Raw genomic sequence first — 144,179 nt, 5'->3', positions numbered from 1 at the left:
CACCAAGTAGGTAGAATCATTTTAGCATGTAGTTGCATTCACATTCATAGGTTGCATTGCATGAGTCTTGCCTTTCCCTACTCATTTATTTACTCTCCTTGAGTTTAGCATGAGGACATGCTAATGTTTAAGTGTGGGGAGGTTGATAAACCACTATTTTATGGTTTATATTGTGTTTTATTGAGTGGTTTTATCAAGCTTTTCACCCACTTATTCATATGATTTGCATGTATTTATAATTCCTTCCTAAAAATATCCTATGATTAACAACTTGCTTCCTAAGGACATTTTTGTTGTATATTTTTATCTTCCTTCGTACCATTCGATACCTTGATCTGTGTGTTAAGTGTTTCAGGCTTCATAAGGGTAGGAATGGCTTAGAGAATGAAGAGAAAGCGTGCAAAAATGGAAGGAACACAAGGAATTGAGGAGATGACCAGCGAGAAGTCACGCGGTCGCATGGCTCACGCGACCGCGCGAAATGGAAGAAATCAGAATGACGCATTTGCGTGCCTGACGCGACCGCACGGACTGGAAGCTGCACGAATGATGCGAATGCGTGGACGACGCGCACGCGTGGTACAAAAAACGCTGAGTGACGCGATCGCGTGGACGACGCGGCCGCGTAACGTGCGCGATCTGCAGAATTACAAAAGTCGCTGGCAGAGATTTTGGGCCACATTTCAACCCGGTTTTCGGCCCAGAAACACAGATTAAAGTCAGAGAATATGCAGAGACTCAAAAGAGGAATTCATATCAGATCATAATTCAATTTTATGTTTTAGATGTAGTTTTTAGAGAGAGAGGTTCTCTCCTCTCTCTTAGGATTTAGGATTAGGATTCCTCTTAAAGGATTTAGGATTTCAACTCTTCATCAGGTTCAATATTCCTTTTACTTTATATTTCTCTTTTATTTTCAGATACTTTAATGCTTGTATTACTTATGTTGCCTATTTGGCTTATGAGCCATTCATGTTAGGATTTTCTTTATTCAATATAAATTGAGGTATTTCAGACTTATATGTTATGGATGCTTTGGCTTTATCCAAATTATTTTCATTCGAGTAGATTTTCTTCCCTTTTGGTCTTGGTTGATTAATTGGTAACTCTTGAGTTGTCAAACTCATTGTTGACTGAAAATTGGAATTCTTCAAGAATTAACTCGAGTTCCAATAACTCTAGCCTTTTCCGAGGAAAGACTAGGACCTGAGGAACCAAACTTATTCCATTCACTTGACTTACCTTCATAGTTAGAGGTTACCTTAGTGGGAGAAAAATTCAATTCTCATCACAATCGATAAGGATAACTGGGATAGGACTTCCAGTTTTCATACCTTGCCAAGAGTTTTATTAGTTATTAATTTATTAATTCTTGCAATCTATTTCTCTTGCTTAAAACCTTTTTCAAACCCAAATACTGTTTTTCCATAACCAATAATAAATCATACCTCCCTGCAATTCCTTGAGAAGACGACCCGAGGTTTGAATACTTCAGTTTATAAATTTATTGGGTTTTGTTACTTGTGACAACCAAAACGTTTGTACGAAGAGATTTTCTGTTGGTTTAGAATCTATACTCACAATGCGACTATATTTTTACAAAATTCTTTACTAGCAAAAATCCTAACGTCAGATACTCTTGGCACACAGAAGCCATCTTCTGTGGTTACAATTGTCGTTTTATTCTTATATTGGTACATTTATTAGCGTGTATATCCACTACAAGATTAATATTTGTTTGTGGGAATATTTTAGTGGAGGTTTTTAAAAACCTCCACAATATATTTTATTTATGGCAATTTTAAAAACCCCCACCCATAATTAATTAAAATTCAAAATTTAGGAAACAAATCTCATTTTCCCTTATTTCCGAAATGAAAGGCGTTTAGCTAGCTGAGAGAGTGGCTATGGAACCCTAGATTTTCTACTGCCAGGTTCACCGCCGTTTTCGCTGCCGTTTTCATTGTCGGCGCTATTACCACTGTCGTGTTCATTGCAGTAGAGAGCTTCTGGATCGAGCCACCTCTTCTATCAACGTGTTTTTTGGATCAAATCTGTTCTCTATACTGTCGCCCCTGCTACCACCGCAGTCTTCACCACCGTTGTCGCCACAGTTTCTGCCGTCGATGCCACCGTAGTTGCCTTGGTACAACGTATTTTTAGATCTGTTGATTCCCGAGCTTCTTCTTCAACGCCGCATTCTCTCACTCCAATTTCTCCTTTGAACTGCTGCTGGTACTTCTTTTTCTTCTTCTTCCCAATTAATTTGTTAATATTTCTTCTTTGTTAACAATAAATTCTCGCCTCTTCGGTTATGATGCAACTTTCGTATTGATACTCCCTCTTGTTCTGTATTTTTTTTTATTGTTTTTCATTTGTGTTGATAAGGAATCTTGGAAACGAGGTAGGGAAGACATGATAATTGATAAAAAAATATTAGAATTATGTTATATTAGTTTATTTTCTAATGGAATATATTTTAGGATTGTGTTGTTTATTATATTTCAGTATTGCATTGTTCGAACAAACAGGAATTGGAAAGAATGCCAGCCACGTTTATTTCTTCAATTTCAATCACTTCTCGATTATTTGATTCTTTTTCATGAGGATTTTTTTCTACCTAGAAGATCATTGTTATTTTGTTGAATGTTACTTAATTTATCAACATTTTTCTGAGGATCATGGAATAGCATGCGTGCTTTTTTGCTTCCATGGGTCCCATCCCATCCCAGTGTGTTCACAGGACAATTTTAACTTTTAAAGTTGCTACTTGTTTTTATAAGCTGTATTATACACCATTGTAAGAGAATTTGTTAGTTAAATCTTATTATATAATAATTATATGTTGTCCCTTTTTCTTTAGTTAATGGATACATGTGTGGTTTCTTTTTTGATTGTTTCCTTCTTACATGGTTTTAATTTCATTAATTGTTAGTGCTGATGATGTTATTAATTAATAGTATTTATTTATTAGAGCAGATCTCATATGAGAAGACAGCCACTAATAATATAGCAGAGGCAGAGTTTTATACTTCACCAATTTCTTACTATTGCTTTTGAACAAAGTTTGTTGAGGTAAGATAAGAATTATGATATCAGTTTTACTATTAGTTTTAATTATTTGTTTGGCTTTGAATGCAAGTGAATTTTTTGGTTCCATTCTTCAGGATGGGTTGCCAGTAGACCAAACTGGTGTATGCTTTGTGTAAATAAAACTTCAAATTAATTCTATTAACAAATGTTGTGAACTTATGCACCTTAATTGAAGGAGCTTAAAGTCTCCTGCTAAAATTGGACTAAGGAACTGATTGGTTGGTTGCATCATTTTAAAGTACATATTCCTTTTTTATAATATTTTAAAAGGTGATAATCAGTTTCATTTAAGACTTTAGAAGTTCTTTCAACCAGCATATTCTTCTTATTTTATACACACTGTGTTTTATCTTTCTTCCACTTGCATCACCTTTCTTAATCATAGCTGACTCCACTTGTTGGATAATACTTGATATTCTTTAGTCCTCTATTACTAACTATATTAGTGTACCTTTATACTTAATTTTTATGTCTCTCGTAACTAGAACTTTTTTATCTTAGCGTATTAAGTATTAACAAGCACTAATATTTTTTATTAGATGCTTGTAACAATAACATATGTATAATGTTATTTTAGAAAATATAATATATATGTTGAAGAGTATTTTAAGATAGAAAATTAAGTATAATGTTATCAAAGAAGCTTTGTCTGTTTGTTTACTAATTATCACAAAGGATTCAATTTTTAGTCTCACAAACCCATTAGAAAAATATACCTGTAGCTTTGCTTTATGATTGTTCCCTTCTCTTTTTGTTTTATGTTTAATTATTTTTCATTTTCTCCCAATATATATTTATTATTTAATTTTCTAAGTATTACTACGTTGGTAATCAGAATTGCAGATTCCAGAATCGTGACCTTGGATCTCTCCTAGTGTACTCAGTTGAAGCCACAATGAACGCGGATTTTGTGGTACCCTCAAGCACCTTAATTGGTTAATAATAATTAATAATGCCTAATACAATAAGCTAAGCTAATTGAGCTACTAGCATATATAAGAAGCAGAAAGCATACATTATAGTTTTGAAGTTTGTGTGCACTATAAAATTACTTGGTTTACTATGCAAAAAGCAACTACATGACTTTTAACCTAAAAAAGGTACAGCTTTGAAATTTCTGGTGGGAGGGGGATTTATTTGGAGAAAAATGAAGTTTGATCTGTTTTAATTTTCATGTGGTTGGACAAACCATACTGATTTTTAGGACATTCTTCAATATTTGACTTAGCAGTAGTTATTTCACATTGATAGAGTTGCAAAAACTTTCTCTAGCTCATTCAAATTTTTTATTGTGTGCTTATTCATGTGATAAGTTGTTTTCACATTGATAGAGTTGCAAAAACTTTCTCTAGCTCATTCAAATTTTTTATTGTGTGCTTATTCATGTGATAAGTTGTTTTCCTCATCTACAGTTAAAGGAAACCTGAAACTTCTGATGCCACCACCATAATCATTGGTCGTCTAGGTAATATTCTTTTTCTGTACTTGCTGGGAGATTTGATACTCAAGTATATTTGTAATTTAGTAGTATAGAATTAAAAGATTGAGAGAAAAGGTAGAAAGCTGGGTCTAAAACCTATTTTGACTGCTTTTGTTTGCTTGAGATCCTATACAGCTGTAATGTAAAAGCATATCTCTCATCTATCTATATAGCTAAAGTGAGTTTACCCTCATATATAGTTTCCCCCTTAATTCATTATTCTCATTCTATATGCCTTTAGCCTCTCAAAGATCCCCTAACACAATCACAATTTTTCATGTATATATGTAGAGTGAAGTTAGCTAATTAAATAAAAACTGTGATGAAAATGAAATTATAAATAGGATATACTCCTTTGAAATTTTACCTGTCCATAATTTAAGATGCCAGTAGCAGGGTGACCTCAAAGGTTCCATAACAAATGAGGTTTCCATGTGAAAACTTTTCACCCTTTGCACATTTCATTACATACATGTAATCTGTAGGAACTAGACTGAATCCAATGTCCTCCCAATTGATGTCAATTTTGAGAGAGAATTTGTAACATTTGTCAATTTTGTAACTTTATTCATAAAAAACTTGTAACTTAATAACAATTTTTTGTAACAAGTTAAGAAATGAGTGAGAATCAATGGAGACTCATGATTTTTATGTCTCTCGTAACAAGTTAGTATAATGTCTAATTATCTTTTGTGTGCTTAACAGTTTTGTGTTTGTTAATATGCAGTCATGCCAAGGAAAAAACGCATAAAAAATCCATTGAAGTTTGTAGATGAGAGGAAAAACAACAATGCTTCTCATTCACTTCAACCTCCAGCACCAGCAGCATCTGAAGATACCACTGTAGAGGCTGGTGAGGCTCCTTCTCAAGCTCCTTCTCAAGTCGCTGCAAATTCTATTTCATCTGATGGAGCCACACGTTGTTCTAACTCAAAGTCTTCATCTGCTTGGAATGTGGAGATAATTGGTATTAATTTATATTGCATAACTAGTGTAGAGGCAACTGATTCACAATATTAATTTTAATAGGTAGGAAAACCTTAAAAAATCCTCATAACTTAAAATGGTAAATGATGATAATGACCTCTTTTTGAAATGTAAACCTCCCAATTTCACCAAAAAATTTCACTTACCATCACTCGCCTCAGATTATGATGATGGCTTTTTTTATTTATTTTATTTTTTTCTTTTGGCCATTATTTAAGATTTATATATTTTGGAAAACAATGGGATTGTAGCAGCATGTATATATGCTTCGGTGAACTTGAAGAATCACTTACTAGCTAGATTATTATAACATTGTTCTTTTATTTATTTTTTTAATTACCTATTTCCTATATTCATTTCTCCCATACTCTATGGTTCTAATGTCTTTTTTCAATCACTACTTCTATTTGTAACAAATATTATACACTGTTATCATTTAAATTATTTTTATTTTTCTTAAGACTCTACAAATGTGAAGAAGAAGGCTAAGATCAAAGTCAAGGATGTTTGCAACTTACCTAGGGGAGACCGTGTAATTGTAGAGGTTGACGAAGAGGGTGCGGCATATGGTGAAGCACAAGGTTTACTTGCTGGCTATTGTGGTATATTAGCAACTAATGCACGTATCTTTCCAATTAGCTTTGAAAAGTGGTCATGACAAGAAAATGGTGGCATGCCTAAGTCTTTCAAAGATGAGTGCTTTGATTCAATGATAAAGGTAAAATCCATTTTATTTGAAACTTCTATTAGTTCAAGTATTTATTTATTTATTATTTTTTTTGTTTGAAGCCCCACTTCCATTTTACAAGCACAGAAAAGATTGCCTACAGGTATTGCATTCAAAGTATTGCAAAGAAGTGGGGAACATATAGACAAAGATTGTGGAATGAGTTCTATGATCCAACCATGAGAAGAGAAGCATTGGTGAACAATGTGCCTGATGATATTCCAAGAGATCAATGGGCTTATTTTGTCAATTATCGACTAAAACCGTCTACAGTTGTAAGACACTAAACAATTCATTTAGTTATTGTTGTACTTTAATTTAAAAAAAACTATTAATTGAAGTTATTATATTTATTTTTAGGAGCTTTGCATGAAAAATAAGAAAAATCAAAGCAAGCAAACCATTCCTCACACTTGTGGATCTAAATCCAACTCTCGGAGGCGACATGAGATGGTATATATATACTCACACACTTGGTACATGTGTGATTTTACATTTTATATGTTAATTGTTTAACCTTTTATTCCTTCTTTTTTTAGTACTTGGAAACGGGAAAGAAGCCTAGTAGAGGAATGATATACATTGAAACACATAAGAGAAAGAATGGGTCTTTTGTAAATAACGAGGCATTAACTATAGTGGTAAGTGTTTTGTAAACCTTTGCTATCTTATCTTATTTTATTTGTATGTGATCATGTGAAAATGGAATTTGAGAGTGGTTGATTGTGGATTGAGATATATGATGATTATAGGAAAGTGGTTTACTGCACTTGCATGCACTTTTCACTTTAAATAGGAACAAATTGAGCTGAATATGTGTTGCTACTTTTAAATTGAATAGTTTCTATTTACTACTTTTAAATAGGAACAAATTGAGCTAAATATGACACAGTCAAATGCACAATTTGAGGTGTCCCCTAATGATGCTGTTGGTAAAGTTTTGGGGCCTGAACACTCTGGGAGAGTTCGTTGCATGGGCATGGGAGCAGCACCTACGAATACCTTTAGGAATGTGAGAAGTCGGCTTAATGGGATGACCATCTCCACTAATTCAGCTGGATCTTCTTCGCCTACTACTGCTGCAATTTTACAGGAAAAGATCAATAATTTAGAGTCCGACTTACATAATTCACAGCAAAAGGTTACTAGTCTAGAATCTAAGTTGCAGCAATCATTTGATATGATGAAAGCATACCTAATGATGAAGGAAGGAGGAATTCCCGAAGCGCTTGTCGGCTTCTTTTCTAACCGAGAGGTAACTTTATAATAAATTCATTTGTCAGGAATATAAGTTTAGATGGAATAATACTCATTAATAGTGGAGTCTAATTATTGAAATTGAACATGTTCATATCATCAATTCTAATTATTAAATAAGCGTGATACGCTAAAAGTAAAAGGCTCAAATGATAACAATTGTTGTGTTTAATAGTTATAGTAAAGCTAGTGTTATGTTAAAGTTGTTACATTATTTTACCAACTTGTTTCATTATCAGTGGTAACCCACTACTCTGCTGCTGCATTTTGCATGAACTGCTAAGGAAGCTATAGCCATATATCATTCATTTTTCCAAAACAAATCAGCCTTACAAAAAGGCAACCATATTTTACTGAACTAGGCTGAACCCATGAACACCAATACATAAATAAACAATCGCTGCAATTTAATTTTTCTGAACCCGTGAACACCAATACATATATTATGAATTTCAGGAGTTCGGCACCAATTGGCAAAATAGTTGCAATAATTAATTATTAGGCAATTACTTAATTATATCAATTTTGTCATAAATTAGTGCAAGTTGCCTCCAATCCTGTTTTAGGATAATGATATCATTTTGTAGTAAGCAACCAAGCATATCTGCATGTTTCTGCCTCTTCAATTGTACAGCAGCAGTTTTCTATTTTCTTACACTGGGTTTAGATGCTCTTTAAAATTGAGTTGTATGGCTTATATCGAATCATCTTGATGCTTAACTTTACTAAAATTACTAATAACATCTTATGTTTACATATAGGCTAATGATGCTGAAAGCGAGCCTACTACTCCCTTTGATGCTAGGAGATCAGTTGGTGATAGCAACGGACATCCGAGAATAAATATTTGAGACTTTATGTAATTAGATGATATTGAAATATTGAAGTTGTTGTTTTATTTTACTTTTTAAAGAAAAACAATAATAGTTATGTAGAACAATACATATGCAATTATATTTGGAATTATTGACATTGAGAATTTTTTTATAGAGTTATGTCTTATATTGAGGAAATGTGTTATAAAAGATTTAGTTTTTAAATTTTGATATTAAAAAATAAATTTCTAATTTGAGAGTATGTAAATGAGATGAGATTAATGAATGATTTGAAATTAAAAATAAATAAATAATTACAGGGTTTGTGGAGGTTTGAAAATCTCACAAAATAGTTGATTTTTGTTAAATTAAAAAATCAATTTGTGGAGGTTTTAAACTGCCACAAAAGTGATTTAAAATTGCCACAAAAGTCTAATATAAAACCTCCACTAAACACATATAAAAACCCCCACTAAATAGATTATGGAGGTTTTTAAAAACCCCCACAAAAGACCTCGTGGCACCTCAAATTTTGGAGGTTTTAGAAACCCCATAAACCATTTGGTGAGGGTTATAAACCTCCACAAATAGGAGAAAAAACCTCCACAGATAAACAAAAATCTTGTAGTGATCTTTAATGGTACAAATGGTAATTTATTCAATAATTATTATATAATTTATTATATTTAATTAACTTATTTCATGAGTTAATATATATTCATATTTTAAATATTATTTAGATATAAAATATTTTTATATAAATAATTATTTTTTTATAAATATAAATTACAAATTAATAATGAATTATTAATGTTGTATGTTGGTTTAGTCAACAATCTATATTACTTGAACACCATCATTTTTACATCACTTTATTTTTGTTTTAGGGTAAGGAAAAAAGAGAAAAGTGAGAGACAGAAAAGATAGTAGAATAAACTACCATTTATTCATATGAAGAATAAATTACCATTTATACCCATAAAAGATACAGACGCTGACAAATGTACCTATATAAGAATAAAACGACAATTATAACTATGAAAGATAGTTTCCGTGTGCCAAAAGTATCCTAACAGACCAATTACGTAATCAACGTCTGGGTACTCTTGGCACACAAAGGCTATCTTCCGTGGTTACAATTGTCGTTTTATTCTTATATGAGTATATTTGTCAGCGTCTTTATCTTTTATGGGTACAAACAGTAATTTATTCTTCATATGAATTTTATGAATGCTAATAAAAGTACACATCAAATAAAAAAAACTAACTTGTATCTATGAAAGATGTGTTTTGTGTGACAAAAAAAACTCAAATTCTAATTTTTTATTGACTTTTTAATAAAATTCTCAAATTAACCTCCTTTATCTTCTTTCCCAAATCTCAAACTTTCACAACCCTTACCGCCACCACCAGCACCTTCTTTGATTACCGTTGTTTTTCCTTTCCCTCTCCACTACCACCACTCACTGTCACCACCACCAGCACCACGTAGGTGCACGAAGAAGCATTTGGTTTATGCGCTTCCCTTTCGCTGCCACCACAGGCTACATATCCTCCTGCACTTGACCGTGGCGCCATAATCTAATATAGTTAAGAAGTACAACACCAAAGTCATCTACCGTGATCGCATCACTGTAATTGCCAAAGGGTAGCCATGGCGCGATCTGCCTATTCGGCCTATTCAGAGAGAGGATATCATCGAAGGATTCGCTACTTGAAAGGGAAAGTCTCTGATGAACAGCGATGGAGGAGGAAACAAGCGGAATGACGATGATTTGGAGGATTAGGAAATCGATGAAGGATTTGCGATGGAACCAGTTTGCTAGCGATGTGAGAAGTGTTGCCTATGGTGGTGGCGATAACCACAAGATCTTTGTGGAGAACATCGACAGGTTCAAAAGATGTTCATCTTGCAATGCTTACACGCGGAAGGCAGAGGTGGAGATGCGAATTCTGTGGAGAGGGGGAGGGAAGGCAGTGGTAACCAGAGAAGGTGTTGATGGTGGTGAGGGTGGTGAAAGTTTAGGATTTGGGGAAAAAGATTGAGGGGGTTAATTTGAGAATTTTATTAAAAAGTAAAAAAAAAATTAGAGTTTAGGTATTTTTGTCACACGAAAGACATCTTTTGTGGGTACAACGTTAGTTTGTTTATTTGATGGATGCTTGATGCGTGAGCATCTTTCTTATATTTTCTTATTATTTTATATTTGAATTTATTGAGTTTTGTTTAGATTTTAGTGTTTGAAGCCTATTTGGATGCTACTGAGTCTCATTATGGTTTTATTTATTTCAGGAAAAATCTGAGCAAGTGGGCAGAGTTCGAGCATAAGAAAAGGAAAAAATTTGATGCTGCTAAACTGGTGCTAAACACTGCTACTGGGCATTTGGCACCAGCCGTCTCGAAACGCATACGGCCATTCTATTGGGTCGGTGCTAAACGCCATGACCTAGCGTTTAGCACCATGGGCTTCGTAATTCGAACCTAAGACCACATGCTAGTGGTGCTAAACATCGAGCTGGAGTTTAGCGCAAAGAAGACAGCTAGTTCAGAATTTCTCTCTGCCCCCTTGGCGCTAAACACCGAGTTTGGCGTTTAGCGCCAATAGCGCATTTTTGGATTCTAAAGAAAGGGCTTCGTTAGTTAGCTTTAGGTTAATAATTTATTTTTATTTATTTTATTTTCATTATTACACAATCTTTTAGGCTTTTAGTATTTATTATTTTATTTTTAAATCAAATTAGGTTAGATATAAAAACAAAAAAATATTTAGCACTTCGGACTACCTCTTCTCCTCTCTCTTCCTCATTCCGCACTCTACACACTTTTGAAACTCTAGTTTTCTCTGGGCTATGAGCAACTAAACCTCCTCTGTTAAGGTTAGGAGCTCTGTTTATTCTATGGTTTAATACTATTGTCATTCTACTCTTAATTAATGAACTAATTCAAATTTAAGAATTACTTTCGTTCTTCATCTTATGAATTTGAGTATATTAGAAGATATCTCTTTTCTATATGAATTCTTGTTGATTCTTGGAAAAATTAACTCACTTGAATAACAGCTTGAAATTAATTCTTCATAACTCTCTAATTACTTGGATTTAACATGATACGTGACATATAATCATCTTATATTTGGGTAATTAGGGTTTTTGTGGCTAATAAACTATAATTAGACTTAAACCATTAATCTAAATTAAGTGACCAAAGAATTGGCAGTTGATTAGGTTAGAAGAGATTAAATCACTAAGGAATTAGGGTTTAATCAATTAGGGTTTGTCATGAATTGAATCTTGCATGATTAAACTAGTTGGTAAGAATTGTTAATCCGGAAAAATAAATATCTATGAAACCTTAACTATTTTCCCATATAATCTTCACAACCCGTTTATTGTTTGCTTTCTTAATTCCTAAATTACTATTCAATGCTTTTGAACTCAAAACATTCTTTTCTGCTTGTCTGACTAAGTAAATCACTCAACCATTGTTGCTTGGTCCATCAATCCTTGTGGGATTGACCCTCACTCACCTGAGGTATTACTTGGTATGATCCGGTGCACTTGTCGGTTCAGTTGTAGAATTCTAAATCCACACCAAGTTTTTGGCGCCGTTGCCAGTGATTGACTGTGATTGACAACTACCTGTTGTTTGATTTCTTAGATTAGATGTTCTTTGCTTTAATTTTAATTATTTTTGTTCTTTAAATTTTCAAAAATTTAGTTTTAATTTGTTTAAAATTTTTCCTTTAATTTCTGAAATTATGTTTGGTGTCCCCTTAGTTCCTTTATTTTAATTTTCTTATCTATTTCGAAATTTTTTATTTATTTTCTTTGTTAATTTTAAAATTTTTAGTCTATTTTATTTAGTTTATTTTCAAAATTTTCAGCATAATTTATTTTGTTTATTTTATTTTATTTGTTTTACTCAAGTTACCTCATTGGGAATTCTCTTCACTCTGACGTAGAGAGTCCCACTTTTTTTGTTTTCTATTTGTTTATGAATAGAAACATGAACAAAGAACCTCTTCTAGAATTTGATTATGAGATTGAAGGACTTTGAGAAGGCGCTTACAGTAGGCTAGAGCTTACAAAGCTGCTAAGAATCTCAAGGATAATTTTGAGAAAGAAGCTGAAAGATCTACCATGGATCCAAATAACAATGACAATGTTGTTAATCTTCATGTTCTCAATGCTCCTAATATGCTTGAGTAACCTAGAAGAACACTTGGCTCATACACTGCTCCTAGCCCCAAGTTTTATAGCAATAGTATTGTTGTACCTCCTGTGGTTGCTAACAACTGAGTTAAAGTCTCAACTCATCTCTTTGGTGTAACAAAATTGTCTATTTCATGGACTCCCGCAGAAAGACCCAAACTTTTTTATCTCAAATTTTCTGCAGATCTATGACATTGTGAAGACCAATGGAGTTTATCTGGATATCTATAGGTTACTTCTCTTTCCGTTTGCGGTAAGAGACAGAGCCAAGAAGTGGCTTGATACACAGTCCAAGGAGAGCTTGGATACTTGGGATAAATTGGTCAATAGATTCTTGACCAAGTTCTTTCCACCTCAGAAGCTGACCAAGTTGAGGACTGATGTTCAAACTTTCAGACAGAAAGAGGGTGAATCTCTTTATAAAGCCTGGGAGAGGTACAAGATAATGCTCAGAAAGTGTCTTCCTGACATATTTTCAGACTGGATTCAGTTACAAATTTTCTATGATGGAGTTACTGAGACCGCCAAAATGTCTTTGGATAATTCTGCAGGCGAGTCTCTCCACATGAAAAAGACTCTTGAGGAAGCTCTTGATTTGGTTGAGATGGTTGCTAATAGGAAACAGGGAAAACACTTTGAGACTATATGGAGCGATTCAATAAAGCATGCTTAAAGATACAAAATCTACCTACAGAAGTTGTAATCATGGGGTTAGTTAATGGCCTCAAAGAAGGGTCATTCTCTCAGTCCATATCCAAGCAACACTCGACTTCCCTGAACGAAGTACAAGAGCGGGCAGAGAAATGCATCAACATAGAGAAAAACTCCCGACTAAGAGAACCACTCTTGAGGACCAACTTTCCCTATCCACCTCGGAAAAAAGAGAAAGAACCCAAGAAAAAGGAAGATTATAACCTGGAGAAGCCTCAAAAATACCACAATTATACTCCCCTATGGGTCTCTCTAGTGGATGTGTATAAAGAGATATGCCATACTGAAAAGCTTTCAACTCCGCATCCAATTAAGCACAAGAAGGCAGGAAGTCGAACAGAATACTGCAAATACTAGAAACTGTACAGGCACTCTACCAACGACTATTATGATTTAAAAAATGTCATAGAAAAGTTTGTCACAGAAGGCCAACTAGATAGATACTTGAAGGACAGGTCAGATGACCCAAGGAAGAGAAAGAGGGATGAGGAAAGAGGACAAGAAGAACGTCCACCACAACCCCCCGAGCGACATATACATATGATTAATGGAGGATTCACAGGAGGAGGAATATTAAAATCATCAAGAAAAATGCATCTAAAAGAGGTGTACCAAGTTGGAGAAGACAACAGACTCCCCAACTTGCCTACCATCTCGGTCACCAAAGAAGATGCTCAAGGGATAACACTTGGACACGATGACCTTGTGGTGATAACCATGATCCTCACCAACACGTACCTTCATAAAACCTTAATAGATCAATGTAGCTCGATCGACATCCTATTTAAACCTACTTTTGATAAACTCAGTTTGGAGGAAAAGAATCTGAAGGCATGCCCAGATAATCTCTTCGGACTGGGGGTTACGCCGATCCAACCTCTTGGGTACATCTTCCTATACACTACCTTTGGAAAGGGTGCAAAGTCGAAGACATTAAGTGTTGATTACATTGTGGTCAACGTAACCTCGGCATACAATGCTTTAATAGGTCTGACCATTTTGAACCGACTTGAAGCTGCTGTCTCCACACCCCAACTATGCAAGAAATTTCCCACAACGAAAGGAATTGCCACCATCAAAGGAGACCAGAAACTAGCACGTAAGTTCTATAATGAAAGCCTTAATTTAAAAGGCAATTGACGAACAGATTTCTATCGGTAAAGAAATTCACAAATATAATCACGTTGTAAGTATAGTTCCTAAACCGACATGAGAATCCTTTCGTACAAAAGTTTTGTTTGTCACTTAAGCAAATCCAATAAAAATAAATAATCGAAGTATTCAAATCTCGAGTCGTCTTCTCAAGAAATTGCAGGGAAGTATGATTTATTATTGGTTATGGAAAACAATATTTTTTTGGGTTTTGAAAGATTTGAACAAGAGAAATAAATTGCTGGAATTAATAAATCAATAGCTAAGAAAACTCTTGGCAAGGTATGAAAATTAGAAGTCCTATCCTAGTTATCCTTATCAATTGTGATGAGAATTGCTCGTTGCTCCCACTTAGTCAACCTTTAACTATGAAGGTAAGTCAAATGGATAAATCAATATGAATCCTCAAGTCCTAGTCAATTCCCAAAGAAAGACTAGAGTTAGTGGAATTCATGCCAATTAGCAACTTCCAATTATCAATCAACAAAAGAGTTTGATAACTCAAGAGTCTCTAATTACTCAACCAAAGCCAAGAATATAGAAAGCTACATAAAAATCATATATCTGAAATACCTCAAATTATTAAATAAAGATTTCAATTCTAACATGGAGTTCATAAGCCAATTTGGAAAGATAAATAACAATTAAAGTAATAGAATAAATAAAAGTAGAAAATAAATTAAAGGAACATTGAACCTGGAAATTGAGAAGTAGAAATCCTAATCCTAAAAGAAATCCTAAATCCTAAAACCTAAGAGAGAGGAGAGAGCTCCTCTCTCTCTAAAAGCTACATCTAAACCTAAAATTATGTATATGAGAAGTTGTATATGTATGGATGCATTTCCCCACTTTATAGCCTCTAATATGTGTTTTCTGGGTCAAAAACTGGGTCAAAAACATTCCAAAAATTGCCCCCAGCGATTTCTTGTTCGTATAGGTCACTGCAAAGTCACGCGGAAGCGTCGTCCACGTGATAGCGTGGATTGGGTTTTTGCCAGGTCACGCGTCCGTGTGATCCACGTGTTCGTGTCATCTGGCTTCGGGACAGCTATGACAAATTATATATCATTGCGAAGCCCCAGACATTAGCTTTCTAATGCAATTAAAACCACATCATTTGGACCTCTATAGCTCAAGTTATGGTCAATTTAGTATCAAAAGGTCAGGCTGGACAGCTTTAGCAGTTTCTTCAGTTTCTTGTATTCCTTCCACTTTTGCATGCTTCCTTTCCATCCTCTAAGCCATTCCTGCCCTGTAATCTCTGAAATCACTTAACACACATATCAAGGCATCGAATGGTAATAAGAAAGGATTAAACATAGCAAATTTAAAGCCCAAAGAAGCATGTTTTCGATCATAGCACAAAATCAGGAAGGAGAATGTAATACCATGCAAATAGTATGAATAAGTGGGTAAAGAGTTGATAAAAACCACTCAATTGAGCACAAGATAAACCATGAAATAGTGGTTTATCAGCAGTCCTGGGGAAAAAGAGGTCAACACTATCGAAATAGGCGGTCTCCGAACTCGGAAAGAACTGCGCCCTCAACTTGAAGGCAAAGTAGAGGAAATACAAATCGGAGATCGTCCTGAGAAAACAAAAAGCATAGGGGCTACCTTGGAGGAAGACCTGAAAGAACAGCTCATTAACCTATTAAGAAAGAATCCTGACCTCTTCGCTTGGAAAGCCTCCGACATACCTAGCATAGATCTCCACCTGATGTCACGTAAGCTTGCAGTATATCTGAGTTCCCGACCTGTCCAACAAAAGCGTCGAAAGCTTGGGCTAGAAAGGACATAGGTTGTGGAAGAACAAGTGCAAGCCTTACTGGAAGCAGGGTTTATAAGGGAGGTGAAGTATCTATTGTGGCTAGCTAATCTCGTTCTGGTGAAAAACAAAATGGAAAATGAAGAATGTGCATTGATTACACTGACCTCAATAAAGCTTGTCCCAAGGATCCACATCCTCTCCCTAGCATCGATGTTCTAGTCAACGCGACCTCAGGCTATCAGTATCTGTCTTTCATGGAAGCTTACTCGGGATACAACCAAGTCCCGATGTGCAAGTTGAACCAAGAGAAAACTTCGTTCATTACTCTAAAAGCCAACTATTGCTACATAGTGATGCCTTTCGGGTTAAAAAATGCCAGAGCCACGTACCAGAGGTTGATGAATAAAGTGTTTTGTTCCCACCTGAGAGAACTCATGGAAGTATATGTAGACGATATGCTCGTCAAAACAAAAGAGAACTTAACGCTGCTATCCGACCTCTCTGAGGTGTTCTCTACAATAAGAAAGCATGGGATGAGGCTAAACCCCTCAAAACGCACCTTTGTAGTAAAAGCGGGAAAATTCTTGGGCTTCTAGCTAACTCAAAGAGGCATAAAAGCAAACCCGAATAAATGTGAAGCCATACTCAACATGAAGAGGCTGACCTATCTCAAAGAGGTCCAATAATTGAATGGAAGGTTAGTAGTTCTATCCAGGTTCTTAGCAGGATTTGCTTTGAAATCACTGCCCTTATGTTCCATTCTCAGAAAAAGGGAAGCTTTTCAAGTGGACTCTGGAATGTGAGCAGGCCTTCCAAAACTTCAGCCTTCCTAGGTCAACCCCCCATACTTACCCGACCTATTAAGGGTGAAGAACTCGTATTGTACTTAGTAGTAGCAAGCCGAGCTATAGATTTGGCTTTGGTTTGTGAAGATGCAAAGGGTCAACAACCTATCTATTTTGTCAGCAAAGCCCTATAGGAGGAAGAGCTGAATTATGAAAAGATAGAGAAGTTCGCGTATGCCTTTATCCTCACTTCTCGATGAATCCGACCTTATTTTCAAGCCCACACTATAAAGATCCGTACTAACCAACCAATAAAACATATTCTGCAAAAGACAGACTTGGCAAGACGAATGTTGCAATGGGATGTAGAACTATCCGAGTTCGACTTAAAGTACAAAACCTGGACAGCCATCAAGTCCCAATATCTCACCAATTTCATTGCTGAATATACAGAAACCTAGGGAAGCCCAACTACATGGAGTTTGTTATCCTGAAAAGTGACCAGGGAACTCGGATAGAACTTTCATTAAGGTTCGAGTTTCCACCTTTTAATAATCAAGCAGAATATGAAGTCCTACTTGCTAGCTTGAAGCTGGCCAAAGAAGTGGGAGGCAAAAAAGATGATAATGTTCAGTGATTCTGAAGTGATAACTTCACAGATTAACGATACCTATAAAGCCAAAGACCCCACCATGAAAAGGTACTTGGATGAAGCAAAAAAGAAGCTAACACACTTCTTAGAAGGAGAGGTCCGACACATAGCCCGGGAATCAAATGCCTAAGCTGATGCCATTTCCAAATTAGCCAGCACCAAGCCAGGGGCAACAATAGAAGCCTTATCCAGGAGGCCCTGCGAGCACCATCAAAATCAAAAGGGGAAGATAATTTAGAGGTAATGTCCATATCTAATCAAAATTTGGGGTGGACAACTTCTATAGTCAACTATCTTAAATTTGAAGTCCTCCCTGAGAATGAAAAAGAGGCCAAAAGACTCATAAAGGAAGCACAAAATTATATGCTGGTCCACAATGTCCTATATAAAAGAAGGATATCTACATCTCTCTTGAAGTGCGTTCCGACCTCCAACACCAAAGAGGTCATAGAGAAAGTATACAACGTCATATGTGAAAACTACTTGGGAGTTCGGTCACTAGCCCAGAAAGTGATTCGAGACAGCTTCTTCTGGCCGACCTTACAAAGGGAGGTGGCTGAATTTGTCAAAAATTGGCCGCCTTGTGAAAAGCATGCCATCTTTCATGTTGCACCTCCTGAAGAGCTTATTAGCGTCACCTCACCATGGCCATTTACAAAATGGGGCCTCGACCTCCTAGAACCATTTTCTCAATCTCCAAGACAAGTCAAATACCTTATAATGGAGATTGACTACTTGACTAAATGGATCAAGACAGAACCACTAGAAACCATCACTGCCCAAAGAATTCGGAAGTTCTTTTATAAGAACATTATAACAAGTTTTGGAGTAACCCACTCCATCACCATTGATAATGTAACTCAGTTTACCAATTCAACCTTTAGAAAGTTGGTGACCGACTTAAAAATAAAGCATCAATTCACATCGGTCAAACACCCTCAAGCAAATGGACAAGCCGAAGCTACTAAAAAAATTCATACTAGCCAGGTTAAAACACCAATTGCAAGAAGCAAAGGGAGCATGGGCAGACGAGCTCCCTCAAGTTCTATGGGATTATCAGACAACCCCTCATTACACGACAGGGGAGTTACCAATCCGACTTGCTTGTAGGATAGAAGCTAGGATCCCTATAGAAATTGTTGAAGAATCACCTAGGGTCGTATTCTACAATGAAAGGGCCAATACTCGTGCACAAAATGAAGAGCTCAACCTCCTTCTAGAAGTTTGAGAACGAGATCAGATTAGAGAAGAGGAACTAAAATAAAGGATGGCCCTAAGGTATAACCAGAAGGTTATCAAGAGAAGATTCATCACTAATACCCTCGTGTTGATCCGAAATGACATCAGAGTTCAGAAGTCAGGCAAAGAAAAGCTAGCATCAAATTGCAAAGAATCCTATAAGAATGTTGAAATCTTAGGAAAAGGTTACTATAAAATGTCCGACCTCAAAGGGCGGGAGCTCCTGAGGTCATGGCATGCATGTAACCTAATGAAATACTATAACTAGGAAGTAAACATTGTTCCTTGGTGTACTCTTTTTCGAACCTTGAGATTTTTTTCCTAAAAAAGGGTTTTTTTCTAAAGGGGGTTTTAACGAGGCACCAAAACAAGGGCTAAGGGAACTTAAGCCCTTAGTAAGTAGGCTTATGTAAAGGAATTTTTTAGTTGTTAATGAAATTCCTATTCTTATTCAAAAAGTTTTCCTATCAAAATACATTAATTTAAGCTATACCGCGAAAATCATTGCTCGACCTATAATGGTCGGCAAGATTAAGCAACGAGGTACAAATTAATGTAAGAAGTTATATAAACTCGTGAAAACCGACCTTAATAGTAAGGCGGATTAAAAACAAAGTATGGAAGTAACTTAACAAAGTCCAACTACATGAAGTCAAAACTAAGAAAGGAAATTCGAAAACTTGTAAATGAATTCATTTTTTTTAAAAAAAAAGAAGAGTTGGTAATTAAAGCAACTATATCTAGCTTCTAATCCTCATTTACTTAAAGACAGAAAAGTTCTTAAATGCCCAAAAAGTAACTTGAATACGACTTTAAAAAGTTGTTAGAAATGCAATTGTAATAAAAGTAAAGTATTCAAAAAGTTACTAAGCTATTACAAAGAAAAGTGTTCTAAAACCCACAAGTCAGGTAATATTCAAAAATTCACAAAACAAAAACAACTTAAGGACCAGCGTCAAGTAGCGGATTGAGATCTTCAACAGTCTTGGCATCCTTACCTTGGACAAGAGGAGTCAGAGGATGCACTGAGACCGGGTCAGCCGTGATGGGACCAGGAGGCAAAGAAGGGGCTACAACATTCAAGACCTTGGCCAGAACCTCAAGAATCTTAGAGGCTTGCCCAGTTTGAGTCGTCGGATCAGGCAAAGCACTCTCCTCGTAATCCTCAAGGGCTGGTACTATCTTTCCATCCACAATAATGTTGTCCTGACTACACAAGGAAAGATTAACCCCGGGAGCCAAGACCTGGACCTGAGCCTTTAAATTCTCAAATATTTCATCCATCCCCACGACCAAAGACTCCTGAAGGGAAGCATACTCTTCTCGGGAAGTTTTCAACTCTTCTTGGAGCTCAAGCTTCTCCCTGTAGACACGGGTATAGTTCTCCACTTCGGGGCCACACATTGAAGATGGTTTTGGAAGGCCACATTGTCCATATTGATGCGACTGTAAAAGAGAATGTTCCTTTCGCCCCAGGCAATTCTGTCAAAGTCTTTATCGTAAATGCTCCCACTTTTGAAAATTTTTTATTTTTTGGAAGGTAGCTTTGATGCGAGGGAGAAGAAGGAACACCAGCACTATCCTAAAAAGGGTTAGAGGTAATTAGATGGCTTGCTAGAGTTGGGATGCTCTGTTTCTGAGCTACGGAGTCAGAATCTAATTTCTTTGGGGAAGGGCGGGAGGAAGCACCCATGGCCTCTTTATCTTGAAGGCCCTGAGCTACCACAGTCTTATGAGTTTGACGCAGATGTTTCATAGTAGCCGTCTTAGGGGGCATAGTATCTGTTAAACAAGGGCAAAGGCACATCAGAAAAACAAAATACGACTAATAAATCATAGAAGTTAAAGGTCGGGAGACTACCTAGCTCAGACCGAAGCTGGCCAGGATCCCCTAAGAATCTCTTTGTGTCCAAGTAAGGAGCCTGACCCCAACACTCTTGCAACACATTCACAAAACATTTTTCAACCTCATCTAGGTGATCTACACTGTACTTAGCTATTACAGGCTCTTCTTGCCTGTACAAAGGAAAGGAAGGATCCTCATTCTCATCTAAATAGAAAGTTCAGACACCCTCTACAGACCAGATTTTGAAGAAATAATTCTTGAAGTCATGAAAAAACTTATCAAAAATAGAAAAAATCTTTCTTCCCTAGACGACGTGAAAGGAAAACCCGAGTGGCCATGCCTAGACCTTGTTCTTATGTATTTCAACGGTGGAGTTTCTAGACACCATAGATTATGGTGTAGAACTCTGATGTTCCTCATGAATCAATGCAATTACTACTATTTTCTATTCAATTCAAACATATTCTTGTTCTAAGATATTCACTCGTACTTCAACTTGGTGGATGTGATGATCCGTGGCACTCATCATTATCCTCCCTTATGAACGCGTGCCTGACAACCACCTTCGTTCTATCTGCGAGAGCTTGAGTGTGTATCTCTTGGCCTCCTGGTTCACGATGCATGGTTGCCTCTCCTGACAACAGAGCTTCCATTCCGTGTGATCAGAGTCTTCGTGGTATAAGCTAGAATCACATGGGCAGCATTCTTGAGATCCGAAAAGTCTAAACCTTGTCTGTGGTATTCCGAGTTGGATCTGGGATAGGATGACTGTGACGAGCTTCAAACTCACGAGTGTTAGGTGCAGTGACAGTGTGCAAAAGGATCAATGGATCTTATTCCGACATGATCGAGAACCGACAGATGATTAGCCATGCGTGAAACCGTAGAGGACCGTTTTCACTGAGAGGATGGATGGTAGCCATTGACAACGGTGATCCACCTACATACAGCTTGCCATGGAAAGGAGTACGAATGATTGAATGAAGGCAATAGGAAAGCAGAGGCTCAGAGGGAACAAAGCATCTTCATACGCTTATCTAAAACTCCCAACAATGAATTGCATAAGTATCTCTATCCTGTTTTATGTTCTTATTCATCTTTTAATTATTAAAACCCCATAACCATTTGAATCCTCCTAACTGAGATTTACAAGGTGACCATAGCTTGCTTCAAGCCGACAATTTCCGTGGGATCGACCTTTACTCACGTAAGGTATTACTTGGACGACCCGGTGCACTTGCTGGTCAGCTGCACGAAGTTGTGTATCACGATTTCGTGTACCAGTAAGACAAAAAAGACTGTGGTTGCCCAGAATCTCCAGAGAAAGGTGGCTGGGGATGGTTCCTCTCAGCTTCCTCCGAATGAGCCGGACTTGGGACCTCAGGGCCCAAGAAAGATCATCCCTACTCCCAACATCCGCCTATTTTCTCCCGACCTGCCTTTCACCAGCTCGGGTGCTGCTTCTTCCCCCTTTTCTCCAGTTCCTGCTCCTAAGAAGCAGAAGATGTCCGGTGCAGTTGATATTAATGACAAGGAGTTTGACGGTCTGCCTGCACTAAGGAGCATATCGTGCCCCATGCCTTTGCCTCTATCGACGATGTATCCATCCCCAACCATTTTCAATACAAGGCTCGTAACTGTGTCCGGATGGCTAACCTGAATGCCATCTTGGCAAGGGAATTAAAAAAATCTCCCCTTAATGCCACCAGTGCCTTTCTGGGGAATACGAAGGCTGAGTTTGAGAGGGTTAATGGTTTGAAGGCTGAATTGGTGGAGAAGGTTGCCGAGTTAAAGCTGGCTTTGGAGAAGGAAAAGACCCGAGCTACTAAGGCTGAGGCGGTGTCCAAGTTGTCACAGGATATGAAGAAGAAAACTGAAGAGAGTTATGCCCGCACTTATGGCAAGCTTCTGGAGGCGAAGGAGAAGCTTCAGTCCTCTTATAATGATTATGCTGAGTTGTAGGGACATGTGGTCAATGGTATGATTTAGATGTATGAGAATTTAAAGGAACAAGTTTTGCATCCTGGCTCCCGACCTTGACCTCAGTCTTTTTAGCATGGATAATGTGGTGGTTGATGGTAAGATCGTGCCTGCTCCAAATGAGGACGAGGTCCCTGTGCCCAACCTTAAGGCCAATTTTGTTTCGACCTCTTCTGCTGAGGCTATTCGACCTGAGGCTGATCCTGACGTAGAGATCTTGAATAAAGCCGATGGTGTTATCGGGGCGGTTCCGATCACGATCATCCCTTCCCCTTCCTGATATGCAGCTACAGGGGAATAGTCGACCTTTTGTGATCCCTATTTTGTGTCCTCTTTTTATGAACAATTTAAGTTATATTTTGTTATGGCCTGACTTGTGGGTCTTAATGAACACTTTTGTAATAGTTCGTAGTTTAAACAGTTTGTTACTTTCAGTCGCTTTAGGGAACCTTTTAGTTTAATGTTTAACCTTTTAGAACTTTCGCTTCTTTAGTTCATTTGCCAACTTTTCTCGACTAATGTCGTGCTGAACCTTTACCCTTAGTTGCTTAGCTGGGCTTGTTTTTACCCTTTAGTTGTTTTTTTTTGACAAATTCTTAGGTAGCGTTTTGAGGCTCTTCAGGTAGACCTTTGGCAGCTTTCCAGGTGATGTCCAATTTCTTGAACTTTTACCTTTAGTTGCTGGGCCTTGTTCCCTGTCGCACATCTTTTGGCCGGCCCGCTTTTGCTTTTTAGTTGTTTCTGGAGAACATTTTAGTTAGCGCTTTTGAAGGTTTTGTCCTTTTCGGGACTCTTTGAGCTCAGCCTTCATTCTGACCTTCGGGTGGCCGGGTTGCAAGGTTGGTTGGCTTTTCCTTTTAGTTTTCCTTTCGTAATCTGACTTTGTTCTGTCGGACTTTTAAGTTATTTTTGCAACCCCATTTTTTATCCGATCTATTAGCAGATCTCTTTGTACGGGTTGCTTTTATAACTTCTCACATTAATTTAGACCTCGTCGCTTTATCTTGTCGACCTTCTTTGGTTGGATAATGATTTTCGCATTTTTTCAAGCATAAATTAATGCACCTAGGTAAGAAACTTTTGGGGAAGGATCAATTTTTATTAAAATAAAATTTAAGAGATCGAAGTTCTATACATTCCTGGTTACCCTGTTATTCGGGCGCCCTTTTGTTCTTGACCTGGTGCCTCATTAAAAAACCCTTTGGGTGGGAAAAAGAGTGCACCTTGGTTCAAGGCTTTCTAGCTATAGTACCTTCTTAGGTTGCAGGTGTGCCAGGACCTCGGGAGCTCCCGCCCTCCTAGGTCAGACACCTTATAGTAACCTTTCCCTGGTACTTCTACTACTGAGTATGGTCCTTTCCAGTTAGCGGCCAGCTTCCCTTCTCCCGACTTTTGTGTCCCAATGTCTTTTCATATCGGGATGAGATTGTTGGCAACGAAGCTTCTTTGGATTACCTTTTTGTTGTATCTTAAAGCCATTCGACACTTCAACGCTTCCTCCCTAATCTGAGCTCTTTCTCAGACTTCTGAAAGCAGGTCGAGCTCTTCTCTCTGTGCTTGGGAGTTGATTTCCTCATTGTAGAAGATTACCCTAGGGGATCCTTCATCTACTTCAATGTCGATCATTGCCTCCATCCCGTAGGCTAGTCAGAAAGGTGATTCACCTGTGGTGGAATGGGGGATTGTCTGATATGCCCAGAGGACTCGGGAGAGCTCTTCAGCCCAAGCTCCCTTTGCGTCCTGTAGTCAGTGTTTTAGCCCGGCCAATATGACCTTATTTGCTACCTCGGCCTATCCATTGGCCTGTGGAAGTTCCACGGAGGTGAACTGATGCCTAATTTTCAAGTCGGCCACTAGGTTTCTGAAACCCGTGTCGGTGAAGTGAGTTCCATTGTTTGTGGTAATGGAATGGGAGACTCCAAACCTTGTGACAATGTTTCTATAGAGGAACTTCTGACTTCGTTGGGCAGTGACGGCGGTCAAGGGCTCAGCCTTAATCCATTTTGTTAAGTAATCTACTCCCACTATGAGGAATTTAACTTGGCCTGATCTTTTGGGGAATGGCCCGAGGAGGTCATGTCCCCACTTCACGAACGGACAAGGTGAGGTCACGCTGATGAGATCTTCAGGTGGAGCTATATGGAAGTTGGTGTGCTTCTGGCATGGATGGCAAGTTTTTACAAACTCGGCCGCTTCCTTCTGCAGAGTCGGCCGGAAGAAGTCGGCTTGAACCACTTTTTGGGACAGTGCCCGAGCTCCTAAGTGGTTACCACACATGCCACTATGAACATCCTCCAGGACTTCCCTTGTGTTGGAGTTCGGGACGCATTTTAGGAGGGGTGTCGAGATCACTCTCCTGTATAGAACATCGTTGACTAGGGTGTAGCTTTGCGCCTCCCTTATGAGCCTTTTAGCATCCCTTCTTTCCATGGATCGTAGAGTTTCGAATTTGAGGTAGTTGATTATGGGGGTCATTCACTCTTGGTGCTTATCTGATATATTCAACGTTTTCCCTTCTTTTGAGATTAACAGGTATTGTAGGGTTTCTTGGATGAGGCTTCTGTTATTGTCCCCTGGCTTGAGAGGGCATTAGTTCGGGCATTTTGTTCTCGGGGTATGTTTCAGACTTCACATTCTCCGAAGCTCTCGAGCTGCTCCTTTGTTCTGTCTAAGTATTTCTTCATGTTGGGGTCTTTCACTTGGTAGCTTCTATCTACCTGTGAGGTAACTATCTGTGAGTCACTGAAGATGGTAATGCTTCATGTCCCGACTTCTTTAACTAGCATTAAGCCAGCCAGCAGGGCTTCATATTCTGCTTGATTAATTGAAGTGGGGAACTCAAACTTTAGAGATAGTTCTATTTGAGTTCCTTGATCACTTTCCAGGATAATGCCAGTCCCACTCTTGACTTTATTTGATGAACCGTCAACATATAGATTCCATGAGATGGGCGCTCCCGGGGTGTCCGTGTATTCGGCGACAAAATCGGACATGTATTGGGATTTTATGGTAGTCCAAATTTCGTACTTGAGGTCAAACTCAGACAGCTCTATTACCTACTGTAGAATTCTGCCCGTCAGGTCCGTCTTCTGTAGGATGTGTTTCATGGGTTGATTAGTGAGGACCATGATGGCGTGGGCTTGAAAGTAGGGCCGAAGTCTTCAGGATGTGAATATGAGGGCATAGGCAAATTTCTCTATCTTTTGGTAGTTCGGTTCGGCCCCTTGTAAAGCTTTGCTGACGAAGTAGATAGGCTATTGTCCCTCTCCGTCTTCGCGGACTAGGGCTGAGGCTATTGCTCGACTTTCGACGGCTAAGTATAACACCAGCTCTTCTCCTCGCACAGGTCAGGTCAAGATGGGTGGTTGCCTCAGGAATGATTTGAAGTCTTGGAAAGCCTTTTCACATTCTGGGGTCCATTTGAACTTCTTCCCTTTCCTTAGGATCGAGTAGAAGGGGAGATCTTATGGTTGATCCGGCCAGGAATCTAGACAAGGCAGTCAGCCTTTTATTTAGCTGTTGTACCTCCTTTACGCAGGAAGGACTTTTCATGTTGAGTCTGGCTCGACATTTTTCTAGTCGCCTCTATCCCCCTTTGAGTCATCATGAATCCCAAAAACCTGCCTACTTCCACTGTGAAAGTGCACTTTGTAGGGTTTAGTCTCATGTCACGTTTTCTTAGAGTGGTGAATACTTCCGTTAGGTCGGATAACAGTGTGCTATTCTCTTGTGTTTTGACCAACATATCGTCGATGTAGACCTCCATCAGTTGCCCTATGTGGTCAGAGAATACTTTGTTCATTAGCCATTGATACATAGCTCCCGTGTTTTTTAGTCCAAAGGGCATTATCACGTAGCAATAATTCACTTTTGGGGTTATGAATGAGGTCTTTTCTTGGTCAGGTATGTGCATTAGTATCTGGTTGTAGCCTGAGTAAGCGTCCATAAAAGAGAGGTTTTTGTAGCCCGAAGATGTGTTGACCAAAGCATCGATGCTTGGGAGTGAATAAGGATCCTTTGGGCAGGCTTTGTTGAGATCGGTGTAGTCAATGCAATTCTCCATTTTCCGTTTTGTTTCTTTACCAAAATGACGTTGGCTAGCCAGAGTGGGTATTTGACTTCCCTTATGAATCTTGCCTCTAACAAGGCTTGTACTTGCTCCTCCACGACTTGTGATCTTTCTGGACCGAGCTTCCTGCGCTTTTGCTATACTGGTCAGGATCCGGGGTATACAGCCAGTTTCTGACACATCAGGCTGGGATCTATGTCGGGCATGTCAGCGGCCTTCTAGGAAAAGAAGTCGGAGTTTAATGAGTTTTTCTTTTAGGTTTCCCTTTAGGTTTGCTCCTATGCTTGTTGTCTTTTCGGGGGGTGTCTCTGATTTGGACTTCCTCGGTTTCGCCTTCGGGTTGAGGACATAATTTCTCGTGAACTCGGGCTCCTCCAAGCTCGATAGTGTTAACCTCCTTCATTCCAGAGCCACCTTTTAGGCTTAGACTTTCATTGTAGCATCGTCTTACAAGCTTCTGATCCCCTTTTATGGTGGCTATGCCTTCTGTGGTCAAGAATTTCATATATAAGTGCAGAGTAGAGACTACCGCAGCAAGTCGGTTTAAAGTTGTTTGCCTTATAAGGGCGTTGTACGCCGAGTTCACGTTGACTACAATGTAGTCGATGCTTAGTGTTCTTGACCGGATTCCCTTTCCGAAGGTGGTGCGTAGTGAAATGTATCCTAGGGGCTGGATCGGGGTGTCTCCTAATCCGAATAAGCTATTGGGATATGCCTTTAGCTCTTTTTCCTCGAGCCCGAGCTTGTCGAAAGTGGGCTTAAATAGGATGTCGGAGGAACTCTCCTGGTCGACCAAACTTCGATGGAGGTTGGCGTTTGCCAATATGATAGTGATTACCACTGGGTCGTCATGCCCTGAGGCTATACCTATGGTGGCCTCTTTGGTAAAAGATATCGTAGGATGACTTTTACCAAAGAAGATGCCTTTTGTGGGATATACCTCCTTAAGATGCCTTTTGCGGGATGACTTAGATGAATCCTCCATTGATCAAGTGGATATGCCTCTCCGGGATGTGAGGGGGCGTTCTGTCCGACCTCCCTCTTCATCCCTTCTTCTTTTTCTTGGGTCGTCTGTTCTGTCGGCTAGATATCGGTCCAATCGTCCTTCCCTGGCCAACTTCTTTATGCCATTTTTAAGGTCATAGAATTCATTGGTAGAGTGTCCGTAGAGTTTGTGGTATTCGCAGTACTCCGTCTGACTTCCTCCCTTTTTGTGTTTGATCGGACGGGGTGGTCGGATCTTCTCCGTGTGGCATATTTTTCTGTAAACATCTACTGGGGATACCCAGAGGGGGTGTAGTTGTGGTACGTTTTGGGTTTTTCTGTTTTTGGTTCTTCCTTCTTTTTTGATTCTCTGTCTCTATCTCGGGGGGTAGGAGAAATTAGCATTGGAGGTCTCCCCTAATTGGGAGTTCTCTTCTATGCTGATGTACTTCTCTGCTCACTTCTGCACCTCGTTTAGGGAGGTGGGGTGTCCTTTGGATATGGATTGACTGAATAGCCCCTCTCTTAGGCCATTGATTAGTCCCATAATGGCCGCTTCGGTAGGGATGTTCTGGATTTTCAGGCACGCTTTATTAAATCTTTCCTTGTATTCTCGAAGACTTTCCCGATCTCTTTGCTTGATTTTTAGTAGACTTGGGGTGTGCTTCGTTTTGTCCTTTTGAATGGAGAACCTGGCCAGGAATTTCTTGGCGAGGTCGTCAAAGTTGGTAATTGACATTAGGGGTAGGCTGTCGAACCACTTTATAGCTGTCTTGATGAGGGTGGTTGGAAAAGCTTTGTGGTGAGTTGCATCAGAGGCCTCGGTGAGGTACATCCGGCTCCTGAAGTTGCTGAGTGGTGTGGGATTTATAACCCACAAACTAACCGGCAAGTGAACCGGGTCGTACTAAGTAATACCTCGGGTGAGTGAGGGTCGATCCCACAAGGATTCATGGACTAAGCAACAATGGTTAAATGATTTACTTAGTTAGGCAAGCAGAAAATGGTTTTGAGATATTCAAAAGGTTTAAAAAGTGACTTCAAAATATCAGAAGGTAGCAAGTAACTAAGTTGAAAATAAAATATAGGAGAAAACAGTTAAGGCTTCAGAGTTATCTATTTTTCTCATTGACTTTTCTTATTAACTATTTTAATCATGGAAGATTTAATTCATGGCAAATTATTTGTGACTATACCTTAATTCCTTAGACCTTCCTAGTCTCCTCTAAAATTCATCAACTGCCAATTCCTTGGTCAATTAATTCCAATTAGAGGGTGATGATCAAATTCCAGTTTATATGCCCCAAGAATCCTAATTATCCAAAAATAAGGGGATTATATGTCACGTATCTCGTTAAATACAAACAATTAGAAATTCAGGATAATATGTTTTCAAGTTGTTGTTCAAGTAAAGAGCTTTTCCAAGTTATACAAGAACTCAATTAGAACATGGGTCATACTTCCGTTCCACCCAAATTCATAAAATAAAGAACGAAAAACAATTATTGAAATATAAATCAAAACATGAATTAAAATAGAAAAATAATAGTATCAATCCATACAATAGACAGAGCTCATAACCTTAACAATGGAGGTTTAGTTGCTCATGGTTCAGAGAGAAAATAAGGATTCAGGTAAAACTGTAGAGTATAGAATGTTAATTGGCATAGAATTACCTAATGGAATCCCCCGAAATCCCCCTAAAGAAGAAAAGTTTCTCCTTTTTATAAGTAATCCTAATTAATTTAAAATCTAATATCTTAAATTAAGAAAATATCTTTTCCTCTTTTCAAATTCAAATTTGAATCAGAATCTATTAAATAATCCACGCCTTGTAACGTGGGGACCACTTGCTTCACTGGATCCGCGCCTAACTTGGCAAAGAGTTGCGCCTTACTTGAGTGCCAAAATGGGGCCATGAAATCGCCCCCAACATTTTCTGCGTTTTCTACATGTGGCGCATGTCACGCGTACGCGTCAGTCAATGGACTATTCTGCGTGTCACGCGTACGCGTCAGGTACGCGCACGCGTCACTGCACAAATCTTCAAATCACGCGCACGCGTCAGGTACGCACACGTGTCACTCCTCGCTAATCATCTTCTTTAATTTTTGAGCTCCTTCCATTTGTGCATGCTTCCTCTCCATCAAATCCATCCAAATGCTACCTAAAATAAACAAAATTGCATGAGACTCAAAGTAGCATCTATAGTGGCTAAAAGATAATTAACTCTTGATTAAACTTAACAATTTAAATGTAAATTCACTAGAAAAAAAGATAAGAAAGATGCTCACTGGTGCACGAAATTGCAATCACACTTTTGCAATCCCGCACAACTAACCAGCAAGTGTACTGGGTCGTCCAAGTAATAAACCTTACGCGAGTAAGGGTCGATCCCACAGAGATTGTTGGTATGAAGCAAGCTATGGTCACCTTATAAATCTCAGTCAGGCAAACTCAAATGGATATGGTGATAAACGCATAAAACATAAAGATAAAGATAGAGATACTTATGTAATTCATTGGTAGGAACTTCAGATAAGCGTATGAAGATGCCTTCCCTTCCGTCTCTCTGCTTTCCTACTGTCTTCATCCAATCCTTCTTACTCCTTTCCATGGCAAGCTTAAGCAAGGGTTTCACCGTTGTCAGTGGCTACCTCCCATCCTCTCAGTGGAAATGTTCAACGCACCCTGTCACGGCACGGCTATCCATCTGTTGGTTCTCAATCAGGCCGGAATAGAATCCAGTGATTCTTTTGCGTCTGTCACTAACGCCCCGCCCTCAGGAGTTTGAAGCACGTCACAGTCATTCAATCATTGAATCCTACTCAGAATACCACAGACAAGGTTAGACCTTCCGGATTCTCTTGAATGCCGCCATCAGTTCTAGCCTATACCACGAAGACTCTGATCTCACGGAATGGCTGGCTCGTTTGTCAGGCGAGCACTCGGTTGTCAGGCGATCAACCATGCATCGTGTATCAGGAATCCAAGAGATATTCACCCAATCGGAGGTAGAACGGAGGTGGTTGTCAGTCACACGTTCATAGGTGAGAATGATGATGAGTGTCACGGATCATCACATTCATCAAGTTGAAGAACAAGTGATATCTTAGAACAAGAACAAGCGGAATTGAATAGAAGAACAATAGTAATTGCATTAATACTCGAGGTACAGCAGAGCTCCACACCTTAATCTATGGTGTGTAGAAACTCCACCGTTGAAAATACATAAGAACAAGAGTGATCATTGGCCTCGGCCCCAGAGAGGGAACCAGAAGAACCAAGATGATCTCAGATCCAAAGATACCAAGATATCTCAATACAATAGTAAAAGGTCCTACTTATAGAAAACTAGTAGCCTAGGGTGTACAGAGATGAGTAAAAGACATAAAAATCCACTTCCGGGCCCACTTGGTGTGTGCTTGGGCTGAGCAATGAAACATTTTCGTGTAGAGACTCTTCCTGGAGTTAAACGCCAGTTTTTATGCCAGTTTGGGCGTTTAACTCCCATTTTGGTGCCAGTTCCGGCGTTTAACGCTGGAATTTCTGAGGGTGACTTTGAACGCCGGTTTGGGCCATCAAATCTTGAGCAAAGTATGGACTATCATATATTGCTGGAAAGCCCAGGATGTCTACTTTCCAACACCGTTGAGAGCGCGCCAATTGGGCTTCTGTAGCTCCAGAAAATCCACTTCGAGTGCAGGGAGGTCAGAATCCAACAGCATCTGCAGTCCTTTTTGGTCTCTGAATCAGATTTTTGCTCAGGTCCCTCAATTTCAGCCAGAAAATACCTGAAATCACAGAAAAACACACAAACTCATAGTAAAGTCCAGAAAAGTGAATTTTAACTAAAAACTAATAAAAATATACTAAAAACTAACTAGATCATACCAAAAACATACTAAAAACAATGCCAAAAAGCGTACAAATTATCCGCTCATCACAACACCAAACTTAAATTGTTGCTTGTCCCCAAGCAACTGAAAATCAAATAAGATAAAAAGAAGAGAATATACTATAGACTCCAAATTATCAATGAAACTTAGCTCCAATTAGATGAGCGGGACTAGTAGCTTTTTGCCTCTGAATAGTTTTGGCATCTCACTTTATCCTTTGAAATTCAGAATGATTGGCTTCTTTAGGAACTCAGAATCCAGATAGTGTTATTGATTCTCCTAGTTAAGTATGATGATTCTTGAACACAGCTACTTCATGAGTCTTGGCCGTGGCCCAAAGCACTCTGTCTTCCAGTATTACCACCGGATACATACATGCCACAGACACATAATTGGGTGAACCTTTTCAGATTGTGACTCAGCTTTGCTAGAGTCCCTAATTAGAGGTGTCCAGGGTTCTTAAGCACACTCTTTTTGCCTTGGATCACAACTTTATTTTTTTTTTCTTTCTCCCTCTTTTTTTTCTTTTCTTTCTTTCTCTTTCTCTCTCTCTCTTTTTTCGATTTTTTTTTGTATTCACTGCTTTTTCTTGCTTCAAGAATCATTTTTATGATTTTTCAGATCCTCAGTAACATGTCTCCTTTTTCATCATTCTTTCAAGAGCCAACAATTTTAACATTCATGAACAACAAATTCAAAAGACATATGCACTGTTCAAGCATACATTCAGAAAACAAAAAGTATTGTCACCACATCACACTAATTAAGCTAGTTTTAAAGATGAATTTGAAATCCTGTACTTCTTGTTCTTTTGTAATAAAAACAGTTCTCATTTAAGAAAGGTGATGGATTCATAGGACATTCATAACTTTATGGCATAGACACTAAGACACTAATGATCACTAGACACAAACATAGATAAACATAAGCAATAATTTTCGAAAAACAGACAAATAAAGAACAAGGAAATTAAGGAACGGGTCCACCTTAGTGATGGCGGCTCTTTCTTCCTCTTGAAGATCCTATGGAGTGCTTGAGCTCCTCAATGTCTCTTCCTTGTCTTTGTTGCTCCTCTCTCATGATCCTTTGATCTTCTCTAATTTCATGGAGGATGATGGAGTGTTCTTGGTGCTCCACCCTTAGTTGTCCCATGTTTGGAACTTAATTCTCCTAGGGAGGTGTTTAGTTGCTCCCAATAGTTTTGTGGAGGAAAGTGCATCCCTTGAGGTATCTCAGGGATTTCATGAGGAGGAATTTCCTCATGCTTGCTCCATCCTTTAGTGATGGGCTTGAGGTCACGCCTTCTCAGTTGGACCGGCTTCCTTCTTGAGTTTCTCTTCCATTGAGCGCCCTCTTCACAAGTGTTTATGAGGACTTGGTCCAACCTTTGTTCAAAGTTGACCCTTTTTGAGTTTGAAAGGGATCTCGGGGATCACCTTCTTCAAGGCCACAATTTCATAGAAGTGGTCTTGATGCACCCTTGAGATGAATCTCTCCATCTCCCATGACTCGGAGGTAGAAGCTTTTGCTTTCCCTTTCCTCTTTCTAGAGGTTTCTCCGGCCTTGGATGCCATAAATGGTTATGAAAAAACAAAAAGCAATGCTTTTACCACACCAAACTTAAAAGGTTTGCTCGTCCTCGAGCAAAAGAAGAAAGAAGAGAGTAGAAGAAGAAGAAATAAGGAAGAAGGGAGTGGTTTTATGGTTCGGCCAAAAAGGGAAAGAAGTGGTGTTTAGGTTGTGTGAAAATGAAGGAGTGAAGATGGGTTTATATAGGAGAGGGGAAGGGTAGGGCTCGGTCAATTGAGGGTGGGTTTGGGTGGGAAAGTGGTTTGAATTTGAATGGTGGAGTAGGTGGGGTTTTATGAAGGATGGATGTGAGTGGTGAAGAGAAAGATGGGATTTGATAGGTGAATGGTTTTGGGGGAAGAGGTGTTGAGGTGATTGGTGAATGGGGGAAGAAGAGAGAGAGTGGTGGGGTAGGTGGGGATCCTGTGGGGTCCACAGATCCTGAGGTGTCAAGGAAAAGTCATCCCTGCACCAAATGGCAAGCAAAATTGCATTTTGAGCCAATTCTGGCGTTAAACGCCGGGCTGGTGCCCATTTCTGGCGTTTAACGCCAGCTTCTTGCCCTTTTCTGGCGTTTAACGCCAGTCTGGTGCCCCTTTCTGGCGTTAAACGCCCAGAATGGTGCCAGACTGGGCGTTAAACGCCCATCTGCTAACCTTACTGGCGTTTAAACGCCAGTAGGTGCGTCTTCCAGGGTGTGCTATTTTTCTTCCTATTTTTCATTCTGTTTTTGCTTTTTTCATTGATTTTATGACTTCTCGTGATCATCAACCTACAAAAAACATAAAATAACAAAAGAAAATAGTTAATTATAAAACATTGGGTTGCCTCCCAACAAGCGCTTCTTTAATGTCATTAGCTTGACAGAGGACTCTCATGGAGCCTCAGAAATGCTCAGAGCTATGTTGGAACCTCCCAACACCAAACTTAGAGTTTGAATGTGGGAGTTCAACACCAAACTTAGAGTTTGGTTGTGGCCTCCCAACACCAAACTTAGAGTTTGACTGTGGGGGCTCTGTTTGGCTCTGTTTTGAGAGAAGCTCTTCATGCTTCCTCTCCATGATGACAGAGGGATATCCTTGAGCCTTAAACACAAGGGATTCTTCATTCACTTGAATGATCAACTCTCCTCTATCAACATCAATCACAGCCTTTGCTGTGGCTAGGAAGGGTCTGCCAAGGATGAAGGATTCATCCATGCACTTCCCAGTCTCTAGGACTATGAAATCAGTAGGGATGTAATGGTCTTCAACTTTTACCAAAACATCCTCTACAAGTCCATAGGCTTGTTTTCTTGAATTGTCTGCCATCTCTAGTGAGATTTTTGCAGCTTGTACCTCAAAGATCCCTAACTTCTCCATTACAGAGAGAGGCATGAGGTTTACACTTGACCCTAAGTCACACAAGGCCCTCTTGAAGGTCATGGTGCCTATGGTACAAGGTATTGAAAACTTCCCAAGATCCTGTCTCTTTTGAGGCAGTTTCTGCCTAGACAAGTCATCCAGTTCTTTGGTGAGCAAAGGGGGTTCATCCTCCCAAGTCTCATTTCCAAATAACTTGTCATTCAGCTTCATGATTGCTCCAAGGTATTTAGCACCTTGCTCTTCAGTGACATACTCATCCTCTTCAGAGGAAGAATACTCATCAGAGCTCATGAATGGCAGAAGTAAGTTCAATGGAATCTCTATGGTCTCATTTTGAGCCTCAGATTCCCATGGTTCCTCATTGGGGAACTCATTGGAGGTCAGTGGACGTCCATTGAGGTCTTCCTCAGTGGCGTTCACTGCCTCTTCTTCCTCCCAAAATTCGGCCATGTTGATGGCTTTGCACTCTCCTTTTGGATTTTCTTCTGTATTGCTTGGAAGAGTACTAGAAGGGAGTTCAATAATTTTCTTGCTCAGCTGACCCACTTGTGCCTCCAAGTTTCTAATGGAGGACCTTGTTTCAGTCATGAAACTTTGAGTGGTTTTGATTAGATCAGAGACCATGGTTGCTAAGTCAGAGTTATTCTGCTTAGAACTCTCTGTCTGTTGCTGAGAAGATGATGGAAAAGGTTTGCTATTGCTAAACCTGTTTCTTCCACCATTATTATTGTTGAAACCTTGTTGAGGTCTCTGTTGATCCTTCCATGAAAAATTTGGATGATTTCTCCATGAAGGATTATAGGTGTTTCCATAGGGTTCTCCCATGTAATTCACCTCTTCCATTGAAGGGTTCTCAGGATCATAAGCTTCTTCCTCAGATGAAGCTTCCTTAGTACTGCTTGGTGCATTTTGCATTCCAGACAGACTTTGAGAAATCATATTGACTTGTTGAGTCAATATTTTGTTCTGAGCCAATATGGCATTCAGAGTGCCAATCTCAAGAACTCCTTTCTTCTGACTAGTCCCATTGTTCACAGGATTCCTTTCAGAAGTGTACATGAATTGGTTATTTGCAACCATTTCAATCAGCTCTTGAGCTTCTGTAGGCGTCTTCTTCAGATGAAGAGAGCCTCCAGCAGAGCTATCCAAAGACATTTTGGATAGTTCAGAGAGACCATCATAGAAAATACCTATGATGCTCCATTCAGAAAGCATATCAGATGGACACTTTCTGATTAATTGTTTGTATCTTTCCCAAGCTTCATAGAGGGATTCTCCTTCCTTCTGTCTGAAGGTTTGGACTTCCACTCTAAGCTTACTCAATTTTTGAGGTGGAAAGAACTTTGCCAAGAAGGCATTGACTAGATTTTCCCAAGAGTCCAGGCTTTCTTTAGGTTGAGAGTCCAACCATGTTCTAGCTCTGTCTCTTACAGCAAAAGGGAATAGCATAAGTCTGTAGACCTCAGGGTCAACCCCATTAGTCTTGACAGTGTCACAGATTTGCAAGAATTCAGCTAAAAACTGATGAGGATCTTCCAATGGAAGTCCATGGAACTTGCAATTCTGTTGCATTAGAGAAACTAATTGAGGCTTAAGCTCAAAGTTGTTTGCTCCAATGGTAGGCATAGAGATGCTTCTCCCATATAAGTCGGGAGTAGGTGCAGTAAAGTCACCCAACACCTTCCTTGCATTGTTGGCATTGTTGTTGTTTTCGGCTGCCATGAGTTCTTCTTCTTTGAAGAATTCGGTTAGGTCCTCTACAGAGAGTTGTGCTTTAGCTTCTCTTAGCTTTCGCTTCAAGGTCCTTTCAGGTTCGGGATCAGCCTCAACAAGAATGCTTTTGTCTCTGCTCCTGCTCATAAGAAAGAGAAGAGAACAAGGAAATATGGAATCCTCTATGTCACAGTATAGAGATTCCTTGAGGTGTCAGAAGAAAAGAAAAATGGAAGGCAGAAGTAGAAAATTCGAACTTATCAAAGAGGATGGAGTTCGAATTTTGCATCAAGGAATAGTGTTAGTCCATAAATAGAAGGATGTGAGAAGAAGGGAAGTAATTTTCGAAAATTAAGTAAAATATTTTGAAAACATTTTGAAAAACCTTAATTGATTTTCGAAAATCAAGGGTGGAAAAGAAATCAAGTGATTTTTGAAAAAGATTTTGAAATTAGAAATTAAAAAGATATGATTGAAAATTATTTTGAAAAAGATGTGGTTAAGAAGATATGATTGGTTTTAAAAAGATGTGATTGAGAAGATATGATTTGAAAAACATTTTAAAAAGATGTGATTTTGAAAATTAATAACTTGCCTAACAAGAAGAGATATGATTCAAACATTAAACCTTTCTCAACAGAAAAGGCAACATACTTGAAATGTTGAATCAAATCATTAATTGATAGCAAGTATCTTTGAAAAAGGAAAGAAATTGATTTTGAAAAAGATTTGATTGAAAAGATATGATTTGAAAAAGATTTGATTTTGAAAAACTTTGAAAATCTGAAAAAAATTTGATTTGAAAACAGAATCTTCCCTCTTGTGCCATCCTGGCGTTAAACGCCCAGAATGGTGCACATTCTGGCGTTTAACGCCCAAAACACTACCTTTTTGGGCGTTAAACGCCCAGCCAGGTGCCCTGGCTGGCGTTTAAACGCCAGTCTGTCCTTCTCCACTGGGCGTTTTGAACGCCTAGCTTTTTCTGTATAATTCCTCTGCAGTATGTTCTGAATCTTCAATTCTCTGTATTATTGACTTGAAAGGACACAAATTAAAAATATTTTTGGATTTTTAATAATGAAGAATAATCAAAATGCAACTAAAATCAAATAACAATGCCTGCAAGACACCAAAATTAGCAGTTTGTATACTGCTGACACTAATGAGACACATATGAGACACATAAACACTCAAGTCAAGAGAATTCAAAGATTAGAGTAAGAAATCATCAATAACATCTTGAAGATCCTTAAGACACATGAATGAATGCATGCAATTGACACCAAACTTAAAATGAAACACTAGACTCAAACAAGAAATTTTTGGATTTTATGATTTTGTAATTTTTTTGTGTGATTTTCGAAAATTAAGTGGAAAAAGATATCAAAATTCTTAATGAGAACTCCAGGAATCATGCAATGTTTAGTCTAAGACTCCAGTCCAGGAATTAGACATGGCTTCACAGCCAGCCAAGCTTTCAAAGAAAGCTTCGGTCCAAAACACTAGACATGGCCAATGGCCAGCCAAGCCTTAGCAGATCACTGCTCCAAAAGCAAGATTGATAGAAATCAACAAGCTCTTGTGATGATAAGTTGAAACCTCGGTCCAATGAAATTAGACATGGCCTCTCAGCCAGCCAGACTTCAACAAATCATTATGAAACTCTAGAATTCATCTTCAAGAATTCCGAAAAAAAATACCTAATCTAAGCAACAAGATGAACCGTCAGTTGTCCAAACTCAACAATCCCCGGCAACGGCGCCAAAAACTTGGTGCACGAAATTGCAATCCCGCACAACTAACCAGCAAGTGTACTGGGTCGTCCAAGTAATAAACCTTACGCGAGTAAGGGTCGATCCCACAGAGATTGTTGGTATGAAACAAGCTATGGTCACCTTGTAAATCTCAGTCAGGCAAACTCAAATGGATATGGTGATAAACGCATAAAACATAAAGATAAAGATAGAGATACTTATGTAATTCATTGGTAGGAACTTCAGATAAGCGTATGAAGATGCCTTCCCTTCCGTCTCTCTGCTTTCCTACTGTCTTCATCCAATCCTTCTTACTCCTTTCCATGGCAAGCTTAAGCAAGGGTTTCACCGTTGTCAGTGGCTACCTCCCATCCTCTCAGTGGAAATGTTCAACGCACCCTGTCACGGCAGGGCTATCCATCTGTCGGTTCTCAATCAGGCCGGAATAGAATCCAGTGATTCTTTTGCGTCTATCACTAACGCCCCGCCCTCAGGAGTTTGAAGCACGTCACAGTCATTCAATCATTGAATCCTACTCAGAATACCACAGACAAGGTTAGACCTTCCAGATTCTCTTGAATGCCACCATCAGTTCTATCCTATACCACGAAGACTCTGATCTCACGGAATGGCTGGCTCGTTTGTCAGGCGAGCACTCGGTTGTCAGGCGATCAACCATGCATCGTGTATCAGGAATCCAAGACATATTCACCCAATCGGAGGTAGAACGGAGGTGGTTGTCAGTCACACGTTCATAGGTGAGAATGATGATGAGTGTCACGGATCATCACATTCATCAAGTTGAAGAACAAGTGATATCTTAGAACAAGAACAAGCGGAATTGAATAGAAGAACAATAGTAATTGCATTAATACTCGAGGTACAGCAGAGCTCCACACCTTAATCTATGGTGTGTAGAAACTCCACCGTTGAAAATACATAAGAACAAGAGTGATCATTGGCCTCGGCCCCAGAGAGGGAACTAGAAGAACCAAGATGATCTCAGATCCAAAGATACCAAGATATCTCAATACAATAGTAAAAGGTCCTACTTATAGAAAACTAGTAGCCTAGGGTGTACAGAGATGAGTAAAAGACATAAAAATCCACTTCCGGGCCCACTTGGTGTGTGCTTGGGCTGAGCAATGAAACATTTTCGTGTAGAGACTCTTCCTGGAGTTAAACGCCAGTTTTTATGCCAGTTTGGGCGTTTAACTCCCATTTTGGTGCCAGTTCCGGCGTTTAACGCTGGAATTTCTGAGGGTGACTTTGAACGCCGGTTGGGCCATCAAATCTTGAGCAAAGTATGGACTATCATATATTGCTGGAAAGTCCAGGATGTCTACTTTCCAACGCCGTTGAGAGCGCGCCAATTGGGCTTCTGTAGCTCCAGAAAATCCGCTTCGAGTGCAGGGAGGTCAGAATCCAACAGCATCTGCAGTCCTTTTTGGTCTCTGAATCAGATTTTTGCTCAGGTCCCTCAATTTCAGCCAGAAAATACCTGAAATCACAGAAAAATACACAAACTCATAGTAAAGTCCAGAAAAGTGAATTTTAACTAAAAACTAATAAAAATATACTAAAAACTAACTAGATCATACCAAAAACATACTAAAAACAATGCCAAAAAGCGTACAAATTATCCGCTCATCACTCACGCATCACAACACCAAACTTGAATTGTTGCTTGTCCTCAAGCAACCAAACTAATATAGGCTAAGGATGTGAATTTGCATGAGAATGAGAGTTCGATTAAGCTCAAGTCTATTCTTAAAATGGGATTTATTCATTGTAATTTTGAACAGTTTTGGCATCTCACTCTCCTTTGAATAAGAGGAATGTCAGTGTCATTCAGAATTAGAATATGGATCATATTATGAATTCTCTGATCTTTATACTCCAATTTAATCCTTGAACACAGCATGATTTTCTTTAATTTATTTTTCTTTGGTGCTTTGCACCTTGAGCCTAGCCGTGACTTTAAATGTTTTGTCTCAAGGTTACTTAACACATAAACACCACAAGCATTTAACTGGGGAACTCTCTTTAAGTTTTAATTTTTCTTTCAGTTACTCCTAGACAGTGGTGCTCAAAGCCTTTGGCATACTCTGTTAAACGCACTTGGTCTTGACTCTAAGTGTTCTGTCTCAAGGATTACTTGACACAATCACACCATAAGCATATGACTAGGGAAACAACTCTTTGAGCTTTTAATCATGTCTGACCTCCCTAGTCATTGATGCTCAGAGCCTTGGACCTTGCTTTTATAGTTTCTTTTTTTTCTTTTGCTGTTTCTTTTGCTTCAAGGATTATATTTTATTTGTTTTAGAGAAGTCATAATAATTCTCTAAATTCCTATTCCTTATACATCAACATCTTTTGATTCAAATTCAAATACGCACTGTTCATGTCATGCATTTAAAATCACAAATAATACCACCACATTTAAGTAAATAAGACTACTCTAAAAATTAAACTCAATCTCTCATGCAATACATCACTTCTTTTTCTTTTGAATTCAAGCTTAGTGAGCAATACATGAGACATTTTTTTTGTATAGTACTAAAGATCATGCAGGCAATCAAAGCAACAGAGAACAGAAGACAACACAATAAGAATGGAAGAGAAATAGAATGAAAGGAACTCAACCACCTCTGTTATGCTGGTGGCCATCTCATTCCTCCATGAAGAACATTCATCTCCCTTTGGTGCTAAACAGAAAAGCCACGAGCGAAGCATCAACACCAAACTTAAAGGTTTGCTTGTCCTCAAGCAAGGAAGAACTGAAAACAAAAAGAAACAAATATTATGATGAAATAAGAATAAAAGGATAAAAGAACAAGAGAGACTTAGGATTGGGGGTGGATAATTTGAAATCAGGCACTGAGGTGGTTTAACTGGGCGTTGTATGCAACGCGTACGTATAAGGCACGCGTATGCGTGGATCGTGCAAAATTCAAGTGACGCGTACACGTGGGGACGCGTACACGTGGATGGCCAGAATGGGAAAATGACGCAAACGTGTCAAGGATGCGTACGCATTGTGGGGATTGTGCACCCAGCATAGTTCCAGCCCCACACCAGCATAACTTTCTAGCCAAACATCGTTTACGCTGATTTTACTCATCCACGTGTGTGCGTGTTTGATGCGTACGCGTGGAGTGCCAAAATCGCAAATGATGCGCACGCGTCATGGACGCGTACGCATGAGCATATTTGTGCGCAAGGCACAATTCCTTCACCACTCCCACGCAACTCTCTGTTCATGTTTATTTTTCTCACACACACATATGACGCGTACGCGTCAGCGACGCTTGCGCGTCGTGTGCTCATTTTTTTTATGCAGAATGCATATGAAGATGCAGAATGAATGAATGAATGAACACTAAGAAAAATAAAACAAAATAAAACTAAGAATGAAAAGGAACAATCATACCACGGTGGTTTGTCTCCCATCTAGCACTTTTAGTTAAAGTCCTTAAGTTGGACATGTGGTGAGCTCCTTGTCATGGTGGCTTGTGCTTATACTGATCCAGGAATCTCCACCAATGTTTGTAATTCCAATGGCCACCGGGATTCCAAACTAGGCACATAACGCCTTCGAGCAAGTTGAAGCAAGTGACAAGGCCCCATGAGTGTTGATTGTGGGAATAAATTCCATGGTCCCAAACCTTGCTTTTACACCCGTCTTCTTGTGGACTAAGCAACAATGGTTAAATGATTTACTTAGTTAGGCAAGCAGAAAATGGTTTTGAGATATTCAAAAGGTTTAAAAAGTGACTTCAAAATATCAGAAGGCAGCAAGTAACTAAGTTGAAAATAAAATATGGGAGAAAACAGTTACGGCTTCAGAGTTATCTATTTTCCTGATTGACTTTTCTTATTAACTATTTTAATCATGCAAGATTTAATTCATGGCAAACTATTTGTGAATAGACCCTAATTCCTTAGACCTTCCTAGTCTCCTCTAAAATTCATCAACTGCCAATTCCTTGGTCAATTAATTCCAATTAGAGGGTGATGATCAAATTTCAGTTTATATGCCACAAGAATCCTAATTATCCAAAAATAAGGGAATTATATGTCACGTATCCCGTTAACTACAAACAATTAGAAATTTAGGATAATATATTTTTAAGCTGTTGTTCAAGTAAAGAGCTTTTCCAAGTTATACAAGAACTCAATTAGAACATGGGTCATACTTCCGTTCTACCCAAATTCATAAAATAAAAAACGAATACAATTATTGAAATATAAATCAAAATATGAATTAAAATAGAAAAATAATAGTATCAATCCATACAATAGACAGAGCTCCTTAACAATGGAGGTTTAGTTGCTCATGGTTCAGAGAGAAAATAAGGATTCAAGTAAAAATATAGAGTACGGAATGTTAATTGGCATAGAATTCCCTAATGAAATCCCCCGGAATCCCCCTAAAGAAGAAAAGTTTCTCATTTTTATAACTAATCCTAATTAATTTAAAATCTAATATCTTAAATTAAGATAATATCTTTTCCTCTTTTCAAATTCAAATTTGAATCAGAATCAATTAAATAATCTACGCCTTGTAACGTGGGGACCACTTGGCTTCACTGGATCCATGCATAACCTGGCAGCATTTTCTGCATTTTCTGCACGTGGCGCATGTCACACGTACGCGTCAGTCACGCGTACGCATCGATGGTCTATTCTGCGTGTCACGCATACACGTCAGCTACACGCACGCGTCGCTTCACAAATCTTCAAATCACGTGCACGCATCAGGTACGCGCACGTGTCACTCCTCGCTGATCATCTTCTTTAATTTTTGAGCTCCTTCCATTTGTGCATGCTTCCTCTCCATCAAATCCAGCCAAATGCTACCTAAAATAAACAAAATTGCACGAGACTCAAAGTAGCATCTATAGTGGCTAAAAGATAATTAATTCTTGATTAAACTTAATAATTTAAATGCAAATTCACTAGGAAAGGATAAAAAAGATGCTCACGCATCACTGAGGTGGTGGCTTGGGTCGGATGTCCCGTTGTAGAGGTCCATATTGGGAGGCTTGACGTTCTTGGGGACCTTTACTTTCATGATTTCTTTTGTTAATGGGTCTTGTTCTTTGGAGGGGCTAGTCTCACGGTCTGTTCTTGTGGCATGGGTTTGGAGGTTGGCTTCGAGCTTTTGGAGTTTTTCCTCTAGCTCTCGACGTTGTGTTACTTTTCTTCTGAGATCTCGTTTGGCCTCCCGTTGGCGCTCAGCCTCACGTTCGAGCTGTTTCAAACGATCTTGTTGATAGTGTACCACATTCAGTATGTCAGTAGTATGGGGGTGTTTTTCTTTTTCAGGTTGTCTTGTACCTAAGTGAGTTTTCTTCGGATTTGAATTTACAGTGGTTCTCTCGTGTCCTGGTAGTGGGGGGAGTGCCGTGTTGTGGTCTTTTGTCTGTGCTCCCTCTCCTGATTCGGACGCGATGTGGCCATCCTCTGGTTGGTTGTCCACCATGGTGTAGGATGACTTTCAGGCTCTCTGATGTTCTGAGAGTTACCTGAAACGTTGAGTCCGGGCTGGACGTGAGGTCTGAGTCCTCTTCGAGCGTCGGTGTCTGACCTGATGGTGTTGAGGTGCTGCCTATCCACGCTCCTCGTGAGGGATTGGGTGGTGGTACCTGCAAGAGACTCTGATGCTTAAGTTAGTAAGGGCTTTAAGTAGGTTTCCCTTAGTAGAATCAGAGTATGAATTATACCTGGGGGCTCCAATGTATTTATAGTAGGGTCTGATGACCTCCCTTGGGGGGAGGATCTTTATCTTATCTTATATCCATTGGTAGGATCTTATCTTTTTGGTAACCGCCTTCTATTGGGTAGTGAGCTTGCTGTATTGGGCCTCTTTGGGCCTTTTGATGGTCATCCGTCCTTCTTGGAAGAGGTTGGCGAAGGTGAGAGGGATCTCCTTGAGGTTGGCCTCTTTACTTTTAGTCGACCCGAGCCTAGTGCTCGGGTCAGGGTATGAACAGTAGTGTTATTAGAAATAAAGCTAGATTAGTAGCTCAAGGGTTTGATCAAGAGGAGAAAATTGACTTTGATGAGTCATTTGCTTCGATTACTAGAATGGAAGCAATAAGATTATTGATTGCCTATGCTGCCCATAAAGGATTTAAACTCTTCTAAATAGATGTTATGTGTGCCTTTTTTGAATGGCTTTATTGATAGAGAAGTATACATAGCTCAGCCCCCGATTTAAAAAAAAAGATCCTCCAAACTATGTTTTTAAACTTTTTGAAGCTCTTATAGTTTGAGAGAAGCTCCAAGAGCTTGGCATGAAAGACTTAGCTCTTTCTTATTGAAAAATGGCTTTCAAAAGGGTACTGTGGATACTACTCTTTTCATTAAAGAATCTAATGATCATTTCATACTTGTTCAAGTTTAAGTGGATGACATTGTGTTTGGATTGGCACTTGAAGCCTTGTGTGATGAATTTGAAAAACTAATTACTAGTGAGCTTGATATGAGTATGACAGAAAAAATCACATTTTTTCTAGGACTCCAAATGAAACAAACTCCTAGTAGAATTTTTGTCAGCAAGGTAATTCCAAACCAATGAGTATACCTATGCATCCAAATTCCAAACTTGAAAAGGATGAAGAAACGGAAAGATGTTGATGAAACAAGGTGTAAATGAATGATAGAATCTCTCATATATTTATTCTCCTCTAGATCGGATATTATTCATAGTGTAGGTGTGTGTTCTATATTTCAATCACAACCCAAAGGAATCACATCTTTCAGCTGTTAAATGAATTATTAGATACATTAAAGGCACATCCAACCTCCATTTATGGTATTATAATACTAATGAATTTTGTGTAGCTGAGTATTGTGATGCAGATTTTGCTGAGATCGTGTGAATAGAAGCAGTACTTCAGGGATTTGTTGTTTTCTTAGACAATCCTTAAATGTGTGGTCAAGCAAGAAGCAAGCTACTGTTACTCTATCAACGGTTGAGGCCGAATATATCTCGACTTCCTCTTGTTCTCAGTTGACTTAGTTTAAAACACAACTTGCACATTGCAAATTGCAAGTCAATAGTATCCCTATGTTTTGTGACATCTTGAGTGCAATAAATTTTTTTTAAAAAAATCCTACGTTACACTCAAGAACTAAGCACATTGAAGTAAGATTTCATTCCATAAAAGAACATGTGCAAAAGGGAACAACTGACATACAATTTGTGAAATCTGAGGATCAATTGGTTGATATTTTCACAAAACCTCTGTGTGAAGATAGATTTTGTAAATTGAGAATTACTCTAGGGCTGTTGATTGCTGAGTTTTGAATTAAATATGCTTAAAGATTTTTCTGGTTGTTTTTATCTCTCAGGTTACAGGGAGACAAAACTAAGAAGATGATGACTCCCTCTAGGTTTCATGAAGTTCAGACTATGTGTTGATAATTTTAAATGAATCTGGAACTAAACTAAATCCTTGGTGGTCAAATATGTTTCCTTAAAACCACCACTAAGCCTAAGAGAAAGTTGTTTTATTTTATGAAGTGGGTCTCATTGCTTGTTTTGATCACATACTCCAAAAAGGAATATTTGCATTCATCATTCTTCAAGTCAAATCAGTTTCAAATTCTTTTCAACTTTTACTTGACTTGTCATTTCGAAACTGCTTGCATTGTTTTTAAAATTTAAAATTCCTTGAATCCCGTTTTATTAAATTGGTTTGTGTTTTTAAAGGATTTTTGAGCATCTAAAGAAGTTATTATGATAACTTCTCATCTTCTCCACTACTCCCATTTTTCTTTACATATAGAATGTTTTTAACTTATATTTTTTAGTATTTTGGTATCGATCTGAGTAATGAAATTCAAGACAGAATTTTATATTTTAAGGGTAGTAGTGCTGTAAAGAAATCTAAGAAAAAGGGCACAAAGGTAGCCAAGGACACGGTTTTGAAAGAAGAAGAAGATCCTCTTGCAACTGAGGATGAGGGATCTGATGTCTAGCCCAATTTGATGCTGCTATTTTCTTAGAATCTGTTTTCGGATGATACAATTTCTTCAAATTTCTGATGACACCAACACTATTACCCGTTTTGCTCTGATGGTTTGCATATTAAACTTTTTTTTGTGCAGGTTTCCTATTCTTGATAACCAAAGGGGGAGTAAGCATTGTGTGAAAATAAATTGAAACAGTTATATTAAAATTGTTGAACTTATGATGCTTGAGTCTGGCTACAAATTTTCTTTGTTTTAAACTATTATTTCATGCATATATGATTATACATATTGCTCTAATTGTGAATATTGCTTATACTTATAGCTTTTGTTTGTTTTGGTATCTGAGTTTTTTATTAAGGCTGCTCCATGCTGTTGCTGCTGAAAAATAGTTTTTGAAATATATGTTTATCATTAGTTTTTGTTCTATTTTTGGATTTTAGTTATTGAACTCTGTTGGGTGACTGTATATGTGTTGAACTCTATTTTTGTATATGTGTTGGAATATTTCTCCAAGCAGCTATCCCTCTTTAATGACAAAAGGAGGTGAAAGAAAAATGAATCGAAAGGCTGCTGTTTGTTTTTATTTTGATCCATGATGATGATGATATTTAAAGCTGCTATTTATTATTTGAATTTGGGTTTATTTGAATTTGTGTTTAAAAATCTGCAGTTTGATTTGGTTGTGAATATTGTTTATAGCTTAGCGTTTGTGTTTGTGAATAAATAGTATTTAATTAATATTTGAATGAGCTCTGATTCATACTTGTTTCAAGGCTGGCTAATGATATTTGTGAATTGATAATAGCCTTGCAAACTTTGACATATAATCGAACAGGTTCTTTAAGATACAAATTTGTTTAAAAATTATTAGATATTTGGCATTATTTCAGTGTAAATCTTGTTGGTATCAGTTTATGAAAAACAAACATTCAGGGGGAGCAATTCGTAAATCTTCCAAGCAAGTTTTCTCTCTTAATGTTTTTATTTTCAAGTCATTTTAATGATGTTTTGTCATCAAGGGGGAGATTGTTAAGTTTGGAAAGCTAATATTAAAATGATGATCAAACATTAATAAAATGTTAATTAAAGTATTTATTAAAAGTATTATTAAAAGTTGTTTCCAATTGTTTGTTTGATGAATTTGGTTTAGTGTGCAGGAAAGAAAATTATTTTATGGCCCATTTAAAGCTAGCCATCTTGAACTCTAAACAAGCTTAGTCTCATACCAAATTAATCCAAAACTGGTGGCTAAAGAAAGAAAAAATAAAAAAGGCCAAATAAATGAAATCAAGCCCAATCAGCCAAATAACCCAAGAACTAAGTATAATGGATTAAAGAAGGAAAACCAAGAGGCCACAAACTCCATACGGTTCTCTCATGCATTGGTAACTGGAACTTGGAATTCAATTTGATTTAATTTCATTGAAAGCTTCCACCAAAAGCTTTTCCTCTCTTCTCTCTCCTCTCTCTTGCTTCAGTCACATCACTCATTCAAAGAAGAAGAAAGAAGAATAATTGGAAGGCATAGAAGGAAGGTCTATGAAGGAAAGCTAAAAGATTTTTGCCAAGAAAGGAAAAAAAGGCTTCGATCAAGAAGCAAATTTATCTTGGTAAAGGCACAACAAAAGTTTATTTCCTCTTTTGTGCTACAAAGAAGAGAAAAGCTTCAAAGTCTCAAGCATGGAAGAAGCGAAAATGAAAAACGTGAAACCATCTTGGGTCAGAAGCTCATCAACAATCAAAATCAATACTTAGGGACAAAGTCAAGTTGAACGGTCAAGATTCAAGATTCTTGAAGAAAAAGGTTGAAAGAGAAGATTGAAGGTATGGTTGCATGTCACTGCTTCTATCCTCTCTCTCTCTCTCTCCTCTGTGAAGGTCGCTACTACATCTGTGTATTGGAAGAAGAGAACCAAAATGTGCTGAAGAAGGTTTTAAGCCCTAGAAGCTTCACTCCTCTATAATAAGGGTGAACGGCCAAGGATTGAGACAAGGAGTGAGAGCACACGTTTGGTTCCTATAGCTCTTTGAGCGGTTTATTCTTCTCCTTCATGACTTTTATTGAATATTTAGTTTTCTCAGTTTAGTCTATCTGTGTTTCATTGGTAAAAGGAAAAAATGTAAGGTTTTGTAAGAAAAAGCCAATGAGTGGAAAAAGACAGAGAGTTAAAACTTGGAAAAAAAAGTCATAGTTATCTCAAAAATTCTTTGAATGTATTCCTTTTCATGGTGGCAAGCTAAAATCTTTAGCAGATCTAAGATGAAAAAATCTTGGAAGCAAGAGTGTTGGAACAGCAAAAAGGAAAAAAAGGGAATTTTCACAATAACAGAGAAGGTTCTCTACAAAAAAAAAGAAAAAGAAAATGAAAAGCTTTTCACAGTTGGGAAAGGAGAAAAAAAAGAGCCAAGACACTTTTTATAAGAAACGAGTGGCAAAAACGTCCTCTCAAACCCTTCCTAAAAACGTGCACGTTTCCCAAAAAAATTGTCGCGTAAAGTTACCCCTTCATTTAAAGGAAGGTAACGTTCAAAATTTCAAAACACGTCGAGTACCCGACCTTGAGAAAGGTAGTGTAGCCGACGTCAAAATGAAGACCACTAATTGTTTGAGTCTGACCTCTTGAAAGCTTAAGACACAAATAAGGGCACTATTCATACCCTGGTCCAACAACTAAAGCGAAGCCTAATAAGGAGAAAAGGTCCGACCCACAGAGGGGCTTCCGACCCATACCAAATCTCTTTAAAGAGGTCGGACACTTATCGTGAAAGGAGCCTAGCTCTGCTTGCCCAAGCAAGCAACTACCTCCGCGAATCTCTCCACCATCTCTATCTTTCCTAAAAGATATGTCTCAACAACTCCCAAGATAAAGGGAACGATCATCCACCCATAAAGGTGAAACTACTCCAAAAAAAAGTGGTTAACTTCTAGTATAAATACATTGATACCCATTAGGTATAATTTATGTTATAATTCACCAAAAACCTGCTAAAAGTCCTTGCTAATTTAAGCATCAGAGTCTCTTGCAGGTACTACCCACACCTTCTCACAAAGAACTCGGACGGCGGCGCTCAAATTACTGTTTCAGTTAATACTCGAAACATCATTTATGTAAAATTGCTTGTGGCACAATGCAAAAGAACAATGTGAGATAAGCTCATTCTATAATAAATTTGCATAAACTTTTATATAATAATAGTAAAGATAAATAGATAGAATTCTTTTTTCTTTCCCATGCTATCTTCTTTTCTTTTTTTTTTCTGACAATTTTTTTCCTCTATGGCCATCATCAACAACATTTGCAATATCATAGACTCATAGTTGCTGCTTGAAACAAGTTCTTTTTTTTTTTTGGTATTGAAACAAGTATTTCTTTTACGTCCACTATTGTTCACTCTTTCCATATATGGTCGAAAAACCTCTATCCAAGCCCAACAAGGACTTGTGCCACAAACGGAGGCCTTTGACACAAAGAAAAATTGAAGCCGCACAAGCCGAGCCTTTACATCATCTGGCAGACGTCACATTGCAGGCAAATTGCTCCCAGACTTTGGAGTTTGGACATACACAACACATGTCGGTTAAACATGCATATCTGTATATCTGTACCGAGTCGTATTTGCACACTAGGGCACCCCACTTTTAGACAAAAAAATCATGGACACACAATCTCCCTTTACATGTTTGAAGATTGAAAGATTTGATAGAGGCTAGGTAATAACCTGGTTACCATCCCCGCAATAGCGGTAATAGGACTGGTAAAAAGTTGTGATAAATAATCAAAATATAAAATTAAATTATTATATCAATTCATAAATTAAATTAATTTCTATTTTAGATAATTTATTTTAGACATAATAATTTATTTTTAATTTAATTTATTTCAAAAAAATTAAATCAATTTTAAAAATGTTTTGTTTCAATCTAATCTTGACAGACATGATATACATGATGCATCTAGCTACCTAACTAACCTCCAAGAGAAACAGACATGCTTGATTTGTCATCCACCCGCTGATACATAAAGTGAATAATGTCATGTTTCATTATTATGTTGTACGAAGTTTCTTTGCGTTTTTTCTGTGGAACATCACCTTTTTTTTTTCCACAGTATCTCTCCCGTCTGTTGCGGAACTGTGAAACATCACTTTACCATGTAAACAATGTTTAGGGCTGTTCCAATGTGCAACAAAACAAGATAATGCAAAGTGCATAATTTCAGGACTTCGATATTTATGCTATTATCGTTTTTCATTAATAATAATAATAATAATAACAATAACAATAATAATAATAATAATAATAATAATAATAATAATAATAATAATAATAATAATAATAATAAAGTTTTGATAATTTAATTTTATAAATAATTAATTATAAAATATAATACATCTTGACAGGGACGCATCCATTCAATATAGTGTGAGAGGAAATGCCCTCACTAGCATTGTTAAAAAGTGTTAGTTAAAAAGTATATAATATATATATATATATATATATATATATATATATATATATATATATATATATATATATTATTTTAAAATTGTATTTTCCTTCATATTTAAATAAAAATTATGCTAAACTTTTGTTCCAATTTTTTTTGTTTAATTTAATCTCACACAATTAATAAAAATCTTCTTATTAAGTTTTATCTAAAAATACAATATATATATTAAATCAAGTTAACAAAAATAGAATATTGTAATACTATTCAATTATAAAATTTATTTAGTTGAAATTATATTTTTGAATTTTTTTCTACTCAACTTTAATATCTATTAGTAAATTACAAAATTTTGTACTACATCTATATTTTGATATTTAATTCTCAAACATAAACTGAATTAAAATTCATTTAAAAATTAATTGAGAAAATTGTTATAACTATATTACATAAATAAAAAAAATGATTAGTTAAACATAAAAGAAAATTATATTTTTCATGATAAAAGAATTAAATTACTAAAACATGAAAAGGTTGTGCATTACATACATGAATAATGATTTACCTACCTAATCAAACTATATGCATGATAAAGTAACTTAATATAACATGACTTTTTTTTTATATATTCCAAATGTAGATCAAGGCATACATACAATATCCCTAAAAATAAAATATATTTTAGAAAATTTACATAACTTAGATCAATCCACCATATATTAAAAGTTATAATTGACTTTTATTCTATATCAAAAGTTATCATGACTTACAACCAAATGTCATATTAAAATTATTTTAATATTTTAAAAATTATAATTTTATTCTTTATAAAAAAAAATTTTATAATATATTTGAATATAAATATTAAATATGATAAATTTATATTCAAATGATAAGTTTATATCTAAATATAAAATGAGATATTTTCTGTGATTTCAAAAAATGGAGAAACAACATGAAAGGAAGGAGAGTGGATTGAATCTTCTAAGGTAGTAGCAAATGTTAGTTCTTTGTCTAAAGTTTTCAACTTATTTATATGTCTGTCTTTAATAAGTTGTATATTTTACACACAAATTGATATACCTAATTAAAAAAATCCTAAGTTCGACAATTCTACAATAAGTATGAATGGACAAGACAATATGAATATGTCAAATAGTATTGATCCTACAAAGTTATTAAATTTTTATAGAACGAAATTACGTAGTTTGAGTGAAAATGAGAAAGTGTTTAATATAGATAAGAACAATAAGAATGAAAATAATTTGGATACGCACCGACTGAACGAATTGGACCAGTATTCAAAAACAAGAATTCAAAGTTTGTTTTAGTATTTCTAAGCCTGTAAAAAAATTCTGAAAGTAAGAAAGCAGTATGTTACACAAAAAATAATAAGATTAGTGATAAAAATGATTTCGTCAAATTTACTTACAAATTTTTTTATGGTTAATTTTTTTTTGTTAATTTTTTTTACATAATTTTTTAATTATTTTTTATATTTTTTGTTGAGTTAATTTGCCTGAAACCATTTTGAATTGTTATGTTGAGTATACAATAATTACAAAGTGATCAATTATATATTAAATTTTTTATAATTTTATTTTATATTTAATTAAACAGGTTAAATTTTGATTAAATTTTAGTTAGACTACTAAATTATTGAACTAGTTATTGTATCAGTTCTTTAATTAAATCGATTCTCAGAAAGAAAAGTGTATTTAAAAAAATATAATTAGAAAGGATATCTAATTAAAAATTTTAATTTAATATAGGAATTTAATTAAATTTTTAAGTTATAAAAATTTAATTAAAAATTTAATAAAATTATAAAGACTAATAAAATACTTAAACCTCAAGTATATAACTGTCACAAAAAAAACCTAAAAGTATATAACTGGGATATAAAGGATTTAGCGTATAGTTTTTTTTCTAAAATACTCTTTATCATATATAATTCATACAAATCATATTTTGCTATTTTGAAACTCAGAATAAAAATCTCTTATTTAAAAAATAATCTGCTAACCATCTTCATTAATTTCACATTTACTATTATTATATGTATTTAAGTTATAAAAAAATAAATTAACAATATTATAATAAATATTTAATATTTAATATATCAATATTATAATAAATAAATAAATATTTAATATTTAATATTTTCATATTATTTAATTTAACACAGTCTAATATTTTTGTAAAAATTTTGATTATTTTCATATATTATTATATATATACTCCACAACATAATATTTCTACATTGGTTCCGTAGCTTGACATCAAGGTGAAATAATAGCACTAAGGAAAATTGTAATGTACAGATCCCCAATCTTTAAAGATTTACAGATTTTGAATGAGAAGAAGGCAATGACAACATGTGTCCATAAGCCATGTAAGGGGGTGCAGTGTGAAATTGTGTGGAGAATGATTTGTGTTCACCACAGAGCTGAGCTTCCTACATTGAGGCAGGGGAGGCTCCGTTGACTTTTAAATTTTTTTTGGACAAACTTCATATGCATAAGTGGACCAATGCAAGTCTTTGCAATGAATGGGTCTCAAGACCAAAAAAATTATCAAATGATGTTATATAAAGAACATATAATTGAAAGGTTTCTGACCCAAATAGAAAAAATAAATATATATATATATATATGATAAAAAATTATTAATTTAATATAATAAATGTGAGTTAAACAATATTTAATATGTGGTTGGACACGTTGTATTAAAAGGAAAAGTATAGATAATAAACAACAGTTTTGAATAATGTGTGAAAAATGTGAATTAATAGAGTTAAAAGAGTAAATTAATTTTAAATTTAATTAATAGCATTAAATTATGGTGTAGTATATTTTTATTTGATCGATGGTTATTCATGTATGTTATTTAAGATGGTCATTGTTTACCTAGTCAATTTTGCCAAAAAAATTATAATGAAAACTTTTAAAATTCTTTTAAAGGTGACTTATTTTTTTCTTTCTAAGTATTAATGTTAATTAAAAGAAGAAAAAAGAAAAAGTGAGCTTGGTTAGTATGAATGTGGCTATGTCTCCGATGTGAAAATAAAATTGTTGACGCGTGGAATGTAAAATAAGAAAACAGTCGGTCTTCAGTGTATTTTAAGTGGAGGTGATGAAATAGTGGTAGTTATGAAATAGTGGAAGAAGTAAGGACGAGACAAAATAAAAATGAGATTCATGATTAACGCAAACAAGTTGTTAATTTGTTGTGGTGAAAAAAATGTCACATTAAACTGTAAATAGGAGAGCGTAAATACTCAACCATAAACTTGAGTCCAGAAACTTCAACCATGAGCCCTGAACCCCAAACAGAGAAAATCGAAAGAACCGAACTCGTATCCCCACTCCACGAAACACGATTTGTATATCCATGAGAGACGAAATGATGTATACAAATTTTTAGAAGACGAATCCTGAACCGTAAAAAATTAATTGATTTGCTTATTTCTTTTGGGGACAGTACACAGCAAGACTAATTTTGCTAGCTGAACCCCGCATGCGCAACCTAAAAACTCCTTACCGCAAAAATGGTGAACCATCGGCGGGGAGCCCAAGAACCAAATTCTATAAACACCATATCCGAAATCGTAAATCGCAGTTGATTTGTGTATCTCGTTTAGTGAAATAACACCGTAACACTGTATTAATACCAATAACAATATTAATTAGCTAAGACAAAAAATATTAATTAACTAAAATATGAATTTAATTTTAATTGTGATAAGTTTAGAAAATTCCAAATTAATTTGATGATGATCAAACATTATTAAAGTGTTTAATTACAAAATTATTAAGTTGAATTTTAATTCTTTTGTTGTGCAAATTTTGTTTTGGGCTAAAAAATGACAAGCCCAATATGAAGTTAATTTTCAGCCTTGTGCAAAAATGTTTAAATATAAGTGGCTGAATTAATGCTATGCTTGTTGGGTCAGAAAAAATAATTTGAAATCCAACAAAATGGGTGGTCCGAAATCAAAAAGGAAATGGGACAAAATGTTTCGGTTACCCATTTAACATGGTGGAATCCAATTTTTAATGAAATGAAAAGTATGCCTTCCACGGATGCCTTTCTTAATGGGTTGTGGAATTTAAATTTGGATTAATTTGGATTTATTGCATGCCTTGGTAACATGAGAGAGAAAGCTCATATTGGTTTGATTGCCATCATTATTCTCACACGTTACCAAGTAAGGGAAAGTGGGAAATTAATTCATTTTTTATTTCATTTCTCAATTACATTGAAAAAAATTTTTCTTCTCTCTTATTGTTTCGGTCATGTCACAGAGAAGAAGAGGAAGCAAGTTATCAGAGATGAGGCACTGTAGCAGTGAAGTTATGTACAAGCAAGAGGCTATTATGATGATGGCATTAGCAAAAAGAAGATCTACAGTATGGTGTAGTTGAGATCTTTGCCACTAATGGTAAGATGTGGTGAAGAAGTCTCAAACTCTCCATACCCAAAAATGGAAGAAATCCATTTCGGTCAGAGAAAAAGATTCTTTGGGTATGACTCATCTCTACTTTCTGATCATCTATCATAGGAGGTAGCTACTGTAGCTACGTGGAGAAAGAGGCAGAAGATAGAGTAGATGGAGCTGCCAAGCATCAAAGACTCATCAAAGGTCAGGAATCTTTCTTGGAGAGCAAGTCAAGATAGAAGACCCGGATTGATGAAGTTTGGTGAGAAGGGATGAAGAAGAGGTAATTGCATGTTAGATTTTGCATTTAATTTTCTCTCTTCTCTCTCTGTTCGAACCGATTTGATGTTTGAAGAAGAAGAAGTTGGCTCGGTTTAACCGTTTCAATCTTGGAGGCTTCCCCTTCTATAATAAGGGTGAACAGTCAAAGCTTGAAGTAAGGTGAAAAGAGTGAAAGCACAGAGTTCTCATAGCTACCCAACCTAACAGAAGTTCTTCTCCTTCGATGTATTTCATGTTGTAATTTTCTGTTTAGTTTTGTCTGTCTTGAGTCTCATGGTGAAAAAAGGCAAACAAGTGTAAGGTTTGTAAGAAAAAGCTATAGAGCGAAAAAAGATGAGGGTACAAAATTAAAAGAAAAATCTATAGATGTCCTAGAAGTCCTTTGTACATCTGTGTTGTGTTTCATGATTCTGTGGAAATTCCCTTGCAAGTTGGGTTAGCACTTAGCAGTTGAAAGCTTGATAGGTGACCAAGTCAAGTTCAGGATTGGAGATAGATTCTGGACTTGTCCCGGATAGGAAGGGTAGTTCCTAGGAAGAATTGGTGATTGTAATCTGTATGATCATAGTGAAATTTTATCATAGTTGTGATGGAGATTAGATGTAGACTACATTACACTTAGCAGGTGAACCAGGATATTTCTTGGTGTAATTCTCTCTCTCTTCTACTCCATTTCTATTTCTGCTGCGTAGGAGACAAAACTGAAAAATATCTCTTACCTGGTTACGAGATAAAAAGAAAATGTCTCGTGACTAGGTACGAGACAAAAAGCAAAAAAAATCTCCTGAAGCTATTTTAAAGGTCAGAAAATTACACCCAACAAAAAGGGGCTAAGATTCAACTCTCCCTTCTCTTAACCACTGATAACCATCAAATTGATATAATTATTTTTTAAAAAATTATGGCATATGCGTTTTTTAATTGATGAAAAAATTGGTAACTAATTCTATATATATAAAGAGAACTTTTTTCTTGTACAATTCAAAAATGAAAAAAAAAAGTTATGTGACTTTCTTTAATTCATTTTAATTCATCTGTAAACTAATATTTTAAGATAAATTTTTTAGCATTAGCAACTTTTAGTAGTTTTGGTCATTATTCAGCTAGCATAAATATTAAATTATTTTTAACAAATAAATTTTATTAATTTATGTATATAAAATTTGAAAAATATAAGTATAAACTATATTGATTTATGTGTACAAAATTTTAGTAAATATTGATACAAATTATATATTTTTGTGTATAAAATATTTGTAAATATAATTATAAATTATTATTGGCTAAAAATAATAATATTTGCTGGTAGTCATATAACATTGCTTATATTCTAATTCAACTTACCATTTCTTTATCCATAATTCTATATCCTTTTTAATTACTTGCAAATTTATTTATTCATATATTTATATTATGTCATATATATATATATATATATATATATATATATATATATATATATAATGCTTAAAATTGTTAATAATAATACTAATAACATTTTATTTATTCAATTATGAAGTATATTTAAAAATTGGCATTATGTTTTCAATTATTTACATACTTATTTAACTATTTTTTTTATTAATCTGCTAAATACTTTTAAAGTCTAATAGTATTTAATTTATATATTGATACATGTATTAAAATGGCTAAAAATACAAACAAAGAAAAATTTTATAAGAAGAGACTAATTATACAATGTTTATATACAAATGGTCCTTGGGTGTGACTGTAGGAAAATTGACTTGATTTTTTTTTTTAATTTGCAATTAAGTGAAATAATTACATGAGCGAAAAAATTTAGAATAAAAAATTGGAGAGTTATGTATTTATAATGTACACTGTCTTTTATTCTTAGACTAAAAAATATAATTCAACTCCCTTATAATATTTTTTAATCGTATGTAAATTAATTAAAAAGTATTTTCATTTTTTTAAATTAAATTCAAAATTATAATTTCTATTACAATTAAAAAACTTTAATCCTAAAAATAATTCCTTTAGGATATAAAAATTAAATATGAAGATCATGAACTCACCTTTGAATAATACTCTGTTATTGATTTTATTTAATTAATAAATATTACATACTAGCTAATATGTATAATTTAGATAGTGTGACAATAATTAACACAAACAATTTAAAATGAGTTAAAGAGGAGATTTTTTTAAAAATTATAAGGGAGAAGAGTGTATATTTTATAAATAAAAAAAATATCATTTTAGTATCTTTTAAAGAAAAAAATAAAATTTTCTTTTAAATTTTATTAAACATATTTTTTAAATTTTTTAAATTTAATAATATCTTAAAGTTAAATATTGGATTTTTTATGTGTAGTTCAAGAATAAAATTATTGAACTTGTATACTAGTTAACTAGTGATCAAGTTTAGTTTGAAAAGACTTGATGCAATAATAATATCTAATATTTTTATTTTTTAATAATTTAAATAATTATTTAGGGTGAAAATTGTTGAAAAAATAATATGGTGTAACACTATTTTATAAAAAAATGATTTACAATGCACTATTAACTACAAGCTTCAATTAAAATGTATGGACCACCTCTAATATTGATTTATACTGAAGGAGCAAGTCATCCATTAAAAAATATAAACATAAATGAGCATTAAAAAAAATAAGCCACTCTTTTTGCAATAAATATTTAATCATTAATTTTGTGCTGAATAAAATTATACATTCAACTACTACTCAAAAATTAAAACAGTAATTTATGTGTTTTTAAGCTCTAGATGTACATTTAAGAGCAACTCCAATACTAAGAAATAGAGTTCCTTTTCTATATATGGGGACTCAATTACCATTGAAGTGAAAAGGGAAGGAGGGCTCTTTACGTGGATCAAAGTTGAGAGTCTCTCTAAACAGGGACTTGTAACAACCAATAAAATCATGCCATGTAATAAGTTAATAAAAAAAATAAAAAATATGTTAAATATATATTAAATGCTTATATATCTATTTAATTAATTATTTATATTAATTATTCAATAATTAGTTATATTAAATTATAATTAATATAAATAATTATGTTAAATCAATATCAAATATTATTTATATTGTTATATTAAATCATAATTAATTAAATTTATTTTACATAAAAAATAAATTTAATTTTTATATATTATAAAATAATTTTTAGTTGGATTATTTATTTTTATTTATAAAATTTAAAATATTAACCAAATTTAAGTTATTTATTTTAATATTTTATAATATTGAATTATTTTGAATTTATAAATTTAAATAATATTATTATAAAAAAAATAATAATTATATTAATTTTAATTACTTTAATTAATTAATTAAGTGGGACCACAATAGGGATTAAAGTTAGTTCCTTCTAATGGAGAAGAGAGAGATTCTTTGAGTTCTTATTTATTAATTATGACGCAAAAACTGATGTGGAGATACTTTTCATGACAGGTGGGCCATAAATAGAAACTGGGATGAGTTCCCTACTGGAGATGGTCTAACTACCATTCTTTTCCTTATGACTAGTGAAGTGTCCCGTGCGATGCACGGGTATGATAAGTATAAGAAAAAAAAATTAATATTAAGATACAGTTAAATTAATTACTTAATATAAATTTTTACTATAAATTTTTTATATTAAATTATATCGCATATTTTATTTTTTAAAAAAATACAAGAATTTATAAGAAAAAATTAAAAATATAATTATAATAAATGCATTATAATATAATTGTATAATAAAATTGTGAATAAAACAATTTAATATTAAAGTCTTGTAAAAAATTTAATAATAAAATTAAAATTTTAATAAAAAAATTATTACTTTAATATAACAAAAAATATTTGTTATGTCATTTACTAACAAATTTACAAAAAATGACGAAATTTTATTAATAAAAAACTACAATACAGTGCAATATAATTATCACCATATTTAGATAACAAACTTTCAAAAATTATATTATTTGAAGATAAATGATATTATTAATGAAACTAAAAAAGTAACATTCAAACAATCAGTAAGATTCTCTACTAAACAAAAAAGTCACACACTAAAAAAATAGTAAAATAAATATTGTTTAGATTATACTATTTAAAATTACTTTTAGATGAAAAATTATTAAAATAGACATCAACTTAAATAATTTTTTTATATTATCCTATCATTTTAATTTAGATATTTAAATAATTTTATTAATTAATTTTATAATAAAATTTATATTTATTTATTAAAATAAAAATAACACATAAAAAATTAGCAAAATATATTTTATATTAAAAATAAGAAATATAAATTATATATAAGAGTATCTAATCAAATATGTTACATTTTTCTTAAATTTTAAGTATTAACGTAAAAATGTTAATTTAGTATTTTTTACATCATATTTTTGTTCTAATACTCTCAATAATCTTATTTTTAATATTATTTTAGAATTCAACATTTATGATTTTATTAATACTTTTGATTAATTTTTTATTTAATTTGGCTTTTTTTAATGGGATCATAATCTATATTATAAAAAAATATAATAAAAATTTATATATACCAGAATTATAATTATAAAAAATACTAAAAATAATAAAATTAAATATCTACCTTAGTAGTGATGAAACAAATCTAAAAGTTCTTGATGATGTGTTTTATATAATATATTTTTAGTTCTCTTAGTACTGTTTTTTAATATCCTATAATTTTTACTATTATGATTATTTATGATTAATTTTTTGTTTAATTTACTTTACCTAACGGGATCAATAAATTATATTATAAAAAGATAATAATAAATATAATATACAAAAATTACAATTATAAAAGTATATAATGTCAAATAAAAATTTAATAAAAAAATAAAAATAATAAATAATAGAAAAAGAGAGCTCATATAAACAGAAATAATAAGAATTTTATAAATAATACAATAACATATCTAAAGAATAAAATTGGTAAAGAAAAAATAAATATTTACTGTAAACAGCTAAAAGCTCGTTAGTGAAACGCATAAGCAAAAAATTGTTACTTCTTGTAAATGTGATTTTGAATACAAAATCACTTCTACGTTTGTTAAACAAAAAATTAACCCAACAAAAACATACTTTTTCTCTTTGGACGGATTTGCCAAACACACTATATATCGTTGTTGTGCTCTCTGCTTTCATAATCTCATTGCATGTTCTCTTTGTGGCGGCGACTCAATACTTTTCAGCGAGCTGCTCTCTTCGCTCGCTTCCTCCTTCGTATCCATCACTACAGCATTGAAAATCACCACGAACTCCACCGCACCTACCGCCACCACCACCACCATAGCATGGTCCACTACTGTAGCAGTCACCATCTCATCCACTGCCGTAACCCTACTACCAGCGATAGCGTTGCCTCCACTGCGATGACTCCCCTAAAGGTTGGAGCCATCAGGTATAATGACATTCTCTATCTTGGTGCATACACTAACTCTATAATCTCCACTTCCGACTTAAATTAGGAACAATAAGAATTATAAGAAGAAGACGAATAAAAACTATCGAAAAAGAAGAAGATATACAAAAACAAAATTAGTGAACAGAGAAAAAAAAAAAGAAAAGAAACTGAAGATGAAGAAGTAGAAGTTAAGAACCAAAGAAGAGGAGGAAGAGATAAAAATGAAAATAGAGAATGGAGAGAATTCCTTTTTTAATTTTAATTTTGTATTCAAATTTTAAAATTTTAGGCGTGTGTGTACATGTAAATTGTAAAGCAAGCTGAGAAAGGGAATAAAATATCAGATACGATCATAAAAAATGTGGTGTAATGAAATTGGTTTGATGTTGAAGTGTAATATAAATGTATGATGATTAAAGGCAATAAAATTTTGGTGGATAAATAGTCATGAAAAATGTGGTGTAATAAAATTGGTTTGATATAGGAATGTAATATAAAATGTGATGATGATTAAAGGCATTGAAATTTTGGTAGATGAATATGTATAATAGAAATTGAGAATAAACCTGATAGATGACACGTAGAAATTTCACTATGAGAATAACCTTTTCAATGTATGTTATAGGATAGATTTCAAGAATTATATATATACATACAACTATTCATTGTAGATAACTCATTTCACAAACCATGAAATGATTAATTATTTGGATATATCTATTTGGGTTCAGCTTTATAATAACTTGCGTGTAATATTAATCAAACGGGGTAATTTGTAGGTTTGGCCAGGAAAAAAAGTCAAAGAAATAAAGTATAAAAATGTCAATAATATAATAATGAACTTAAACAACAAACAATTATTGGTTAGAAGTTGTGAAATGCAATCATAACTTCCTATGCAAACGTGTAGATGTCAGGTTCTGTAAAGGATAAATGGTTATCATTATACACATCAAATGTATTTGAAAATAAAAGAAGATCAATTTATTACTTTGATGGTTCAATTATTCCACTGTGATTTTTTGAGAATTTGAATTTATCTCTTGGAGGGTGCAAGGTGTAACAATCTCAAAATGCTTTATAGTTTAAATGAGTGAAAGGTGAAACATTCAATCTTTTGCAATAATTGACCAAAAAAAGAAAAAAATATTAAAAATTTACATAGATAATAAAATACATTTTTAATATCAGTTTCAAGATCTTCCTTTTAATGGTAGAGTGTTGGAATCCCATATCTCGGCCATAGAGAACTTCATTTACCGACCTGGATTCTCCCGCTGCTTTGTCCTTTGTATCCATCACCACAGCGACGAAGACGACATCCCTTGCAGTGGCTACGACCACCACCAAAACCATACCATCATCCACCACCAAAATAGCACCCTCCGCAACCACTGCTTCATCAATTCTAGGCGTACATGCTTCAAATGGATTCCACCTGGCCGATACCTACAGCATCACAACATTTCATTTACTCATCATAATTTTCAAATTATTCAAGTTGTTTAAATTAAGACCACTTTAAACAACTTTCTCTAATTCAACGCAGGGGATTAAAAATTACCAATACATGAAAAAAATCGTTTAATTTTAAAACTTAATTCATGTTTATTCAGAAGAAAAGTAAAAACACTTCTAAGTGTATTGTTCATGATCCATCAACAGATATTCTAAACACAGTAGATTAATACAACATACATTTTTCTGTCGCGGACTGCTAAGAGATTCAACAACATTTTTCATTTTTGGTTTGTGACTAAGAATTATCCTGCAAAATATCACTTGTAAGAAAAAGAAAATTTTGGCTATGTTCATCGATACATTGCATACAGAATTGTGCAATTGAAAACTTACATGACCAAAATACACTAAACTTAAGTTTATCACAGTTTTACAGTCAAAAAAAAAAGAGGAAAAAATCATACTTCTTAGGCCACACTACAGTGATAAACTAAAATAAGGGTTTCTAGGTAAGTTTATATCATTCTTTTAAAATGATGGCACAACAACTAAACATGAATTTTGATTATACATACATAAATAGCTCACATAAATGAAAATGTAAGGACAATGTGTTAAGCAAAATGAAAAAATCACAAAAAAGAAAAGACAAAAATTGTCAAATTTCAATGAAAAACACTACAAAAATAAGATCTGGAATTGATTATGATCCAAAAAAGGAAACAGAGGAGCTGCAACACACACACAAAACACATTGCCAAGGTTCATTAAAAGGATCAAATCAAACAGAAGAAACAAAAGAAAAGAAAAAGAAACTAACCTCTTTGGCACCCAATTTGAACTATTTCATTCAATTTAAAATGTTGAAGAAACCAAATTGAATAGTTATTATTGTGCCTGCAACAAAAATAACAGAGCACTATTGTAACTTAACCCATCATCAAAGACATTCTAATTCACCATCAACGTAATCCACAAACAGTTACTGACCTCGAAAGAAACCTCAATAACGGCTAAAATAACAACAAAATTGAAAAAAGGATTCCAACAAATGCAGAACACAAAACGTACTCAATGCAGCAAAGCTCAATGATTTAATAACTAATTATATAGGAGAAAAAATAACATAGTCAAATTTCTCATCAAATATCAAAAAGCAACTTAATTTACCCAATATCTATAAAAATTTAACAGGAGGGCCATATTGATATTTTCATAAAAGAGAAAATGAATGTGTAGGGATTCAGATTTCAATTTTTATAAATCAAGATTACTGTTAAAATATTAAAGGATAAATGGTCATCATTATACACATCAAATGTAATTGAAAATAAAAGAAATCAATTTATTGCTTTTATGGTTCAATTATTTCACTGTGATTTTTTGAGAATTTGAATTTATCTCTTGGAGGGTATAAGATGTAACAATCTCAGAATGCTTTATAGTTTAAATGAGTGAAAGGTGAAACATTCAATCTTTTGCAATAATTGACCAAAAAAAAGAAAACAAATTAAAAATTTACATAGATAATAAAATACCTTTTAAATATCAGTTTCAAGATCTTCCTTTCAATGTTAGAGTGTTGGATTCCCATATCTCGGCGATAGAGGACTTCATTTACCGACCTGGATTCTCCCGCCGCTTTATCCTCTGTATCCATCACCACAGCATCAGCGACGAAGATGACATCCCTTGCAGTGGCTGCGACCACCACCAAAACCATACCATCATCCACCACTAAAATAGCAACCACTGCCATAAATCAACCACCGGTTGCCTCAACAACGACAAATCTCCTGAAGCTTGGAGCCATCACGAACAGCGTAAAATCCTCCACATCCGCTCTATCACAAACTCTATAATATCCACTTCCAACTTAGATTAGAACCATAAGAAGAATAAGAAGAGGAATTGAAGTGAACGGAAAAGATGAAGTAAAAAAAGAGGAGGTAATGAAGAAGAAGAAAAAAGATCAAAGAAGAGTATGAAGAGAGAAAAGGGGAGACAGCTAATAGAGAGAGAACGTAAATAATGGGAATGAATTTTTTCTCCAAATTTATTTTAAATTCAAAATTTAAAATATCACTGAACTGTAGCAGACAAACCCAAAGCAATATGAAAAAAGGAATTTAATTAAATAAATTTTTCGAAAATCAATTTAAAGAACAAGTAATCTTTTAAAAAAGAATTAACTATTTGCTGTTACTTAATTAGATGTGAGCGTTTTTGTTAAGGGTGATATTATACGTACAAATTTTTTATCAACTAAATTTAATTAAATTAATCTAAAATTAACAAAAATTATTCTCATCATTTTTATTCATTTATTCACCCAAATTTTAATTAAAAAAATTATAACTGTAGCATTTTTCTTCGCTAATAACCTATCAATTGAACTACTGACATGGTAATTCGGTACCTTGACCGAGTTAATTTGCGAGTTGGCTTTGAATCCTTTGATAAATATTGTGGTTCAATTGGAACACAAAAAAGGAATAAATATTAAATAGTAATCAGGATTCAGGAATTTCGGTGGTAGATTTGGAAATTGTTGTACCCTATGAGAGAAATAGGTAGTGAAGCGTGTACAACGTGCTTCGCACAAGCCACTCGCCGCTACTCTTATTGTTTAATTTCTTCCGTGTAATTAAGGGGCATGCATGAAGTCTTCAACTACTCACAAAAAGAACAACAATAATAATGTTGTAATATAAATAATTAACGAAGTTATAATAAATATAAAATAAAAAATTTTAGTATTATTATTTATTACTATCACAATATAATTAATATATTAATATTGTAGTATAAGAAAGAGAGAATAATATAAGAGAGAGAAGAGATTATTGTTATTGATTGATTATCGTGTTTACGGAGGCTTAATCTCCAATTTATACACATAAGGGATCTTTGTTTTCAACTTTTAATTAATGCTCCTTTAATATTCTTTATTCTTGAGAATATGTGCTTCACATAGAAAATGGGCATCCACGTCCCATTCTTATTACAACATTCTCCCTTGGATGACCATTTAGGATTATTGCCTCGTTAAAACCTTACTAAAGAAAAATTTAGTGGGAAAAAATCTTAGTGAAACAAAAAGAGTACAATATTCTTTAGTGATAGGGACTGCCTAATTAAAAATATTGTCAAGAAAAACCAAATGAGAAAAAAACCTGACCAAGGAAAAAAGAGTACAGTCTCCCCCTCTTGTCAACATCAGTTGATGTCTCGAAATCAGCGCATCCCAATCTTATGTACTAATCTTTCAAAGGAGAATTTTGGAAGTGACTTTGTAAATAAATATGTCAGATTGTCACTTGAGCGGATTTGTTGGACATCAATTATCCCTTGATTTTGAAGATCATGAGTGAAGAAGAATTTGGGAGAAATATGCTTTATTCTATCACCTTTGATGTATCCGCTTTTAAGTTGAGCAATACATTCTGTATTATCTTCAAACAGGACAGTTGGAGCTATCTTATGATCAATCAGTCTACATGATAACAGAATATATTAGATTACACTCCTCATCCAAAAGCACTCGCGACTAGCTTCATGTATCGCTAGTATTTCAGCATAATTATAGGATGTTGTAGCAATCGTCTGTTTCGTGGACCTCCATGATATAGCTGTTCCACTATATGTAAACAGGTATCCTGTTTGAGATCTCCCTTTATGTAGATCAGACAAGTATCCAGCATCTACATAGCCAATTAATTGTGACTTGGATCCATAGGGATAAAACAATCCCATATCAACCGTTCCATGAAGATATCGAAAGATTTGCTTGATTCCACTCCAATGTCTTCTGGTTGGAGAGGAACTATACCTTGCTAGTAAATTCACCGTGAATGATATATCGGGTCGTGTATTATTAGCAAGATACATTAGCGCTCCAATGGCACTAAGATATGGTACTTCAGGACCAATGATATCTTCATTTTCTTCTTTAGGACGAAATTGATCCTTCTCCACATCCAAAGATCTTACGAACATTGGGGTACTCAAGGGATGTGACTTATCCATATAAAATCTTTTCAAGATCTTCTCTGTGTATGTTGTTTGAAGAATAAAGATCCTATTTTTTATATGCTCGATCTGCAGGCCGAGACAAAATTTAGTCTTTCCAAGATCTTTCATCTCAAACTCTTCTTTTAGAGTTTTTATAATTGTTGGAATCTCTTCAAGAGTTCCAATGATATTTAAATCATCAACGTACACAGCAATTATAATGAATCCAGATACAGTTTTCTTTATGAAAACACATGGGCAGATATCATCATTCTTGAATCCAATTTTGGCCAGATACTCAGTAAGACGATTATACCACATTCATCCAAATTGTTTCATACCATATAGAGATCTTTGCAATTTGACTGAGTATAACCCTTGCGCATATTCATTGGATGGTTTAAATATCATTAGTCCTTCAGGGACTTTCATATAGATATCCCGATCTAATGAGCCGTATAAATAGGTTGTTACCACATCCATTAAATGCATATGCAGTTTATGATATGCAGATAAACTGACCAAATAATGCAATGTTATGCATCCACTATAGGGGAATATGTTTCTTTATAATCTATATCGGGCCTTTGTGAAAAACCTTGTGCCACAAGTCGCGCTTTATAGCGCACAACTTCATTTTTCTCATTTCGTTTTCTCACAAATACCCATCGGTATCCAACAGGTTTTACATCTTCAAGTGTACGGACTACAGGTCCAAAGACTTCATGTTTTGCAAGTAAGTCTAACTCAACCTTCATGGCTTCTTTCCATTTTGGCCAATCATTCCTTTGTCGACATTCTTCGACTGATCTTGACTCAAGATCCTTACTTTCGTGCATGATATTTAATGCCACATTATATGCAAATATTTCATTGACAATTATCTTATTTCCGTCCCATTTCTCTCCTATAAAGATATAATTTATCGAGATCTTGTCATTTTCACAATTTTCAGGTACTTGAACGTCTTCTAGCGTTAAAATTATATCAGAATTTTGGACAACTGCTGGTGTCTTTACTATGTCTTTTTCAACAGGAATAATATTAACCTCTTTTTGCTTTCGAGGATTTTGTCTTTGGAGCCGATATGCCTGCCATGCTTCTGGCGTGTATTTGCTTCAGTGGCTATTTGTCCTACTGGGACATCAATTCTAATTGGGGCATTTTCCGCTGGTATATAATATTTGATTATCCTCTTTGTATCGGAAAATGCATCAGAAAATTCATTTGCTATTCTTTGCAAATGTATAATCTTTTGAACTTCTAGTTCACATTGCCCTGATCGAGGATCTAAATGCATCAACGATGATGCATTCCAATTAAGTTCCTTTTCAGGAAGTTTATTCTCTCCCCCTAATGTTGGAAATTTTATTTCATCAAAATGACAATCCGCAAACCGGACTTAATAAATATAAAATAAGAAACTCTAGTATTACTATTTATTACTATCACAATATAATTAATATATTAATATTGTAGTATAAAAAAGAGAGAATAGTATAAGAGAGAGAGAAGAGATTGTTGTTATTGATTGATTATCATGTTCACGGAGGTTTAACCTCCTATTTATACACATAAGGGGTCTTCATTTTCAACTTTTAATTAATGTTCCTTTCGTATTCTTCATTCTTGAGAATATGAACTTCACATAGAAAATGGGCATCCACGTCCCATTCTTATCACAACAAATAAGATATTTTTCATACCATTATTATTAGTAGGGTTAAAAATAAATTTGTATTTTTACATTAACATATAGGGTAAATGACATGAAAAAATGAAATGACATTTACAATTATATGATAGTTCTAAAAGAAGAAACGTTTTATATATATATATATCCAGTTATGTAAATCGAAGTTAATTAATTCGATTTGTCTTTTCTCTATATAAATCGGATCAAATGGATTCGATTTAGTTATAGTAGTGATAAATTGGAATAGATGGATTTGATTTACTAGAATAGTACGTTGCATTATATAAATCATGATTCAATTTAGTTATAGTAGTGATAAATTGAAATAGATGGATTCGATTTACTAGGATAGTACGTTGCATTATATAAATCGAAGTTAATGAATATATATATATATATATATATATATATATATATATATATATATATATATATATATATATATATATATGTGGGGCCAATTAAATCTTCATTAAAGTGTGACTCACAATGGCTAGTGAGAATAGTTTTTTAGTTCTTGTGTATTATAGAAGAACGATGAAGGAAAAAAGCGAGAACGAATAAGATTTACTGATAAGGATCCGTTGAGTGTGTTTATAAACCTTCTACGAATTTTGTTGAGTTTTAAAATACTATAATCCAAAAACTTGTTATGCATGGTATGAAACAGGTGGAGAAGTTATTTTATAGAATTTCTATTTCTGTTGTACGAGATGGTGTGAAATACGACTCCTTTGTGATAGACAGTGATAAAGATTTGCAATTTTGTTTCACTGTCGTCGTCAGTTTCTCGAGGTGAGGACTCATGGGCTATTGGCCAAGTTCGGAGATGTGATTTGTAGTCTAGGAAGATCGAACCGAAATCCTCAATCTTTAGCAATGTCAGGTGCTTCTAATTTAATATATATTGGTGCCTCTTCATCTGTGCCTGTTGTAAGACTCATAATTTTTAAAAATTAAATAATTAGCTATATATGAGTTATTATATTTATTAAAATTTTGTTTTTAAAAAAATTATTTTACCAAAAATAATTTTTGGCTTCGATTTTTTGAGATCTGTAACTCCAATAAAAAATTTAATTCGATAAAAATGTTCATATCTTCTTCCTCTACACATTGACGTTACTTTTGTTCGGTAGAAGTTGGCAATGACGTAACTCCTCTTTTTCTTGAGTTCAGCCAATTGGAGTTTTAAGTAGGGATGGCAACGGGTCCCCATGGGGGCGGGGACATGCCCCCCGCCCCCCGCCCCCGCCTCCATTATCCGTCCCCGTCCCCGCCCCATCCCCGTGACGGGTAACGGGGGCCCCATATCTGCCGGGGACCCGGGTCTCCGCGGATTTTTATAAAAAAATAATAAAAATTAAAAAAATTAGAAAAAAATTTAAAAAACAGTGTATTGTATATAATTTAGTATTTTACTTACATCAATATCTACTTCAATATTATGAATTACATGTATAGCACTCAACTGCTTAACCAAAAATTCAAAATCAGTAAAATAATAAAAAATTTAGAATAATTATAACAAATGCTTATCCAAATCACAGTAATTATAATAGAAAAAGCAAACAAAGATAATGAAGATGATAACAAATGCTTAATTATAATCATATAAATTATATTTAACTTAATTCAATAATTATAACAAATGCTTAACAAAATCATAGTACACACAAATGGGATATTCTAGTCTTTTTACATAAACGGAGTTTAAACGGGTCTTCACGGGGCGGGGACCTCTATCCCCGCCCCCGCCCCGTTTAATATACGGGGCCCCGTCCCCGTCCCCGCGGGTACAAAATCGTCCCCATATCCGCCCCGTGACGGGTAAATCCCCGCGGATACCCGCCCCGCTGGGGATTTTTGCCATCCCTAGTTTTAAGAGACACAGACGATTTCTGACGTTTTCCTCTTCATCAGCTCAGTCAGAAAGCTTCTCCGAAGCTTCCATTGTTTTGATTTCGTATGGAGGTAGAGTTTTGGTAATTATATAATAATTAAATGTGAATTGGATAAGTGAATGTTGATTTGATTGATTATTGTTTGAGTTTGATTAAGTTTATATTGAATTTTTGTTGCATTATTATTGTTTGCTTAAAATTTTGGTTCGGCTATGTATTAACGGCAACTGGAGAATTTTAGTGATTTTGAAGCTGTTGTAATGTGGTATTTTGAGATAAATTTGATAAAATTTAAAGATCGCGAGATTAAAGTGAATTATGTGAAAAATGATTATCAAACCTATTGAAAAACTAGTTAAAAATCAAGTAATGTTGATGAACTTTTGATGAGTTTGATTTGGTTTTTTTGAAAGACATAAAACCCTTATGTTTTGATTATTTTGTGGCCAAAATATAATTAAGAAAGAGTTTTGAGGGTGAAAGTGAAATAAAAGAAAGTTTGGAGGTTAAAATGTAGTTTTTAGAAGTTTAGTGATTAAAGTATAATTTCTAAAAGTTTGGGGTCAAAATAAATTTTCAAAAGCTTTAAGAATTATATTAACTGATTTTGAATTATTAAAGAAATGATTTTTACTGTTGGAATTGGTTTGATTTATTGGAAGCAATTTGAAAATTGATTTTTCTTGATTGTGGAGTTAAGTTGATATTGAATGAGTTGAGGAAGTGTGGAAGGCTGAGTTTGAGATGTATGAGGCTAAAGTAATGCCGATTAATTGAAATGATGAATTGTTATTGAAATATGATTGATGATTAAATGAATATGATAAATGAGGTACAAATGAGGATGATTAGTGGTGAGTATGTTTAAGTTTTCTCTCTATTGTAAGGTGTGTCGGACACTATATTCCAAGAGTGTGGGAGCACCTTACTCTGAAAAGTGTGTTGGGCACTATATCCCGAGAGCGTGGCGGGCGCTATATCCCAAAAGTGTCGAAACACTTTATCCCAGAAAATGCAGCGGACACTATATCCCATGAGTATGGCAGGCACTATATCCCAAGAGTGTGGATGTATGTCAGAGAGACGATATCTGGGTTAGCTACCAGGTGTGTCAGGTTCTGGCAAAGTAACCGACACCTAAGCTCACGACTAGTAAGACAGGCATGCATCATACTGCATTTGTTTGCTTTGTCTGGGTATGCTTAAGTACTTTGGTTTGTCTATCTAATAATTTCTGTGTAATTATTATTTGTTATACTTGCTGTAATTGCTCTCTGATTGTGTTTGTCTCACATTGTTTGTGCTTGTGATTAATTCTATTTTGTGACTAAGTTTTGATATTGATTTAATTTGGGACAGAGGTCGAGTTGATTTGAGTTGGGCCGGAGGCATGATTGGTAGGATCAGTGGTAAGTTTGGATTAAAATGGTTTTTTAGTGAGCGGTGAAATGTGTGGAGTGCTGTTTTGTGCAAAATTTTATATAAGAAATATATGCATTTTAAATTTGGATGATGAACCTAACTATTCTCTCCGACCCTACTAAGAACTCCTTAGTTCTTACCCCCTATTTCCACCCCTTCTAGCTATAGGTGCGAAGGTTTAGTGCAGGGCTACAGGAAGATGGAAGATTACATTTACAAGTTGAGTTGTTAGATTTTACGTTTTCTTTGTTATTTATTATTTTGGTTTTAGAGGAGTAGGACTTGTATTTGAGGATCTCTGAATAAGTCTATGTATATATTGTTACGTGAGTATTTATATTTTTTGTGATTAAGAGGTTTAAATTAAAGACATTTCCTTTTCTTAAAAAGAGTTTTGGTTCGTATTCGCGAAGGCTCAATATTAAATAAACATAGTATATAATTAAAGGAATAGAGGTAAGTAGCGCTCGAACTTTTAGTACGATCATGATGTGCTAAAGGTTAGGGTGTTATACCTGTCATTACACCTGAAGCAGTTTTGGTGGCATCTCCATCCTTCACAGGTGATCTAAACCGTGATGGTGATGGACAAATAGGTGAGAATGGACCTTTCAATCAACTTGCTATTGCGATAGCTGGTACTCCTAATATGATTCCGGTTTTCGGGAATAGTGGAGAACCATATAGTGTCAAAGATATACTGTGAGATGATGATGTAGAGCCCGCCATGATTGATGAGAAAAGTGATGATTATCTAGGGAGGAGTACTCCAGTTGGGGGTGGAGGAGCATTTAGTTCGAAAACTCAGCAATACTCCCTGCACTTTTCGACTTTAGACTTGGAGCCTATGACACAGCATCGGTTATTAGATGTAGCATCTGGATTTAGGGTCAGAGATACACAGGATAGCAGAGGTCTAGCTGAGTTCCAAGTTGGTCAGCAGTTTTAAGATAAAGGGGAAGTTGTCTTAAGAGTGAAGACTTATAGCATCCACCGTAGGGTTGAGTATAGAATGCTGGAATATGATCATGCCAAGTACCATAGAAAGTGTAAGGAGTTTGCCAATGGTTGCACATGGTTGATTCGGATCACTCGTCGCCAGCGGAAGGATACTTGGGAGGTAAGATGGTATAATGGACCTCATACATGTATGGCCACGTCGATATCTAGTGATCACAGGTAGGGGTGAAAACAGGCCAGGCTAGGCCAGGCTTTGCTCTTAATAGGCTGGTAGGCGAAATTGTGATTTAGATGTGAAATTGTTGTTCGTTCCCTCCCTGGTAATGGCGCCAAAGACTTGGTGCATGATACCATGGTCCAAACATAACTTCACAAATTCGCGCAACTAACCAGCAAGTGCACTGGGTCGTCCAAGTAATAAACCTTACGTGAGTAAGGGTCGATCCCACGGAGATTGTTGGTATGAAGCAAGCTATGGTCATCTTGTAAATCTCAGTTAGGCGGATTTAAATGATTATATTGGTTTTCGAAAATAATAATAAATAAAACATAAAATAAAGATAAAGATACTTATGTAGATCATCGGTGGGAATTTCAGATAGGCGTATGAAGATGCTGTGCTCCTTCTGAATCTCTGCTTTCCTACTGCTTTCATCCAATCCTTCTTACTCCTTTCCATGGCAAGCTATATGTAGGGCATCACCATTGTCAATGGCTACATCTCATCCTTTCAGTGAAAAAGGTCCAAATGCTCTGTCACGGCACGGCTAATCATCTGTCGGTTCTCGATCATGTCGGAATACAATCCATTGATTCTTTTGCGTTTGTCATCACGCCCAAAAATTGCGAGTTTGAAGCTCGTCACAGTCATTCAATCCCTGAATCCTACTCGGAATATCATAGACAAGGTTTAGACTTTCTGGATTCTCATGAATGCCGCCATCAATTCTAGCTTATACCACGAAGATTTTGATTAAGGAATCTAAGAGATATGCGCTCGGTCTAAGGTAGAACGGAAGTGGTTGTCAGTCACGCGTTCATAGGTGAGAATGATTATGAGTGTCACGGATCATCACATTCATCATGGTGAAGTGCAACAAATATCTTAGAACAGGAATAAACTGAATTGAATAGAAAATAGTAGTAGTTGCATTAAAACTCGAGGTACAGTAGAGCTCCACACCCTTAATCTATGGTGTGTAAAAACTCCACCGTTGAAAATACATAAGTGATGAAGGTCTAGGCATGGCCGAATGGCCAGTCCCCATGAATGATCAAAAGACCGAATGGTCAAAGACTATACTGTCAAAAGACCCCTTAGTACAATAGTAAAATGTCCTATTTATACTAGACTAGCTACTAGGGTTTACAAAAGTAAGTAATTGATGCAGAAATCCACTTTCGGGGCTCACTTGGTGTGTGCTTGGGCTGAGCTTGAGCTTTATACGTGCAGAGGCTTCTTTTGGAGTTGAACGCCAAGTTGTAACGTGTTTTTGGCATTCAACTCTGGTTCGTGACGTGTTTCTGGCGTTTGACTCCAGAATGCAGCATGGAACTGGCGTTGAGCGCCAGTTTACGTCGTCTAATCACAAATAAAGTATGGATTATTATATATTTCTTGAAAGCTCTAGATATCTACTTTTCAATGCCGTTAAGAGTGCCCCATTTGGAGTTCTGTAGCTCCAGAAAATCTATTTCAAGTGCAGGGAGGTCAGAATCCAACAGCATCAGCAGTCCTTTGTCAGCCTTCTTATCAGAGTTTTGCTCAGGTCCCTCAATTTCAGCTAGAAAATACCTGAAATCATAGAAAAACACACAAACTCATAGTAACGTCTAGAAATGTGAATTTAGCATAAAAACCAATGAAAACATCCCTAAAAGTAACTAGATCCTACTAAAAATTATCTAAAAACAATGCCAAAAAGCGTATAAATTATCCGCTCATCACAACACCAAACTTAAATTGTTTCTTGTCCCCAAGCAACTGAAAATCAAATAGGATAAAAAGAAGAGAATATACTATGAAGCTCAGAATATCAATGAATATTAATTCTAATTAGATGAGCGGGACTTGTAGCTTTTTGCTTCTGAACAGTTTTGGCAACTCACTTTATCCTTTGAAGTTTAGAATGATTGGCATCTCTAGGAACTTAGAATTTCAGATAGTGTTATTGATTCTCCTAGTTAAGTTTGTTGATTCTTGAACACAGGTACTTTTATGAGTCTTGGCCATGGCCCTAAGCACTTTGTTTTCCAGTATTACCACCGGATACATAAATGCCACAGACACATGACTGGGTGAACCTTTTCAGATTGTGACTCAGCTTTGCTAAAGTCTCCAGTTAGAGGTGTCCAGAGCTCTTAAGCACACTCTTTTTGCTTTGGATCATGACTTTAACCACTCAGTCTCAAGCTTTTCACTTGGACCTGCATGCCACAAGCACATGGTTAGGGACAGCTTGATTTAGCCGCTTAGGCCTGGATTTTATTTCTTTGGGCCCTCCTATCCATTGACGCTCAAAGCCTTGGATCCTTTTCACCCTTGCCTTTTGGTTTTAAGGGCTATTGGCTTTTTCTGCTTGCTTTTTTCTTTTTCTTTCTCTCTTTTTTTTTTTTGCAAATTTTTTTCGCAAGCTTTTTCTTTTTCACTGCTTTTTCTTACGTCAAGAATCAATTTCATGATTTTTTAGATTATCAATAGCATTTCTCTTTGTTCATCATTCTTTCAAGAGCCAACAATTTTAACATTCATAAACAACAAGATAAAAAATATGCATTGTTCAAGCATTTATTCAGAAAACAAAATTTATTGTCACCACATCAATATAATTAAACTAATTTCAAGGATAAATTCGAAACTCATGTACTTCTTGTTCTTTTTGAATTAGAAACATTTTTCATTTAAGAGAGGTGAAAGATTCATGGAATTATTCATAGCTTTAAGACATAGTTACTAAATACTAATGATCATGTAGGAAAGACATAAATATAGATAAACATTAAGCATAAAAAAATAAAAAAACAGAGAAATAAGAACAAGGAATGAATCCACCTCAGTGATGGTGGTGCTTTTTTCTTGAAGAACCAATGATGTCCTTGAACTCTTCCATGTCTCTTCCTTGCCTTTGTTGCTCTTCCCTCATTGCTCTTTGATCTTCTCTAATTTCATGGAGAATGATGGAGTGCTCTTGATGTTCCACCCTTAATTGATCCATATTGTAACTCAAATCTTCTAGAGAAATGTTGAGTTGTTCCCAATAGTTGTTGGGGGAAAAGTGCATCCCTTGAGGCATCTCAGGAATTTCTTGATGATGAGCTTCCTCATGTGTCTCTTGAGATCCATGAATGGGCTCTCTTGTTTTCTCCATCCTCTTCTTAGTGATGGACTTATCCTCCTCAATGGGGATGTCTCCTTCTATGCTAACTCCAACTGAGTAACATAGATGCCAAATAAGATGAGGAAAAGCTAGCCTTGCCATAGTGGAGGACTTTTCGGCTATTTTGTAGAATTCAAGGGAGATGACTTCATGAACTTCTACTTCCTCTCCATTCATGATGCTATGGATCATGATGGCTCGATCCACAGTAACTTTGGATCGGTTGCTAGTGGGGATGATGGAGCGTTGGATGAACTCCAACCATCCTCTAGCCACAGGCTTAAGGTCCAGTCTTCTTAATTGAACCGGCTTGCCTTTGGAGTCTCTTTTCCATTGAGCTCTTTCCACACATATGTCCATAAGGACTTGGTCCAACCTTTGATCAAATTTGACCCTTCTAGTGTAAAGGCGTGCATCTCCTTGCATCATGGGCAAGTTGAATGCCAACCTCACATTTTCCAGACTAAAATCTAAGTATTTTCCCTGAACCATTGTAAGATAATTCTTTGGATTCGGGTTCACACTTTGATCATGGTTCCTAGTGATCCATGCATTAGCATAGAACTCTTGAACCATTAAGATTCCGACTTGTTGAATGGGGTTGGTCAGAACTTCCCAACCTCTTCTTTGGATCTCATGTCGGATCTCCGGGTACTCATTTTTCTTGAGTTTGAAAGGGACCTCGGGGATCACCTTCTTCTTGGCCACAAATTCATAGAAGTAGTCTTGATGGGCTTTGGAGATGAATCTCTCCATCTCCCATGACTCGGAGGTGGAAGCTTTTGTCTTCCCTTTTCCTTTTCTAGAGGTTTCTCCGGTCTTAGGTGCCATCAATGGTTATGGAAAAATAAAAAGCTATGCTTTTACCACACCAAACTTAGAATATTGCTCGCCCTCGAGCAAAAGAAGAAAGAAGAAGAAGAGGAAGAAGAAGAAGAAGAAAATATGGAGGAAAGGGAGAAGTGTGTGGTTTCGGCCAAGGTGAAGAAGAGAGGGTTGTGATTTGTGAAAATGAAGAAGGATAAAGGGGTTTATATAGTGAAGGGAGAGGGAGTAGGTTTGGCTATTTCGGGATGGTTTGGGTGGGAAAGAGATTTCGAATTTTGAAGGTAGGTGGGGTTTTTGCGAAAGAGTGGATGGATGTGAGTGGTGAAGAGGTGATAGGAAAGAGAGATTGAGGTGATTGGTGAAGGGTTTTGGGGAAGAGTGTTATTGGATTGTGTGAAGAGGAGAAAAGCTGAGTTGAGGTAGGTGGGGATCCTGTGGGGTCCACAGATCCTGAGATGATCCTGTGGGATCCACAAATCCTGAGGTGTCAAGGATTTACATCCCTGCACCAATGAGGCGTGTAAAAATGCCCTCTGCATGCAATCCTGGCGTTCAACGCCTGATTGATGCTTGTTTCTGGCGTTGAACGCCAGCTTCATGCTTGTTTTGGGCGTTCAACGCCCATTTGCAGCATGTTTCTGGCGTTGAACGCCAGTTCCATGCTTGTTTCTGGCGTTCAGCGCCAACTCTCCTCAGGGTGTATTCGTGGCATTTAAACGCCAGGATGCTACTTGTTTCTGGCGTTCAACGCCAGATCCATGCTCTGTTCTAACGCCAGCCAGATGCTCCTTACTGGCGTTTAAACGCGAGTAAGCCCTTCCTCCAGGGTGGGCTTTTTCTTCTGCTATTTTTGATTCTGTTTTTAATTTTAGTATTTATTTTGTGACTCTACATGATCATGAACCTAATAAAACATAAAAGAAAAATAAAAATAAAAATAGAATTAGATAAATAAAAATTGGGTTGCCTCCCAATAATCGCTCCTTTAATGTCACTAGCTTGACAGTGGGCTCTCATGGAGCCTCACAGGTGATCAGGTCAATGTTGTAGACTCCCAACACCAAACTTAGAGTTTGGATGTGGGGATTCAACACCAAACTTAGAGTTTGGCTATAGCCTCCCAACACCAAACTCAGAGTTTGATTGTGGGGGCTTTGTTTGACTCTGCACTGAGAGAAGCTTTTCATGCTTCTTCTTCATGGTTGCAGAGGAACACCCTTGGATTTTAAACACAAGGTAGTTCCCATTCAATTGAAGGACTAATTCTCCTCTGTTAACATCTATCACAGCTCCTGCTGTGGCTAGGAAAGGTCTTCCAAGGATGATGCATTCATCATCTTCCTTCCTAGTATCTAAGATTATGAAATCAACAGGGATGTAAAGGCCTTCAACCTTCACTAATACGTCCTCTACCAATCCATAAACTTGTCTTACTGACTTGTCTGCCATTTGTAATGAGAATATGGCAGGCTGTACCTCAATGATCCCCAGCTTCTCCATTACAGAGAGTGACATAAGATTTATGCCTGACCCTAGGTCACACAGAGCCTTCTCAAAGGTCATGGTGCCTATGGTACATGGTATTAAGAATTTGCCAGGATCTTGTCTCTTTTGAGGTAAAGTTTGCTGAATCCATGTATCTAGTTCATTAATGAGCAAGGGAGGTTCACCTTTCCAAGTCTCATTACCAAACAATTTGGCATTCAGCTTCATGATGGCTCCTAGATATTGAGCAACTTGCTCTCTAGTTACATCTTCATCCTCTTCAGAGGAAGAATAGTTTTCAGAGCTCATGAATGGCAGAAGGAGGTTTAATAGAATCTCTATGGTCTATATATGAGCCTCAGATTCCTTTAGGTCCTCAATAGGGAACTCCTTCTTGCTTGAGAGACATCCCATGAGGTCTTCCTCATTGGGATTCACGTCCTCTCCTTCCTCTCTAGATTCGGCCATGTTGATTATGTCAATGGCCTTGCACCCTCTTTTTGGATTTTCTTTAATGTTGCTTGGGAGAGTACTAGGAGGAGTTTCAGTGATTTTCTTACTCAGCTTGCCTACTTGTGCCTCCAAATTTCTAATGGAGGACCTTGTTTCACTCATGAAACTTAAAGTGGCCTTAGACAGATCAGAGACTAAGTTTGCTAAGTTAGAGGTGCTCTGCTCAGAATTCTCTGTCTGTTGCTGAGAAGATGATGGATAAGGCTTGCTATTGCTGAGCCTATTTCTTCCACCATTATTAAAGTTTTGTTGAGGCTTTTGTTGATCCTTCCATGAGATATTTGGATGATTTCTCCATGATGAATTATAGGTATTTCCATAAGGTTCACCCATGTAATTTACCTCTGCTATTGCAGGGTTCTCATGATCATAAGCTTCTTCTTCAGAAGATGCCTCTTTAGTACTGTTGGATACATTTTGCCATCCATTCAGACTTTGAGAAATCATGTTGACTAGCTGAGTCAATATTTTGTTCTGAGCCAATATGGCATTCAGAGCATCAATTTCAAGAACTCCCGTCCTCTGAGGCGTCCTACTGTTCACGGAATTCCTCTCAGAAGTGTACATGAATTGGTTATTTGCAACCATATCAATAAGTTCTTGAGCTTCTGCAGGTGTTTTCTTTAGGTGAATGGATCCACCTGCAGAATGGTCCAATGACATCTTGGAGAACTCAGATAGACTATAATAGAATATATCCAGAATGGTCCACTCTGAAAGCATGTCAGAAGGACACCTTTTAGTCATCTGCTTGTATCTTTCCCAAGCTTCATAGAGGGATTCACCATCTTTATATTTGAAGGTTTGAACATCCATTCTAAGCTTGCTCAGCTTTTGAGGAGAAAGGAACTTAGTCAAGAAGGCCGCAACCAGCTTATCCCAGGAGTCCAGGCTATCTTTAAGTTGGGAATCCAACCATATTCTAGCTCTGTCTCTTACAGCAAAAGGAAAAAGCATGAGCCTGTAGACTTCAGGATCTACTCCATTAGTCTTGACAGTCTCACAGATCTGCAAGAACTCAGTTAAAAACTGGGAGGGATCTTCTGATGGAAGTCCATGGAATTTGCAGTTCTATTGTATTAGAGCAATTAGTTGAGGTTTCAGCTCAAAATTGTTTGCTCCAATGGTAGGGATTGAGATGCTTCTTCCATCAAACTTGGAAGTAGGTGTAGTATAGTCACCAAGCATCCTCCTTGCATTATTGTTTTCAGCTGCCATATCCTTTTCTTGTTCGAAAATTTCAGTAAGGTTGTCTCTGGATTGTTGTAATTTAGCTTCTCTTAGTTTCCTATTCAGAGTCCTTTCAGGTTCCGGATCAGCTTCAAAAAGAATACCTTTTTCCTTCTTCCTGCTCATATGAGAAAGAAGAGAACAGAAAAGGAAGAGGAATCCTCTATGTCATAGTATAGAGATTCTTTTATGTTAGTAGAAGAAGAAAGGGAATAAGAGTGAAGAAGAATGAAGAATCCAAACACAAGGGTGAGGATAGAGCTCGAATTCTTGAGGTGAAGAGAAGTGTTAGTAAATAAATAAATAAATAGAAAGAGAAGAGAGAGAGAGAGAATTTCGAAAATAAATTTTGAAAAAGAGTTAGTAATTTTCGAAAATTAAGAGAAAAAATAACATTAAAATTAAAATTTGAAACAATTAATTAATTAAAAAGAATTTCAAAAAAGAGGGAGATTGATTTTCAAAAATTAGAAAGGGAAAATTAGTTAGGTGGTTTTGAAAAAGATAAGAAACAAACAAAAAGTTAATTAGTTAGTTGAAAAAGAATTGAAAATCAATTTTGAAAAGATAAGAAGTTAGAAAAGATATTTTGAAAGAGAAATAAAATTAAAATTAATTACTTGTCTAACAAGAAACTAAAAGATATGATTTTAGAATTTAAAGATTGAACATTTCTTAACAAGAAAGTAACAAACTTCAAATTTTTGAATCAATCACATTAATTGTTAGCAAAGTTTTGAAAATTTGAAATAAAATTAAGAAAAAGATTTTGAAAAATATTTTCAAATATTCGAAAATCATAAGAAAAATGAAAAAGATTTGATTTTTTTGCAAAAGTTTTGAAAAGATAAGATTTTTAAAATTGAAAATTTGACTTGACTTACAAGAAACAACTAATTTTAAATTCTTTTTTTACTAAGTCAACTCAAATTTTCGAAATTTTGAGAGAAAAAAGGAAAAGATTTTTTTTATTTTTAAATTTTTAATGATGAGAGAGAAAAACACAATTATGACCCAAAACATGAAAATTTTGGATCAAAACACATGATGCATGCAAGAACACTATAAATGTCAAGATGAACACCAAGAACACTTTGAAGATCATGATGAACATCAAGAACATATTTTTGAAAAAAAATTTTATGCAAAGAAAACATGCAAGACAGCAAACTTAGAAATCTTTAATGCTTAGACACTATGAATGCAAAAATGCACATGAAAAACAACAAAAGACACAAAACAAGAAAACATCAAGATCAAACAAGAAGACTTACCAAGAACAACTTGAAGATCATGAAGAATACCATGCATGAATTTTCGAAAAATACATAAATTTTTTTTTAGAAATATGCAATTGACACCAAACTTAAAAATTGACTCAAGACTCAAACAAGAAATACAAAATATTTTTTATTTTTTTTGATTTTATATTTTTTTTATTTTATTTTATATTTTTTGAAAAACATATAGGAAAAAGAAAATAAAAAATTCAAAATTTTTAAGAAGAGTTCCAGGAATCTTTCAATGTTAGCCTAAAGCTCCAATCCAGGGGTTGGACATAGCTTAATAGCCAGCCAACTTTAGGATATAAATCAGGCATGCAACAGCTGATACTTCATCCAACTCTATATACATGCCCTTTATGTTGACAAGTGGAAGTCTCAATCCAAAAGAATTTGGACATGGCTTTACAGCCAGTTAGGCTTCAACATGCTTCATGAAACTCTAGAATTCATTCTTAAAAATTCTGAAGTCATATAATAATTTATTTTTTTTTAAAATAGAGATAAATTTTTGAAAAATTTTTGAAAAGAAAATTACCAAATCTGAGCAACAAGATGAACCGTCAGTTGTCCAAATTCGAACAATCCTCGACAACGGCGCCAAAAACTTGGTAGGAGAAATTGTGATTTAGATGTGAAATTGTTGTTCGTTCCCTCCCTGGTAATGGCGCCAAAGACTTGATGCATGATACCATGGTCCAAACATAACTTCACAACTTCGCGCAACTAACCAGCAAGTGCACTAGGTCGTCTAAGTAATAAACCTTACGTGAGTAAGGGTCGATCCCACGGAGATTGTTGGTATGAAGCAAGCTTTGGTCATCTTGTAAATCTCAGTTAGGCAGATTTAAATGATTATATTGGTTTTCGAAAATAATAATAAATAAAACATAAAATAAAGATAAAGATACTTATGTAGATCATCAGTGGAAATTTCAGATAGGCGTATGAAGATGCTGTGCTCCTTCTGAATTTCTGCTTTCCTACTACTTTCATCCAATCCTTCTTACTCCTTTCCATGGCAAGCTGTATGTAGGGCATCACCGTTGTCAATGGCTACATCCCATCCTCTCAGTGAAAAATGTCCAAATGCTCTGTCACAGCACGGCTAATCATCTGTCGGTTCTCGATCATGTCGGAATAGAATCCATTGATTCTTTTGCGTTTGTCATCACGCCCAATAATCGCGAGTTTGAAGCTCGTCACAGTCATTCAATCCCTGAATCCTACTCGGAATACCACAGACAAGGTTTAGACTTTCCGGATTCTCATGAATGCCGCCATCAATTCTAGCTTATACCACAAAGATTCTGATTAAGGAATCTAAGAGATATGCGCTCGGTCTAAGGTAGAACGGAAGTGGTTGTCAGTCACGCGTTCATAGGTGAGAATGATGATGAGTGTCACGGATCGTCACATTCATCATGGTGAAGTGCAACGAATATCTTAGAACAGGAATAAACTGAATTGAATAGAAAATAGTAGTAGTTGCATAAAAATTCGAGGTATAGCAGAGCTCCACACCCTTAATGTATGGTGTGTAGAAACTCCACCGTTGAAAATACATAAGTGATGAAGGTCCAGGCATGGCCGAATGGCCAGTCCCCATGAATGATCAAAAGATCAAATGGTCAAAGACTATACTGTCAAAAGACCCCTTAGTACAATAGTAAAATGTCCTATTTATACTAGACTAGCTACTAGGGTTTACAGAAGTAAGTAATTGATGCAGAAATCTACTTCCGGGGCCCACTTAGTATGTGCTTGGGCTGAGCTTGAGCTTTACACGTGCAGAGACTTCTTTTGGAGTTGAACGCCAAGTTGTAACGTGTTTTTGGTGTTCAACTCTGGTTCGTGACGTGTTTCTGGCGTTTGACTCCAGAATACAGCATGGAACTGGCGTTGAGCGCCAGTTTATGTCGTCTAATTACGAATAAAGTATAGACTATTATATATTGATGGAAAGCTCTGGATGTCTACTTTCCAACGCCGTTAAGAGCGCGCCATTTGGAGTTCTGTAGCTCCATAAAATTCATTTCGAGTTCAGGGAGGTCAGAATCCAACAGCATTAGCAGTCCTTTGTCAGCCTTCTTATCAGAGTTTTGCTCAGGTCCCTCAATTTCAGCTAGAAAATACCTGAAATCACAGAAAAATACACAAACTCATAGTAAAGTCCAGAAATGTGAATTTAGCATAAAAACCAATGAAAACATCCCTAAAAGTAACTAGATCCTACTAAAAATTACCTAAAAACAATGCCAAAAAGCGTATAAATTATCTGCTCATCACAGGCCTGGCTTGACATGTAGTTAATTGGCCTGAGCCTGACCTGCAGTCTGCTATAGGTTCTTTATAAAGTACTAGGCCTGGCCTGTTATTCAACCTGGCCTGACCTGAAACCTGTTAAAAAATCTGATATTTTTTTTACAACAATAAAAATATTATTTAAAAAATAATTTTTTAATAAAAATATTTATATAAAATATGTCATATTTAATATTATAAGAATTTTTAATCTTTTAAAGTATTTAAAATATATAAAAATATTTATAATAAAATATAATAAATTTAAAATATCTCATAATTTTATTAATAATAAAAAATTATTTATATATTTAATTATGTTTTATCAGGCCCAGACAGGCCTGACAGGCCAATAAGGCTAATCAGTGAGTTTAAGCTTGGCCTATTAACATATTAAGGCTTTTAGAAGAGGATGAGCATGTGCCTCTTTTATAATAGGCCAGGCCAAACACAAGCCAGGCTGCAGGCCCCTGGCTTTTTTCCACCCCTAATCACAGGGTACTTAATTATCATGTTATAGATGCTTTCATACTACCTATGATAAGAACTGATGCTTTCATACTCTTCTTCTTCTTCTTCTTCTTCTTCTTCTTCTTCTTCTTCTTCTTCTTCTTCTTCTTCTCTCTTTCTCTCTCTCTCTCTCTCTCTCTCTCTCTCTCTCTCTCTCTCTCTCTAGTGTCGCCGTCACCATCATCTGCCGCCATCGCAAGCCCATTCTCTTTCTTCCCTTCTTTTCCCTCTCAGGCTCAATTGTTGCCTCCTGCTCTCTCTGTCTCATTAATACAGAACTGAAGCTGTAGTAGTCCCCTTCATTCCAGCAAGCTTTGACGCAACTTTGCCGACCACTGTTGTAACATCCACCTCTTCCCTTATTTCTTACTATGTTCTTCATTACGGGTTCTTGAACAACTCTTTTTCAATTCCTTTAGTTTTAGTTTAATTTAGTTTAAGTTTGATTAGAATTTCAATTTTAATTTTGAATCACTTTCAAAATTAGTTCAGTTTAGTTTTCTAATCTTAGTGGATTTAGGTTGATTAAGTTAGGTTAGATTCAATACATTAGGTTTTGAATTATTGTAGTGTTTGAAATTGTCTAATTGTGTTAATTGTTACATTGATGACTACTGAGAAATTGTTGCTGAGATTTTTTTATAATTGTTTGATTTTATGAAGATTCTCTATTTTATTGCTGGTTTTGATTGTGTTAATTCACTGTTAAGGTTGTTTTTATTGATTTGCTGCTAAGTTCATAAGTTATGCTATTGGTTTAGTGTTATTGGTGCTGAGATTTTGAATTGGTGCTGAGAGGATGTCTGTTAGTGTCATTTTGTGTCATTTACACTTTGGTATATCAAGTGTTCGATAATATGCCTCAACGAGTTCTTAATGAAATTTTGGTTCAATCCATGAAAATCAATGCTTGCTTTCACATTCTTATTGTTATTGTTATTATCCATTGATGAATGGATGTGAAATTCTTTTAATTGACCAAAATCTTAATTTTTGCATTATTGAGGTTCTTTGTCCAATAGTACAAGATTAATACAATTTTAAGCTCCTTGATTCTATATAATCCAAGTATGTTAATTTTGGATGTTTATTTGGTTTTGGGTTATATTAGGAACTTTTTCAATTCTTGAAATCAATCGTGTGCTATTGACTATAGGAAGTACATTAGTGTTAAACTTGTTCCTCATACTTGCACACACTTTATTGTTATAATTTATTGTTGACTTGTTATGCTAAATTTCTATTAGTTGGTATGTTATTTGCAGACATGACGACGGGTACAGGTGTTGCGGATCAGGCTGCTAGTCGTGGCCATAACCGTGGTCAGAGTAGAGAGAGTTTCTTCCGGTACCTGATAAACCACTATTTTATGGTTTATGGTTTATCTTGTGCTCAATTGAGTGGTTTTTATCAAGTCCTTGCCAACTTATTCATATGATTTGCATGGTTTTACATTCTCCTTCCTGATTTTGTGCTATGATTGAAAATATACTTCTTTGGCTTTTATTTTCTTTTATTTAATTCCTCTCTTATTATCATTCGATGCCTTGATATGTGTGTTAAGTGATTTCAAGGATTATAGGGGAAGAACGGCTTAGAGGATGAAAAGGAAGCATGCAAAAGTGGAAGGAATACAAGAAACTGAAGGAACTACTAAAGCTGTCCAACCTGACCTCTTGGTACTAAATCGACAATAACTTGAGCTACGGAGGTTCAAATGATGCGGTTTCAGTTGCGTTGGAAAGCTAACATCCGGGGCTTCGCAAAGATATATAATTTGCCATAGCTGCCCCAAATTTAGGCGACGCAGACGCGTAAATGACGCGCCCGCATCGCATCTGCAAAATCTCAATCCACGCAAACGCGTGGATGACGCATCCGCGTCACTTTTTCGCGACCTGTACGTTCCAGATTTCCAAATCAGCGATTTCTGTGCTGTTTCTGACCTAGTTTTTGGCCCAGAATGCATAGATTAGAGGCTATAAAGTGGGGGAATCCATTCATTCAATATATACTTCATATCAGATCATAATTCACTTTTCATAATTTTAGATGTAGTTTTTAGAGAGAGAGGTTCTCTCCTCTCTCTTAGGAATTAGGATTAGGATTCCTCTTAAAGGATTTAGGAATATTTTTATCTTCTTCAGATCACAAGTTCAATGTTCTTTTTATTTATTTTCTCTTTTATTTGTTTATGAACTTTCCATGTTAGGATTGATTTTCTTAATTAATACGTATTGAGGTATTTCAGACTTATGATTGCTTTCCTCTATTTATATAAATAATTTAGATTTTTTACTATCGACTTTGGTTGATTAATTGATGACTCTTGAGTTGTCAAACTCATCGTGATTGATAATTTTTATTCTTGCTGATTAATTTAGATTCCTATAACTCTAGTCTTTCCTTAAGGAGTTGACTAGGACTTTAGGTGTTAAATTAATTTGTCCACTTAACTGACCTTCATATTTATAGGTTGACTTAGTGGGAGCAAAAATATGATTCTCATCACCATTGATAAGGATAACTAGGATAGGACTTCCAGTTTTCATACCTTGCCAAGAGTTTTATTAGTTATTAATTTATTAATTCCTGCAATTTATTTCTCTTGTTCAAACCCCTTTTAAAACCTAAAATTATATCTTTTTACATAACCAATAATAAATCATACTTCCCTGCAATTTCTTGAGAAGACGACCCGAGGTTTGAATACTTCGGTTTATAAATTTATTGGGTTTGTTACTTGTGACAACCAAAACGTTTGTAAGAAAGGGATTCTTGTCGGTCTAGAAGCTATACTTACAACGGGAATTTATTTGTGAAAATTCTAGATCGCGCGAGAGTTTCGTTCTTCAAAATGGCGCCGTTGCTGGGGAATACAAACGTGTGCCTTATTATTGGTCATTGTAAATATTTTTCAAAAAAAAATTTTAGATTTTTATTTTAAAAGTTTTATCTTATCTTATCTTATTTTTCAAAATTCAAATCTTTTTCAAAAATCATATCTTTTTCAAAATCTTATCTTATCTTTTTCAAAATTTTATCCTATTTTTCTTTTTTCAAAAATCATATCTTTTTCAAAATATTTTCTTTTTATTAGCTTTTTTTTTTATTTTCTCCTACTACTATGAACTCTCACCCCTTTGGCTTCAAGTTTGATTCCAATGTTATTGTTAGGAATGTGAACTATAATGAGAACAAGCATCAAGGTTGGAACAATCAAAGATGGGAGGAGCCACAAGGATTTAATCAACCTTCATGGCAACAACCACCTCCAATGGACTATCAACAACCATTCTGTGATGCATACCAAGATAACAGCTATGGTGAGCACTCTTTTGATTATCAACAACTACCACCATATGCCTATGAACCCCCTCCTCAACATGAATTTGGACCACCATACTCACAAGTCCCTTACTACCAAACAACCTCATATAATTCTAACCCTCAACCACCATACCGACCACCTTATGAGCCATATGAACCATATATAAAATCACCCCAATTCCAACCCAATTACTCCCAAGAACCACCACCTCAATATACACCATCTCTATATCCATCAATCCAAGAGCACTATGATCCTACTTATGATAGCCGAGCGTAACAAGAATCACGAGATCGTCTCAAAGAAATAGTGGAAAAACTCCATGCAACCCTTCGCCAACTGGATCAAGCGATAATTCGATTACCTTCCTGACGTTCGGACATTCAAGGAACCCCCATGGCTTTATATGGAGAATCTACTAAAGAACGTGGTGTGAAGGAGAAGTTGGAAACTCCAGTGGACAGTGAGCAGCACGACTTTGTATTGGAACAATTGGAAGAAGCTATGCCTGCCATTGAAGAGGAAGAAGTGGTTGAAGACTTAGGAGATGCAGAACCTTCATGGGAAACTCAAGTCATAGAGCCTCCTTCTAAGACATTTGCAATTGATGTCGCGGAGGGTGTACAACCTCCAAAGCATATCATGGTTGAAGACTTTGAAGGGGATGATCAAGAGATGGATTCAATCATTAATGAATTCTTATCTACATTTGAATCCTCTCCCATTGGACTTGACATGGAGATTAAAGAAGAAAAAGCACAACCTCCTATGCCCTTGGCGAACAATGAAGAAGAAATTGAATCGGAAGAAAGCTACCAAGAGGAGGAGGTTGAAATTGAAGAAGCTTACAAGGAGGTGAAAGTTGTCAAAGAAAAGCACAAGGGAGTGGAGCTTGCAAAATTATTAGAAACACCTCTCCCAAGGCCATTACCGTCCAACACAACATTTAAGTGGGTAAAATTCTTATCCTTGACCTTTATTTTCCCACTTGAGTATGGACTACTGGAGACGAGTGGTCAACTTAGAGCTCTCTGTGGCATCAAGATTAAGAGGACGATGGTTAGTGGTTGGAGTTGTCAAGCAAGGTTCAACATGGTTGTGTGCTCAAAGTTTAAACATAAAGGTTGGTGTAGAGCTCAACTAAATAGGTCTAGGAAGTTGTTTGGCTGCTTTAGTGAGAATTCAGATTGCCTGCCACCCGGTTGGAACACTAATGATCAACAAGAAAACAGGTGCAAAAGCAAGGTTTGGGACCCCGGAATTCAATCTAGAAATCAAGACTCTTGGGGCCTTGTCACTTGCTTTAGCTTGCTTGAAGGCTTTCTGCGCCTAGTTTGGGATCTCGGAGGCTGTTGGAATTCCAAATACTGGTGGAGATTCTTGGATGAATACAAGCACAAGCCGCCATAACAAGAAGCTCACCAGAATGTCCAACTTAAGGACTTTAACTAAAAGTGCTAGGTGGGAGACAACCCACCATGGTATTATCGTTCCTCTTCCATTTTAGTCTGTTTTTGAATTTTTATTGAACCTGAAATTTTTGCATGACATTCATTGCATTTTGCATTCTGTATACTGCATCAAAAAAAAAGAGACGCGATCGACGCGTAAGCGTCGCTGACGCGTCCGCGTCACAAGTGCATTCGGAAGAAAAGAAAACTGAACAGAGAGTCACGCGAAAGCGCGACTGGAGGCGTGCCTTTGGCACAAATTAGTCCACGCGACCGCGTCGCTGACACGTCCGCGTCATGTGGGCAAAATGCCTCCCACGCGTCCGCGTCACCCATGCGAACGCGTGCCTCAAAATCGATGTAAAAAGGGTGTATGGCCAAAAGTTGAGCTGGAATTGGGCTGGCCTCGTGCTTGTAGCACAAGCCCTACCACGCGAACGCCTTCCCCATGCGTCCGCGCCGTTCTTTAAAACAAGGCCAACCACGCGATCGCGTCCACCACGCAATCGCGTCACCCAAAGTTTTGGCAAAACAAGTTTTTCACCAGAGAGTTGCGCGGCCGCGAGGCTGCACTCGCGCTGAAGGCACGAATCACTTCACGCGAATGCGTGACCTACGCATTCGCGTCACTTCATCGAAGCGCTATCCACGCGACCGCATGTCCTACGTGCTCGCATCGCCTACGCCGCACAGCTTATACAGAACAGCCAAATATCTTATCTTTTCTTCCCTAAATCCTAATCTTTTCTTTCCCTTCTTATTTCTTTCTCCCTTCTTTCTTACTTCCTTCTTCTTCATTCCTTTAACCTCTCACCCCTCTTCACTTCCATCCTATTTCATTTAATTTATTTGAATTCTTTCATTCATTGCATTATTTTCTTTGGTGTTAGAAATTTATTTGGGTCATTATTCTCTATATTTTGCTTGTGGATTATTAAAGGAACTGTTTGACAATTATATATTATTTTTATAGGGTTGCTTGCATGTTCAATTTAATACTTTCAATACCTTATTTACCATGCATGCTATGTATTTGTAAAACGCCCGTATGGCATTGTGCACTATTTTTTTATTCTACTACTCTAAATGCTTGCTTTTCACAAAACCTCTTTTATATTTTATTAGTTAAATATAATTGTTATTACAAGCATATTGTTAGTTTGAAAGACTTGGTAATCTAACTTGGACATTGAATGCTTGATCTATGCTACTCATGCCTTTACCGGCATGCCAATAAATACCTTGCATTTAACTGTCATCACATGCACTTGATATACTTCCATTGATGACTTTTCGCATGTAGTTCTGACCATGTGTTAACGTCATTCTTCTTTACTGTGCACTGATTACCACATTTTCCGTTCTCTTCCTTGCTCTAATCCTTGAAGTTTTAACGTCTTTACTCTTTCCCTTTCATGATGGCCACCAAGAAAGGTAAAGAGAAAGCTACTCCCAAACCACCAGCAAGGAAAGGAACACAAAGAGCACTAGCTACGGAGCCACTCGTCCACCTGCACATCTCAGCATGCACCGAGGACGGTGCAATCTTTAAGTGTGGGGAGGTCGATACCGATCTCCATGGGTTAGCTATTTTTCTTCTTTTCAATACCAATGTTAATTTGTTAATTATTGCATTTGCATGTTTGTTTGATTTTATGCATTTAGTTACTACTTGGTTGAAGTAATATTTTCTTTTTCAAGAAATTTTTATAATATCTCACTAATTTAAATTAAAAAAATTTTTTGTTAAATTTATTTGAAGTTGTATTTGGAACATAGTTTAAAAAGCTAAGAGCACACAACCCATGAGATTTTGAGCTTAATTACATGGTTACACTATTTAAACCATGAATTTTATTTTTGTGTGTTTTCTTCTCTATAATTGCAATCTTTGCTTTGTTCCATTCTATATGTCCATTATTTAGTGTATTTACATGCTTGCATATGATTGAGGCCATTACTTGTTTTTGCTCACTTATCCCAAATAAGCCTACCCTTTTATGTCACCTTTGTTAGCCACTTTGAGCTTTTTAATCCCCTTCTGTTTTATAACCACATTACTAGCCTTAAGCAGAAAAACAAAATAAAAATCCCAAATTGAATCCTTGGTTAGCTTAAGATAGAAATTGTGTATCAACTAAGTGTGGGGAAATTTATGAGAGCATGGGATGATAGGAAAAAGGTATTAAAGTGAATAAATTATTTGAAATTTGGGAGCATGCTCATGTGAAATCAAAATAATTAAAACACCATGTGCATTTGATATATTATTCTTATATTTCAAAGAAAAAGAAAAAAAAGAAAAAAATTTTATTAAGTAATTAAATAAGGGGACAAAAATTACCCCAATGCAAAAATTAAAGAATCAATGCACATGGGATAAAATCAAAAATAAAATTGGTGCATGAGTATGTAACACACAAGTGGGAAAATTGGGCAGCTAGGCAAGATTTCTAGATTATATAGAGTATGTATATGTTAGGTGACATCTTAGACTAATCAAGGGTTCAATTATTAGCTCACTTAGCCTTATATATATACCCTTACCCTTACCTTAGCCCCATTATAACCTTGAAAAAGACCTCATGATGTTTGTATGTATACATTAAATATTTGTTGATTGGTTAGACGGAGAACAAAGTTTAGAAAGCATGATTAGAGAAGAATAGAGTGATTACCCTATACACTTGAGAGACTAGAGTGATATACACTACCAGTAAGGGTTCAATGCTTGATTCTATGTTCCCTGCTTTCATGAGCTATCTTCTTACAAGTTTACTTGTCTTTTATTGTGTGATTTGAATTAGTGGAATTTGAATTATTTTTGTCTTGGAGAACTTATTTGCTTTTAACCAAGTAGGTAGAAACATTTTGCATGTAGTTGCATCCGCATAGATAGGTTGCATTGCATACTCTCTATCATTCCTCTTCACTCCTTTATAGCTTCTCTTGAGCTTAGCATGAGGACAAGCTAATGTTTAAGTGTGGGGAGATTGATAAACCACTATTTTATGGTTTATCTTGTACTCAATTGAGTGATTTTTATCAAGTCCTTGCCAACTTATTCATATGATTTGCATGGTTTTACATTCTCCTTCCTGATTTTGTGCTATGATTGAAAATATGCTTCTTTGATTTTTATTTTCTTTTATTTAATTCCTCTCTTATTATCATTCGTTACCTTGATATGTGTGTTAAGTGATTTCAGGGATTACAAGGCAAGAATGGCTTAGAGGATGAAAAGGAAGCATGCAAAAGTGGAAGGAATACAAGAAACTGAAGGAACTGCTAAAGCTGTCCAGCCTGACCTCTTGGTACTAAATTGACCATAACTTGAGCTACAAAGGTTCAAATGATGCGTTTCCAGTTGCGTTAGAAAGCTAATATCTGGGGCTTCGCAATGACATATAATTTGCCATAGCTGCCCCGAAGTTAGGCGATGCGGACGTGTGGATGACGCGCCCGCGTCGCATTTGCAAAATCTCAATCCACGCAAACGCGTGGACGACGCTTCCGCGTCACTTTCCTGCGACCTGTACGTACCAGATTTCGAAATCAGTGATTTCTGGGCTATTTCTAACCCAGTTTTCGGCCCAGAATGCACAGATTAGAGGCTATAAAGTGGGGGAATCCATTCATTCAACATATACTTCATATCATATCATAATTCACTTTTCATAATTTTAGATGTAGTTTTTAGAGAGAGAGGTTCTCTCCCCTCTCTTAGGAATTAGGATTAGGATTCCTCCTAAAGGATTTAGCAATATTTTTATTTTCTTCAGATCACAGGTTCAATGTTCTTTTTATTTATATTCTCTTTTATTTGTTTATGAACTTTCCATGTTAGGATTGATTTTCTTAATTAATATGCATTGAGGTATTTCAGACTTATGATTGCTTTTCTCTATTTATATAAATAATTTAGATTTTTTACTATTGGCTTTGGTTGATTAATTGGTGACTCTTGAGTTGTCAAACTCATCGTGATTGATAATTGTTATTCTTGCTGATTAATTTAGATTCCTATAACTCTAGTCTTTCCTTAAGGAGTTGACTAGGACTTTAGGTGTTAAATTAATTTGTCCTCTTAACTGACCTTCATATTTAGAGGTTGACTTAGTGGGAGCAAAAATATGATTCTCATCACCATTGATAAGGATAACTAGGATAGGACTTTCAGTTTTCATAACTTGCCAAGAGTTTTATTAGTTATTAATTTATTAATTCCTGCAATTTATTTCTCTTGTTCAAACCCTTTTAAAAACCCAAAATTATATCTTTTTACATAACCAATAATAAATCATACTTCCCTGCAATTCCTTGAGAAGACGACTCGATGTGTGAATACTTCGGTTTATAAATTTATTGGGTTTGTTACTTGTGACAACCAAACGGTTTGTAAGAAAGGAATTCTTGTCGGTCTAGAAGCTATACTTACAACGGGAATTTATTTGTGAAAATTCTAGATCGCGCGAGAGTTTCGTTCTTCAGTACCCCCGAGACTTCTAGATCCTCTTCCTCTACTCTGACCACCTCGGTGACGTCACAGGTTGCGGGTTTAGCAGACCAACCGTTCATCATGGTCCCCAACCCCAACTACGTGCCTCCGTCTATGGTGACGACGCTGCCTCTTACCGCTCAGCAGCCTGCATCCACGGCCGCCTTTAGCGATGGATGCCGCGGCCCTGGGGTCCAGCCACGGAAGTGAGGTAGCTGATGCCCCTCCACCACCTCCCATCGTATGATTGAATATTTGGCCTGATGGTGGCACATGGTAAGTATCACGGCGAGTATCACGTATTTACTGTTTATAGTTATCGCTGAAAGTGTTTGAAAATTGGTTTTAGTATAGCGGATTTAGGTTTGAATATTGCTTCCTGTTTTCTATTTATGGTTATCACAGAAAGTGCCTAAAAAATTATTCTAGTTTAGTGGATTTAGGTTTATTTGGTTGCCTGGTTATTGTATCCTGTTTACTGATTATGCTTATTGCTGAAAGTTTATGAAAATTTATTTCTGTTTAGTGGATTTAGGTTTATTTGGTTGTCTAGTTATTGCTTCCTATTTATTGATTATGGTTATTGCTAAAAGCTCATGAAAATTGATTTCTTTTTAGTGGATTTAGGTTTATTTGGTTGCCTGGTTATTATTTCCTATTTATGGTTATTGCTCAAATTTCCTTAACAACAATGCGTGTACCCAGGAGATGACCAATATCATCAAGCTAATGTACAACCATCCCTAGTCCAGCTACACAAAGATCCCCACTGAGATCAGGGAGCAATGGTTTCAGAAATGGGCGGTAATTACTTTTTTTTTCAGTTTCAAGCATTTTTAGCTAGTTTATATCCTCTATCTTGATTAACTAATTTTTAAGTTTCTTTCTTGCAGTTGCACTTTATATGGGACGCTAAGCATGATCTTACCATCAGAAAGATATTCGACCATAAAATGGGTCAGCGACTACAGCAGATGCTGGATGATGCTCGTCAAGGATGGGACCACCGGATGATGTGGCCCTGACCGGAAATAAAGATAGCTTTGTTTGTTCATTAGGAGACCAATGAGAGATTCAGGCATCGGCATCTCACCAACAAAGCTACCAAGGCATCGGCCAGGCCGTCCAAGTACATTGGCGGCTTAGCGACCTTCATGAAGACTAACGCCAGGCTAGTATGTAGTGACTTTAATTTTGTTAATAACTTAGTTATATTCTTTTGCATATCATTACTAGGCATCCTAATCATATTATTTCAATGCAACATGTGTAGTCGAAGTTATTGGATCACGAGGCGACATTGGCAGAAATGTTCAAGTACACTCACATGCTGAAGGAGAATAAAGAGAGATTTGCTAATCAGCGGTCTCAAGACCATTATGTGAGTAAACATACATATGTTCTTCTATTATAAAATTTTTAGAGATTAATTAACTGTATATCTGTCGTACTAATTACAATAACTTGTGTAATACAAGAGTCCTACATATAGAGACTAGAGGCTACGACTCAACAGTCTCAACAAAGTAGGGAGGATGCTGCCGATGGCTTTGCAGTTTCAGTCGTTGATACCGATGCGGGTTAGCGTGAGACCGCCTCAATGGCGTACAAGAATCGTGTATACGGTATAGGTCATTCTTCACCAACAGTATCTGCACCTCCACATTGAGGCTATCGTCATGCTCTGCCACTAGTCCAGCCCGAAGAAGACGTGGATTTGAGGCTGCAGGTGCAGGAGCTCTAACGCAACCTTCAGCAGCAAGCTCAGGAGTTGAACAATTATTGGGATGGTATCAGGAGATCCTCACCTACGTGACGTTTGTGAATGAGCTTAGGCTAGGATAGAAGGAGTCGCTGGAGTGGCTTCAGCGTATGAAGGTAGTGTCTGAGGTGTACCAAGCCCAAACGTGTGCCGCTAGTATCGACCTTGCTAGTGGCAGCACCACTGCTGATGACAGCGGTCCTGTTGGTGACACACGGATATCACTGCCTTCTGCGCCACCAATTCTGGGCCACAACACCGATGACGATAACGACAATGACAAAGATTACTTAAATCTGTAGTTTTACTATTTGATTGTATTTATTTGATGTACTTGACTTTTAATTTATTTTAATATTGTATTATTTATTTTAAATAATAGGTTTTTCATTATTTATGAATTCAACATTAATAGTGTAAAAAATAAATTTAAATTTAAAATTAAAATTAATAATTTATTTTAAATTTCTAAAAAAAATTACATTACTATTAGATTTATCGTAGGAATAATTCAACAGTAATAATGTGTGAAACAACATTTTTTATTGCCAATGCAACAATATTGTTGGAAAAATTTACTAATAACTAATTGGTTTTTCGAATTAACAAGTGTAATAACCCGTGTCATGCACGTGATAAGATTGAAATTATAATTTTAAATTATTTTATTAAAATTAATTTAAATTATAATAATTTAATTAATAAATAAGTAATATAATATGTATTGTTCATTCTTTTTTAAATATGATATTAAGTGTATTAACTCAAATATAGTTATTAAGTGTAAAAGAATTATGTTTAAATTATTAATTCTTTAAATGAAATTATTCCATTTAAAATATTTAAATTATTATTTCAATTACAATTATGATTTAAAAAAATTGATATGATATTACATTTTTTTTCCACTTCAGTATTAATAATTTAAAATATTTAAATTATTATTTCAATTACAATTATGATTTAAAAAGTTGATATGATATTACATTTTTTTTCTCCACTTCACTATTAATATACTGGTATTTATATATAAGGAAATATATATATATATATATATATATATATATATATATATATATATATATATATATATATATATATATATATATATATATATAAAGAGAAAGAATAGATAAAAAAAATATATTATTATAATAAAATATCACACTGTAAATAATTATATTTCTTAAGTAAATTTATTTATATATTATATCTGTTATATTATTTTATGTAAAATTAAAATCTACTCTTCTAACTTAATATCATATAAATATTTACTTTCGACATTATCTAAAATTAAATTGGGATTATCTTTAAAGTCTTAACACTGTAAACAGGGTATAATTAATATCTAATATTTTAATAATTTTAAATACCTAAAATAAGTTAATAAATAATAATAATTAATACTTAAAATATCATATATATTTGTTTCCAGTATTGCCCAAAATTAAATTGACCTCATGTTCAAAGTTTTAATATTACAATTGGAGTATAATTAATATCTAAAATTTTAATAATTAAATACCAAAAATAAGTTAATTAAATAACAATAATTAATACTTAAAATATTAAAAAGGAATTTTTAATAAATATGAAAAATAAAAATAAAAAGAATTAATAAATAATAATAGTGTTTAAATAAAAGAATTGATAAAGAATAATAATTATAGGTAAAAATAGTGTATTTATTTTGGAGAAAAAAAACATATGAGAAATTATTTAATAACTCGTGCCATGCATGTGATAATAAATTGTTCAATAATTTGTACTATGCATATGATAAGGTTGAAATTATAATTTTAAATTATTTTATTAAAATTAATTTGAATTGTAATAATTTGATTAATAAAAAAATAATATGTTATGCGTTCGTTTTTTCTTAATCTAGTGTTAAGTGTAACAACTCTAATATAATCATTAATCTTTTTGCTAATATTCTTTTTTCTTTCTAAATTTATGATTAAAATAATAATTATAAATATTAATAATTAAATAAATTATTATATTATAATTATTTACGTTTTATTCTCAAAATAAAAAACGTATTATTTCTTTTTTATTTAAGAATTTTTTTATTTATGCTACTGGTATATATTAATCGTTTAGTCAATAGTTTTTTTTATTGGTAGGATATATTTATTTATTTTGTTTAAATAATTTTAAATTTTTTTATTTAAATATACATATATATTAAGTCACCTATGCTAATTATTTTTTTATTTTCTGATTATGAATATTTTATTTTGAGCCTATAATCATTCAATAATTTTGTTATTCCATTAATACCATCATACACATAATAATCTTCATAAATAATAATAATTTATTTATTTATTTATATGTATATATTAATTGTTTAGTTAATAATTTTTTATTATCAGAATATATTTATTTTGTTAAATATTCTAAATATATTTTTATTTAGTTTATACATATATATTAATTGTATGTAGATATATTTAAATTGCATATATTAGTTATTTTCTGATTATAATTAGTTTTTTAGCCTACAACAGTCGATAATTTTTTTATTCTTTATTATTAATGTCATGTATGTGCAGTGACGGATCCAAAAAATTTTGACAGTGAAGCAAAATATATATAATATAATAATAATTTTATAATAAAAATATTATATATACATAAAAATCAACCATCAAAATATTTATTAATCATTATATATTTATATATAAATATATTTATTATTTAATTTATTTTGAATATGTATTTTTTATTTCAATATGTATATAGGTGGTTATTTTCTATGTACATATAATATGATTAGTCTTTAAAATATTTAATTTACAAATTAAAATATTAAAATAATAATTTAAATAATAACACATAATTTAGAATTTTATTATTTGGATTTTATATTTTAAAAAAATTAAGCAATCTTTTTCTTAACAATACAATCGAAATATCTCTTTTTTTATATAGAATAATACTACACATTCAAGTATTTTTTTGTTAAATAAGTCCAACCAAATTAATCTAAGATAACAAAAATCAATTATGACTAGCATTATTCTAAGTCTTATTATTCAACTTGGTTAGACTTAGTTCGTAAAAAGACTTGAATGTGTAATATTACTCTTATATATATATATATATATATATATATATATATATATATATATATATATATATATATATATATATATATATATATATATATATCAGTAAATGCTTATTTAAAAATTTACTTCTCATACAATTAGAAGCCAATTCTTATTGAGATTCATAGTTGAAAAAGTTCTTTCAATTAATGCAGTTATTAAAAAAAAATTAAAACTAATATAAAAAAAGATAAATAATATTCTTTTAAGTCGATTTCTAAAAAAAACATAAATTTCATTTAAATTGATAATTAATCATTCTAATAACATCTAATATGAAATTTTTAAATTGATTATGAAGTATCAAAAATTAAATAAAAAATTATTTTTGGGTCAAATTTAATATTTTAGTGGGGACAAATAAATATTATTATTATATACTACTCAAAAAAATTTCAAATTGTAGTGGGAGCGGTTGCCCCACAACCAAACACATAGATCTGTCCCTGTGTATGTGTAATCTTCATAAATTATAGTAATTTTTTTATAGTAATTTCTTTATTTTTGTATACGTATATATTAATTTTGTTAAATAATTCTAAATATTTTCTTATTTATGTATAAATATATATTAATTGTACATAAAAATATTTAAGTCGCATATTTTATTTTTTTGTTATGATTATTTTCTTATATATATGATTTTTTTTTATTCTACAATCATGTAATAATTTTTTATTTTTTGTATCCATGCACATTTTTCAATCCCCTTTCATACGCACAATGATTAACTATTTTTATTTTAAATGGTGATGTTTTATTTTTTTTTCTTTCACATATTTTTATACATTGGCAAGAAAAGCAAAATTACGTGTTGTGACTCTTTTTCTTTTACTAAGCCCAGACGTGTGCCGCTAGCATCGATCTTGCTAGTGGCAGCACCACTGCTGATGGCAGTGGTCCTGTTGGTGACACACGGACATCACCGCCTTCTGCGCCACCAATTCAGGACCACAAAACCGACGACGATAACGACAATGACAAGCATTACTTGAATATGTAGTTTTACTATTTGATTGTATTTATTTGATGTACTTGACTTTTAATTTATTTTAATATTGTATGATTTATTTTAAATAATAGGTTTTTCATTATTTATGAATTCAACATTAAGGTGTAAAAAATAAATTTGAAACTAAAATTAAAATTAATAATTTATTTTAAATTTTAAAAAAAATTACATTACTATTAGATTTATCGTAAGAATAATTCAACAGTAATAATGTGTGAAATAACATTTTTTAATGCCAATGCAACAATATCGTTAGAAAAATTTATTAATAACTAATTGTTTTTTCGAATTAATAGTAAATCATCGTAAAATCTGATAGTAATTACTTTCCGTTTTAACCATTTTAGATATTTTGTTAATGTTGGTGCAACTATGAATTGTTATTATCATGATAATATTTTTGCCCCGATCATTTCTACACATAACAGAATAATAGATTGGCTACTTAATAATTGTATAAATTAAACTGAGGTTTGCTTTATAAATGTATTAGGAAATGAACTCGTGTTTCACACAACCATGTAAAAAAAAGAATGGATTGAGAAGAAAACTGATGCATTTAGAATGAAAGAAGACCATCAATATGAAAGATTATTCATAATAACCTGATTGGAGATTTTGTGGCTGATTGCTTTGATATTTTGTAGTTTTTGGTTAAGTAGGTCTATATGAAAGGTGGTCACGAAAAAGGATAATTGAATGCTTGATATCAATCAGTTAAACTCTAAATTATGCTTTAAGAATTCATATTTGAGCATAAATAGTTGAACTGAAGTTTAAGTTATGACCAAACGTTTAGGAATTTGAAATTACCCTAAGCAATTGTCTATTTGTCCAACTAAGTGAAACTAATTTTTCTTGCACCTACAAAATCAGTATTATAAATATTATAAGTATAATAACTTAGTGATACAGGATAAGATTGAAATTATAATTTTAAATTATTTTATTAAAATTAATTTAAATTATAATAATTTAATTAATAAATAAGTAATATGATATGTATTGTTTGTGTTTTTTAAATATAATATTAAATATATTAACTCGAATGTAGCTATTACATATATAAAAATTATATGTAATAATTATTCCGTTTAAAATATTTAAATTATAATTAAATTTTTTTTTGATATGATATTATATTATTTTCTTCACTTTACTATTAATATACTGATATTGTAAGTCTAAATTACATTATTTTACTAAATCTTGACTGAAAAAGAAAATAGTTACGTATTTCTATCATTTAATTTATTTAATATACCATGTGTTAATACCAACGGAATTTTTTAAAAACATATATATTGATAAAAATAGATATAATATAATTATAAATATAACATAAATAAATAAAATATATAAATAAATGCTAAACCAATATGCTTAACAATGTTTTTGTTAAATTTTGTACATTAGAGAATAATTATGTATTCGGTTGCTTGGTGATCACATAGATGGTCAAATAATTAGATTGTAAATTGATCTCACAGTATGTATCTTATTTTTTTTCTCATTTCTGAATGAAAGCGAGAATTAAGAAAAGTAAGTAGTAATACATAAAGAAAAAAAATTTGCACCACAACACATAATTATTACCAAAAGAAATATTCACACTAAAATATTAAAATTTTATACTATGCAAATCATGAAGATCAATCACAATGTACTGGTCACTTCTCTCTATTTTTGACCATGATATAAGTTTTTCTTTTCCAGTTAAGAGTCCAATAACATCTAAATGAACAAAAAAATTGAATTAAAAGTACCAAATTAAGGACAAATAAGTGAATAATATAAGAAATTATAACTTTGTACGTATATAAAATAAAGAGAATTTACTTATTTATTTTATGTTAAACGATAAAATTAACAACAGTATATTAATAAAAAGGATATACCTTTTAAAAAAGTCACAATACAATTTTATATATTTTTATAAATAGACTGTTAAAATTTTTATTATCAATAAAATGATGCTATTATACTATTTTTTGGCAAAACTTAAAATTAAAAGAAAAATAATTGTGTGGGTTAATATAAATTAACTACGTACCAAATAAGTAGAATCGTTTATTTATTTGTTTCAATATATCAGCATGGGCAAGCAAATTTAAATGATTATCCAGATGATCATCGACCGTATGTACTATACGTGAATCCTTCTTAAAAGATATTTTGCACGTGTGTACATTCGAAAGATATATTCCTCTTGATTTCTCAATCTTAAAATTTGAGAAGACATAAACCTTCCTTTCTACTTATTCATTCTCAAATATTTTTGTCAAATAATTATTGATTGAACAATGAATTTTAATTTATTGTACTGCAAAACAAATTAAATATAAAAGCTATTAGCATTTACAAAGCTATTAAAAAGAATTGTCTTTGACTTATGAAATAGTGTACTTATAAAATTAACATAAAATATGAACGACAAATATTTATAAGAATTTAATTTTAATACAATGACAGTGTAAAGTAGTTTTACACTACATCTAATTACATAATGACACATCAATAAAAATAAATGCCTTTCACATTGATCGCGTAAATAGTTGTAAGACCTCAAATTTTTAAAAGTTATTAAAAATTATTTATGATTTATTATATTTATTTAAAATTATATTTTTAGATATTTTTATATATATGTGGAGTAAATTCTTATTTATTATTTAGAGTTCTTATAATTAAAAATGGTGAATTTTTTGTGCCTTACTTTTAAATATTTAGATTTTTAATTTTGTTTTACAAATAAAGAAAAATTAATTTATTTATCTTCAATTTTTACTAAAATGGTATTTAACCAAGAAATTAAATTAATTATTTAAAGATTGATAATTAAAAAATATTTTTAGTAATTTGTTTTATTATTATTCTATCTTTTCATTTATTTTATAAAACTACATTATTATCCTATTTTTTTATTTAGATTTTCTAAACTACCCAAAACCCTAATAATCTACACAAACCCTAGCTCTCTACCACCGCCACCCACCCTCAGCTATTACTCCTCACCCAACAAACCACGGAAAGAAAGAAACAAAGGAAAAGGAAGCTGGAACAAGAAAAAGGGAGAAGGGGAAGAGAGAAGGGGGAGATCCGTGAGGAAGGAAGAGCGCCGGGGAGGAGGAGCTTGCCGCTGCCATGGCGTTCTGCTGCTCATGCCGCTGCCGTCATCCAGGGAGCTGCCATTCCTGGTCATCGTCGTCGAGCCCATCAACCCCGTCGCCGCCGTTTGTCCTCACTGCGGCCAGCTGTGCCGTCATGAAAGAAAGATGCGACCGAGAAAGAGAGGGTCCACGGAGGGTTGCCGCCGTTCGCACCGTCAGCTTCAGGTCCGCGGAGGGTCGCCGCCGTTCACACCATCAACTTCACGCAGAGCAACCATGGCCGTCGAGGGTCCATCCACGCCGTTGTTGAAGCTTAAACGCTGCTACAACCACTGCGAGTCATCGTCTTCAGATCTGCCATATTGGAGCGGAGCTCGGCCGTCTTCACTGCGGGAGTTTATTACCGGAGGAGGAGAGGTGACGGTGGTGGAAGTTGCCGCCACTATTCTGCCCTACTCACTGAACAGCACCAGAAAATCACAGCTGCCGCTGCTAGAGGATGCCCCTACAGTTGCTAAATCCCATCCCACTCCAATTTGGGTTCCGGCTCTGGTTCATTTATGCCAGGTTTTGTTCTCCTGAGTGTCGGAGCCGCCATCTTCTTGGTAAGCATTTTTGTTTTCGGAATCTTTGAATTCAGTATTCCGATATAAGTTGTTAAGATTCTAAGCTGTTGGTATCGAAGGATTGAGTTCTGATGATTTCATGTCAAAATTAAGGTTACTGCTGAACCATCAGAGCTTTCGGCTGCTATCGGAGCTGCTGTCCGGTCAATTTGGAAGTTGCTATTGTATCGTTCTATTCTCGTGGTAAGATTATTCGGTTCCGTTCTTGTTTATCGCAATACTCTATTATCAATTATGTTCTAATATCACTCAATATCCATTCCGTGTTAATTCTAAATTATGTCAGATATGTGGTTGATAGAATTTTTGCGGTTGCTGCCGATTAACATGAGAATAAGGATTTAATGGGTTTAATTATGCAACTTGCGACTAATCGAGGTAGGGGCTTTTCCAAAGAACTTAATTTTACGATTTGGAGTTGTTATAAATGGATATAAATGTGATAAATGTACTTTTAATGGTTGTATAAGCCTTATGTATTGCTGGGCTGGTTTGGGATGAATGTTATTTGTGGTTTGGATTGGATTGTAGTTTGATTTGGTTATATGGTCAGTTGCTGAAATATTTCATTACAATTTTGGAAACGAGTTTGGTTCATTGAAAATGAATTGAGTTTGGATCTGATTTCTTGAATTATGAAAAGGATATGAATTTTCGAAATTAGTCTGATTTTAAACTGGTTTGGTTTTGAACCCGTGGAGGGGGCTACATAATGGTTTGGTTGGGACTCGAAACGGGTGGCAAAGTCCAAGTTTTAGGGGTGATGCTGCCAAATTTTTATGAAATTCAAGATTTTGTTTTTAAAATATTATTTAGAAAAGGATTGGATTCTCCCTTGGTTCTTGATTTATTAAGAAAAAGGTGATCCAAGTTCAATCATTTAAGGAAAGTTTATGTTTTAAGTTTGATTTAAACATGAGGGGGACCTATGTTTTGAAGTTTGGTCAAAGAAGTACCTTTGGAGGAGTTTTAGCGGATTTTGAAGGAAATTGAACTTTGATTACTTAATTTTGTATTGTTTTTGAAGTATTCTTTAAATTTTAACTAAACAAATCCGAGCCTTTGGGAAATTTTCCGATATAAGAATGAAAAGAAATTGGTCTTTGGGCTTAAATAATTTTGGTTTTGAAACTGGTTCGAAACTTTTGGTTTACATGCTTTGGTTTTGATTTTAAATCTTCATTTTAATTGATTTCAACTTAAGTAACTATGATTCCGAGGATTTCTAAGGAATTTAAAAAATGAGCCAGGTTATTCTTCCCTAGAGTCTTTAGTCTTTGCCAAGGTTGTTGATTGATAACTCTTGATTTTGAAGTGATGGAGTGAATGATTTGAAAATGAGGGATTTTGATTCTTTCAGAAGAGATTTGGAATTTGGCTTGGTTATGAAGTTGTTTGAAAGTTTTGAAAAGAAAATTTACTTAAGCAAAGTGGTTCTTGGCAAAATGTGAACTGAATATATTTGTGATTTGAAAGTGGGCCAATAATGATTTTTGAAATAAGATTTTAAGTTTGATTGTCTGTGGGTGTTACTGAGAATATGATGAGGCCTGGCAAGGATGGTGGTATAGTCCTGCTTGCTCAGTGCGTAAACCGTTATGCAGGGATGGTGGTTTTGTCCCACCTGCAGTGAGGATGGTGGTTTTGTCCTGCTCATATATTGATAAATTATTTGGCAAGGACGGTGGTTTAAATCCCGCTTGCATGTTCCGGGCAAGGATGGTAGTTTAGTCCGGCTTGTTTGTGGAACCTACGAATAAGGATGGTGGTTTAATCCCGTTTATCCGAGTCGGGTCTGGTAACATAACCGACGCGTGAGCTCATGGCCAGTAAGACAGGCATGCATCATATGCGTTTATATGACATTGTTAGGGTGTGCATATTGTAATTGGTTTGCCTATTTGAATAGTTATGTTTAATTGCTAATTGCCCTACTTGATATAACTGCTTGATTGTGTTTGAACCTTCGTACTTGTGTTTGTGACTGAAAATTGGTTGGATTGTGATGAATTGGTTGTTGATTGAGTTGCTTGGGCCTAGGGCCGTGGTTGATTATGAGATGGACTGAAAGCTGTGTTTAGTTTGTGCTTCTGGTTTACAAAAGTATGAAAAACTAAACTGGTTCAGCATAGACTTAATGAACCTATGCTTGGAACAGTTTGGTCATTCACGCTGTCTAGGACAAAAATTTAATAAGGCTTTTAGATTTTTGAGAAATTAACAGCTTTCCCTTTTAGAAAGGATTTCGGATTTTGAATATTAAATCTTTGGTTTTGAAAAGAAGCATAAGGCGGTTATTAATCACTATACTTTAAAACCGGTTTTATTCTCGTATCTTATTATAGTAATTTTGTAATCCTATAGTGAGAACCCTTTCAAGGACGATGTTCTCACTCCCCTACAAATTTTTTCCTTTTCAGGATATGGGCGACGGAGCTTTAGAAGAGTTATATTCATTTTCTATTTATTCGATGTTATTTTATATTATCTTAGTTTTTACTTTTTCCTCGTCTTTATTTCTAGCAATTTTTACGAGAGGGATAGGAGTTTTGATATGTGAAGTTTGTATATTGCTATGATGTGTATATATTTATGTATTATTTGTAAGAATTGTAATCAGTACTGTAACGTATGGATAGAAGTTTTAAATATTCGGTGGAGTTTTAAACAGGCTCATATTTTAGTATTAAATATTTTTAAAAGTCGTCGTAATACCCGAGCTATCAGAGTGGCGCAGACAGAAGCATGACATTTTGATAGTTATGGTATTACAATGGTTATCCAAAAGAACGGATGTGAATGCATAACTATGTAAAACACTTTATACTTTCAATACATCAAAATTAAACTCTATTTATATATTGAACTTACCATTACTTAAAAAAAATTAGTAAAAGAATCAACTAATTTTATCATCTATTAGAACTATTTTTAAGTAAGTCGTTTTGTTCTTGTCAAATTTAGATGAGATTTTTTATAGCCTTATAATTTTTGTCTTTATTTTTCATATTTTCTTTTCATATAATTTATTATAGGTGATACTATTGATAGGATCATAGACAGTAATTATTAGGTGTGAAAAAAAAACTGTCAAATCATAAATTTTCTAAATGATAAATAGGATTTATTATATATACTAATAATATGTCAATAGTCTTAAAAATATATCAATAATACTAATATATAGTTTAAAGATAGCTATACTACAATTATAATAAATTTAGTTATTATTCTAAATAAATAAAATAAATAACATATTTGAAAACTAAAGAAAAAAGTGTAAGATCCAAAATTTTTGAAAAGTCTTATTACGATCAAGTCTCAAATTATATAGTTATTTATAAATTTAATTTCAAAAATTATTTTATTAAAGATAATTAAAGCAAGTTTTGATTAGTTGAATTTGAAATAAATTAAGATTTATTATCCAATTTTACGATTATTGGATTATTTTCTATATTTAAATTACAAAGTTGGTAGTTGTGAAATAATAAGGATTTTATATGATTTTGACTAAATAATTAATATTTTAATATATTAATACTGCTGTTTTGGAAAATGAAGAGATTAAGTAAATTATTTCTAATTTTTGGATTTAAACATTTTATTGAAAATAATTTGTAAAATTGATGAGCAAATAGTATTTTTCTATATATATAATTAGTGTTGGATTTAATTTGAGTTTCAATTACTATATTATTCCCAGTTTTATTTGAAATTACCGAATTACCTTTATCCCTAATTTTCAAAATAATAAAACCCTAATCTCTAACCCTCAGCCGCCACACCCCCAACCCCTCTTCTTTACTCTCAGCAGCAGCACACAACACACCCAGAAGCAGCAACAACGCTGCAATAAAGAAGGAAAAACGAAGCAGAATGGGATTACGGAAGGAGGCCGCGTTGCTGCTGCTACCCAATCCGCGCCACCATGGTCGTTCCGTCCACAGAGCCATGAGTCGCGCCTCTGTAATCGAGAGGAGGAGGGAGAAGACCTGATACTGGAGGAGCCGCCTGATAAACCCCAATTTGACGGTTTATCTTGTATTGAATTTAGAGTATTTTGACGACCTTTTCTCGCATTTAACCTATGAATTAGCATGGTTTTGTAATCTCTCTCGTATTTGTGCTTAAGTGTAAAAACATGCTTTTTAAGCCTTATTTTGATGAATTCTAATTCCTCTTTGATTCCATAAGATGCCTTGATGTGTTTGCTAGTAATTCCAGGATTGAAATAGGCTAGGCATAGATCAAGGGGAGCAAAGAAGGAAGCATACAAGTGGAGAGAAGCATGAAAAGTCAAAGAAGTGAAATCAGCGAAGCACGCGCACGTGCACAAGGCGCTCGCGCGCACATTGCAGAATCGGCCAGGGGCGCGCACGCGTACCGTGCGCGCACGCGTCGCAGTCGGCACATGACTTCATTAAAGCAACACGTGCCTGGCGATTTGGAAGGGTTTCTGAACCCATTTTGGCGCCAATTGCTGATAGAAAGGAATAAAAGAATCAAGGATTGAAGGGGGAAAGGAATGAGTTCATTACCATTAGTCATAGTTTTAGTTTTAGAGTAGTTTTAGAGAGAGAAGCTCCCACTTCTCTCTAGAATTAGGATTAGGTTTAGGTTAATCTCTCTTCTTAGATCTAATGTTTAATTCATGCTTTGATTCACTTTTCTTTTATCAACTCTTAATCTTCCCCTCTTCCTCTTTCTAGTTATGTGCTTTAATAATTGTAATTCTTCATTTTGTTTTGGATAGATTGTTGTTTCTTTGTTTTCTTTCAATAATGCAATTTGAGGTAATTCATGATAATTGTGATTTCCTTGATTGTTGTTGTTAATTCTTTGCAATAATTGTTGTTAGATTCTATTCTTGTTCTCAATTTACTATGCTTTTCTTTTGTGCCTTCCAAGTGTTTGATGAAATGCTTGGTTGGATTTTAGTGTAGGTTTTGTTCCTCTTGGCCTAGGTAGAGTAATTGGTGACTCTTGAGTTATCTAATTCCCTTGTTGATTGATAATTGGAGAGATTGCTAATTGATTTGACTGCCTCTAAAGCTAGTCATTCCTTTAGGAGTTGATTAGGACTTGAGGAATCAAATTGATTCATCCACTTGACTTTCCTCCATGGTTAGAGGTTAACTAAGTGGTAGCAATGAATAATTCTCATCACAATTGAGAAGGATAACTAGGATAGGACTTCTAGTTCTCACACCTTACCAAGAGCCTTCTATAGTTGTTAGTCTACTTTCTTGCCATTTATCTTCCATGCCTCTTATCAAAACCCCAAAATAACTCACAACCAATAACAAGACACTTCATTACAATTCCTAGGGAGAACGACCCGAGGTCCAATACTTCGATTTATAAATTTTAGGGGTTTGTACTAGTGACAAACAACTTTTTGTATGAAAGGATTATTGTTTGGTTTAGGAACTATACTTTACAACGAGATTTCATTAGTGAAATTCTAAACCATCAAAAATCTAATCATCACCGCCCAGTCCCTGTCGCGTCGCGCAGCCGCTACAGGCATGCCGTCTTCATCGTAGCCAGGGGAAGCTATTGCCGCCAGTGTCACAATCGCGTGTGGATGTACCGCCGCGCTCAGCCACCATGGCATCCTGCCACACCATCACCACAGAGCCGCCGATCCGCCGTCGGAGAAAGAGCCACGATGGGTGAGAGAGAGACTGATGGGAGATTGAGGCGCATGGAGGGAGGCGAAGCCGTCGCTGTCACCGCCGCGTGTGGAGTCGCCGTCGCTGTACCGTCAAGAAGGCTGTCCAGCCACACAGAGTAAGAGGGAGAGAAAGCACGGGAGCATAGAGAGGGGAGACTTGCACCAGCCACCGCTGCTCCTGCTGTCGCAGGTGTCGCTGCCGGAGAAGGAAGCTACGTCTCTATGTTTCTGACCGCCGGGAGTGGTTCTGAGACTTCTGGGACCACCGCCGGAGCTCTGGGCCGAGCCTCTACCGCCAGGAATGCCTCTGCTGCCACTAAGTTCCACCGCCAGTAAGAGTTTTAAGTTTGATTTCAGTTTTTTTGGAATTCAAGAAGGTTTTGATGCTGCGTGGTTATTATAGTTGATCCACCAGAGCTTCTGGCCGTTATCGGAGCTGTTTCTAGGTCAGTTTGGAATCGCAGCTGCCTCATTTTGTTATTTCGGTGAGTATGTTTCGAAAATCCTTGCGTTAGTATTTTTGGGTTTGGTTAATGAATATGATTTTTAGTAACGTGGGGCCGAGTCCTGATTATTATGTGTTTGGTGCGAAATTTACAACCACAAACTAATCGACAAGTGCACCGAGTCGTACCAAGTAGTACCTCAAGTTAATGAGGGTCGATCCCACGAGGATTGATGGACTAAGCAACAATGGTTAAGTGATTTACTTAGTTAGACAAACAGAAAATGGTGTTGAGAGTTCAAAAAGCATTAGACAGGAAACTTAGAATATCAGAAGACAGGTAATAAATAAGTTGGGAATAAAATATGGAGAAAGTAGTTAAGGCTTCAGAGTTATCTATTTTTCGAATTGGCTTTTCTTATTCTTTTATTTTAATCATGTAAGAATTACTTCATGGAAAACTATATGTGACTAAACCCTAATTCCTTAGACCTTTTTAGTCTCCTCTAAAATTCATCAACCGCCAATTCCTTGGTCAATTAATTCCAATTAGAGGGTGAAGTTTAATTCTAGTTATTATGCCACAAAATCCTAATTATCCAAATATAAGAGGATTATATGTCACGTATCCCGTTAAATCCAGATAATTAGAAATTTAGGAGAATATATTTTCAAGTTGTTGTTCAAGTAAAGAGCTTTTCCAAATTATACAAGAACTCAATTAGAAAGAGGGTCATACTTCCGTTCCATCCAATTTCATAAAATAAAAAACGAAAACAAATCTTGAAATATAAATCAGTACATCAATTAAAATAGAAAAAAACAAGGAACATAATCAATCCATACAATAGACAGAGCTCCTAACTTTAACAGTGGAGGTTTAGTTGCTCATGGAAAAGAGTGAAAACTAGGATTCTGGTAAACTGTGAAATTTTGGGATGAGATGGAATAATCCCCAGAAGAAAAGTTTCTTCTTTTTATATCTAATCCTAATTAATTTAAAATCTATTTTCTAAAATTTAAATAATATCTTTTCCTATTTTAAAATAAAATTTAAATTTAAATCAGAATTAATTAAATAATCCGCGCCTTGTAACGTGGGGACCACTTGGCTTCACTGGATCCAATGCCTAACTTGGTTAAGAGCTGCGCCTAACTTCATGCTGTTCACCACACAAGGCGCCTTACTTGGACTGAAGAGGAGGCAATACGCCTTACTTGGAGGAGAGCAAATGTTGCGTGTTGTTGTTGTTTAGGCGCAGCCTTGGCAGAGTTGATGGAAGATAAGTATAGACTATTATATATCGTTGGAAAGCTCTAGAAGTTAACTTTTCAACGTTTTTAGAAAGACGTCCATTGGACCTCTGTAGCTCGAGTTATTCAGGTTTGAGTACAGAGAGGTCAGGGTTAACAACATCATTCGCCTTCTTCTCTTTTTCTGCAGAAACTCCATCAGATCCAGCCAAATGCTACCTAAAATAAACATAATTGCACAGAACTCAAAGTAGCATCCATAGTGGCTAAAAGATAATTAAATCTTAATTAAACTCAACAATTTAAATGCAAATTCACTAGGAAAAGATAGGAAAGATGCTCATGCATCACAACACCAAACTTGAATTGTTACTTGTCCTCAAGCAACCAAAACTAATATAAGATTAGGATGTGAATTTGCATGAGAGTGAGAGTTCAATTAAACTCATGTCTCTTCTTGAAGTGGGGTTTACAACTGCAATCCTGAATAGGTTTGGCATTTCACTATCCTTTGAATCAGAAGAATGTTACTGTCATTCGGAATTAGAATGCAGATAATATTAAACTCAATTTTTCAAGCAATATATCAAGTGCACCGGGTCATACCAAGTAGTACCTCAAGTGAATGAAGGTCGATCCCACGAGGATTGATGGACTAAGCAACAATGGTTAAGTGATTTACTTAGTTAGACAAACAGAAAATGGTATTGAGTGTTCAAAAAACATTAGACAGGAAACTTAGAATATCAGAAGACAGGCAATAAATAAGTTGGGAATAAAATATGGAGAAAACAATTAAGGCTTCAGAGTCATCAATTTTCCGGATTGACTTTTCTTATTAATTTATTTTAATAATTGGTACGCGAAATCGTGATCTCACACACTTTTTTCACAACTCCGCGTAGCTGACCAGCAAGTGCACTGGGTCGTCCAAGTAATACCTTACGTGAGTAAGGGTCGATCCCATGGAGATTGTCGGCTTGAAGCAAGCTACGGTCATCTTGTAAATCTCAGTCAGGCAGATTCAAATGGTTATGGGGTTTTGATAATTAAAAGACAGATAAAACATAAAATAGGATAAAGATACTTATGTAATCCATTGGTAGGAATTTTAGATAAGCGTATGGAGATGCTTTGTTCCTTTTGAATCCCTGCTTTCCTACTGCTTTCATCCAGTCATGCGTACTCCTTTCCATGGTAAGCTGTATGTTGGGGGATTACCGTTGTCAATGGCTACCGTCCGTCCTCTCAGTGAAAATGGTCCGGCTACGGGTTACGTAGGGCTAATCATCTGTCAATTCTCACTTGTGTTGGAATAAGATCCAATGATCCTTTTGCGCATCGTCACTGCGCCCAGCACTCGCGAGTTTGAAGCTTATCACAGTCATCCCATCCCAGATCCTACTCGGAATACCACAGACAAGGTTTAGACTTTTCGGATCTCAAGAATGCTGCCAATTGATTCTAGCTTATACCACGAAGACTCTGATCTCACAGAATGGAAGGCTCTATTGTCAAGAGAGGCAACCATGCGTCGTGGACCAGGAGGCCAAGAGATATGCATTCAAGCTTGTTTTCAGGTAGAACGGAAGTTGTTGTCAGGCACGCGTTCATAAGTGAGAATGGTGATGAGTGTCACTTGATCATCACATTCATCATGTTAAAGTGCGAATGAACATCTTAGAACAAAAATAAGCTTGAATTGAATAGAAAATAGTAGTAATTGCATTAATTCATGAGGAACAGCAGAGCTCCACACCTTAATCTATGAGGTGTAGAAACTCCACCGTTGAAAATACATAAGTGATGAAGGTCCAGGTATGGCCGAATGGCCATCCCCCTAAGCGTGATCAAGAGATCAACAGTGATACAAAGATAGTCTCCAACATGGTCTAAAGATCTCCAGATAAAAATACAATAGTAAAAGGTCATATTTATAATGAAGTAGTAACCTAGGGTTTACAGAAATAACTAAATGATGCAGAAATCCACTTCTGGGGCCCACTTGGTGTGTGCTTGGGCTGAGCGTTGAAGCTTTCACGTGCATAGGCTTTTCTTGGAGTTAAACACCAGCTTTTATGCCAGTTCTAGCGTTTAACGCCAGAAAAGGGTAGAAAGTTGGTGTTAAAATACCAATTTGCATTATCAAAACTCGGGCAAAGTATGGACTATTATATATTTCTGGAAAGTCCAGATGTCTATTTTCTAACGCAATTGAGAGCACCCTAATTGGGCTTCCGTAACTCCAGAAAATCCATTTCGAGTGCAGGGAGGTCAGAATCCAACAGCATCTGCAGTCTTTTTTCAGCCTCTGAATCAGATTTTTGCTCATGTCCCTCAATTTCAGCCAGAAAATACCTGAAATCACAAAAAACACACAAACTCATAGTAAAGTCCAGAAATGTAATTTTGCCATAAAAACTAATAATTATATACTAAAAACTAACTAAATCATACTAAAAACTACCTAAAAACAATGCCAAAAAGCGTATAAATTATTCGCTCATCACAACACCAAACTTAACTTGTTGCTTGTCCCCAAGCAACTGAAAAAAATAAAATAAAAAGAAGAGAATATACAATGAACTCCAAAACATCAATGAAGCTTAGCTCCAATTAGATGAGCGGGACTAGTAGCTTTTTGCTTCTGAACAATTTTGGCATCTCACTTTATCCTTTGAAGTTCAGAATGATTGGCATCCATTAGGAACTCAGAATTTAGATAGTGTTATTGATTCTCCTAGTTCTGTACGTTGATTCTTAAACACAGCTACTTTATGAGTCTTGGCCGTGGCCCTAAGCACTTTGTTTTCCACTATTACCACCGGATACATAAATGCCATAGACACATAACTGGGTGAACCGTTTTAGATTGTGACTCAACTTTGCTAGAGTCCCCAGTTAGAGGTGTCCAGAGTTCTTAAGCACACTCTTTTTGCTTTGGATCACGACTTTAACCACTCAGTCTCAAGCTTTCCACTTGGACCTTCATGCCACAAGCACATGGTTAGGGACAACTTGATTTAGCCGCTTAGGCCAGAATTTTATTCCTTTGGGCCCTCCTATCCATTAATGCTCAAAGCCTTGGATCCCTTTTACCCTTGCCTTTTGGTTTAAAGGGCTATTGGCTTTTTCTGCTTGCTTTTTCTTTTTCTTTCTTTTTCTTTTTCGTAATTTTTTTCGCAAGCTTTGTTATTCACTGCTTTTTCTTGCTTCAAGAATCAATTTCATGATTTTTCAGATTATCAATAACATTTCTCTTTGTTTATCATTCTTTCAAGAGCCAACAAATTTAACATTCATAAACTTCACTATCAAAAATATGCACTGTTCAAGCATTCATTCAGATAACAAAAAGTATTGCCACAACTTCAAAATAATTAAACTAATTTCAAGATAAAATTTGAAATTCATGTACTTCTTATTCTTTTGTAATTAGGAACATTTTTCATTTAAGAAATGTGAAGGATTCATGGAATTATTCATAGCTTTAAGACATAGACACTAGACACTAATGATCATGAAATGAAGACACAAACATAGATAACACATAAAGCATAAAAATCAAAAAATAGAAAGATAAGAACAAGGAAATCAAAGAACAGGTCCACCTTAGTGATGGCGGCTAGTTCTTCCTCTTGAAGATCCAATGGAACGCTTGAGCTTCTCTATGTCTCTTCCTTGCCTTTGTTGCTCTTCCCTCATGGCTATCTGATCCTCTCTAATTTCATGGAGAATAATGGAGTGCTCTTGGTGCTCCATCCTTAGTTGCTCTATATTGGAACTTAAATCTCCCAAAGAGGTGTTGAGTTGCTCCCAATAGTTGTGTGGAGAAAAATGCATCCCTTGAGGCATCTCAGGAATTTCTTGATGAGGGACTTCCTCATGCTCTTGTTGAGGTCCATGAGTGGGCTCTCTTATTTGCTCCATCCTCTTTTTAGTGATGGGCTTGTCCTCTTCAATGAGGATGTCTTTCTATATGACAATTCCAGCTAAATTACATAGGTGACAGATGAGATGAGGGAAGGCTAACCTTGCTAAAGTGGAAGGTTTGTCAGCAACCTTGTATAGTTCTAGAGGTATGATCTCATGAACTTCCACTTCCTCTCCAATCATGATACTATGGATCATGATAGCCCAATCCACAGTTACTTCAGACCGGTTGCTAGTAGGAATGATGGAGCGTTGGATGAATTCCAACCATCCTCTAGCCACAGGTTTAAGGTCATGCCTTCTCAATTGAACTGGCTTGCCTTTGGATTTTCTTTTCCACTGAGCTCTTTCCACACATATGTCCATGAGAACTTGGTCCAACCTTTGATCAAAGTTGACCCTTCTAGTGTAGGGGCGTGCATCCCCTTGCATTATTGGCAAGTTGAATGCCAATCTTACATTTTCCATATTGAAATCTAAGTATTTCTCCCGAACCATGGTAAGCCAATTCTTTGGGTTCAGGTTCACACTTTGATCATGGTTCTTGGTGATCCATGCATTAGCATAGAACTCTTGAACCATTATGATTCCAACTTGTTGAATGGGGTTGGTGAGAACTTCCCAACCTCTTTTTTTGAATCTCATGTCGGATCTCCGGATACTCATTCCTTTTGAGCATGAAAGGGACCTCAGGGTTCACACTCTTCTTGGCCACAACTTGATAGAAGTGGTCTTGATGAACCTTTGAGATGAATCTCTCCATCTCCCATGACTAGGAGGTGGAAACTTTTTGCCTTCCCTTTCCTCTTTCTAGAGGTTTCTCCGGCCTTAGGTGCCATAAATGGTTATGGAAACACAAAAAGCAATGCTTTTTCCATACCAAACTTAAAAGGTTTGCTCATCCTCGAGCAAAAGAAGAAAGAAGGACGAAGAAGAAGAAGAAATGAAGGAGACGAAGAGTTGGGATTGGTTCAGCCAAGGGGGAGAAGAAGTGTTTGTGATGTGTGAATTTGAAGGATGGATGAAGGTTTATATAGGAGTGGAAAGAGAGGGTAGGGTTCGTGTATTAGGGGTTGGGTTTGGGAGGGAAAGGATTTGAATTTGAATGGTGAGGTGGGTGGGGTTTTTGGGGAAGAGTGGGTGGAGGTGATTGGTGAAGAGTATTTGGAGAAGGGTGTTATTGGAATGTGTGAAGAAGAGAGAGAGTGAGTTGAGGTAGGTGGGGATCCTGTGGGGTCCACAGATCCTGAGGTGTTAAGGATTTCTCATCCCTGCACCGTTCTGGCGTGTAAACGCCCTCTGAGTGCTAATCCTGGCATTAAACGCCAGGTTGCAGCCCATTTCTAGCATTAAACGCCAAGTTTTCTTCCTTTTATGGCGTTTAAACGCCAGTCTTGTGCCCATTTTTGGCGTTAAACACCCATAATGGTGCCAGACTGGGCGTTTAACGCCCATTCTGCTACCCTTACTGGCGTTTAAACGCCAGTAAGCTCCTCCTCTAGAGTGTGCTGTTTTTAATGCTGTTTTTGAATTTGCTTTGATTTTTTAGTTGTTTTTGTGACTCCACATGATCATCAACCTAAAGAAAACATAAAATAACAATGAAAAATGGAAATTTAACATAGATAAATAAAAATTAGGTTGCCTCCCAATAAGTGCTTCTTTAATGTCAATAGCTTGACAGTGAGCTCTCATGGAGCTTCACAGATATTCAGAGCATGGTTGAGGCCTCCCAACACCAAACTTAGAGTTTAAATGTGGGGGCTTTAGTTGACTCTGTATTGAGAGAAACTTTTCATGCTTCCTCTCCATGGTTGTGGAGGGAGATCCTTGAGCCTTAAACACAAGGTAGTCTTCATTCAATCGAAGGACTAACTCTCCTCTGTCCACATCAATCACAGCTTTTGCTATGGCTAGGAAGGGTTGGTGCACGAAATTGCAATCACACTTTTGCAACCCCGCACAACTAACCAGCAAGTGCACTGGGTCGTCCAAGTAATACCTTACGTGAGTAAGGGTCGATCCCACGGAGATTGTCGGCTTGAAGCAAGCTATGGTTATCTTGTAAATCTTAGTCAGGATATCAATAATTATCAAGGTTGATTGTGAAAAGTAAAAGAACATGAAATAAGTACTTGTTTTGCAGTAATGGGGAACAGGTTGAGGTTTCGGAGATGCTCCATCTTCTGAATCTCTGCTTTCCTACTGTCTTCTTCTTCAAGCACGCAAGGATCCTTCCATGGCAGGCTGTATGCAAGGGTTTCACCGTTGTCAGTGGCTACCTCCCATCCTCTCAGTGGAAATGTTCAACGCACCCTGTCACGGCACGGCTATCCATCTGTCGGTTCTCAATCAGGCCGGAATAGAATCCAGTGATTCTTTTGCGTCTGTCACTAACGCCCCGCCTTCAGGAGTTTGAAGCTCGTCACAGTCATTCAATCATTGAATCCTACTCAGAATACCACAGACAAGGTTTAGACCTTCCGGATTCTCTTGAATGCCGCCATCAGTTCTAGTTTATACCACGAAGATTCTGATTAAAGAATCCAAGAGATATCTACTTAATCTAAGGTAGAACGGAGGTGGTTGTCAGGCACACGTTCATAGTTGAGAATGATGATGAGTGTCACGGATCATCACATTCATCCGGTTTAAGAACAAGTAATATCTTAGAATGGAAGCAAGCATGTTTGAATGAAAAACAGTAGTAATTGCATTAATCCATCAAGACACAGCAGAGCTCCTCACCCCCAACCATGGGGTTTAGAGACTCATGCCGTAGAAGGTACACAAAGAAACGTGTAAAGTGTCATGAGGTACAGATACAATGTCAAAAGATCCTATTAATAGTAAGCTAGTAACCTAGGGTATACAGAGATGAGTAAATGATGTAAAAATCCACTTCCGGGTCCACTTATGTGTGCTTGGGCTGAGCATTGAAGCTTTCATGTGTAGAGACTTTTTCTGGAGTTAAACGCCAGCTTTCATGCCAGTTTGGGCGTTTAACTCCAAGTTTTATGCCAGTTCTAGTGTTAAACGCTGGAAATTCTGAGGCTGATTTGCCACGCCGGTTTGGGCCATCAAATCTCGGGCAAAGTATGGACGATTATATATTCCTGGAAAGCCCAGGATGTCTACTTTCCAACGCCGTTGAGAGCGCGCCAATTGGGCTTCTGTAGCTCCAGAAAATTCACTTCTAGTGCAGGGAGGTCAGAATCCAACAGCATCTGCAGTCCTTTTCAGTCTCTGAATCAGATTTTTGCTCAGGACCCTCAATTTCAGCCAGAAAATACCTGAAATCAAAGAAAAACACACAAACTCATAGTAAAGTCCAGAAAAGTGAATTTTAACTAAAAACTAATAAAAATATACTAAAAACTAAATAAAATATACTAAAAGCATACTAAAAACAATGCCAAAAAGCGTATAAATTATCCGCTCATCACAACACCAAACTTAAATTGTTGCTTGTCCCCAAGCAACTGAAAATCAAAGTAGGATAAAAGAAGAGAATATACTATAGACTCCAAAATATCAAGGAAACTTAGCTCCAATTAGATGAGCGGGACTAGTAGCTTTTTGCTTCCGAACAGTTTTGGCATCTCACTCTATCCTTTGAAGTTCAGAATGATTGGCATCTATAAGAACTCAGAACTCAGATAGTGTTACTGATTCTCCTAGTTAAGTATAATGATTCTTGAACATAGCTATGTCATGAGTCTTGGCTGTGGCCCAAAGCACTCTGTCATCCAGTATTACCACCAGATACATACATGACACAGACACATACTTGGGTGAACCTTTTCAGATTGTGACCCAGCTTTGCTAGAGTCCCCAATTAGAGGTGTCCAGGGTTCTTAAGCACACTCTTTTTGCCTTGGATCACAACTTTATTTCTTTCTTTTTCTTTCTCTTTTTTTTCGATTTTTTTTTTGACTTCACTGCTTTTTCTTGCTTCAAGAATCAATTTGATGATTTTTCAGATCCTCAATAACAGTTCTCTTTTTCCCTGATTCTTTCAAGAGCCAACAATTTTAACATTCTCAAAACAACAAATTCAAAAGACATATGCACTGTTCAAGCATTCATTCGGAAAAACAAAAATTATTGTCACCACATCAAACTAATTCAACTAGTTTCAAGGATAAATTCGAAATCCTGTACTTCTTGTTCTTTTGTGATTAGAGCATTTTTCATTTAAGAGAGGTGATGGATTCATAGGACACTCATAGCTTTAAGACATGAATTTTAAATTTTATTAATTATGAATAAAGAACAAGACTCAAAGATAGATATAAGATGAGACTAGAGAAAAAAATAGAAACAAAAATTTAAATATGCTCCTAATGATAGAGGTTTTCACAGAGTTAGGACTCAACAACCTTGATTTTGAGAAGTGGATGCTCCCTCAATTTGGGGGGAGAATTTTTGGTGTTTCAACTCTTGAAGTTCACGCCCCTGCTTCTCTTGTTCCTTCAGCAATTTGCAGAGCATGCAGTTCTGATTCTGCTGTTCTTCCTTAAGTTGCTCCATAGTTTCTTGCAACTTGGTGATAGATGCTTCTAGGCTGGTCCAGTAGCCAATTTCAGGAAATTCAGGGAGGAACTCCTGCGCCCTCCTTTTGATAGAGTTGTCTTGCATTTGTCCTTTCATTGACTTCTTGGTGATTGGATGTTCAATGGGTATGAATTCATCTACTCCCATCTTTACCCCAGCCTCTTTACAGAGCAAGGAGATCAAGCTTGGGTAAGCCAATTTGGGTTCAGTGGAATTCTTATTTGCAATTGTGTAGATCTCACAAGCAATCACATGATGAACCTCCACTTCTTTTCCAAGCATAATGCAATGAATCATCACTGCTCTCTTGATAGTGACCTCAGAACGGTTGCTAGTGGGCAGTATGGAACGCCCAATAAACTCTAGCCAACCTCTTGCAATTGGTTTGAGGTCTCCCCTCTTGAGTTAGTTTGGGACACCCTTTGAATTGGTTATCCACTTAGTTCCAGGGAGGCATATGTCCTCTAGAACTTGATCCAACCCTTTATCTGCTCTCACCATTCTCCTATTAAAGGATTCAGGATCATCTTGCAGTTGAGGCAATTTGAAGATCTCTCTTATTTTGTCCAGATGGAAGTACATAACTTTCCCTCTAACCATGGTTCTGTAGGTATGGTAAGCAGTTCCAGTCATTCTCTGCTTATCTGTTAGCCACAGATTTGAGTAGAATTCCTGAACCATATTTCTTCCAACCTTTATCTCAGGATTGGTTAGAACTTCCCATCCTCTATTTCGAATTTGCTCTTGGATACCCGGATATTCATCTTCTTTCAGATCAAATTTAACTTCTGGGATCACTGACCTCAGACCCATTATTTTGTGATAATGGTCTTCATGTTCTTTGGTTAAGAACTTCTCTTGATTCCAAAGATTCTTTGGATTATTCTCTTTCTTTCCTCTCAAATTGGTTTGTTTTCCCTTAGGAGCCATGATCTTGATGAATCTTGGCTCAGTGATCACGGAAAAGCACACCAAACTTAGAGGTTTGCTTGTCCTCAAGCAAAAGAAAGGAAAGAAGAGAGAGAGGAGAAGAGCAAATTCGAATGGTGTGGGGGAATGGTGAGGCCGAACGTCTATATATAAGGGGGGGAAGAAGAGATTTCGAAAAATTGGAAGGAGATTTGAGAAGATGTGAAGAGATTTTGAGAGAAGGGTGAGTTTTTGAATAAGATTTGGGATTGATTTGAGAGGAATTTGAAGAAGGATTTTGATTTTTTGAAGATTTGAAAGTGAATGATGAAAGGTTGAGATGTGTTTATGTAGAAAAGTATGGGTAAGAAAAGGAAAGTTTGAAAAAAATTTGATTGGAAAACAAAATCTTGGTCCCCCACCTTTCTGGCGTTAAACGCCCATAATGGCATCCATTCTGGCATTTAACGCCCATTTGTTGCCCATTGTGGGCGTTTAACGCCCAGCCAGGTGCCCTGGCTGGCGTTAAACGCCAGAATTCCCTTTATCACTGGGCGTTTTGCTAAACGCCCAGGATACTGCACACCTGGCGTTAAACGCCCAGAATGGTGCCCATTCTGGCGTTTAACGCCCAAAATGGCACCTTTACTGGCGTTAAACGCCCAGAATGGTGCCCATTCTGGCGTTTAACGCCCAAAGTACCCCTTACTGGCATTTTTTCGCCAGTAAGCTCTTTTTCTCTGCTTTTTGCAATGAATCCTTCTGTAACTCTGTGAATTCCCTCATTTTTGATACTTGCCTTTGTAAAAACAAAACATATAACCTGCTAATGACTGGGTTGCCTCCCAGCAAGCGCTTCTTTACTATCTTTAGCTGGACCTTTACTAAGAATCACTCAAGTCTCAGTTTTGAGCATTCCTGCTCAAAGTTGCCTTCAAGATAATGCTTGATTCTCTGCCCATTAACAATGAACTTTTTGTCAGAATCAATATCCTGAAGCTCAACATATCCATATGGTGACACTCCTGTAATCACATACGGACCCCTCCACCGGGATTTAAGTTTTCTTGGAAACAATCTGAGCCTAGAGTTGAAGAGCAGAACTTTTTGTCCTGACTCAAAGACTCTGGATGACAACTTCTTGTCATGCCACTTCTTTGCCTTTTTCTTATAAATTTTTGCATTTTCAAAGGCATTGAGTCTGAACTCCTCTAGCTCATTTAGCTGGAGCAATATTTTTTCACCAGCTAACTGAGCATCCATGTTTAGGAATCTGGTTGCCCAGTAGGCTTTATGTTCCAGTTCCACGGGCAGATGACAGGCCTTCCCATACACCAGTTGGTATGGAGAGGTTCCTATAGGAGTCTTGAATGCTGTTCTGTATGCCCACAGAGCATCATCCATACTCTTTGCCCAATCCTTTCTTCGGGCTATCACAGTCCATTCTAGGATTCTTTTTAGCTCTCTGTTAGAGACTTCAGCTTGTCCATTTGTCTGTGGATGATACGGAGTTGCCACTTTGTGGCTAATTCCATATCTGACCATAGCAGAGTATAGCTGTCTATTGCAGAAATGAGTGCCCCCGTCACTGATTAGTACTCTGGGAACACCAAACCTGCTGAAGATGTGTTTCTGGAGAAATTTCAGCACGGTCTTGGTATCATTAGTGGGTGTAGCAATTGCTTCTACCCACTTAGATACATAGTCCACTGCCACCAGAATGTAAGTGTTTGAGTATGATGGTGGGAATGGCCCCATGAAGTCAATTCCCCATACATCAAACAATTCTATCTCTAATATCCCTTGTTGAGGCATGGCATATCCGTGAGGCAAGTTACCAGCTCTTTGGCAACTGTCATAGCTACGCACAAACTCTCAGGAATCTTTATAGAGAGTAGGCCAGTAGAAGCCACATTGGAGGACTTTAGTGGCTGTTCGCTCACTTCCAAAATGTCCTTCATACTGTGATCCATGGCAATGCCATAGGATCCTTTGTGCTTCTTCTCTGGGTACACATCTGCGGATCATTCCGTCTGCACATCTCTTAAAGAGATATGGCTCATCCCATAGGTAGTACTTGGCATCTGAAATTAATTTCTTTCTTTGCACTCTGCTGTACTCCTGGGGTATGAACCTCACAGCTTTATAGTTTGCAATATCTGCAAACCATGGAGCTTCCTGAATGGCAAAGAGTTGCTCATCTGGGAAAGTCTCAGAGATCTCAGTAGAAGGGAGGGACGCCCCAACTACTGGTTCTATTCGGGACAGATGATCAGCTACTTGATTCTCTGTCCCTTTTCTGTCTCTTATTTCTATATCAAACTCTTGCAGAAGCAACACCCATCTTATAAGCCTGGGTTTTGAATCCTGCTTTGTGAGTAGGTATTTAAGAGTAGCATGGTCAGTGTACACAATCACTTTGGATCCCACTAGATAGGATCTAAACTTGTCAATGGCATAGACCACTGCAAGTAACTCTTTTTCTGTGGTTGTGTAATTCTTCTGTGCATCATTTAGAACACGGCTGGCATAATAAATGACGTGCAGAAGTTTGTTATGCCTCTGTCCCAACACTGCACCAATAGCATGGTCACTGGCATCACACATTAGTTCAAATGGCAATGTCCAATCTGGTGCAGAGATGACTGGTGCTGTGACCAGCTTAGCTTTCAGGGTCTCAAATGCCTGCAGACACTGTGTGTCAAACACAAATGGTGTGTCAGCAGCTAGCAGGTTACTCAAAGGTTTTGCAATTTTCGAAAAATCCTTTATGAACCTTCTGTAAAATCCTGCATGCCCCAGAAAGCTTCTGATTGCCTTAACATTGGCAGGTGGTGGTAATTTTTCAATTACCTCTACCTTTGCCTTATCCACCTCTATTCCCCTGCTTGAAATTTTGTGCCCAAGGACAATTCCTTCAGTCACCATAAAGTGACATTTCTCCCAGTTTAAAACCAGGTTAGTCTCTTGGCACCTTTTCAGGACAAGTGCTAGGTGATTAAGACAGGAGCTGAATGAGTCTCCATATACTGAGAAGTCATCCATGAAGACTTCCAGGAATTTCTCCACCATATCAGAGAAGCTGGATAACATGCATCTCTGAAAGGTTGCAGGAGCATTACACAGACCAAAAGGCATCCTCCTGTAGGCAAATACGCCAGAAGGGCAAGTAAATGCTGTTTTCTCTTGGTCCTGAGGATCTACTGCAATTTGGTTGTAACCTGAATAGCCATCCAAAAAGCAGTAATAATCATGACCAGCTAGTCTTTCTAGAATTTGGTCTATGAATGGTAAAGGAAAATGATCCTTTCTGGTGGCTGTATTGAGCCTTCTGTAGTCAATGCACATACGCCACCCTGTGACTGTTCTTGTAGGAACCAGTTCATTTTTTTCATTATGAACCACTGTCATGCCTCCCTTTTTGGGGACAACTTGGACAGGGCTCACCCAGGGGCTATCAGAGATAGGATAAATAATCCCAGCCTCTAGTAATTTAGTGACCTCTTTCTGCACCACCTCCTTCATGGCTGGATTTAGCCTCCTTTGTGGTTGGACCACTGGTTTGGCATTATCCTCCAACAGGATCTTGTGCATGCATCTAGCTGGGCTAATGCCCTTAAGATCACTTATGGACCACCCAAGAGCTGTCTTGTGTGTCCTTAGCACTTGAATCAGTGCTTCCTCTTCCTGTGGATTTAAAGCAGAGCTTATAATCACTGGAAAAGTGTCACCCTCTCCCAGAAATGCATACTTCAGGGATGGTGGTAGTGGTTTGAGTTCAGGTTTGGGAGGCTTATCCTCCTCCTGAGGAATTTTCGAAAATTCCTTTGTTTCCTCTGGTTCTTCTTGATCAGGTTGAGCATCCTTGAAGATGTCCTCAAGCTCTGATTCTAGGCTTTCAGTCATATTGATCTCTTCCACCAAAGAGTCAATAATGTCAGTGCCCATGCAGTCATTTGGTGTGTCTGGATGCTGCATAGCTTTTACAGCATTCAACTTGAACTCATCCTCATTGACTCTCAGGGTTACTTCCCCTTTTTGTACATCAATGAGAGTTCGTCCAGTTGCTAGGAAAGGTCTTCCTAGAATGAGAGTTGCACTCTTGTGCTCCTCCATTTCCAGCACCACAAAGTCAGTTGGAAAGGCGAATGACCCAACCTTGACAATCATGTCCTCTATTATGCCTGATGGATATTTAATGGAGCCATCAGCAAGTTGGAGGCATATCCGGGTTGGTTTGACTTCTTCAGTCAACCCAAGCTTTCTGATAGTGGATGCAGGTATTAGATTGATACTTGCTCCAAGATCACATAGGGCTGTCTTGGTGCAAGCACCTTCTAATGTACATGGTATCATAAAGCTTCCTGGATCTTGAAGCTTTTCTGGTAAGCTTTTCAAGATGACTGCACTACATTCTTCAGTGAGAAATATTTTTTCAGTTTCTCTCCAATCCTTCTTATGACTTAAGATCTCTTTCATGAATTTAGCATAAGAAGGTATTTGCTCAAGTGCCTCTGCAAACGGGATCTTTATTTCAAGAGTCCTTAGATAGTCTGCAAAGCGAGCAAACTGCTTATCCTGTTCCGCTTGGCGGAGTTTCTGAGGGTAAGGCATCTTGGCTTTATATTCTTCAACCTTAGATGCTGCAGGTTTATTCCTTACAGAAGTGGTTGAAGAAGCCTTTTTAGAGGGATTACTATCAGCACTCTCAGGTGTCTGGTTCCCCTTTTGCGTTTGAACGCCATGATTGGGTGGAAAATGGGCGTTTAACGCCAACTTTTCCCCCTTTTCTGGCGTTTGAACTCCAGAACTGGGCAGGGGATGGGCGTTTAACGCCAGCTTTCCCTCCTTTTCTGGCGTTTGAACGCCAATAGCATTCCTCTCTAGGCTCTTACTGTCCTTAGAGGGATTTTGAACAGTGGTTTGGTTATCCTCTGTCAATTGTTCCTTGTTTGGCTTTTTGCCACTTTGAGCAGTGTTATTCAATGTTTTCCCACTCCTCAGTTGAACTGCTTGGCATTCCTCTGTTATCTGTTTAGATATCTGCTGTTTTGCTTGATTCAACTGCAGTTCTATGTTCTTGTTAGCAACTTTAGTTTCATGGAGCATCTCTTTAAATTCTGCTAACTGTTTTGTCATCAGGAGCAATTGTTGATTAAGCTCAATCATCTGTTCTTGAGGATTAGGATCAGTGGCTACTGCCATGACTTCCTCTTTTGGGGAGAACTCATTGTCAGAGTACAAATATTGATTTCTAGCAACAGTGTCTATAAGCTCTTGAGCCTCTTCAATTGTCTTCCTCATGTGTATAGATCCACCAACTGAGTGGTCTAAAGACATCTGAGCTTTTTCTGTAAGCCCATAGTAGAAGATGTCTAACTGTACCCACTCTAAAAACATTTCAGAGGGGCATTTTCTTAGCATACCTCTATACCTCTCCCAGGCATTGTAAAGGGATTCATTATCCTCTTGTTTAAAGCCTTGGATGTCCAGCCTTAGCTATGTCATCCTCTTTGGAGGGTAAAAGTGATTCAGGAATTTGTCTGATAACTGTTTCCATGTCTTTATGCTTGCTGTAGGTTGGTTATTCAACCACCTCTTAGCTTGATCTTTTACAGCAAATGGAAACAATAATAGTCTGTAGACATCCTGATCCACCTCTTTATCATGTACTGTGTCAGCAATTTGTAAGAACTGTGCCAGAAACTCAGTAGGCTCTTCCTGAGGAAGACCGGAATACTGGCAATTTTGCTGCACTATGATAATGAGTTGAGGGTTTAGCTCAAAGCTGCTTGCTTTGATGGGAGGTGTACAGATGCTACTCCCATATGCAGCTGTAATGGGGTTAGCATATGACCCCAGAGTCCTTCTGGACTGATCAATCCCACTTAGGTCCATGATGGATAAAGGGAAATGATATGGATTGCAAGTAGATAAATTTTTTTTTGAATTAGCCGAAAAAAATAAAATAAAATAAAACAAAAGGAAAATAAAATAAAAATTCGAAAATTAAAAGAAAATAAGATCAAAGCAAATTGAAAACTGAATCAATCAGTTAATTAAAAAGATTTTGAGATTAGCAATTAGAAAGATATGATTGAAAAATTTTTATGAAAAAGATTTGATTTTTGAAATGAGGAAAGAGAAAGACAACAAAATGACACCAAACTTAAAATTTTTAGAAAATCTAACACTAATTTTTCGAAAATTTTAAAGAAAAAACACAAAGAGGACACCAAACTTAGAATTTTTACGGATCAAAAAAGGACTAAGGACATGCAAACTCGAAAATTAGAAGAAAAACAAAAGCATGCAATTGACACCAAACTTAAAATATGAAACTAGACTCAACTAAAAGACTCTAAACCAACAAAAATAAAACAGTCCTAATCTAAGCAACAAGATAAGCCGTCAGTTGTCCAAACTCGAACAATCCCCGTCAACGGTGCCAAAAACTTGGTGCACGAAATTGCAATCACACTTTTGCAACCCCGCACAACTAACCAGCAAGTGCACTGGGTCGTCTAAGTAATACCTTACGTGAGTAAGGGTCGATCCCACGGAGATTGTCGGCTTGAAGCAAGCTATGGTTATCTTGTAAATCTTAGTCAGGATATCAATAATTATCAAGGTTGATTGTGAAAAGTAAAAGAACATGAAATAAGTACTTGTTTTGCAGTAATGGGGAACAGGTTGAGGTTTCGGAGATGCTCCATCTTCTGAATCTCTGCTTTCCTACTGTCTTCTTCTTCAAGCACGCAAGGCTCCTTCCATGGCAAGCTGTATGCAAGGGTTTCACCGTTGTCAGTGGCTACCTCCCATCCTCTCAGTGGAAATGTTCAACGCACCCTGTCACGGCACGGCTATCCATCTATCGGTTCTCAATCAGGCCGGAATAGAATCCAGTGATTCTTTTGCGTCTGTCACTAACGCCCCGCCTTCAGGAGTTTGAAGCTCGTCACAGTCATTCAATCATTGAATCCTACTCAGAATACCACAGACAAGGTTAAGACCGTCCGGATTCTCTTGAATGCCGCCATCAGTTCTAGCTTATACCACGAAGATTCTGATTAAAGAATCCAAGAGATATCTACTTAATCTAAGGTAGAACGGAGGTGGTTGTCAGGCACACGTTCATAGTTGAGAATGATGATGAGTGTCACGGATCATCACATTCATCCGGTTTAAGAACAAGTAATATCTTAGAATGGAAGCAAGCATGTTTGAATGAAAAACAGTAGTAATTGCATTAATCCATCAAGACACAGCAGAGCTCCTCACCCCCAACCATGGGGTTTAGAGACTCATGCCGTAGAAGGTACACAAAGAAACGTGTAAAGTGTCATGAGGTACAGATACAATGTCAAAAGATCCTATTAATAGTAAGCTAGTAACCTAGGGTATACAGAGATGAGTAAATGACGTAAAAATCCACTTCCGGGTCCACTTAGTGTGTGCTTGGGCTGAGCATTGAAGCTTTCATGTGTAGAGACTTTTTTTGGAGTTAAACGCCAGCTTTCATGCCAGTTTGGACGTTTAACTCCAAGTTTTATGCCAGTTCCAGCGTTAAACGCTGGAAATTCTGAGGCTGATTTGCCACGCCGGTTTGGGCCATCAAATCTCGGGCAAAGTATGGACGATTATATATTCCTGGAAAGCCCAGGATGTCTACTTTCCAACGCCGTTGAGAGCGCGCCAATTGGGCTTTTGTAGCTCCAGAAAATCCACTTCTAGTGCAGGGAGGTCAGAATCCAATAGCATCTGCAGTCCTTTTCAGTCTCTGAATCAGATTTTTGCTCAGGACCCTCAATTTCAGCCAGAAAATACCTAAAATCACAGAAAAACACACAAACTCATAGTAAAGTCCAGAAAAGTGAATTTTAACTAAAAACTAATAAAAATATACTAAAAACTAAATAAAATATACTAAAAGCATACTAAAAACAATGCCAAAAAGCGTATAAATTATCCGCTCATCAAGGGTCCGCCAAGGATGATGGATTCATCCTTATTCTTCCCAGTATCCAGGATTAAGAATTTAGCAGGGATGTAAAGGCTCTCAACCTTCACTAGAACATCCTCTACAAGTCCATAAGCCTGTTTTAAGAATTTGTCTTCCATCTCTAGTGAGATTCTTGCAGTTTGTACCTCAAAGATTCCCAGTTTCTCCATTACAGAGAGTGGCATGAGGTTTATGCTTGACCCCAGGTCACACAGAGCCTTCTGAAAGGTCATGGTGCCTATGGTACATCGAATTAAGAATTTTCCGGGATCCGGTTTCTTCTGAGGTAATGTCTGCCCAATTAAGTCATTTAGTTCATTGGTGAGCAAGGGGGGTTCATCCTCCCAAGTCTCATTACCAAATAACTTGGCATTCAGCTTCATGATTGCTCCAAGGTACTTAGAAACTTGCTTTTCAATAATATCTTTATCCTCTTCAGAGGAAGAATACTCATCAGAGCTCATGAATGGCAGAAGTAGGTTCAATAGAATCTCTATGGTCTCTGTATGAGCCTCAGATTCCCTTGGTTCCTCAAAAGGGAACTTCTCTTCGTTCTGAGGACATCCCATGATGTTTTTCTCACTGGGAATCACGTCCTCCTCACTCTCTCTAGGTTCGGCCATGTTGGTCATGGTTATGGCCTTGCACTCTCTCTTGAGATTTTTTTCTGTATTGCTTGGGAAAGTGCTAGGAGGAGTTTCAGTAACCTTTTTACTCAGCTGACCCACTTGTGCCTCCAAATTTCTAATGGAGGATCTTGTTTCATTCATGAAACTTAGTGTGGTCTTAGATAGATCAGAGACTACGGTTGCTAATTCAGAATGACTCTGCTCAGAGTTCTCTATCTGTTGCTAAGAAGATGATGGAAAAGGCTTGCTATTGCTAAACCTATTTTTTCCACCATTATTGTTGTTGAAGCCTTGTTGAGGCTTTTGTTGGTCCTTCCATGAGAAATTTGGATGATTTCTCCATGAAGAATTATAGGTATTTCTATAGGGTTCTCCCATGTAATTTACCTCTTCCATTGTAGGGTTCTCAAGATTATAAGCTTCTTCTTCAGAAGATACTTCTTTATTACTGCTGGATGCAGCTTGCAATCCAATCAGATTATGAGAAATCATATTAACTTGCTGAGTCAATAATTTATTCTGAGCCAATATGGCATTCAGAGTATCAATCTCAAGAAGTCCTTTCTTCTGAGTTGTCCCATTATTCACAGGATTTCTTTCAGAAGTGTACATGAACTGGTTATTTGCAACCATTTCAATGAGTTCCTGGGCTTCTGCGGGCGTTTTCTTCAGATAAATAGATTTGCTTGCAAAATGGTCCAATGATATCTTGGATAACTCAGACAGACCATCATAGAAGATACCTATGATGCTCCATTCTGAAAGCATGTTTGAAGGACACCTTCTGATCAATTGCTTGTATCTTTCCCAAGCTTCATAGAGGGATTCACCTTCCTTCTGTTTGAAGTTTGAACTTTCACTCTAAGCTTACTCATCTTTTGAGGTGGGAAGAATTTAGCTAAGAAGGCATTGACCAGCTTTTTCCAAGAGTTCATGCTGTCTCTAGGTTGTGAGTTCAACCATATACTAGCTCTGTCTCGTACAGCAAAAGGAAAAAGCATAAGTCTGTAGACCTCGGGATCAACTCCATTGGTCTTAACAGTGTCACAGATTTGTAAAAATTCAGCCAATAACTGATGAGGATCTTCCAATGGAAGTGCATGAAACTTGCAATTCTGTTGCATCAGAGAAACTAATTGAGGCTTAAGCTTAAAGTTGTTTGCTCCAATGGCAGGAATAGAGATGCTTCTCCCATAGAAGTCGGGAGTTAGTGCAGTAAAGTCACCAAGCACCTTCCTTGCATTATTTTTGTTGGGTTCGGCCATGTCTATTTTGTCTGCTTCCTTTTTGAAAATTTCTGTCAGGTCCTCTTCAGAGACCCTTTCAGGTTCAGGATCAACTTCAACAAGAATGCCTTTGTTCTTGTTCCTGCTCATATGAAAAAGAAGAGAACAAGAAAGTATGGAATCCTCTATGTCACAGTATAGAGATTCCTTGAGGTGTCAGAGAAAAATAGGAATAGAAGGATGAGGTAGAGAGAAGAATTCGAACTTATAGAGAAGGAGGGGGTCCGAATTATTAAGGAGGATAAGTGTTAGTGATTAAATAGAAAGAGATGAGAGAGAGTTTTCAAAAATTAAAAAGATTTTTGAAAAAGTGGTTAGTGATTTTCGAAAATTGGGAGTGGAAAAGTGGTTAGGTGGTTTTGAAAAAGATAAGAAATAGTGATTAGTTGAAAAAGATTTGAAAATAATTTTTTGAAAAGATAAGAAGTTAGAAAAAAAAACGTTGAAATCAAATTAAAAGAGATATGATTGAAAAAATTTAATTTTAAAAAGATATGATTTTAAAAAGATATGATTGAAAAGATATGATTGAAGAAGATTTTTAAAATTGATGACTTGACTAACAAGAAATTAAAAGATATGATTCTAAAATTCAAATATTGAACCTTTCTTAACAAGAAAGTAACAAACTTGAAATTTTTGAATCACAACATTAATTGTTAGCAAGGATTTTCAAAAATATTAAAAGAAAAATAAAAAAGATTTGATTTTGAAAAAGATATGATTGATAAGAGAGGATATGAAAAATATAAGGTTTTGAAAAATTAGTTTTAAAACTTGAAAAATTGAAAAAGATTTGAATTGAAAACAAAATTACCTCCTTGGTGTTATCCTGGCGTTAAACGCCCAGGATGCTAGGCATTCTGGCATTTAACGCCCAGAATGCTACCTCTTTGGGTGTTTAACGCCTAACCAGGTACCCTGGTTGGCGTTAAACGCCAGAAATCCTTTCTTACTGGGCGTTTTGAACGCCCAACTTTTTCTCTGTGATTCCTCTGCTATATGTTCTGAATCTTTAATTCTCTGTATTACTGACTTGAAAAGATATATTTTTGAATTTTTTTGAATTTTTAATGATGAGAGAGAAAAACAACAAAATTGAAACTAATCATGAAAAACTAGGATCAAATAAGGGATGCATGCAAGAACACTTTGAGTGTCAAGATGAACATCAAGAACACTATGAATGTTATAATGAACATCAAGAACATTTTTTTGAAAATTTTTAAGAAAAGAAAGACATGCAAGACACCAAACTTAGAAATTTTCATACTAGAGACACTAACAATTTGAGAATGCACATGAGAAACAACAAAAGACACAAAACAAGAGAATTTAAAGATCAGAAAAAGAAAATTATCAAGAACAACTTGAAGATTAACGAAGAACACAAGAACACATTTTCAAAAAATGCAAGAAAAATAAAAAACATGTAATTGACACCAAACTTAAAATTTGACAATAGACTCAAACAAGAAATACAAAATATTTTTTTGTTTTATGATTTTGTAATTTTTTTTGTATTTTTTTCGAAAATTATTTTGAAAAAGAAAATAAGAAACTCAAAATTTTTAATAAGAATTCCAGGAATCATGCAATGTTAGTCTAAAGCTTCAATCTAAAAAGATTAGGCATGGCTAGCCAAGCTTTAGTAGAGCATTACATACAACAACCAAATTGATGGGAATCAAAAAGACTCCTGTGATAATAAAAGCATCATCTGAAACTCTAGAATTCATTCTTAAAAATTCTGAAGAGCAAAATAAAAAAAAAAGAAAATTACCTAATATGAGCAACAAGATGAACCGTCAGTTGTCCAAACTCGAACAATCTCCGGCAACGGTGCCAAAACTTGGTACGCGAAATCGTGATCTCACACACTTTCTTCACAACTCCGCGTAGCTGACCAGCAAGTGCACTGGGTCGTCCAAGTAATACCTTACGTGAGTAAGGGTCGATCCCACGGAGATTGTTGACTTGAAGCAAGCTATGGTCATCTTCTAAATCTCAGTAAGGCATATTCAAATGGTTATGAGATTTTGATAATTAAAAGACAAATAAAACATAAAATAGGATAGAGATACTTATGTAATTCATTGGTAGAAATTTCAGATAAGCGTATGGAGATGCTTTGTTCCTTTTGAATCCCTGCTTTCCTACTGCTTTCATCGAGTCATGCGTACTCCTTTCCATGGCAAGCTGTTTGTTGGGGGATCACCGTTGTGAATGGCTACTGTCCGTCCTCTCAATAAAAATAGTCCGGCTACGGGTTACGTAGGGCTAATCATCTGTTGGTTCTCACTTGTGTTGGAATAAGATCCAATGATCCTTTTGCGCACTGTCACTACGCCCAGCACTCGCGAGTTTGAAGCTCGTCACAGTCATCCCATCCTAGATCCTACTCGGAATACTACAGATAAGGTTTAGACTTTTCAGATCTCAAGAATGCTGCCAATTGATTCTAGCTTATACCACGAAGACTCTGATCTCACGGAATGGAAGGCTCTATTGTCAAGAGAGGCAACCATGCGTCGTGGACCAGGAGGCCAAGAGATATGCATTCAAGCTTGTTTTCAGGTAGAACGGAAGTGGTTGTCAGGCACGCGTTCATAAGTGAGAATGGTGATGAGTGTCACTTGATCATCATATTCATCATGTTGAAGTGCGAATGAACATCTTAGAAAAAGAATAAGCTTGAATTGAATAGAAAACAGTAGTAATTGCATTAATTCATGAGGAACAGTAGAGCTCCACACCTTAATCTATAAGGTGTAGAAACTCCACCGTTGAAAATACATAAGTGATGAAGGTCCAGGCATGGCCGAATGGCCAGCCTCCTAAGCATGATCAAGAGCTCAATAGTGATACAAAGATAGTCTCCAAAATGGTCTAAAGATCTTCATATAAAAATACAATAGTAAAAGGTCATTTTTATAATAAACTAGTAACCTAGGGTTTACAGAAATAAGTAAATGATGCAGAAGTCCACTTCCGGGGGCCCACTTGGTATGTGCTTGGGCTGAGCATTGAAGCTTTCATGTGCATAGGCTTTTCTTGGAGCTAAACGCCAGTTTTTATGCCAGTTCTAGCATTTAACACCAGAAAAGGGTAGAAAGTTGGCATTAAAACGCCAATTTGCATTATCAAAACTCGGGCAAAGTATGAATTATTATATATTACTGGAAATCTCAATATGTCTACTTTCCAACGCAATTGAGAGTGTGCCAATTGGGCCTCTGTAGCTATAGAAAATTCATTTCGAGTGCATAGAGGTCAGAATCCAACAGCATCTGCAGTCCTTTTTCAGCCTCTGAATCAGATTTTTGCTCAGGTCCCTCAATTTCAGCCAGAAAATACCTAAAATCACAGAAAAACACACAAACTCATAGTAAAATCCAGAAATGTGATTTTTGCATAAAAAACTAATAATTATATACTAAAAACTATCTAAATCATACTAAAAATTACCTGAAAATAATGCCAAATTAAAAAGCGTATAAATTATCCGCTCATCAATCATGTAAGAATTAATTCATGGCAAACTATATGTGACTAAATACTAATTCCTTAGACCTTTTTAGTCTCCTCTAAAATTCATCAACCGCCAATTCCTTGGTCAATTAATTCCAATTAGAGGGTGAAGTTTAATTCTAGTTATTATGCCACAAAAATCCTAATTATCCAAATATAAGAGGATTATATGTCACGTATCCCGTTAAATCCAGATAATTAGAAATTTTGGATTATATATTTTCAAGCTGTTGTTCAAGTAAAGAGTTTTTCCAAGTTATACAAGAACTCAATTAGAAAGAGGGTCATACTTTCGTTCCACCCAATTTTATAAAATAAAGAACAAAAATAATTCTTGAAATATAAATCAGTACATAAACTAAAATAGAAAAAAACAAGGAATAGAATCAATCCATACAATAGACAGAGCTTCTAACCTTAACAGTGGAGGTTTAGTTGCTCATGGAAAAGAGTGAAAACTAGGATTCTGGTAAACTGTAAATTTTTGGGATGAGATGGAATAATCCCCAGAAGAAAAGTTTCTTATTTTTATATCTAATCCTAATTAATTTAAAATCTATTTTATAAAATTAAAATAATATCTTTTCCTACTTTAAAATAAAATTTAAATTTAAATCAGAATTAATTAAATAATCCGCGTCTAGTAACGTGGCGACCACTTGGCTTCACTGGATCCACGCCTAACTTGATTAAGAGCTGCGCCTAACTTCATGTTGTTCACCACACAAGGCGCCTTACTTGGACTGAAGAGGAGGCAATGCGCCTTACTTGGAGGAGAGCAAATGTTGCGTGTTGTTGTTGTTTCTTGCGCCTAACTTGAGAAATCTTAAGTTAGGCGCAGCCTTGGCAAAGTTGATGGAAGATAAGTATAGACTATTATATATCGTTGGAAAGCTCTAAAAGTTAGCTTTTCAACGCTTTTGGAATCACGTCCATTGGATCTCTGTAGCTCGAGTTATTCAGATTTGAGTGCAGAGAGGTCAAGGTTAACAGTATCATTCGCCTTCTTCTCTTTTTCTGCGGAAACTCCATCAGATCCAGCCAAATACTACCTAAAATAAATATAATTGCACAGGACTCAAAGTAGCATCCATAGTGACTAAAAGATAATTGATTCTTGATTAAACTCAACAATTTAAATGCAAATTCACTAGGAAAAGATATGAAAGATGCTCACGCATCAGTGTTGCGATTAAAGTCGTTGTGGTTGTTGAGAAAGCAAGTGGAGCCGAGTTGTTGGTTGCCGTCAATTCGGGTTGAGGTAGAAAGGACTCTGTGAGGCGTTTGGACTGTGGTTTCGCTTGTCAAGGTAGGGACTTTTTATACAAACTAATGTATTTAAATTGAAAATTGTTACAAATAGATATGACGTGCGAAATGTATTTCTGGTGATTATGTGAGTCTTATGAATTGTCTGATTTGTATTGGATGAATATGATTGCCAGTTTGATTGAAATAATGTTTGATTTTGTTCAAAATAAAGGTTTCTGGTTGTTTTGAATTGAAAGGATTTTAGTAATTAAAGTCTGAATTTTTTTTACTGGAAATTGAGTAGATATAAATCTGGAAATTATAAAATTTTATTATTAACTTAAATAAATTAGTACCATAAAACTAAATTTAATGTCTATTTTAAAAATAATTTCTGACCTTTTATTCTTTTAATTATTAATAATTTAAATAAAGTAATACCCTATAACTTATTTTTATTATCTATTTTAAGTAATTACTAACATTCTATTTTTCTAATTATTTGCTTGTCTTATTTATCATTTATGCTTTCAATCAATTATATTAATAAACAAATAAACTAAATTAACTTGGTTATACTTGGACTATTCAACAATTTAACATAATCTTTTAATTTGGGATAACTACTAACGATAGAAAATAAAAAATTTAGAGTAATTCAATAGTATGAACATTAATTATTATTGTGAAATAACCTAAAATTATAATGTAATTTATTTTTAAAAAAATAATCAAGTATTATTGTTAATTATGAAATAACCTAAAATCATAATGCATTTTATTTTTAAAGAAACAATCATCCATTAATATCTGTAAATAAAAACTATCGTCAAAATGCTTTGATTAAAAATATGAAGGGTTAATTACTATTCATTATTAATAATATATCGATTATACCAAAAAATAAAATATAATTTTTCACATTTGCACCATTAGAAGAATTACCATCATGAGTAAAATTTTGTCAAAAAAAAAGAATAAAATTACATACATAGTGAATTTAAAAAATAAATATCGTTAAGTAATTATGCATTTTTTAATAAATAGTAAAAAATTAAATATCATAAACTATATTCTTTCAATACAATTTATAAATATTAATAATGAAAATAGTCTCACTAATGTAAATGATGAATATAATAATTATATAAAAAAATATCTAATTACATAATTGCATAATTTTCAAGATCTTATATAGTTGAATCTAATGGACAAATAAAAAATATCTATATGATAATATCTTAATATTTTAGCATACTATAAATTATATCATAAATTTATATATCATATTATAATTTTAAGTCAACTCCTTAAACACATTATAACATAAACCATCTAAAAAGATACACCAAATTAACGAATATCACATGGGTCACAACATACACTCTAAATTGTCACGATATTTCAAATAAAAAGAGCATCAATACAGAGAAATCAATGAATATAAGTAAAATAAAGAGCAACAAAGAGACACACAAAAAAAATAATAAAGAGAATCAATAAAAGTATTAACATATAAACTACATACACGAACAATATATATATATTAATTGTGAATCACAAAAAAAGACTATATATATAAACCACATACACAAACAATATATATATTAATTCTGATTAAAAAAACAATATATATATATGAATTGAAGCACACATGACAAAATAGAATATTACAAAATAAAATTATAGTAAGATTATTTAAAAACAATGTAAAGATGACACATCTTTTTTGTTAATCAGATGCTAAAAGAAAAAAAATATGCACCTAATAATAATCAATTAAAATAAACAAAAATTAAAATAAAAAATAAAAAATAAAATGTATAAATAAAGATAAAAGAAACAAAAATTAAAGAAATTATAAAAATTGTACCTTAAACATGAGAGAGAGGAGGAAGGGAGGGAGGGAAGGAGAGAAAAGAGAGCGAATGAGTAAAAAAATATTTGATCTTGTATAAATAGATGGTATTGAGAAAAATAATCTAATTAAATTAATTATTAAATAATTTGATATTTACTCCAATCAAATCAAATAATTAATATAATTAACCAAATTAATTAACTGATATAATTAATCAATTCATATAAATTATAATAAATGGTAAGATTTGAATGTCTAATCAAATTAATTAATTGATATAATTAATTAATTATAATTGATTTGCTTTAACGAATTAAATGAAATAAATAAAAAAATACTTCAAGAGCATGCCATATCAGTTCCATCATTAAGAGTAAAAATATGATTTTTATATAATAGAATAAATAGAATAGATAGATAATAAAGATATTTTTTAAATTAGTATAATTATGCATTATTTATTAAATATTAATTGTAATATTGTAATATAATTATAATAAAAATATTTTTAAAATAAATTTATTTAGAGAAATATAAATTAGTTATTAATAATCAGTGCCATTATCATATAATGATCATATTATCAATATAATTAAAATGATTAAAAATGTTTTTGATTGATAATTAATAAGTAGTTTAATAATGTATTAAATATTAATTTTATATAATTATAATAAAGATATTTTTTAAATTAGTATAATTATTTATTATTCATTAAATATTAATTATAATAAAGATATTTTTTATAAAATAATTTAAAATAGAGAATAGAAAAATTTATTTTGGAGAGAAAACAGAATTATGAGAGATTGACACGTCACCTTCATTGATCGGAAAAAATTCAATTTTAATTTTAATATATTATAAGTAGATAGATATTCGTGGAGGTCTTTAGAAATGTTTAATGAGGTGGTTTTTTGTGATTTTTTTTTCATGGTATCTATGCACTATATGTAATCATTATGTGATGTGATGTAGCTGGATTACTTTGTTTAATGGTAGATTATTCATATTCGTGTGTATGATGATAGATAGTTTTTTTATTCATTTCTCTTTATTAGTCGATAGATAAAAACATTTTTTATAAGAAATCTAAATATAAAATTATTTTTTAGAAAATCTTTTAAAAAAATAATTTAAAAATTTTTGTTTTAGAAATTTATCCAAATAAGCCGTTAATATTATGTTGGTATTGAATGTCTTAATTTTGATAAAAAATATTTTCTATTGAAGATATATAAAAGCAAAAAGAAGGAAACTAATGATTTTCTATTGAACATGAAGAGAGAAAAAGAAGAAACAAGGAAATGATTTTCTGCAAATGATTTTCTCTTTCTCTATTTCAAAATTTTGAGAGAACAATCAAATAAGGCAAGCCTTAAGGAACTTAGCATGTAATAGCTTTGACATATTCTGTTTGGGAGCCACTCAGATAAAAACGTCTAAAACGTTTTTTTAAAATATTTTTTAGTAATTAAAATTTAACATATATAATCGATTAAATTATGTTATTTTTGTTAAAATTAGGCTAGACAAATTAATTTAACCGAAAAAATTGTGAATCAAATCTTGAACTGATCTAAATTAATAATATTTTTTATAAAAAATTACTATAATACCCTTATTATAGAGAATGATTAAAATATTCTTATTATATATATATATATATATATATATATATATATATATATTAATTTTAAAAATTTTAAATCCTAACCATATGATAGAAAAATAAAAGACTAAAATTTAGAATTCTCAAAATTAATATATATAATAGAAGTATTTTAATTATTTTCTATAATAGGATATTGTAGTTATTTTCTATAAAAAAAAATATTAATTTAGACCAATTCAAAATTTGATTCACCATTTTTGAGTTAAATCAATTTATCTAATTTAATTTTAACAAAAATAACATAATTTAATTGATTATATATATTAAATTTTAATATTAAAAAATATCTTTATAAAAAACGTTTTCAGCATCTTTATCTAACGGCTCCTATTCTGTTTATATACATTCAATTTGACTCCATTGGGATGAAAATTATTAAACAAACTCTTGAGGCAAAAAGGAAAAAAAAAAGGAAGCATGACTCAATTGTAAGATTTAATTTAGAAGCTTATGCGTTGGTCATTCAAAAATTACAACTGATTGAAGATTTAAGTTACTCAAGTAATTAAACGCTCTTGTCCTCAAATAATAATAGGAAAATCATAAGGAACTCACTTTTAAACCGTTAATATATATATATATATATATATATATATATATATATATATATATATATATATATATATTAGTCAATTTTTTATTTTAAAATTATTTTTTAATCTTGTTTTAGAGAATTTAGGACATATAATTTAATATTTAGAACTTAAAATTTAAAATAAAAAATTTGACTCACAGTAACTGATAAAAGTTAGTTTCATAATTAATCTCTTAATAATAATCTACAAGGCTCATGAGCAAATGAATATGTCCAAAGTGCTAATGCTTAGCTTCTAGGAAGCACACGAAATATTTTACATATATGAAAATTGACGGACATTTAAATATAATTTTGGACTGTCAAATTGATCATTTTAGTGGAATAATACTATATATTCACATTTTTTTGTTAATTAAATTTAATTAAATTAATTTAATATAATAAATATTAATTATAATTAATATTATTTTAAATTTTATTATTTAATTTAGTTAGACTTAATTCATTAAAAAAAAGTTGAATAATGTATAACTAACATTACTATTTTAGTGCATAACTAAATATCACATGCATGCATTGAAATTCAACATTGATATTCCTCTAATTCTGATCCTTGGCTTGCACTGTAGTCGTGACAGTTTTTAATTCCTGTGTTGACTCAACGAAGGATTCCAGCTGCTCACTAATGTCTTCTATCTGCAAGTTGCATGTGCAAATTAAACATTATTAATTAACTTATTACATTTAATTTAATTATTCAAATCAGAGATCAACATTCTTCAACGCATACAATTGTATCTTTTTAAAAAATCAGTTGTCCTTCAAAATATATAATTCAATTGGTGTTTTTAAAGAGTTCTTAAAGTGAAACAGGAATCTTACTTTATATTTGCTACTAGATATAATGATTGGATCTATTTTTTCTCTTTTAAAGAAAACTAAGATGAATGAACTTGTTTAAATACAGTTTTATAATTACAAATTTGTATTTTTTTTAAGGTTATCATAATAACATCATAAAAAATTATTACATACTATTTAAATAAAAAGTTTGTTTGAATGATAAATATCCCCCACATAGTGGTTGGTCGCGTGCACAGGATAAATTGTCGGGTTCTGATTTGTTAGCACTTACCACCTCCGGATACCACAATATGAAAATTTAAAAGTTGATACAAGATATGTATTTCCATGTAAAATATCACAAAAAAAAAAAGTTAAAAGAGCCAACACTTTTATTAAAATTTAATTAATATTTAATTATAATAAAATAAATAATTTTATGTTAGTAAATATAATTTTATATTATTAAAAATATTATTAATAATTAAATAATAACTATAAATTATAAAATTTATTAAATTCCAAATATTTCTAGATTACAATACTAAATTATTTATTACAACAGGAATTGATAAAAAAATAAATTAAATAAAATAAAATAAGCACACAACCAAAACAAAATTTTTGAAGTACAAAAAAGTAGTGTTGAAAGTATCAACAATCAAGTTGTAAATTTTTAACCTTATCGTTATCGCTTTTTAATATATACATTTTATTTCAACTTCTTATAAATTATAGTAAATAAACTATAGGCTTTAACTTGTTTCCCACATTTTTTTTAAGTGAGAAAGGATGTGCACGTTATTTGATTATTTCGATGCTTTGGGTGGGTGGGTGACAGATCAGAGAATAAAATATCATCATGGGATCTAAAAAAGATAAGAAAAGGACAAGGAGAAGTTGGTGATGTTCAAAGAGAAATAGGTTAATAATAATACGTTTGGGTCGTATTATTTGTAAGATTAGCAGTAGATGTTAAATAGACAATAATTAATTCAGTGCATCTTAGATAAAAGTATTCATTTTTAAAAGAATATTCGTTATTTCAAAAACGCTAATATTTAAGTTTATATTAAAGTATTTATCATAATATATATTTGATACATTAAATTTTTCGTCTATTTATATTTTAATATAAATATTTTAGTCAACACATACTCTGCTAATATATTTAGATTTTTTTTAATAAATATACTTTAATAAAATAACACACAAAAAACTCATTACCTTTTCTAATGCAGCCTCCGCCATTTCAGCACTCTTGTCTATTTTCTCAGCCAAATTTTCAATATACTCAGCAGCATCCTGAAGCTTTCCCTCAGGAAGATTATTGGCTGCTTCTTCTGCCACTTTTTCCACTCTCTCAGCCACATCTTCCACCATATCTACAACCTTTTCTGCTTGATCTATTGTTGTTTGAAGTTTGTCTACACAAATATCATACACAATAATTTCAAGAGATATACTTAGATAGCAAGGTTGGTGCAAGTTAATTAATTACTTATTTGGGCTAATAGGATTATTTAAGAGTGCTTTTCTTATATAACAAGTATTGAGATCTAGATCTTTTAGTTATAAAAATTTTGATATCATATTATAGAATTATTTTTTTAAAAATTAAACTAATTAATAAACTAAAAGAAGGTATATAAATGATTATATTTCGTTAATGAAAACAATAATTGATTAAATCCTTAACATAGATCATATAATTATTTTCTTACCTTGCAATTGTAACAAAGGTCCCCATTTGCCCTTGGTGACAAAGGATAGAAGTACTGTAACTGCAGATCCACCAACCCAAACTTGCCTGCATCACAAGAATTTCATTTCCTATGAAATGCAAATTTACATCAAACTTCAAAGTAAAAATAAAGGTTCCCAAATACACCAAATAAAGTGAGATTTGGTCAAACAAAGTAAGCAAGCAACTAATTATTTACCACATCACGGTAAACAACTCCAACATAATTACTCCAACCTTCATTTATTCAGATCCTTTGATTTTCTTTTGTTTTTTACTTTTAAAAAGAGGTTTATATACTTTATAGTCATTATGGGCTATTTTGGTGTTATTTTAATTTATTTTGGTTTGCTTTTTACTCATTGAATACTCAAGAAGAAGACAACGGAAATTAAGAAAAAAAAAAGGTTAAGAAAGAAAAAAAATATACACGAGATTAAAAGTATCCAAAAACACATGCAGAGTTAATTTGCATTACCAATCAGAGAGTGAGGAGTTTGTGATGAAATCCCACAACTGGCCGGGTGAAGTTGCATCAACCGGAACCGGGGTTTCTGGTGGTAAAGCACAGATCGCCAATTTTCTGCATGAATTAATTAATATTAAAGAAGCATATGCAATTATTATTATTATATATATATATATATAAAAAGCTAACTAATAAATAATAAGGTTACTTATTAGCTTACTTCTTTCTAGTGCCTTCATTTTTCTTCTGATCCAGAAAAGAGAAGCGACTCTGCTTAGCTACAGAGTTGAACCGAAGACGGTGAGTGCTTGAAAACTGATCAACCTTTGAAGCATTATTATTAATATTATTGTTGCTGCATCTCACAGCTGCTCCTGATGCTAAGCAAGTTATAATTTTTTGAGTAGAGATAATTGTGTCTGCCATTGATGATGATGTGTGAATGAAATGTTTACAGGATCACAAGTATCGATCCTTTTTGTTAAACAAGGCGCTCCTCGCCGTTGGAAAAGTTTTTGTTTTGTGATAATTAATTCCGCAGATTGAAATGAATATTGGTAGATAGGGTTTTTTTAATACGGAACGTGCGTTACATCGCATGACTTTATTTTATTTTATACATGAAACTTTTCAATTTTTTTTTAATACCAAGGGATAGTGGTCAAAGTTGCCACTTTTTTATTGCAAATATTTTCTTTTTATTTTTCTTAAAATAAATATGCAATTTATTAATTTATTGTCGTGAAAAATATTATTCTACCGACTACCGTAGTTTTATACTTATGTATTTTTCTCTTTTTTGGCTTTTTTTCCTCACCTTTTTAGTTGTCGCCGAGTCTTTTTTATATAGCATTCTCCAAGTTTTCTTTATAAGGTGATTTATACATTAAAATTAGTTATTAAAATTAATTATTATGTGTTTATATATTATATATATATATTATTTAATTTATTTTAATATATATTTTATATTTTAATATATATTTTATATTAATAATTAATTTTAATAATGATTAATTTTAGTATAGCTAATTTAATCTATAACTATATTTTATTAACTGAATCATCTTAAATTAAAATATTAGTTAAAATATACAACACACTTTTTCATTTTTTTGTTCTTTTGTATCTCCTTAATAATCATAGTTTGTTTGGCTCATTATTTATTTAAAACAAATCTGACATTAATGATGAATCTAATTTGTGACAAACGGACAATTATGATGGGATAGAAAGAGGAGAGAGAAAAACAAAAAAAAGTGAGTAAAAAACAATACGAAAGAAGAGAAAGAAAGGAAAAAAAAAAGAAAGAAGTGAATAAAATAAAAGAAGAAAAAAAAACATAAAGTTTAGAAAATATAAATTTTTTATCTAAATAATTTTTTTGACAATAAAGCTAGACATTTATGATGAGAAACATAAAAAAATTTAATAGTTAATATTTTAAAAAAATTTAATATTTATTTTAATAATTTGTATAAAATAATAGTTAATTTAAGAAAGAACAAATATAAAATATAAATAAAAATAAACAAATATAAAATAATATTTAATTGAATATTTTAGATTATATATTAATTAAAAAATATAATATATAATTGTGTAATATATATATTTTGTGGCTTTGTTGGGTTTTTTAAATTATGCTCTGTTAAGGTTAGTAGAGTAATCCTTATTTTCACACAAATCAATTTTTGAGTGAAGTTTTCATACTTTGATCAGTGACTAGTGATTGCACATAGTTCTCTATTAATGACTGACTTTGGAGGTTCATCTAGGAAAGGAAGATCACGGGAATTGGAGGAAGAGGAGGTTGTGGTGGGTTTTGAAGACAAATACATTGCAGAAGGGTTGCAGAAATGCTCACGAAATCTTGTTGGGAGAATGTTAGCAGACCGAGCATTTAGTGTTGGAACAATAGAATCAGCCCTGTTTTCTATATGGGGACAGCCAGCAGATTTTAAAGTTTGAAGCCACAGAAGTAATCTCTTTCAATTCTTCTTTGCAAATGAAATGGATGTGCTAAGAATTGAAAAAGGAGCACCTTGGTTATTTAAGAATTATATCTTGAACCTAAGGAGATGGAGGCAAGGAGTAGCAATCGAGGAAAAGAAATTTGCGTGTGTCGTAATATGGATCCAACTTTAGGATTTGTCAGAACACTGCAAAATCAAAGAATTAGGACAAAAGGTGGGTGGTGCCTTGGGAGAGGTTTTGGATGTGGACCTTTTTCTTATTAAGGGGAAGGAGGAGTATAGAATAGTTAAAGTCCAAATCAATTTAGATGTAACAAGGGCGCTGAGAAGAATTCTGAAGATAGCAGGTTCGGATGAGAGAGTTATTGAATTAAAATTGCGATATGAACGAATCAATAATTTTTGCAATTACTGCGGACAGGTGGGACACGAGGTACGCGGATGTCATGAGCAATTGAAGGACACTGTGAATGGAGAAGTGGAGGAAGAGTTGTGGGAGGGGGGATGGCTGCAAGCTGAACAGAGCGGAAGGAGGATAGGTATCGAGAAGCAAAACACCAACTACTATAACAGTAAGGAGGAGACAGAAGGAGTATCCTAAAACCAGAATCCTACACCAGTTAACCTACTTAAAGGCCTATCAAACTTATCTATGAGGGAAGAGACTAATAAGGAGTGTAAGGAGAATGAGAAGATCCAAAGCCAGCTGAAGATACAAGAGGAAAGGGTAAAAATGCAGGTGCTGAAGAAAATTATTGTAAATGAGAATGTTTCAGACAACTTCTTGTTGAAAAATGCAACAGAGATGCAAGAGAATCAGATATTACAGCAGCAAAATCAATTTTATTTTGCTAGCAGAAGAAATAAGGAGAATGTTGGAATTGGAGGGAGGCAGAAACTGAAATAAATGGCGAGAAAAAATAAGAAACAAAGTTCCTTTGCCGGATCTAAAAGAAGCACGGAGGATATGGAGGAAAGGAAAATAGTAGCTGGAAATAAAAAGCTCTGCCAATCAGAAAAACGAACTATGGAGATGGGAGAGGGTGGCACCCGAAAAAAGGCACCC

At 34.9% G+C, this 144,179-nt stretch overlaps 5 protein-coding genes, 1 long non-coding RNA gene and 3 other non-coding genes across 12 annotated transcripts; 6 read left to right on the top strand and 3 right to left on the bottom strand.

Moving 5' to 3' along the window:
• Positions 1-1,858: 1,858 nt before the first annotated feature.
• On the top strand, positions 1,859-8,525 carry LOC112701520 (uncharacterized). Of its 3 annotated transcripts, XM_025752267.3 has the most exons (11): positions 1,859-2,235; positions 2,980-3,075; positions 3,929-4,006; positions 4,506-4,558; positions 5,301-5,540; positions 6,022-6,162; positions 6,350-6,562; positions 6,648-6,740; positions 6,827-6,928; positions 7,153-7,542; positions 8,306-8,525. In XM_025752267.3, exons 6-11 carry the CDS (start codon positions 6,127-6,129, stop codon positions 8,393-8,395), a joined length of 924 nt encoding a protein of 307 aa, XP_025608052.1. In that variant the 5' UTR covers positions 1,859-2,235; positions 2,980-3,075; positions 3,929-4,006; positions 4,506-4,558; positions 5,301-5,540; positions 6,022-6,126; the 3' UTR covers positions 8,396-8,525. The 3 variants fall into 3 exon arrangements, with proteins under 3 accessions (XP_025608052.1, XP_072054737.1, XP_072054736.1); XM_072198636.1 differs by lacking the exons at positions 1,859-2,235; positions 2,980-3,075; positions 3,929-4,006; positions 4,506-4,558; positions 5,301-5,540 and having other exon boundaries at positions 6,027-6,278; positions 6,391-6,562; XM_072198635.1 differs by lacking the exons at positions 1,859-2,235; positions 2,980-3,075; positions 3,929-4,006; positions 4,506-4,558; positions 5,301-5,540 and having other exon boundaries at positions 6,027-6,278.
• Positions 8,526-13,276: 4,751 nt separating this feature from the next.
• Positions 13,277-14,422, top strand: LOC112701519 (uncharacterized). The gene is made up of 2 exons (XM_025752266.1): positions 13,277-13,281; positions 13,651-14,422. The coding sequence occupies exons 1-2, from the start codon at positions 13,277-13,279 to the stop codon at positions 14,420-14,422; spliced, it is 777 nt and encodes a 258-aa protein (XP_025608051.1).
• A 10,076-nt stretch (positions 14,423-24,498) lies between these two features.
• LOC140174378 (uncharacterized) lies at positions 24,499-25,137 on the bottom strand. Its single transcript, XM_072198824.1, has one exon. The coding sequence runs from the start codon at positions 25,135-25,137 to the stop codon at positions 24,499-24,501; it is 639 nt and encodes a 212-aa protein (XP_072054925.1).
• A 10,664-nt stretch (positions 25,138-35,801) lies between these two features.
• Positions 35,802-35,909, top strand: LOC112704739 (small nucleolar RNA R71). Its single transcript, XR_003155348.1, has one exon. It is a non-coding gene; the product is annotated as a small nucleolar RNA R71 (small nucleolar RNA).
• A 25,780-nt stretch (positions 35,910-61,689) lies between these two features.
• On the bottom strand, positions 61,690-64,184 carry LOC112703217 (uncharacterized). Of its 2 annotated transcripts, XR_003154518.3 has the most exons (4): positions 63,631-64,144; positions 62,913-62,989; positions 62,330-62,399; positions 61,690-62,080 (listed from the first exon to the last, which is right to left on the bottom strand). XR_003154518.3 is itself a non-coding variant. In XM_025754568.3 (3 exons), the coding sequence occupies exons 1-3, from the start codon at positions 63,849-63,851 to the stop codon at positions 62,055-62,057; spliced, it is 324 nt and encodes a 107-aa protein (XP_025610353.1). In that variant the 5' UTR covers positions 63,852-64,184; the 3' UTR covers positions 61,690-62,054. The 2 variants fall into 2 exon arrangements, 1 of the variants encoding a protein (XP_025610353.1); XM_025754568.3 differs by lacking the exon at positions 62,330-62,399 and having other exon boundaries at positions 63,631-64,184.
• A 14,824-nt stretch (positions 64,185-79,008) lies between these two features.
• On the top strand, positions 79,009-79,116 carry LOC112704229 (small nucleolar RNA R71). The gene has a single exon (XR_003154865.1). It is a non-coding gene; the product is annotated as a small nucleolar RNA R71 (small nucleolar RNA).
• A 22,605-nt stretch (positions 79,117-101,721) lies between these two features.
• LOC112703216 (uncharacterized) lies at positions 101,722-105,206 on the top strand. The gene is made up of 4 exons (XR_003154516.3): positions 101,722-102,509; positions 102,624-102,713; positions 102,817-102,908; positions 104,951-105,206. It is a non-coding gene; the product is annotated as an uncharacterized lncRNA (long non-coding RNA).
• A 23,495-nt stretch (positions 105,207-128,701) lies between these two features.
• On the top strand, positions 128,702-128,808 carry LOC112704567 (small nucleolar RNA R71). Its single transcript, XR_003155186.1, has one exon. It is a non-coding gene; the product is annotated as a small nucleolar RNA R71 (small nucleolar RNA).
• A 9,724-nt stretch (positions 128,809-138,532) lies between these two features.
• Positions 138,533-141,786, bottom strand: LOC112703215 (uncharacterized). The gene is made up of 5 exons (XM_025754566.2): positions 141,358-141,786; positions 141,147-141,251; positions 140,649-140,734; positions 140,152-140,351; positions 138,533-138,777 (listed from the first exon to the last, which is right to left on the bottom strand). The coding sequence occupies exons 1-5, from the start codon at positions 141,561-141,563 to the stop codon at positions 138,682-138,684; spliced, it is 693 nt and encodes a 230-aa protein (XP_025610351.1). The 5' UTR covers positions 141,564-141,786; the 3' UTR covers positions 138,533-138,681.
• Positions 141,787-144,179: the final 2,393 nt, after the last annotated feature.

The sequence above is a fragment of the Arachis hypogaea genome, chromosome 7, assembly GCF_003086295.3.
Source record: "Arachis hypogaea cultivar Tifrunner chromosome 7, arahy.Tifrunner.gnm2.J5K5, whole genome shotgun sequence".
Lineage (NCBI taxonomy): Eukaryota > Viridiplantae > Streptophyta > Magnoliopsida > Fabales > Fabaceae > Arachis > Arachis hypogaea.
This window is presented reverse-complemented; position numbering and strand designations above follow the sequence as displayed.

Excerpts from the sequence above, each read along its gene's own strand:
- LOC112701520 (XM_072198635.1), top strand. The coding sequence starts at position 6,234 with ATGCCTAAGTCTTTCAAAGATGAGTGCTTTGATTCAATGATAAAG. Across the intron at positions 6,279-6,349 it reads GCTTTGATTCAATGATAAAG|CCCCACTTCCATTTTACAAG; the intron begins GTAAAATCCATT and ends TTTTGTTTGAAG. Across the intron at positions 7,543-8,305 it reads GCTTCTTTTCTAACCGAGAG|GCTAATGATGCTGAAAGCGA; the intron begins GTAACTTTATAA and ends GTTTACATATAG.
- LOC140174378 (XM_072198824.1), bottom strand. The coding sequence starts at position 25,137 with ATGGAAAGAAGGGATGCTAAAAGGCTCATAAGGGAGGCGCAAAGCTAC.
- LOC112703217 (XM_025754568.3), bottom strand. The coding sequence starts at position 63,851 with ATGGCAGTGGTTGCTATTTTAGTGGTGGATGATGGTATGGTTTTGGTG. Across the intron at positions 62,990-63,630 it reads TTGAAACTGATATTTAAAAG|GCACAATAATAACTATTCAA; the intron begins GTATTTTATTAT and ends TTTTTGTTGCAG. Across the intron at positions 62,081-62,912 it reads TCAAATTGGGTGCCAAAGAG|GTATCGGCCAGGTGGAATCC; the intron begins GTTAGTTTCTTT and ends GTGATGCTGTAG.
- LOC112703215 (XM_025754566.2), bottom strand. The coding sequence starts at position 141,563 with ATGGCAGACACAATTATCTCTACTCAAAAAATTATAACTTGCTTAGCA. Across the intron at positions 141,252-141,357 it reads AATGAAGGCACTAGAAAGAA|AAAATTGGCGATCTGTGCTT; the intron begins GTAAGCTAATAA and ends TAATTCATGCAG. Across the intron at positions 140,352-140,648 it reads ACCTTTGTTACAATTGCAAG|ACAAACTTCAAACAACAATA; the intron begins GTAAGAAAATAA and ends ATATTTGTGTAG.